The sequence below is a fragment of the Streptopelia decaocto genome (genome assembly GCF_964273445.1).
Source record: "Streptopelia decaocto genome assembly, chromosome: 4".
In the NCBI taxonomy this organism is placed as follows: domain Eukaryota; kingdom Metazoa; phylum Chordata; class Aves; order Columbiformes; family Columbidae; genus Streptopelia; species Streptopelia decaocto.
The window spans coordinates 20,798,780-20,942,958 of record NC_138658.1 but is presented as its reverse complement, the minus strand read 5'-3'; the positions used below and the strand labels follow the sequence as shown (position 1 = coordinate 20,942,958).

The following is a 144,179-nucleotide window of genomic DNA, read 5'->3' as shown; positions in this document are numbered from 1 at the left end:
TCGAGCATCCCGGGAACTTCCTATCACTCCTCAACTAAGCAGGTTCACTGACAGCCCTGGACTAGCGCTGACAGATCCTCAGCCAGCCAGGAGCACCTATTCCTGGTGCTGAGGTTGTGTAGCTCTCCACTTTGCCCTTACCTGTCTTCAGGGTAGGGTGTGCTGACAGCAGAATTAGGGATTTGATGATCAAAAATTACACTGTGGGGCAAACTGAAGACAAGATTATACAAAATTGTGAAACAATGAGAGAAACCCAGGACAGCTGGGCAAGCTTAAAAAGTCATATAGTCACTACTGAAGATACACACGTATCTTCTGGTTGTGGAGTTCTCTGATGGTGGCAAAAACACTGGAGTTCTTGGTTTAAAATGTGATTGGAACAGTGTGTTAATTATTTTTTTTTTTTTTTTTAGGCAAACGGATTGAATAGCGTCAAAGTATTATTTTTTCTATAGCAATACCTGAAAGTGCCACTTTATTTCTGCCTTACTGCATTAGCCTTTCAATGTGTAGTTAGTACCATAATTTTCTCATTTGCTTGCATTTGAAATATTGTGGAGTTCAGGCTAAATAACCTTCCTTTTCCTAGTTGGATCAATGCTGGTAAGGTGGTTATTTAATTTTACATGTTTTTAGAGTTAGCATTAAATTGGAATGCGAGGAGTTTGGTACAGCTCTGTATATGTTTCGTACCAATTAAAAGATAATTTAAGAGATTCACGTTGACTCTCACTTTTGTCACAAACGTTAATATAGCTTCTTTCAGAGAGAACAGGCAGTGGAGATCGCTTCTTTGAAGGGGTTGGAGGGAAAGACAAACTTGCCATTCTCTCTCATTTTCACGATAGCGAGTGACCTGCTTAGCCTGGAGCAGCAAGTCCCCAGGGCCCAGACATCCCCTGGAAGCAAAACTGACCACAGTGACCCACCGCAGCTCTGCTGCCGGCTTGCGGGGGTGTGGATCCGTATTGGTTTTCAATTTATACAAGATGTTGTGTGAGTCACCCTGCCCCCTGCCCTCCCACCAGTGCTATGAATAATAAACTCAGCAAGGAGCTGCAAGCCAACTGATGTGCTGCCAGGGCACGGCTCCTTCTCCCGGCGGTCCTTCCCCTCTCCGCACTTTGAGGGACCTGCAGGGCCCGTGGTGGGTGGAGGTAAAACACATCTGGAAGGGGCTTGATTCAAATGGCACTCGTAAGTGAAGAAGGAGGGTCTAAATCTGAGCCACCCTGGGGAAAAGGGGCTGAGGTCATAGGAGGGCAGAATGCAGAGTATTATTATGATGAAAAAGTGAAAAAAAATTACATCAAATGTTTGTTTAAGGATCAGGAGTCCTGGCCTAGCCCCTTCGGTTTGCCAAATATTACATGAAGCTACATAAAAACCAACTCTAACCTCTTACAGCTCTCCCATTAGGTCACATTAAGCTTTGGCAGGGAGGATGGTCCTACTTGGTGGTTTTCTGATTTGTGGTTTGAATTTGGCCAACCTTACTTATTGAAATTTATTTTATTTTGTAAACGCTCAATGATAGAGTAAAACTCTAGAGTAAACTTGTTCTGGCCAACATTTATTGTGGAAACATTCTGTATTATCAAGAGATCTTTGCAGAACAGCTAACAAATTAAAACAAAGCATTTCAAGCACATACTGAAGTTCTTTTTTTTGTAAATGAAGGAAATGTACTGATGGCTTCAAGCCATTACTTTTGGTTGTTATCCATTTCTAGCCCTCTGGGCTTTTATAAAAGTGTGTCTTTTCACTTGCCCCATGAGGACAGCAGTCCCTTTGGCTGTGGCGCAACCAGGGTATTAATCAAAATATGTTCTCCTTCTTTTAACTTGGTTAACTTTTTAACAAGTTTGTCTTTCCTTCCTTTGTGAATACCTCTGTGAGCCTGTTTGCTCACATGGAGACTCAGTTTGACTGTTGCCGTTGAACTATGAAGGGCTGATTCCAAGCAGGGATTTTTCTAATCTGAAAGAATATTAAGTACACTATATGTAAACTATATTTTGCCCACTGAAAATAGAAATTAAAATAGGTGGAGAATGACATACTATTCTTTTTATGTCTTTTGAATGACAATTTCGTTTCTCTGTCAGTAATGTTTCTTCACATAAAATACCTTAATAGGAAAATAAACCAAATCAGTTGCCTTTTCCTTCACGGCACATTTTTTATTTGTTAAAAATTATAGAAATGCTTTATTTTGCCATCAGATTGGTAAGGTAATAGTCCTATTCTTTCTAAGGACTATGTTCCCGTGACATACCTTCTCACCTTTATAGCTTTTTTCTAGTGCAATTGCCAAGCTGCATCACTGGAATGTAATCTCACCACAAACAAAAATTTGGCGTAACCTTGCTTTTGACCCTACTGCCTTCTAACTTTGTCAGTTTGGGAATGCTGAAAATTTCAATTAGATGAAAAACATGCAAAGAAACCATTGGAAATGTTTGTAATATTTTTTCAGAACTTCAGGACTCGTGAAACTTCTTGATCTGAGGGGTAAAAATTACACACTACTTTTCTCTTGGAAAATAAATTTTGCAATGGCTTTAAAAATAACCGACAGTAGCGCATAGGGACCAATAGCCTAATTATGATTTTATGTATAACTTACATGTCAGAAATATGTCTCTTAAATAGTTTTAAGAAATATGACTACAGTTTTGTCTCAGACGTTACAGTTATGTCCTGATAAAATGCATTATTTTGTTCTGTGCATGTACGCTGAGTAGACCAGCTTTTCAATTGTTTTGCATATGAATTTAGGCTCTGCCCGTAGCAGACTGACAACCCTGTAATCTGGTGATTATATAGAACAGGTTCAATACATGTAGCAGTGTTTGTACTCTGTTCCCCGTATTTGGCACATAGCTAGGTTAATCGCCCTGCTTTTTGGCAGGATAATTAAGCAAATACTATGCTTGCCGATACCTCAGCAGAATTGTTTCCCATCCTGGAGTTAGCTTGTTGAAACAAGTTTAAATGTTCTCATATTTAAACTGTAGTGACATCAGCAGTGTAGATTTAAATATATTATAAAAGCCATTTGAAGCAATATAGTGTCTGGGGATTTCTTTATGCCCATGCAGTCTTCAAACTCTTCATGGGCTTTTTCACAAGTGATGACAACTATAGCAATAATTGTATTGATATTGTGAATTACCTGCTATTTACCATTAAAACACCAATCTGTTCTATGGGATTCACTGTCACACCAACTAGCAAAAGCCTGGCTGGAGGTGAAGAGTGACGTAAAGATGAAAAATTCCTGTCTTTTCTGAAACTTTTGAAACATTCTGTTCTGCTTAACACTTTTTCCCTTCACAATGAAAAGACCATTGAATACCAAAGACATATTGTCATAGCTGCCACTGACTCTGCAATATAGAGTTGAAGACACCTTTTTACAAGGAGACATGTCAATAGCCTTTGTATTGATGTTCATAAGGATGCTGAATTATTAAAAAATTGTGCAGCTGAAGATTCTTGCAGGGAGAGTTTTCCAAGTCTATTTGTATTCTGTACAAATTGGCTGCCATATGACGACATAATTTCCATTTGTTTTTAAAGTGTCTAGATAAATTTGGCTATGAAAAGAGCTGTACAAGATCTCAATAATTTGTTGGATGGAAAGTATCTGTCCTGTTCACTAACAGATATCTTCTATTATAGTTTATGATTTTGCACTTCTGAGTCTGTAAAGTTTCAAAAGTGACAAAAGAGGTAGTATATGATGCTTCTTATTGCAGGGTCAACCTTTGAATACATCAGTTCCTCCAAGTTGTGATTAGATGTGCTTACTACCTTGCCAGCTACTTAATTGCTTAACCACCATTATGCTAGAGCTGAGAAGAGGTGATTATTTTCAGTTGTATGAATGAGTAAAGCCAATAAATCGAAGTAGAGGTTGTTTGGACCAGTACTGGTGACTGCTCCAAAAAACTGCTACAAAATGAGTATCTTGTCAATCTGCTTCTATTTGGCGTGGTTTTGGCATGGAAGACCAAACACTCTCTCGAAAATTTAAACAGAAATCAACTAGGGTATTGTGCAGTTTTTCCTCACAAATCAGATGGCCCCATTTGCATTATTATGCTGTATTTTGATTTTTCAAGCAGCTTCTCTGACAACAGCATTTATGCTTATCTTGGCTTTTATTGAGCACTGGCCAGATTTAGACACTCTTGCTTTATTTAGTGTTGACTGTCTGATCACACCAACAGCCAGTACAGTATAATGGCAGCATCCTGAATTTAGATTTATTGTCACCCCTCATCTGTTGATACTCCCCAGTTATGAAGAGGTGCTACGTCTTTGCCAGGTCCCTTAAAATTCCCTATAGCTAACAGTATATAAGAAATGTGTTATAGGGGTAAACCTGACCAATAGTAGGCTGTAATGCCAGTGCTCCCTTTCCTTATTTGACCCCAGATTGTTTAACAATATTCAAGTTATATTGATATAAACAAGTAGTCTGTATGTTTAAGTTCATGACACTGAATACAGTATAAATAATTCATGGAAAGAAGCTAACAGAAGAAAGAAGTCTTCCTGAGTTATAGTTAATGTAAAAAACACAAAAGAACAGCAATTGGTAGAACTGGTTGAATAATGTTGGATTGGGGAAAAAAAGGACTTGAAAAGTTCACAAAAAAATTTAAAATGCCACTTATTCAAGCAAATGCTGAATGTTGCTTTGTCATTAAGATAGGCACAGAAGTATTCAACCCATTGCATGGATACATTACTATGATGGCATACATCCATGATTTGAGAATTTGGTTTGTTACCTTGGAGCACTTTTTCATGCTTTTCAACCTCAGGTATGTGTATATTACAGTTCAGATGATGAGTATGCTTTTGAGACAAACCTTACAGTGGTCTCCACTTGCTGCATTTTCAGTTTGTATTGCAGTGAAGTCCCAAAGGACAAAAACTGAATTTCTTTCAAACCTGTGTACCAGGAGGGCACCTAAACCACTCCAAACCCTACTGGTGTTCTATCCACAGCACCAAACTAGAGCAGTTCTGAAACAGAAGCCCTCCAAAGGCAGATGTGTGCAGGCCCATCAGGTCCTCATTGCTGGCAGTATAGCAACTGCCCCTTCAATAAATGGTTCAGTGTTAGTGGCTTCAGGAGACCCAGTTCTGTCTGACCACACTGCTTGCTAATGCAGATGTAGCTATAATGTCTCTTACCTTTTCCTCAAGGTGCTTCTAGTTTGTTCAGGGTCTGCTCAGTGAGGCAGATTGAGGCAGATAAGCTGACAAAGGCACTTTCCTGTGCGATAATATTTATTCTGTGTCTGCTATAATTCTCAAACAGCCATGAGATACCTGCACAATGCTAAGAAATCGCTTCAAATTCTACTGAGAAACATTCTGCTCTTTTATGAGTTATGTATGGTAGTATTTGCTTTTTCTTTGAATGTCAGAGCTACCACTTTTCTCTTTTAAGACTCCCCTGTGGTGACAGTAAGCATTGCCAGTCACATGGCTACGATTCAGAGCTGGGAGAACTGCCATAGTAAACTGAATTTGAACTCTGGTCTTCCCATGCCTCCACTGGGATCTATAACTGTCTAAAAGGCAGGTCTGGCCAGAAAATTTTTGTGTTGCAAAATTACTTTTGATGTGCAGCTGGCTATGTAAAACACTTCTTATTTGTTTGTCCAGATTCCAGAGCTGATTTAAACCACATAGTCCAATTGATAATGCATGTTCTTTTAAAAAATAAAAATATTTATTTTTTATATTAGTTGATCTGATGATAATTGAACCCAAGTGTTTTTGAAGTGCAACTGAAGCTCTCTAATTTGTTATAGATTGGCTAGCAGGGTGGTGAACCACTGTAAAGCCATGTTGGGGCAATGACACGCCTCAGATAAGTTGCACTTGTCAGGGTTTTGTGTGCAATCCTAAAAAATACATACCATTTCTATACTATTACAAATTAATTTATTTGTGACAACATTACTTTTTAAAGTACAATATTTTGTGCACAGCATCTCTTAGATCCGCTGCAGCAAAACGATGGAGCTTCATTGCATTTAAGCATTTGTCAGTTTAAACTGAAGACCCTGTCCAACCTCCTTGTTCTCAGGAACTTTGTCTTAGAAAGTCGGTAACACAGCAAGTGAAAGAAAAAAATGTGTAGGAAAATTTAAATCGATGACATATGTACTCATTTTCACAGAATCACAGAATGTCAGGGATTGGAAGGGACCTCAAAAGATCATCCAGTCCAATCCCCCTGCTGGAGCAGGAACACCCAGATGAGGTTACACAGGAAGGCATCCAGGCGGGTTTTGAATGTTTCCAGAGTAGGAGACTCCACAACTTCCCTGGGCAGCCTGTTCCAGTGCTCTGTCACCCTCACTGAGAAGAAGTTTCTTCTCAAATTTAAGTGGAACCTCTTGTGTTCCAGTTTGCACCCATTACCCCTTGTCCTGTTATTGGTTGTCACCAAGAAGAGCCTGGCTCCATTCTCGTGACACTCACTCTTTACATATTCATAAACATTAATGAGGTGACCCCTCAGTCTCCTCCAAGCTAAAGAGACCCAGCTCCCTCATCTTTTCCTCACACAGGAGATGCTCCACTCCCTTAATCATATTTGTTGCCCTGCGCTGGACTCTCTCCAACAGTTCCCTGTCCTTCTTGAGCTGAGGGGTCCAGAACTGGACACAATATTCCAGATGTGGTCTCACCAGGGCAGAGTAGAGGGGCAGGAGAACCTCTCGACCCACTAACCACCACCCTTCTAATACACCCCATTGATAGTGCTTTGGTTGGCCTTACTTTATAATCCAAGAAATGTGAATAAAATTTATTATTAAAACAGATAAAACCAATGGAGATTAACTTATTTTTCTTTTGTATGCATTTTAGTATTTGACTATAAATTGATTGGTATACTCTCATCTAAACGGTGTGAAAAGGTTGCCAATAGAGTCTCAGAGCTCAAAGAGCTGTAAGAGTTGGAGTAACTGGCATCATACTTCTACCGGATATGAAAAGAAAGCTACTTGTCAGCCTGTATACCTTCAAATGCATACTAAAACCAACCGAATGTGAAACACAGCCAAATAGCATTTGTGCATACTATGTTTTTCACTATTTCCACAATTCAATAAATGTGATTTTTAAAAGAAAATAATTTGAAATATATTTGGCAGAAGGATAGGGATTTGAAGGTTATTGTGTTCCTACAATCTTTGTGAAAATTGGTAACCAGATGAAGACCACCACTAGTGTTCTCATTGAAGAAAAAGCATTTACTAGAGCTTGACAGTCATTTGTATTAGTTGTTCCAGCAGCTGATCAGTCAGGAAACATGTACTGACCGGCCAGGCAACACATCTGTACCTCCAGGCCAGCCATAGCACGTGCTGCTGTTCAAACAGCTTCTAATGAAATTTGGCATGACTGTGTGACACATCTCTGGTTCTGTGTGTGAGAGGGATAGGGGAGAAAATTTTGAAGATGCTGTGAAAAAAGTTCTGACAGGTTTAGGAGAGTAAGACTTTCAGGAAAGAGATCAGAAAAGGGCAAGTGATGAATGAAAGGGGAGAAAGGGTATAGGAGAAACCCAGGGTGCTACAGAGTGGGGGGAAAGGGGGCACAGGTATTGCAATGAGCAAGGCTTCATTTCACTAAGTACAGTCGGCTACATGGGGGCTGGGGCTGCAGATACATCTGTCACTGGGTTTATTCTCTGCTTCTCTCTATATGACCCTTGGCTTCTCCATCTCTTTTACTTCTTTGTGCTCAGCTGTTTCAGCTTTGGGGCTACAGGCAGGAGAAGGCTGCAACTGTTTTTAGTCAGAGGAGATATTAATGGAAAATATGTGGGGCACAAAGAAGGGCAAGTGGAGGCAATTCTAGTTTGACCACATAGGTGTCTCTCGGACCTGCAATCTAGATTTTAGATTGGTCAACTTCAATGGGCAAAATGAATTAGAGGTGAGAGTAAACCGCCTTCTGCAGTCAACCTTACTAGTTACAGACCTTCTGTCACAGTGGTTTTGAGCTTTCTGGTTCAGGTGTACGTATAAATGAAATCCTTTTGATGGCACTTTTTATCATTTTCCAACAAAGCTAGGGTTTTTTTTTCCTAGTTTTAAATGGAAAAATTCACTATGATATGTTAACAATCTAAGCTGAAAATTATCCTCTAATTTCCAATTCCCAGTTACTTTCTTACTGATTTTGTAGGCCAAATTTAAAGAAAGAATCATCTTGAATGATTTTGCTAGAACTCAAAGATCTTTGACAGATTCAAGATTTTATTTTGGCCTGCTACAATGCTGTAGTCTGATTTTTAGGATTTAATAATATTTTCTTTGAATATTTTCAGGATCTTGTTTTTAATTTATGGGGCCATATTAAAAAAGGAACTGTGGAAATTAATATGGTAATTTTAAGGTAACCTAAATTATTTTCTAAATAATTATTTTTTTAAATTATGTAGGTTGAGTTGGTTCTAAATAAAAAGAGAAATGGCAGGGCTAGTAAAACTTTTTGCCCATTCTCATGCAGCCTCACTTTTCTTCCAGACACCCTCATGACTCACATTGTTTAAAGGTCTTTATTAGTTAATGTAATTTTGCATTTAGCAAGTAGGAAGTAACTGGTGAGCTCCCCATGATAGCATGAAGTATTCAGGTGTGTTATGCATAAACCAATTTTCCTTATAAGTTTCTAATAAGTTTCTGTGTCACTGGAATACTGTACAAAGTAATTATAAACCTAACCCTGCTAGGAACCCTGGAAGGTACCAGCATGACTCTTCAGCTGGTGTTGGAACCAGATGCAATTTGGTTCAGTATAAAATTTGTCCAAAGAAGGTAAAAAAGACACACCCCCTCAAGCCCTGCAAGTATGTGGTCTTAAGAAATGCACACAGCTGCAGGAAAGAACTGCCAATTAATGTAATTTACAACAGGTTTCAAAATCCTGACTTACATTGTGAGTTGAATAGCGGGGGGAAGCACAGAAGGGAACGGTGTAGAAGTTCAGGCGAAGGATGCAGTGTGGCAGGGAAAAAATGGGTAAGCAACAACATCTGGAAACTAACCTGAAAGAGGAAATAACCAAAAGTGCAACTAGTAAGAGAGAATCCAGACCACGACAGATTGGAAAAGATCAGAAGAGGAGAACTTTGTGGTAATGTGGCATGCAGCAGGACACAAATACAGTTGCTCCTTTTGACTTGCAAAGTCCTATCCCTTATCTTAAAGTAAGATATCTGCATAATTACTTCAGCGTGTTGCACTGGTTGCAAGGTCTGAGATTATAGAGACTTGTTTTCAAAGGTGGGAAGTGAGTAAACTCCACAACTTTCTTTGCAGTTCTGCTGTCTGTGATTGTCTCGTGGCTGTTAAAGTTCTTTCCTTGTGTGAGCATTGAGGTGATTTTATAATCACCTTACTAAACTATGTGTTTAACTACCGTGTGATGTGCCTCTAGAGGAGCATCTTTGGTTGTGTACACATAATATATTGCTAGATAAATACTTTTTTTGGCAGGTTGCTCATAAGTCATGTTATCATCACCTTTGCCAGTCATATGGAGCCAATCACAGCTTTCCCTGTTCATTGCAAAAGAATGTGGAGCAACCCATTCAAAATGGTCTGCGAATGCTTGCTTTAACTGTTACCAGTTGCTTTGCTCGTCCCTCATTAATTACTAATGGATGCTCTGGTCCATGTTTACTGCAATGTACATGCATGTGACATTCACAGCACATGCTCACTGTGGGGACTGACAGTACTGGGCAACGTGGGGCAAGTGTGCATGGGGAAACCATTAGAGATGTGATGATTCATTTCGTGATTCTCATTAAAGTTGCCTCTTCATTTTAGATTAGAAGTTTTTTTCCAGCTCACACAAACTTGAGGAATGTATCACTCCTTGTGGGAGAATATTGAGATGCATGACGTTCTAAAATACTGTGCATCGGCTTATAGTTATTGAAACACTGATATTCTTGTAAGAAGAGGAAATCCTGATTTTACAAACTAGAAGTGAAGGAAATTAGTCTTCATGAGATTAGTTGGGTGATTTTGCAGCTGCCGTGATGTTGTAGAGTATCTTATTCATGTTTGCATCTGCCTAAGGTGAAAGCATTTACCTTTCCGATTTAGGAGTTAGGGTGCTGGCAACAAATGTGCATAGGCTTTTGAAGACAGGGAAAAAAAATAACCATCCGCATTTATTTTTTACAAGGAATGACAAAAATAGCCTATTTTTGTTCACCAGAACAGCTGTGTCTTGGGGGGACACACCAAAAACCCCAAGCTCCTCTTGCAGAGGTTTTCTTTTTACTTCAGAGTGTGAAAGCATTCCTCAGCTTTTCAGTCAGTGGAGCCTGTTATACTATCCAGCTGCATGGCAAGAATTTTTTTTTTACTGTTTGTTTGGAATAATGTGGCTGCAAATCAAATGGAGTGTTTGAGCACTGCCATAGTATAGATGGCACGATGATAAAAATCTAATTTATGTTAATTTTCCTCAGCAGATGATTAATATCCATCCCTATGAGCCCAACACAATGGTGTTTTCTCAGATGCCTGGTTTTCCCCATTCTCATCAAACCCGGCCTGTTTCCTCTGGACAAACTGTTCCTTCTTGAAGGATAAACAGAGTTTAACAGGTCACTGATGGGGCCTGGCTTGGATCTGCGTTAAAAACCTGTGCACTGCCATGAATCTTGGACTGGTAAAGGAAATGCTTAGAATTATGTGAATGTACACATGCACGTGAGAGTGCACATCCACACGCTCGCATATATACATCCTCACGCATCTTCTGAAAAGACACAGTTGTAACAGTGGTGTTGGACTAGAGTCCCAAGTGATTTCATGCAGTGCTTTGTGAAGGGTTCCTTTGCTTCTTTGCTGTTACTTTTACTTACAACTAATTTTGAAGAGGAGAGGGAAAATGGTCTATAAGTGATGTTTTCAAGGTCTATATGGGTCTTGTTACAAATGCACAGTGGTACAGGTGTCAGAGAATGTCAACATGTAGCTATTTCTCTGGAATTTTTTTCTCCTTCTGTTGAAATTTCTTAGGTTTAATGTGTACTGTACCTTCCACTACACAAAATCAAGATACTTAAACTCAGAAAATTTTATGGGAAAGTGTAGGGTGAAATTACACCTTACCATCAGGAGTTTTAGCACCCTCAAGTTCTGTTGCAGTTTGAAAACAGGTAAGGGTACATAGCAACTTTGAGAGTCCTTTAGGATCTATGAACATGCCTTATATACTATGCTTCTAAGAGACATTCACCAAGGAAAACTTCATATTTTTACCTGAATATTGTATGCAACTCGTAACTTGCATTTTTTTGGAATAACTTTACTTTTGTTTGTTTCTGTAGTGCCCTCTATGCTGAACTTATTCGTATAACCTAATACAATTACACTTTATACATATAAGCCAGTCTGAAATTATAATGTAAGATTGAAAGAATCCATATATTTTGGTATTGAAATTAGAGAAAAAAAGACTCAAATAGTTTTTGATGGAAAGTGAAGGCTATTGTGATGATAGGAGCAGTTACCTAATACTGCTATCTGAAGTGCTGGTTTTTGGAAAAATAAAGTCATCCTTTGAGAAAACTGCATGTTAAAGTAGCCTTTAGACTCAGAAGTTACTCTTTTCTAGATAGCTGAAGTTGGATGTTATTTGATCTCATCTCTCTTCAATCTCCAGATCATTTTTCACAGCTGTTTCCTAAGGTGTATGAGTTATGCATGTGTCTGTCTTGCGTAGCAGTGCACGGCTCTTTTCTCATCTTCTCAACTGTATACTTCTGCAGACAAGGGGAAAAAAATCAGAGATACCTGTATCAGAATAATATCTCGTGCAGATTCCATAGTTTGCTAGCCAGCAAAGAAAGCGCTGCATTTCATTTGACCTGTTCACACATTTTCTCTGCTCAACTAATTTTGCTCTTGGTTTAGGGTGCATATTTTTCGTGATGAGTACTAGGTATTTTAGGAGTGTTGCAGTTGAATTCTGCTTCCAAGCAGAGCAAAGTTTGCAGGGTGAGCTGAGGAGGATGGACAATGTGCAGTGTGAGCAGTGGTAGATGCAAAGCTGTTCTTCCAGACGAGGGCTGGAAAGGCAGGAGAGGCTTTACTGGACGGCCAAACCTGCGCTGGCACAGAGCTGGCTGCTTTGGTGGTGTAGAGAAAATTCGTGTCTTCCACTAGGTGGCACGTTTTAAGAGACTTGGTGATGTGGTGATGTCAATACATCAATAAAATTTGTATGGAGATTGTTTTCTTCAATCAATGTATACAGCATGTGTTGCATGCTTTCACAAGTCTAAATTTTGCTCTGGGAGTTAACATTATTAAACCCATATTTCCTTCTTTTCAATGTAGGCTACGTTTTCAGACCAGTAATACATTCAGAATGTGCTCATCTGCTGTAGACTGTAGCATGCTGTCCAAAGTAAACTGTCAGCTTTTTAATATCTGATCTTAAATGTGCATCCCCTTTTCCTTACAATCTTCTGAGGCTCCATAGAACTTCACGAATGCTCCATTTTTGCTTTCTTTCCTTTGGAATTTGTTTGAAACAAATAGCACTTGCAGCATAAGATAAAGAGATACAACACTTGTGTTGTCTTTGTTTATTCCCCACGATAGTTTTAAAAACAGTCCTCTTGCATCCCTTTAGCTTTAGATAATTCAGTAAGTCTTGTATATTACATAGGAATTAGTTTTTTAGTCACATAAGTTAAGTTTTAAAATTTAAGGATGATTAAAAAAAAAAAAATAGTTCTAAAGGTAAAAAATTTGAGGATTACTGATTGCCAATTAGATACCTTGTTGAACCAAGTCTCAGTGCTGAAGTGCCACATCATCTTAAACATGAACTTATATCCACACCATTGTTTTGAGTATTTGCATTTAAAAGTCAAATATCATGATCCATGATATAAAAATTTAATTAAATAATTACCTAAAAATGTATGCGTCTTTTTAGGAAGTTATACCTCATTCCAATTGTTGATCAGATAACTGGGGAGTAAGTTTTGTTAAACAGGTTACCTGATGGGTGGTCTCAAGAATATTAATATTAAAAGATAAAATCAAAGAATAGAAGCAGATACAATGAAACTGGTTAACCTCCCACTCTGTTTAGAGAAGGATCCTGTTTCAGTAGAAGTTAGCTTTTTTTAAGACCATGACAGCTTTTGGATATCTCAACAGGCAAATAGTTTGTGGGCACAGGCCTGACAAACTTCCACAGAGGTTTAGAAAAGCCTTCTGGTTCATCTGAGGTTTCAGATTAAACTTACTGTGAAGAGTAGTGAGCTGTGCAAGCTCAAATGAATAAACATCTCAAGCCTTTATCCATAAATCCTGCAGCCGTGCTCTGGAGAACCTGTGGAGGGGACTGGGGCAGGTGTCTGCAGGGAAAATGGGTTATTTTCAGATAGAGACGTTGTTCCACAAAATCTCTGTGAATGGTGGAAGCTTATACAGAACTGAGTATAGAGTAACGATTCAGATAACACAGAGAAAGGAAAAGTTACTGGATGATGCCAATCCTGTTTTTTCTTGATCTATCAAGCACCATTTTAGTGTATATTTTTCAAACACAGAGGTTGTTATTCAGTACCTGTATTCATATTCTCTCAGTAAAAGATGTGGTATGTTTTCAGAAGTTAGAAGAGTCAACATGGAAAATCAAGTCCGTATTTGTTATGCCAGCTTTCTTTTTGTTCCTTTTCTATAAGATGTGATCAAAATTTATTATATATTTAGGGAATTAATTAGCCCTTTCAAAGCTACCTGAAACTTTGGGTGGAAGGTGATACAGAGATACAAATTATGAGTGTGAATATTTAATATATTTAATTTTAGAATATAAAAAGTGGCTCAGGACTTTTTTGGTAGCCAAGTGTGAAGGAGAAAGAGAAGAGAGACAGACTAGTCTTAATGGCCATTGTCCTGAGGAATATAGTTTATTTCTGGTATTAACAGTAGGTTTTACGTGCAGGAGGCAGTATTGACTTGCTATTGATTTATCTCGGTAAAGCATGTGCACAATAACTGTAGTAGCTAGTGAGAGGTAATTATTTAAATCTTCATTTCTGTCTGTTGCTGAGATTTGGAGTTGTTGGCCAATGATGCTGTAGCCTTGAAAGGATTTTGACAGAGCTCTGTCACTCATGGTTGCAAGACACTTGGAATTCATAGAGGTTTTGGTTTTTCCATCTGGGATCTGGGGCAGCAGTCACATTTTTAAGAGACAGAGGCTATTTCTGACAGTCTCTGAGACCATAAGGAGTCAATCCCTTTCCTGACTACAGGCCTAAATTATTACAGTAATCTGTTGTATTTTGAGTTATTGTCTAATGCTTCATTGGTAGATAGTTGATGTTAAATACGCAATCATCAGAACGCCATTTTGCTGCAGGGAAAGCTTAAAGACTGTGGAAATAGATAAATAATACAAGAATACAAGAGGTAGATTTCATTTACCGCAAATCAGCGAACTTTTCAATGTAAAGCCTGGCTCAGAATAACGCTTGCATTGTTTCTTTTGTGTGTAATTTGATATTCAATTAGTGTATTAAGAAAAAACCCAAATAAATCTTAACATTTAAAAAATATTAAAAAGCCTTTAAATAGTAATATCTAAGCTTTGAAATTCCTGCAGTATAATTTAATAATGGCAATTTAAAGTAAAAGGAATTGTACTAAATTCCTTCTAATAGATATGAACATCTATGAACAATCAAAAAATCCCTTGTATGCAATTAACACGAACTTAATAGACCCCTTTTTACAATTTGGTTGGAAATCAGGTTAATATTTGAAGGATAATAGACTCATTTTATCTAAAAAAAAATCTACAGACTATCAAATAAAACATAATGAAATTGAATAAATGGTTCCTGATTATTGCAACTGAAGTTACAGCCAGTTTCTGTAATTTTCGTTCTCATGGACAAAATTTTCAGTTTAATATTTTCCTGGTGGAGGGTATGAGTATGTGTCTCTCAATCTAAAGATTTGTTCTAGCAGTTATTTTCATACTGTATTCAAGTTTCTACAGAACTTGGGATTAATTAACTAATCCACTCATGGATTGGGGTCCACCTTTACCTGAAATTATTGACCACGTGTTTATCATTATGCTTTGATCTAATGAATTTTTTAATGAAAGTAGCAATAGTATAGACAAAGGCCTACAAGGTTCAGTAGTTTGATGAAGATTGTTGGCAAGGCATCAAGAGACTTTAAATTTCATGCTTAGTCTTGAAGTGTGATAGATCTGGCTAATGCTGCAAAAAGTAAGGTGTCAAAATATGGCCGGTACTGTGTCAGTTTTGGACTACTTTTGTTACACAACTACCCCTTTCTCAAATTTTTAACTAACATGAAATATTTCTTTCTTTGCCAAATGCCTTTTCTGTAGTAGAACACACTTTGGTAAAAGACTGGGATGGCTCTGGGTGGAGGATTGTGAGCTAAGGGCTCGCAATTGGTACACCTCTAGCAAAAACAACAATTCTGTGCCAAATTATCTTACACGGCAGAAATTGCTCCAGAATGGGTGTAATGTTAACTCAGGAAGCTGCAATGATACCTTGATCATTGCTGAGGGAATCTTATTAGGGGATATTTAATTTGCTATACATCACCTTTTTGTCTATATCTGAACTGAGTTTAAAATAGTTCTCAAGATTATAGGTATTCTCAAGCTTAGTGGTTGATGTAAGTAATTTCAGATTACTTAACTACAGTAATGGAATTAAATACATAAAAAGAGATAGTTAAGTTAATCAACCAACAAATTAGTGTAGTAGTTATTTGATATCATATTTGTCGAGGGTTTAGATTGCGGGGTGACTATAAAATCCTGGCAGATGTATTGTTAACCTCCTCTCCACCCCACTTCCCCCTTTTGCCCCTCCTTCTCCCCCCTTCCCACTCAGCACAGGCGATCGGGAAGGAAAGAAGGACAGAGAGAAGAGAGTTGGAAAAAATTAAACATGCTACTAATAAGAATAGAGAAAATAATACAAAATATACAAAACCAATCTTGAAAGTCTCAGCAACTGCAGAGTTGGCAACCAAAGTCCTGGATTGGACTCTGCAGCCAACCGGAGCTGGATTCAGTCTCTCACTAGGCCTCAGTTCGCAGGGACAACCAGCAAGGTCCTCTCCTAATGTCGGCCATAAGCAGAAGGGAAAAGGGAAAGGGAAAAGGGACGAGATCCTCGTGATCTTCCACTTTTATATGAAGTATTCACGTGAATGGAATGTTATACACAGTTGGTCAATATCTTGGTCACTTGTTTCTCGTTGCCCCTCTCGCGAGATGTCCATCCGTGCTTATCAATAAGTTTGCATTCCATTGCTAGGTTTACCAAAACATGTGTCTGGTTCTCCAGGAAAATGCAGTTAATATGAAGGCTTTAGCTGACAGGCAAAAATCACTAAAAGAGAAACTTGTTTTCAACAAAACCAGGACAATAGTCAAACTTAGTTCTGATAGATAACAGCCAATAAGAGAAATTTCTAATCTAATAGATGAATACAATTTGGAGAATCTTGTTTCTTATTAAATACACAATTCACTTTCTGGGAATGTTCATCAGTATCTGCTTGGTTTTTTTTTTTCTTTAAATCACTTATGCAAGTAAAATGCCAGAATATTTACAAAAAATAGTTCACATTCCTAAGCGAAGATACAGTAAATCCATTAGACATTTAAGATTCTAACATATATTATTATTCTGCAGACTAGTTCCAGTGTATTAATATTTATTTACTTATGCAATTTCTTTTTTAAAGATAGTGTTCAGTGATAAGGACATGCGTGGTAGGGTAGAAACAGCTGAGAGAGGAAGGCGTGCCTGCTAATAATTGACTTTAGTAAGATTTGGATTCTGATAAAAGGGAATAGGTCTACTTGTCTAAGGGCCTGGAGAGCTCTGTGCAAACCAGAGAAGGGACTCACAATCACTATGACACGGTAGTGTACAAAATGGCTTCAATAAGTACATGTCATGTCCCATAGTGACATCAGCAAAAAAGTCTTTAAGATGCCTGGATAGAGATAGGTATTAAAAAGTATTTACATTTATCATATTCACAAATATTTCAGACCAATGAAATATACAGAAGAATGTTATTGTTCATATGCCTAACTTTCTCTTCAGGGCTCACTATCCTGTCAGTCCTCCTTTCTTTATAGTCCTTCCTTCCTTTTCACTTTATTTTTTCAGACCCCTTATCTTTTCCCATCAGTCTGTCTGCTTCCAGTTCCACGGTCTTTTTGTTATTCTGTCCTGTCTTTTTCACTTTGCCCATGGATGAGGAGCTCATGATACTCTACTCTGGAATCAACAGGAGAGATTTTAGTTTAATAATAATAATAACAAGAACAAGGAGTAGAAAGAGAAGTTAACAAGAGGAGCCTTCTCTTTGTAACTTCTCCATGGTCAGAAGAAAATGGAAAGGCTGGTCTTGTTCTGCATTCTTTCCTAGAAATTTTGAAAGGTAGTACAAAGTTTATGCAAACCTTATTTTTCTGAGAAGAGCTGTGTTCTGTTCCCAGGTGTAGGAACTAGGTTAATTGTACTCAAAAGCTATCATTTGTAGCTGGATAAAATTGATCAAATCAAGTAAACTCTGAAAATCAACCAGTTTTGCACCGTTGCAATAGCTGGCTTGGTTATGATTTGCAGAGAGCAAATCATGGCCATAACTTGTTTTGGTGTGTAGACCTCAACGCTGCATGGACACAAAATGCTAAATTATGGAGTGTATAAAAACTTATTTTCACATTTTATTTCTAGATTTGGAAAACCGTCTGTTTCTTTTTCAACTCGGGAATGAGTTTTGTTCACAAAGTCTCTTCTGTTATTGTGGCAGGGATGAGTTTCAAAGTCTTATTTTTATTGAATACATATTCCACATACACTGTTAATGAAGTAGAATTAGACAATAACATTTATCAATTTCATTTGAGATTTGAATTAATCATGTGGAAATGTTGAGCTTTTCCCTATATTTGGTCTCTTCTGATTTTGCCCTTTTTTGTGTTGAAACAGTAAAATTATTCATTAAAAAAAAAAAAAAAAAGACTTAAACTGTCACAACCAAATTAAAGGCTTGTTTTGATCGAGATATAATGCAAGTGTAAACTGCAGCGCTTGCTGTTCTGTGTTCCAAGCCTGCCGTTGGTCCTCGCTAGTCGAGACTCCAGTACTTAAAACGCTCCTCTTTTTCATACATAAAAATGTACCTCCAGCCCATCAAGCTATTTCCTTGGGAAGCTGCGGTTCGCTACAGCACAACCAAGTGAGCATTCTAACCTGGAAATGAGAGGAGAGCAGAAGCTGAGCTCTTTGAGAAACATTGGCACGGCAAGGGATTACCCTGTCTCATTTTCCCCAAACCACATTTTTCTGAAATGACGCTTGCAGAGAAGAGTCCCCACCCAGACAGTCCTTCTCCAGGATGAGGTAAGGAAGCCACCATCGAGCTGAGCTGGGTTCATCTTCTCCAACTTGGAACCTCTCTTCATGACATCACACCTGGCCACATTTCAGAGATTAATGAACGGCATCTTGTCAGTTTTAATATATCATCGTGCTTTAGTTTACATTGACGGTGGAATCATAAATTCCCTGAGCTGGGAACTGCACCTTCAGGACTCGCACAGAGTTCTCAGAAGGCAAGAGAAAGGAATCACTATGAACTACAAAGTGTGCCAGTTTTGAGAAAAACCTGCAGATTTTCTAGGACATTAGGTTTCAAAAGAAGGATTACACACAGACTAAACAGAGTAGAAGTCATAAAAATTTAAAGACATCACAAAAATAAGATCCTTTTTAGGTATGACAGAATACTAAAGGAAATTTATACTGAATTATGCCACCCAAGCAGACCATTAATTAATGTAATGAGAAAATATGTTCCATTTCCATGGACCTAAGCGTGTCAGGAAGCATTTGACACTTCAGCACTCCTGAAATTCTCAGGTTTGAGCTTATCTCTTTACATTCATATTTGGGCTCCTTAGGCATTTGGATACATACGCATCAAGAGAAAGGAAGAAAAAAATACTGTAAGTGATGAATATGTCTAAAAAAAATGTAAACACATTTTGCACTGTCTAACTTTTAAAGTTACATCTTATGTCTTGAACACTGGAGAGATTATCAGGTATCGCTAGGAAATCACAAGTTAAAATAAACACTTTATTGTCAAGATACGATTCTGAAAATGATATGTATGTGAAACTTTTAAATCCATAAGCAGATTCTATGTGTTCATTCCAACTGCTTATACTTCTAAAGCTGGCAAGCAGGTCAATTTGAAGGATCAGGAAATAAAAGCCAGACTTTCAAGGTTGTTCAGACACCAATTTTCCATGCAAATGATTTTAAAAATCATGTTCTAATTGCTTTTCTCATAGTTTTATTCCATTCCTGTTATTACAATATTCCCCTGCACGTTGCTTGGAAATTCTTATGATCATTCCTTGATAGAAGCAAACTGAAAAAAATTAGTTTGATCCTTAATTTTCTTATGATGCAATAAAACCCATGAGACATGTTCTTTCATTTCATCTGTGATGTTACGGCCACTTGATCTTAAGAATGGGGTATTGTAGGCAGCATCTTCTGTAGTGTGTTGTGTAATTTTTCATTTTGGATAGCACCTTCTAGATGTTTCGATCTCTGTTTATTTAAAGAATTTTTGATAGATGTGACTACCCTTTGCAGATACATTCTTAGCCTTAATACATTGGTCCGGCTGCATTCAAGTGAGGCATCACTTTATTTTAATAAATGTATGTTTTATACATATGTAGCTAATGCTGAAGGATTTTTGAGATTACAAATAAGCGCAATTTTTATGCATGCAAAATGTTAAGAGTTAATTACACTTGTCTACATAGTTGTGCACATCTGCTACAATTCGGTTAATTCTTTGGTTTTTCAGATTCAACTTTGTTTCTTTTCACTTGTTAATGGCAAGAAATGGACCTGCAAATCCCTTTTCTCCTTTGTGCTAAGCAGTTTAGATGCTGTGTGAGCAAAACTGCACTGTAGCCAGAATAATATTTGAAATATTTGGTCACCATGAATCAACAGAGAGAAGGCCAAACCTCATGCTTTTATGACCACATTAAAAAGCAGGAGGTAATTAATAATAGCTAACCTATCTGTGTGGTTGAAGTGCAATGTAGCAGTTGTTTTATAGTAGTAGAAAATATAGAATAGTTGTTAAGACAGAAAATGCAGGAGAATTTTATGTTTGAAATCAGTGAAAATATTTACATAGACAAAATCCAGTTTATTTACTTTAAGCATTATTATATATTGCACTGTGATTTTGTAGGAGTGCTAATTGCTACTCTGATTATGTTAATCTGAATATTTGCAATCCAGTGACTCTTCAGTTGTTTAACATTTTTTCTCTCTTGTAGTTCTTGTGCAAAGTTTATCAGCATTACCTGTTTCTGAGGAGAAGCTTACTGGGGAAAATGTGCCCTTCCCATGACAGATAATTGACAGAAATCTCTCTCGAGCAGGTAGCTTTCAAAAGAGGCAAAGGAATCTGCTTTACCTGGGTTTACTCTTTATAACAGGGTTGACATTAATCGTTTATTAATCCCTGTTAATTTGAGTGGTCATTTTTTGATCTGAGGGAGGCTTTACTTAAGTCAGTAATGATACCAAAGGTGAGACTCTGGTCTTGCCTGTACTGTAGTTAATAGTGACCACAGCACATAGCATAAAGGTCTGCGTGAGGTGTCAGTAGTGCTTCAGGAGGATGCTTACAGTTAAAAATAGTTGTGTAGAGCTTCACAGGCTCAGCTGAGATGTTTTGCTTCTTCTCTAGATGTCCTGATGCCACTACTAGACTGCTGCTCCTGTCTAAGCTGACTGAAAGCAATCTCCCACATCTCTGTACAACTCAGTAGTCACTGAAACCTTCAGCAAAGGCTTGTCTTCACATTTTATAAGACAGAAGACACTTCAGCAGTTAGTTACATGTCCATAAGATGCATGGAAGGATTCATTTAATCATTTTTTTTTAATGTCTCAGTGCCATAGTCTGACAAAACTTTCATTTTGAACTTTTTGTAGGGGTATTCATTTGTCAGGGAGCTGAAGCCTGAAACTCAAAGTGATAGCCATGTGCTCCACTGAAGCCCATTGCTGTCTCAACTTGCCTTCCTAAAGGCTCTGTTAAACTTCATCAGATTTTAATCTCTCTGTGGGTTGGTACACTGGCACCATTGAAATCATAGGCAGAGCTCCTATGGACATCAAGACATCTGGATTCACACCGTGATCTTTTTTGGCAGGTGGATTTTGAAAAACAAATAACTTCCAGCTCTCAGGTGGTAATTTTTATGTCAGGGCTGTTTTCATAGCAGTTCTTGTGATGACTTTTTGCTTTTCCTGTGTAGACTTCTCTTCCTTGTAAATCTATGCTTGTGATGTGAACTGGGCCTTCTATCATCTGTAGAATAGTAATAATTAAAAAGCACTGATTATTCCTGATGAACAAACGCTTTGCGTCTTGTCCCCTAAATTCTTTTACAAAGCTTCTTGAAGATTTCAGAGATGTTCTGCCACAGGGAGGAGTAAGGAAGAACTGCGAAGAACAGGCATTCTCAGGGCTGCCTGCTGAAAATGAACCAGTCAGAAAAGCAGAGTGTAGAGGCAGAAAAGGGAATTTACTCTCACCTGGAAGGGGAAGAACTATGGCACTGGGTCCTGCTTTCTGGGGTGACAGTACTGACTTTTTAAGTAGAACTAGTTTAGTTCTTCTTAGTGGGCCTTTCCACTTTCAAATAAACTTTCTAAGCCAGAAGATTCTGACTCTCTTCTTCTCTCCCTTCTTTTGACGCACTGCTTTTTATCATTTCTGGTGGCATCATAGCTTGGATTCAAGCAGGACTGCAGTCAAAGCAATTTCTTGGGAAGTAACCAGAGGAGTTAGATCCACCTCTTTCTGAGTTGTATTAGTGTTATTATCATTAAACTGGCACCACCACCCATGAAGTTAATTGAGGTGCTGTCTATGACTAACTTTTCAGGATTCTCCAAGGTCTCAAGCAAGCTTTTGCAACTGTATGTCTTATCCTGGATTGCTTTTAGAAGGAGATAAATATCTGTCTTCACATTGTTAGGTTACTTCTGATGATACATGCCAGCAAGAAAAATTTCTAGCCAGATTAAAAGGTACATAGTGAGTTCATGTGCCAGGAAGTTTAACTAGTACTGGAAATTGGGTAGACTGGTTTGTTGTTTGAGATTCAGAAGGGTTTATGTGCCTGGGACACACTTTTAGTAGATATTAACAGTGCATAGTCTAAAACCTGCCATCTTCTCTGAAGAAAAAGTGTTCCAAACCAAAACAAGTCAGAGTATGACTTATAAGTTTAATTGAAAAGACATGAAAAGTAAGATATTAAGAGTGTTCCATCTGGCATAATTTTGGGTAAGTTCCATACCAGGTCAATCTGCAGTCTCAGCACTCACTGCTACCTGAGTATTATGTGGTGTATTTTATTTCCAGGCTAATAAGAGAAGTGAAGAATTTGCAAGACAATAAGTTTAGAAAATATTAAAATGACAGTTTACCTGCATACTGGAGATCTGATAATCCCATAAAAATTCCATCATAAACAAAAAGCTGTAATTATACAGGCAACGTAAATATGTTTCTAGTAATTCACAGGGGACCTCTTAGACACAAATTCATCTTACTACTAAGGTATTTAAATAAGAAAACCCAAAAAATGTGAGACAGCTGTATTCTTTGGAATAATTTTAATAAGCTAACATGGTAATGGGTTTACTGGTTGCATCCTGTTGGCTATATGCAAGTCTCTGCAACTCAGTCACTTCACTCTGATGTTTTTTTTCTTGTGTAACCATCTTAAAAGCTATCTAATCTGTTGTGTACCTTTTCATTCCTTGTTTGCATTGATCTAGAACCAAATAGCTTTGGATAAGTGCACAAATGATGCATGAGGTATTACACATGTGTGTGTAGCTGCAGGTTTCTGTTACAGATATAATAAGCAATAGGTATATGCGGAGTGTACAGTTATATGGCTTGGAAAGCTCAGGGTTAAGCTGACATAAGTGCTTTCTGATGGCTTGCGAGGTAAGATCTAGCACAAGGCTCTCTAGGGATGAATTTCTTAAAAAAATAAAAGTGAGTTTGACCACATTTATTTGATATTACATTCATAGGTGTAAAATAGCAGTTTATAGTTTCACTTGTCCATTTCCCTTGCTCTGGAACTGCCTCCCTGATCAAGAAATTCAATAGCTATTAAAAGCTGCAGCTGTACTAACAGACTTATGCTTCATAGGAGGCATTTTGCAGCTATTACTTTAGAACAGGCGTTCCGTGCCAGTACAGATGTTGTGTCCACCTTTTTCATAAGCACTTTATCTGCACCGTGGGCATTGCATTTCTAAGGCTCACTTGAAATTGCTAAACACACTCCATAGCTGTAATTTATTTGGGCTGGTGTAGTTTAAAGACCTGAAGGCTCAATGTGCACCTGTTCTATTCATCTGAACAGGAAAGCACTAATTCCACTGCATGAGAGTTTGTAGAGTTTGGATCTCTTCTTTATAAATCTCCTGAAGCAAATGCGCTCCTTCTTTGATTCACGTGTATGTTCCCCTTCCCTGAAATGGAACCAGCTTGCTTGTATGTCACCAAATTTCATTTTTCTAATATTGAAGGGAGAACATTCCTCTTGATCTAATGGAGGACTACTACAACTACTACACTCCCTCAGTCAATCCATCTCTTTGTAATCAAACACACATAGTGAAAGATGCAACATGTAGAACTGTGTGTGTAACTGGAGCAAACAAGAAAGTCACTGTTCAGTGAGGTTTTTCAAAACCAAAGCTATGTCCCACTTTGCCCAGTTCTGCTGGAGATGTATGTCATCTGTAGGCATGTCATCAAATGTGACTCAAACCAAACCTTCCCCCAAAATAAATAGATGCAACCACATAGACTGAAATGATTCTTAGGCATTTTGAAGATTCTACCCTACTTGTGGTGTGTTTTTAATTTAGAATTAAACCAGGGACTGATCCCTTACTTAGTGTTTTTGTTAAAACAAAACAGTAAAAAAGCACTTGTGTCATAATTGATCTTGTTAAAAACTTGTAAATTTCATGTAATAGAATGGAGAAGCAGCACAAATGAACAAAATGAGACTTAAAGAAAAGTGGAAGTAAAGAAAAGGCAATAAGAGGACAGAAGTTTATTCTAAGTATATATTTTGGGAATAGTGATTAAATACTGAAGCAAAGATATTAGTAACTACATTACAAAAATGAAATGCTCCAGAATTGTGCATTTAGGAGTTGAATTCCATTTCGAAGTTCTGATGACATTGACAAGCCACACAAGCCTCAATCAAGAGACCAAGGACACCCCCTTTGATTCATCTCAAGGCGCAGCAGAATTTGGCCCCTCAGGTTTAGGATGCCATCAGAAGGTCTAGAGAGAATTACAGTCTTGCTGTACACAGCTGCGTGTATATAATTCTTGAAGTAAAATTTGTGTCTTAGGTGTTGTAAAAGAAATGAAAGGTAGCTGTTAATTCCAAGGCTTATAAATATGTCAGTGGGTTTTCATAATGTCTTAATAAATTACAAGAACAAACTCAATGACTCATGATGTCACCAGAACTACAGCCTGCACTGTATTTATTGTAATTATGTGCTATGCCTCACAGAATTATTTTACTTTCTACATAAATATATAGGTCCAACTTAAAAATCAAAACAATCCTCATTGATTTCTCCATTCATTTTTATTTGCTATCTTTCCACTGGTTTCTTGTTCTGAACTCTTCTTCAAATGAAGAAATTTTTAAAGAAAATATATTTAAAAGCAGATTGCTGCAACTGCATTTATTCATTGAAAAGCTGAAATAAAATACAGTTTTCAAATATCCTTAAATTTGGGTGAAGTTCAAATTTTCCTTGGATCCCAGTTCTCTGGCTGGCCACCAGCCCATATCACTAATGGTATAACTAGCTGAAAAATGGAAAAACAATTTCATGAAAATTTCAAGATTATTTTGGCTTAGATCTGAAGTGTAGAGATAGCAGCAATATCATAGTGTCAGTAATGCTTCATTCTTTAGTCTGAAAAATAAACGCAGGATGGGCTAAATACTTGAGGTGAGTTAAATGTGTAAGACTAATTCAACAGCATTTCAAAACCACTAAGGTAAACTTGGGGTGTGAAGAAACCCTTGAGTCTTTAGTGCTCCCTGTCCAAACTGGTTTTTAACTCTCACAGATGGAAGCTGCAAGCGTAGCTTACCTTTCAGTGTCATTATTAAATGTTCTTTTGTATCAAAAAGATATAGTGAGTTGATATATTGAGTTGGCCCTGCTCTCACCTACATGCTTAGGTGTTGGTTTCAATGGTACAGAACCTTTTACTTAAGATTGCATCCAATTTTATGGCCCTTATTTAAGTCACTGGAAATGGTGCGTCTGAATTTAACATAGGTTGATTTGATGATGTGCTTCTCTGAAGAGATTAGATAAAACATAGAAATTACCCCCAACGATTCTCCCATCATTGCTGAACTAATTCTCCAAGATATCTATATGTGAAAAGCCTGTATATAAAATCTCCTTCTTCAAGCTACATTCACATATTGCTTGCAATGAAATCTTTTCAATATGGGGGTCTTAATTTTTGCTCTCATTTATCAAGAAGCAAGCAGGAAACCCCATTCCAAAGCACCCATTCCAAAAATAATAGCAGTGTGCAGTCAAATTTTATGAAAGCATCTTAGAATTTATATAAATAAAACTAGTATACATTTCAAAGAGTATATAAAATGCTGGCGTTTGCTTTTACTGCAAAGGTCAAAGAGCTGATTAAAATTATCATTTCATTAATTTTAAATTATGTATTTAGTCATAACATATACTAAAAAAAAAAAAGCAGCACATGTACCTCATATAGTAAGATAAAGCTTAATATATTTTATTAGCTTAAGGGACACAGAATAACTATCTATCCAGAACTTCAGGCATGCATTTACATAAATATATTAAATTAAGAAAAGCAATTATACACTTAAACATCCTTTTGTCTAGAAAATCATTAAATCCACAGATTAACAATAAATCCAACTCTATGCATTTATCACTTCCAGATACAACTGTTCCATTTCTCAGATATTACACAAATACATTTGTTAGAATTTATATGCATTATACATATATTATATATTACATAATAATGTGTATACATACATGGTGTTCAATAATATAATAATAATTTGTACTTTTTATAGCACTTTTCATTTGAAGAGCTCCAAGCGCTTTACAAGAGTTGATTTCACTAATTTTCAGATGGAAAGTGGAGGCACAAAGATGCAATTGTTTCAGGTTATACAGAATTTGTGACAGACAGTAACTGAATTCTCTTGTGAACTTCAGCCATGCTGTCTCCCTAAAAAGAAATACACATATAGCATGTGTAGTCTCTGTAGGTAGACTTTCAAGGACTTGTAAGGTCTCAAACCAAGAAAGCACTTAATTATATTAATAACATTAAGTGCATGACTTCAGTGAGATTCATGTGCTTAAAATTACTTGTCTGCTCCAGTGCTCTGCTAGATTGGTGCCTGTGTATGCTTAGTGGTATAATACAGTATATAGAAGATACTTAAACATAGTTTGAATGATATTTTCTAAGCTATATTCCCACATTTCAAATGTACATACAGTACCTGATGGCTACTATAAAATAAAACTAATTAAACAGAGGAATATCACAACAGTAATGGTCTCAAGTGACAGAATATTATTTGCTTTTCTGCTTGGCTCCCATTAGAATCTAATTGTTCTTGAAAAGGAACTGAAGTTTTAATTCTGCAGTGTGTTGTGTGGGGGACAGCTAATAGCATTTCTGGGTAATTCACAGAATAAGGTTGCTGCTTCTGGTATTAATGGAGATCATACATCTGGTGACATAATACCACATGGTTCTGATCTCAGTATATCTTGGTATGAATTAAGTTAATTCTGCACACCAGTTTTGACTCTGCCCAGAACATTTTCCTTTTCGTGGTTCCTCCTAGGAACATTCAGAAAATGGGATTTGTTTGTTACTGCCTTGTGATGCAAACCACCTTTCAGTCCTACAGCAAAATGCATCCTACGTAAAAATAACAAAAGCCTCAAACAGCCACATCTCTCTGCCTTCTTCCCACCCAAGAATATTGTGAACACAGCCCCTGCGTATATTCACATGCTTTAGCTGGTGCCTTCTTTCTGAAATTTTGTGGGAATTTATGCAATTTTTCATTGAAATTTTTTTTTCACTTTCATTTTCATTGCAAGATGAAAATAAATGGGAAAATCTCATAGACTGTAAAAGGAACGATGTGATACACGGGACCCTATTGACCACTTACAACAGATGGAAAGTTGTTTTTTATCAGTAGAAATAAAACTCTTCAAACTGCAACTTGCTGTTTGTGCACATTCTTGGTAACAGTTTCTGAAATTTTTGATTATGGAAGCCAGTATGTCTACAGTAGACAATAAGTAAAGACACATTAAATATATATATAACAGAGAATATTGTTTTTTCTGAATTCCTCTAGCATGAAATGATCACTAGAATGACATATTTTCAGTAATGAGAGCTCTGGTAAGCAGGTGCGTCACTTGGCTTTCAAAGCAAACTGTACAGTGTAATGTGAAGAAGCCTATGGGAATTTTCTTTGGGTTATGGTACAACATTATAATCCTTTGCCAATACACAGACAAAATTAGTATTTATTAATAACTCGTGAGTGAACTGAAGGAAAAAGGTTGATGCATCAGTTGAACCACTTCTACAGTGCTACAAAATAATAATGTTTTTCTTTTCCCGGAGAAGGCATTAGTAATACTGTCTGATTAGTCCGTCTGATGAATGTGAATCTATGCAGAATTAATTGCTGGGCTAAGATTGTTTGGACATTGTGCATTTTATAGCACGATACATTCTGTGTGCAGAATTGTAATTGAAATGGGTGAGTACAAAGGCTCACGGCCGTCTCTTTGCCTCGCACGTGTCTGTAGAATACCTGTCATGTCCCACCCCGTCATCGCTTATGCTTGTTAGCTCAGCATGGAGCAGTCTCATCACTTTCAGTCGTATTAGGAAGGGTGACAGCAACAGTTTTGGATTTAGGGTATAGTCTTGATTGAACTACTACACCATTCCTATTAAATATAGGTTTGAAAATTTGCCTGGTGCTGCTGAATTCAGCCTTGTAATGCTGCACTCCAGACACTGCGGGAACTCCTCTGTTGATGTTCAGGAGCATCTGTGGGTGCAACTTTGGGCCCTGTCTTACTGTGGCTGTTTCACAAAATGCAGCCACTGACTTGGTATTTTTTACTTCCCTATGCTTAAATATTTGAAATAAGCATATATACTTCTGAAAGAGAAACAAATGTGAGCTAATTGCTCCAGGTTTTTAAAGAAGTATCGAGCAGTCTGGCCAATTTAACAGACCCCTTGTGTAACTGTTGGCAATACCTATCAGGAAAGCCAGGAGGGCTGGCCATGCTCCATACGTCTTTACGCGGGGCTGAATCTGCAGTCTGGTTTCAGAAAAACCTCAGTGAGCCTAATGACTGCAGATGCAGACACGGAGAGATCATGCGTGCACTGATGTCTGAAGTTCAGATCTTCTGCCAGCTAAGTGGATATCTTTTAAGGACTTAATCCTATAACTAGTGAAGTCAAGAGAAGATTTTCCGTGGACATCAATGAGTCAGGCCCTCAAAGATTAAAGTAATCCTGGACAAGTAATCCTGGACTAAGCTTTCAGGTGGCTTATGCTGTTTCACACCTATATCCTAAAAAGTACACACATCTTATTTCACTGAATTACTCTGCTGTTGAAAACAATTAGCATTTTAGCAAATCGCTCTTAAAATTTTTCATTTTTTCTACAACATTTTGCCCTGAAACTCCTTATGGAAATATTTATCAGGTTTTTGTAGCTGGAATTCAGATTATTTAGTACATTTTTTCTGCAAATTTGGATTAGAAAAAAAGTAAAGGGTTGGTTGCCTTTTTGGCAGGATTCTTAGTTATATTCTTTAAGTGACGAAAATATTGGTCCATTTTTAATATTGTAAAATGGGAAAAAATCGTTTTTATTTACTTCATGACTCCCGTCCCTTTTTTTCTGAGACAAAGATCACATTTTCAGTTGGACAGAAGATCAAAATGGTATCATTCCTAATTAAATTGATACACAGTTAAACTAATGGATAATAAATTAAAATGCATTAATGTATTTTAAAGAATTTACATTTTTAAGGAAAAATAAGCGGAGCAGTCAGAGTTGCTTTTTTCATGTAGGCCTGGTCTTACAAGTGCCTATTTACTTTGTGTATTTGTACATGAAAAGGTCTTCGTTTCTAAACCCAAATTAGTGGAAGTGTATACTGAAAAGCAACATTTCATCATCCCGGGAATGTCATAATATCATTCAGCTTTTTACTTGAGGCATCTGATTATTGGATTGAATTGGGAAACTTTTGGATTACCACAGTTACTGTACACCAGGGGTGTCAAACCATTTTCACTGGGTGCCACATCAGCCTCGCGGTTGCCTTCAAAGGGCTGAATGTAATTTTAGGACTGTATAAATGTAGGAGTAGTTACACTATACATTTTACCTAACTTACACTTTGTGTAAAATAGAATAACCTGTAAGGATTTAAAGGTACAAAGGTTTTGCATCTGTGTCTCTGACTGTTAAAAAATAAGTTTATTTCCTTGACAGTGAGGGTTTGAGCTAATATTTGTTATTGGACACATTGAAAAATGAGTTTACTGTTTTTCTGAAATGGAGTAAAACAATTTGGAGCTGATTTTACATAACATCTTATTGTCTCCCTACTTATCTATGGAGTAAAAACGTTTCTTCTTGTATTCCAATAATAAGCCTTCTTTCTGATGAGTGGCATTTAAACAGAAAAATATGAAGGTTTTCTGTCCTAAAATAATAAAATGGAGGTTGAAAACTAGCAGACATCAGTTGCATCTTGCAACAGGTATGTTTGTTCTCTTTTGACAGCAAAAAGACTCCAAGAATGCCTGAAATGTACCATGTGTTGGGAACAGAGAGGCAGTATCTCTGAATAAAGGAAGAAATGAATGGAATAAAAGATTAGGAGAGAGAGAGACAGAGACAACTTGAACACATACATAAAATCCCTTCTGGAGGCCCTTATCTAATTGCCTCATTTATCTAGTTTCATTTATAAGCTCAGTTTTATTCTGGGACATTCTCGGAGGTTGTGTGAGAATGGCTGCAGAATGACCTAACTGGCAATGGGCTTTCTACAGACCCTTTATTTTTTGTTGTTGTATGCCAATTCTCAGGGCAATTACTGCAGTTGCCCTTTTTATATGAGCATCTTGGGTGGCTAGACCTGGGCTTTACTCACTCTTTTTAACAGTATAATTTCTTTTGATAAATAAGCAGCTAGGATTTTTTGTGTCTTTTTTTTTTTTTTTTGAGAATACTTCTTTTCCACTGGCACTTCCTATGTACCTATGTGGACTTAATGCAGAGGCTTGCTTTCCCATGATATAAAAGATGATTTTGAAATGAAGCAAAACACTTTCCACAAACTACCTCCCCTCCCTTTCTAATCTTTACTTACATTACTTATTACTTTTGAAGTTTTGATTGGAACCACTCAAACAGATTTTTTTTTTTTTTTTTTTAGTAAAATAAACTGAAGTATTTTGCTTAAATTTTAAAAGCCATTTTCTGGGTGCAGCACAGCTGATGAGAGTTTTTTGCCATTGATTTGCATGAGGCCTGCATTTAATTCTTAGCCTTGACTGGAGTTTTATTTTCTGATTTCGCTAGTAAGTTAAATTGTCCTTATTACTGAGATCAAAACTCTAAGATCATTTTTATCCCCTCTCTACATGACTATGGCATATACATTTCTTTAAATAAAGTGTTAAAGATGTTATCTCTGTCAGATATTTAAATGTTGCTAAAATACATCAGTGACTTTATTGCTTTGCTGATTATGGAGAGTGTAATAAAACTGTGCTATCTGACAGATTTAGACAGCTGGTTCATTCATGAGAAGTTCACAGTTTTGTCACCCACGTTGAATAAGGAGAGATTAGATGCTAAGGTCAATTTACAAAAATGGTTGTCAGGACATTTTTTAATTGTAAAACTTTTTGTGATGGAATTTGGGGAAAAGACTAAAGGCAGAAAGCAGCAGAGACAAAGAGCTGCTATTAACCTACAGATGCTACCGCAGGGTTCATTTTAAGATTGGTCACACTGCTGAGCCAATGGAGTATTCGTGTGACTAGAAGGGACCACCCTTTTCTGGGGTGAGAGGGCAATTTGGTCTTCATGCTCATTTAATCCCGAGACATCTTTCAATGGACTGTCAGTGAATCTACATTGTGCAAAATTATGCATGCACTTTTTAATGCAGACCATTGTTCACTGAGCACTTTAACCAAGATTTCTCAACCGATTTCCATTTGGCATGAGGTCACTCGAAACCCCGGCAAACGTATATGGAAGGCAAATGTAATTTTCTATTTCTCCAAGCTGAAATGCTTAAAACAGCGAAATGCAAGTAGCAGTCATGCTGTACTTTCAGATTTAATACTTACTGAATGAAGACTGACAACTTTCTATAAAGGAAAATTCGTTGCATGTCACCACCCTAGTGAGGTAATTTTGCTACTGGAGAGTAATATTGCTGAAGTCTTTTAGATCTGTTACCTCAAGTTTTGTATAATTGTTGATGCATGAGCAGCTGCTTATAAGAACCATAGGATGTGCACACTGTGGCTACTCTGCTTTCTTCTCTGAGGCAAGATTTTATAAAAGCCAGGTAGTGCAAAGGAAATCTGATAGTCAGTACATAATGAGCAAAGAAACCCCCTAGAGCTGGAGATAAGAGGGCACCAGTTCTGAAGATACATCTAATTAGACTACGAATACTTTAGAAAACCTGACCATAGCATGTACACCATATTTATTGATACATTTACAAACACTCAATTTTACGTTAGCTCTTCAAGGAACATTTACATTTAGAACCGCATTTGGCGAGAACTGTGACACGTTTTGTACAAGTGACATCTTACACAGCCAACACGTGCTCATGTGAGCTCTCCTCCAGTGACGTTCCGTTCAGTGTGAAATCGTGTTCAGTCTGGCCTGTCCTGTTACAGTGAAAATCGCTTTATGAACACTTACAACATATACTGGAATTTTATTATGATTGTTTGGCGGTTGTTTTTTTCATCCGTTGTAAATGAATACAAGTTGACATAAGGATACATTTCTAGATTAGATCCACAACAGATTAAAGAGTGTATTTGTTCTCTCTTTCCCCGTCTTTCCAATTAAGTTGGTGAAAAATGTAACTTTAGGATTTTACAGGACATGGTAAAGCTGTCTCATCTAGGTGATGTCTATATTATAAAAATAAAATAAAATAATATAAATATGTAACATGAACCCAGTGCCCATCGTTAAATAAAATATATGATAAAAAGCAGACCTTCTAGGATGACTGTTTTTGAAGTATGCAATATAATTTAATAATTAAACACTCAAAACAATCTTGATATTAAGCTGCGATAACCAGATCCTTGCATCTATGCTAGATAAAGAAATGCGTAATATTCTGTAATAGACTTACATTGACGAAGGTGAAGGTTACAGTCTTACAATGAATTGCCTAGATAGGAATGCATTAAGGAGTTCTGAAATATTGTCTCATGATGTAGTTCAGTTCACCTTAGAAACCGTTACAACTGGATTTTATGAAGTCTAGCAGTTTATACAGTGATATTTGAAAACTGCTCTCTTATTGCTATGATCAGATAGGTACAGCCACGAGATTTCTGGGATGTTAAAGAATCCATTAAGACATCACGAAAGTACTTTGACGAAAATGTGGTTTACAGTGGAATTTGTAAACGATTTCTCATGAAGAAATAAATATTAAAAAAAAATCCACTAGCTGTAAAACCATATTTGTGATAGTGCGTGCATGTGTATGTGTGCAAGTATCGGATATGGGCATGTCTGTGGAGACATACAGAATTATTTACACACATACAAAGAATTGATCTGCACATTTGTGGATATTATACTTAAATTAATAAAGTAAATCAAATCACCGGTATTTGTTGCAGGATAACAGTCTTTTAAAAACGACAGGACTCAAAACAAATGCCCGTTGAAAGTGTAGTTTCCAAATAGTCCCAGAAACTATACAATATAGCTGGTTAGATCCAGCAGATAGGATGTCATGTCTAGGATCTGATCGAGAATACCTGCCCTTGTCACTCTTCGGATGTTTCTATCCACTTGTTCACACTGGGGGCCGAGATAGCCTTTTTTACATAAGCATTTATTAGGCCTTTCACAGACACCTCCATGGCGACAGGCTGGGTCACATTTTGCTGTGGGGAAAAAAACAGTGAGTTTCTAATTTATTTAGAACATCACAAAGCGAAAAGATACAGTACACATTCATTAACAACTTTTTGAAACTTATAAAGCGCATAAATTAAAAACAAAATAGAAAGGGTGAAATATTAGAAGTTTTGAAACTATTTTTTTAGGTTTTAAAACATTAGGGGGAGGAAGTAATTTTGTATGTCTGAGAGGATGTCACCCAGGGACAGACTGTGAAACTCCAATAGCACATTTTTGAAAGTGTTCGATTCCCATATTCATGCTTGATTCTGGAGTGCACAGAAAACCTATCTCAAAAGAGTTTAGGCTCTAAATGTCATATCATTTGAAAGCAAGATACAGAGCACATCTAGATCTTTAAACAGTGGTGCTCTGCCTCGTCCCATTCCTTATGCTGGCAAGCCAAAAAAGTCTTGAAGTTGGTGAGATGTTTTAGGACCTGGCCATCTTCAAGCCAGCAAGTACTGAATAAAGAACCATAGTATTTTTGACAGCTTTTATGAGTTATTGTAAATTTCAGAGTTTTTCCCTCTCTTTTTAGCAGATGCCTGACAATTCCCTAGAGAGTTCTTGGTTAATCAACTTGCTAAATTTTTTCAAATGTAAATGCTATTTTAAATTGTAGCTGGTGTTAGCAAAACTAATAATCAATAACTTTAGTTGTGGAAGTATTTTCTTCTGGGGTAGAGTCACAGCACTGTGATAAATATAATGTATCTTTCTTTTTGCAGATGTTTTCCTGTTTAATGTTATCTACGACAAAACTAAAATATTGATTTACAGAGATTTACGATACACTGTATAAAAACAGCTTTCTTGGTTTTATTCATTAATTTCTTAATTACCCTAGGAGGAAACTGATGCCTCAAAAAGTAATTTTTCTTGTTTAATTTATAATGGGAGTTTGAGGTCCAATCTGGAACGTCTGTGGAATACAGGGAGGAAAGATCCTTAGTCTACATATTTTCTGTAGCTTTCTTGTACATTGCACCTACCAAATTATATATCACAGATTATTCAAGACCCATTTATATTCACACTGGAGATGTTTTGTACTTGTCCAAGTGGAACTTGGATAAGGGCTATAGAATTGGCCTTGTTCTCTAAATGTAGGAAATCCCTGACTGACAGGTGAGGACGATTGCAGTTGGGCTATTTGGCCAGATTACCTCATCCATTTCTCTACCTTGCTTTTGTTGCATGGCTGGATGATGGTCAGCTCATGGATCTTGTCAGTAAGAGATGTCTTTAGCAATGTCATTCGTGTCATTTCATTCTGAACAAAGTCACTCCTACTCATGCCTACGAACCCTGAGGTTACTGGAATTTTACACTCCAGGCTATGAGGACCCTGTAGCTGCCTCTGCTTCAGCATGGTCCTCCCGAATGCCCTTCAACCCGAGTTATCCCTGGTGCATCACGTGGTCCTTGCTGTGTCTTACTCGGTGATTCTATTCCTCTTTAGAGTTCTACTGCCATAATGGAACCTTCTCTCTTTGTACAGCCACCTGGTCAAACTTGCTGAGCAAATAAGCTCAGTCAGCAGTGATGCTCTAGTAACAGCGTCTGGTACCCAGGCTTGCTCTGGGAGATCTGCATAGACCAGAGTTACAGAGCTCAGACATAACCACAGTCTCTGTACGACAGTGACAGCACAGCTGTGGCATCCCATGTTCATTCATGTCACCCCTTCGGTGGCATACGCAGCATCTAGTTTGCTCACAGTCAGTTTTTCAAGTGACTTTTAAAAGATACGTTACGGCAACAAGATAGGACTTAATAAAAGCACCGTGATTAATAATGGATTACAGTAACCTTCTGGTTATTAGCTGCTTTGTGATAAGTTGTACATGGAATTCTCTTTAAAAAACTGGAGCCATTTTATTTGGGAGGATCGAAAGTAACAATGTACCGAAACTAAAGTATTTGGATTAAATTAGTGAAGTGCAAAATACACAATTGTGACCTGCAGGTCTGACTTATCATCTTTCCTGACAATGATACTCCTATTTGACACTGACAATGACAATACTGCAGGTGGAAGCTGAATGTCCAAACATGGAACATGTGTTGATTATATTTGCTTTCATGAATAAGAAGACTGTTGTTGTCTTATTTATGCTATTAGTTGCATTCTGTAATGGTTCACATTGCATTAGATGTTTTAACCATTGCACTCATCTAAAGACTTACTGTGCTCCTACAACTCATGAGATGAGTATTTCTTCAATGTTGTCTTAGAACTAATGGTCAAGGACATATACTGACATTTTCTCTCAGCAAATAATTAAAAGCAAATTATGACATATCACTGCTTTTTTTCACTTGTTGCTATGAATCTATATACAAACCAGTTCTGCAGAACTCTCCTTCCCAGCCTTGATTACAGCAGCATTTTCCTGTAGGAGTGCAGTGCCCGTTCCGACAGTGCCTTGAGCATTCAGATGTCAGTACCTGTGCAGGCTGAGCTGTTCTTTTGCATTCTTCAGGGACTAAAGGCCTGTAAAAAATATACAAGCCAAGCAGATAGTTAAGAGCTGGAGTCAGGGATAAAAACTTTGTTTTTTTAAGTCCTGATTCTCTTTTATGGTATTCTCAGTGGGAGAGATATGTGTTCTAAGGGGATTGGTTTTTTTTTTCTCAAAAACACCAGTAAAAATAGAATTGATATGTTTCATTACAGAAAAATACAGTGTGATTTGCTCTTCTTTCATACAACTGCCTTCAGGAGTCTTTTACAAGCTTAAATAATAGTCCTTGAGAATTCTTGAAGCTTGAACCTGGCAAAACCAGCTTGCTGAGGAGCTTATTGCAGGCAGCATGTATCTCTAGATACAATAATTTCTCTATTAGATGTGGTAAACTGTACTGATAGTCTGGCTTTTCTTCAGAGAGCACAAATAGTCACATAATTCAGCTCAAAATCTGATGGTGTCTCTTTGCTTTTCTAGACATTGCATATTTTTAATTTCCCTATTTTTGTGAAATGATATTTGGATTAGGTATTCCACATACTTTTTCACTGTGAAGGTGACCAAGCATGGGCACAGGCTGCCCAGAGAGGTTGTGGAGTTTCCAGTCTTGGAGATGTTCATAACCTGTCTGGACACAGTCCTGGGCAACTGGCTCTAGGTGGCCCTGCTTGTTACACAGTGCAATTTTTCTGTCAGTCTGCAAAATATTTTGGATGTCCAGCAGCCTTTTTTATTTACAAAAGCACAGCATTATTTTCCTTAACAAAGAAGGCACTGTAGTGTTCCTTCTGTAGTGTTAAGTATGTAAAACACCTAAGTGTTTTAACCTAAGCTTGCCCTAACTGTTGCTACAACTTCCAAAGCTTTTTTAGATTTTAACATTTTTTTAAATTTAGCTTTATGTCACCATGCTGACCACTTATTTTATTTGCTGAGTTCAGCATCTAGAGACTGATAGGATCATCCCAAGGCTACAGGTTCCCAGTACAGGTACCATGTTTTGTCTCTGCTGTGGGTTTGATTGCATAGGGATAAGTTGAGCAAAGAACGTCAGGATCTCCCAAGAGATCTAATCGAGCAATTGAATGCTGGGAGCAGAATGAGGAATTAAGTTAATTAACGATAAATACAAAATAATTCATTCGAACTACTGCCATACATTCCTAAGCTTGACATGTGCATTCCAAAGATTTTAATAGTTTTGTGGAGACCTCAGTGAAACCTTGGCTTAGTGTCCAGCTAGAATCCAAACAAAACAAAATTGTATGAGATATAGAATAGAATAGAATAGAATAGAATAGAATAGAATAGAATAGAATAGAATAGAATAGAATAGAATAGAATAGAATAGAATAGAACATTATTGATTATACTGACATGCATATTAAATCTCCAATTATATGCAAATAGCTGTAATAGCAACTTGTGCACTGACTACCCTATCAAATATTAAAATCCTACATTGATACTCCTGTGTGGAGAAAAGGATGGTCTTTGGATTCTGAGAAAGCGGGGGTATGATAAAGGTGCAGAAAAAAAAGATGAGGAAAACTGAGCATTCGTGTTTATATCCCATTTCAAGATCATAAGAAATATTGAGGGAAAAAATAAGCTAAAGAAAATAAAATTAACTGGTTGAACTCATGGCTTCTAAGATATCAATGAAGCCCATGTTCTAATAGGATTTTTAAAAGATATTCCTATGCATAATAGGGCCATTCAAAGTAATAGGGTAAAAATAATTTATAATAAAAATAAGCACTCATACCTAATGTTGTAGAAGTCTCTCACTAGTTGACTGGGCTTACATTTTTCCCCTCATTTTGGCGTGCAGCTTGTTAATGGTACATTACCGATTTTCTTGCATTTTTCTTTGAAAGAGTAATAGAGCACAGGCTGGCTGCTTTGTTTCACTGAAGCATTTCCTCTGCTCAGTCTTAATTGCTACCATGATTATTTCAACATCTATGCAGAAGAACTGTTTCCCCAAACATGTTCAGGACAGACAGAATGTGTAGATGCATCATTCAGTGTAGTACCAAGTTCAGATTTCAAAAATACTTCCAAGAATCAGACTCTGGGTCCTGTATTATGATTATTATTATTTTGAAACACGTTTTGACACCTTTTGTGCAGCATATTTGAAACTCTTTCAGTTTTTGTGTTTACATATTTCCACAGCTGCCTTTGAAATATAATGCATTTTTTTGACCTCTAAGGAATTCTAGTTCTGCAGTAATGAGTGCATTACATGTATGATCTGATTAAGAAAGTTCCTACACTTGACATTACATGTGAGATTCCCAGGCAATGCTGTTTTGAAAACAGTTGTACAAAATCATACTATTTTCGGTGGAGACTTGTTCAGATTTAAAGTAAAAGGATCTGTGTTCCAATTCCTACCTTGGGGAAAAAAAAAAAAAATTGAGTTGATTTCTTTGTAGTCAACTGCATAGGAGACAACGTTCTTTCTTCATCTGTCTCTGTTAAGGTCATTTATTTCAAGTTACTTTAAATAGGTGTCTCCTATTTCCTTGCTAACACACAAGTACAATACTGTGTTTAGCAAGACACGTAACCTCAGGCTCCTAGAGCATCTCTTGAAAAAGAGCTCCAGAGGCGTACCTTTAGCAAAGAATGACCTCAGAAGTCACAGAGATATTTCATTTGTGAATATAATGATTTATCTTATTAATAGCTGTAAAGTCTGATAGTGCTGGAATATATGGCTCTTCTAAAATTTGTATTTAATGTGGGAGGCAGAAATCATACTTTTTTGTATCCAGCCAAGCATGGCTGGTCACTTTTATGATTTAAAGTTTTCTAGCGCTCTTGGTACTTGTAAATATAACCTTGCCTTTTATTCTACCATCAATCAATAACTTGCACTCATCAGCCTCGAATAATATTTATTAATGGTGGGGTGGAGTAGAAACAAAGATGGAAAAAATTCTGGTTGGCGGAGTGCCCTGGGAGAAGAGGAATACAAATGCAGCTGCAGCAGAATCCTTCTTGTGTGTGAGAAGAATTACAGGTTTTCCTTAGCTGTGCTATGAGAGAAGCGACACATCTTCCTCAATATTCAAATGCTGCTATGGTACCAACCCGCATCAAGAGAAAGTCTCTGCCCCACAATACTTACACGTTGCATTCTTAAGGCTTTAAAGGGGTGGAAATTTTCAGGCTGAGTGCAAGTTGAACTGAATCTCACAAAGGTAACATAAGTCTTGGAACTCACTGTTGGGTCTCGATCTTTCCAGCACTTAGACAAACCTAGGATTTTGTTTATATAGCTAGTGCTTCGCTGTGTCTCTTGACATGGAAAATGGAGGGGAATAGACGGATCCACACCATGGGCTGGAGAGAATTTTTTTTACTTGTCTCCCTCAATCTATAAAACTCTAAAGGGTACAGCTTGATTACTCTTACAGTAAGCACTATTTGGTCCACAGAAAGTCAGCCAAAAATGTGGCTGATAATGACTATTTATATGGACTGTACAATTCTAGTTATCTTAAAGAGCTGTTCATATATACAGTACAGTACAGTATATCTTGCTTGTTAAAACATGCTTTCATGGAACTGTGTAACAACTCTAAATGTATGGAACATGGACGAAAAGTTGTACTGGGAGTGGGGGCCCTTGCTATGCCCCTTCACTGTATGGTAAGATAATTTTTGCTGCATTATTGTAGCTGGTATAAGAAAGTAGCCTTTACTAATAGTTTATCGGCATACAAAATGGTTAAAACACATCCTGGAACTGCTTAGGATTTCATGCTTTCTTTAGGGCTTCTCTTCACAGTTCCACTAAACATACAGAGTGACTGAGTTGCTATATGCGCTAGCCTGTAACTCAGACACACATAAATCAATGCAAATGGAGGGTCAAATTCAGCCATAATACAATGGTACTGAACAGAAAACAATTCCCCTGTCGTGCCTTTGACAATATCAAAAATATCTACTTTGCCACTAAAGTGAGAAAAAAAAAAAAAATACAGACAAAATTCCTGGATGTTCAAATTTGAACAAGAGACATGGCTGTAGAAATCCTGACCTTGGTACAAAATACATGGAAAGAATGTTATGCTTCAGTTAACTGCACTCAAGATATTAGGTATTCGAATGATGCTTAAATGCATCACCAAAATTTGTGCACTAGTTTATTTTTTTCCCTTTACAAGGGAAAATGTCAAGAAAAAATAATTTTGTTTCACTGCTTGTCATAGACTAAATTTACTACTTGTCATAGAATAAATAGAGAATCCCTTCAGGTACAGCTTCTAAAATTAAAAAAGTATACCTTTAGTCCTGGGAGAGATGCCAAAAGCTCGTTACTTGTCTCCAGATTTACTACATGGGAATAATGTGGAAAAAACTCATGGCTTTTAAGATTTAAACTCAGCAGCATATCAAATTTATTCTTATATGGTATACTTGTTCATGACCTCTAGTCTGAAGAAATTCTGTCATGTTTGAAAACTAGTCCCTAGTGAAGCCTGTATCAATGTTAATAGCTAAGAGGTCAATGCAACTGCTAAACAGTTTGTATTACTGTCAGGGTGGTCATGAAAACAACACCTGCTGCATGAGCACTTGGCAGCTGGGTCAACAGGCACTGTGGGAATTTATCAATTTAGGGGGCCACTTGCATAACACTTTGACTGATGAATTGGGAAAGACTGGCTTACTGGGCTAAAGCTGCTCTATTATGTATGACTTTCTTTAGGACGGCAGAGGCTTCCTGCAGGCTCCAGAAAATAAGCAAAAGATAAACTGAGCTGTTTTTTCCTTATAAAGTGATAAAAAGAGAGAACTCCTTAATAGCCAAGGTTAGAAAGACTAAAAAAGAAAAGGAAAAAAAAAATCCCAAACCAAAAACTTTTACAGTTAGTGAGCTGTGATGTGATTGAAAAAAATCCTTAGGTTTTTCCATCGTGGTTACAAAGGAGTTTTTGTGAAGTACTTCTGTAAAGTGAAACTCTCTAGACTGGTATTTGCAAAAATCTCTAATTTCTCTTTAGTGTCTCTTATGGGAATAGTAACGGCATGTGGGTAGGTAAATGAGATAAGAATTTTGCATGCTACAGCTAAACTAAACATAATTAGACATTAATTCTGGCTTTCCATTCCCTCAAATTACTTAAAGGATAGTAACTTTTGAACAGAAAGAAATCATATGGCCCACCTGAGTTGGTGAGAGCATTCACCAACCAAATTGGCTCATTCTACAGACAGTTTCCAGCAGTAGCTTCAGAGTGTATCTATAAACCATCAGAACTGAGTATCTTGATGCAGATTAGTCTAATAATCCATGTTTCTGAGTTTCCATTTCCATACCAATTCAAGTCTTCAAGAGGGCTACACTTTCATAAATGCTATTTTTCTATCATACCATCAAACACTCTTGACTCATACTAAAAAATAAAATCACCAATGTTTTTGTAAAGAGCCTGAACAATGTCAGAATGAGGTATGACCTAGATATTGTCCCTTAGTGTCTGAAACCGGTCTGTTTGGAAATGTTCCCTGATCACAGAAATCCCAGAAGGTGATGATGGAAAGGATGATAAGCGGAATTACAAATTCTGGAGGGGCATGAAAGAGGAGTGAGATGGTTTGAATCAAGTTCAAGTTTCAATCCAACAGAAAGCAGCAATTCCGGCTGTTGATAAGAAACATATTGAAATCCAGCCCTAGAAGGTGGTAGAGGGAGCGGAAGAGGGAGTCTTCTGACTGGTGCAGGGACACATGCTTAAGCCCTGCCCTCTTTTGTAAAAATCACCTGCTGGCTCCAGAGAGCCATCCTGGTCAAAAGAATTATTCATCCCCTTTGGAATCGCCGTACCAACAACGGCAACCACTTAAACTTCACAGGGGATACAGTGCTGTGTGAATGCCCCATAAACTTCTATGGTCTTCTCATCTTTTAAATTGAAATGTTTTGCATTGTCCGTCAGTTTGAGTACTCTCGTCTGAATCTCCTACATTTTATCTATAACTTGCTCAGAGATAAAAGCGATCATAATGTAAGTACTCTAAAGAAGACTTACAAAGCCACAATATGGCTGTTCTGTCACCTTCCAAAGTTTATTTTTGTACTTCTTCATCTGTCCCTGTCTATGGTTTTCAAAGAACAGCTGGTAATAATGTTTAAATTACAGCCGATATAAACCTATTGTCAGATATTTCTTATTTAAATATGCATTTTTAATACTGCTTACAGCTGGTTTTCTCCTCTCATCATGCTAGAAAATGATTGCTTTTTCTTTCCTAAAGGGCTTGTCTCCTATTTTCTCTGTTATTGAATAACAGGAATATTTGGGCCTATACACATTTTCTATTTCATTGTTTACCTAGTTTTCCTATGCATTCATCAATGTTTTTGTCATTGGTCTTAGTACGTAATTGTATAAACAGAAAGAGAGATGGAAAAATTACAAAACAGAAAGTAGAAAAACAGAACTAAAAAGTTTTTCTTTTTTGGTCACAGACCGTTTATAAAATGCTGGTATTTGCACTGCTCTTCAGGACAGCTGACTAACCCTACTCTTTAGTTGAGAAGTATCCAAGTCTTTTTCCTTATATTTTCTCGTTAGTTCCTAACCCTCAAAAGTAGTTTGCTTACGATAACATTCTTTCGATAACCATCAAAGAATGCCTGTATTTTTTAGGGTCACAGCTTTAACTTAAGAACGTCTTCCTTTGTCTGCTATTTTAACTAATTTACCCAGTGCTGGTTTTCTGTGTTTGTAATTTTTACGGTTTCTCACTTCTCCTCCAATCTCAAAGCTAAACATGCCATTACCTGTACTCTTCACTTTAGTCAAAGTTGGTAACGGGTAGTATTAATATATGTGTATTTTGCAGCACCTCACATACTTGGTTTTTACATTCATTTTTAACCTTTCTTTATCACTATAACAACCTTGTTATAAAGACAAGGATTATTTCATTCTGTGCTTTTGATGGAAGCTATTTAGTTGTTGACATGAAGTATCTGGAGAAACTGAACAAGAGTTTGCTGTGGTACCTTGAATTCTATGTTTCAAACAGCCTTGATGGTGGAGGGATTCAGAACCTCTGTGTTGATCATATCAATTTGTCACATATCACCTCAGTTTAACACTTCATTTTTGTTATATGTGAAGGATTGTTTTAGGAAAGGACCTTCCCTTTGCTGATGCAAAGACTAATGCAAAGGGTTCTGTGGATTACCCTGATCCTCTGATCTTCTAATGGTTTAACCTGCCCACTTCTTTTGAATTCTACTGCTAGCAATATCCAGGTAGTAGGTTTCTTTCTTAAGCTACATTTGAGACAAGGAAAACAGAATCATGATTATGTTTGAGAACAACTTTGATTATGCCGTAGTTTCCTACAAAGACCAAAAAAACCAAAATCACGCATCTTCATATAACATTTATTATTTAGAAGAAGAATTTCCTAAGCTTGCAACAGCTTATGAATAACCACTAGCAGAGGCAGACTGTTTTCTGCATGAGGTTACTAATTTCCAGCAAGGGGCTACCGTAAGGAATGATAATTTTGTTCTTTCATGCATGGAAGGCTCGCCCTGCAAATTGATTAGTCTGCCAGGGGCCACCCATCACAGGGTTTTGTTAGGAAGTCATAAATTTCCAAGACGTGACAAATCAATACTTTGATGACATTTTTATACCTGATGCTCATAGCCTACCTGTTGCACCTTTATTTGTGGTCTAGAAAGCTTACTGCGTTAGAGTTTGCAGCTATATTTGATGTATTTGTATGCTGCATACCATGGGGAAGACATTAAAAGGAGCAACAAAATATTCACATGGAAAAAAAAGCCCAGCATATTTTGTTAATAAAGCTGTACATGAACATTTGCCGAAGCCATGGAGTTTTTAAATTGTTTACATGTGTAATATGAAATTAGCATTAAATGGTAAATAGAGCTGCAATAGTCTTTTGTGGAAGTAACTCATTATCTTTCACTTAAAAGCCTGCAGTGGTGTGAGACTGAATAACAACAAAACTCAAAACTTTGCCTGAATGCAAATTATCCCATGTTTCTAAAAAGTGTTACCAAAAACTACAACCCTTCGCTACAGTCTGTTTAATTTCAACTGTGTGCCAATTTGCAGAAGTATTTTATAGTTTTCTGGTTACTTTCACCAGTAACCAAGCACAGTCTTGACCCTTGTCCATACATGAAAACCGCCAACCGTGAGCGCAGCAATGGGAGGTCTGGCCTTTCAGGTATGTCAGCTGAAGACCACCCTACTGGAAGAGGTAACAAGAACAAAAAGCCGAGGTCAAACAAGGCAGCCCCATGTAATTAGATACTAATAGTGGATTTAGGGTGTAAAATTCACTTAAAACCATACACCAACAGACTAAACAATCCCAGTGAGAATGGCAAGTTTTGTTCTAAAAAATGTTTTTAAAACCAGAAAGCATAAATAAAACATACATAATAACCCTGATTGACAGACTGTGCTAACCTGCAGTAACATCTGCTTCCAAATTATTTGCTATAGGTTTGGGATAGTGTGATTATAAAACACTGAAACTCTACTGTAACTTATAGTACAGTGTGTGTCCCATTTCATGAATTTATTATCGAATTCACTTGTCCCAATAACAATTTTAGAAGTTAAATTCTGATATGTAAATAAATTCCTCTCTTAAACAGTCAATGGCAAAGCCAAAAACGCAAGCCTAGCTGCACGTGATGCTGCTAACAGGGAGACATGCAGAAGCAGAAGCTCAACAAATAGGCAGTTCCTTTTGCAGGGTATGATGTGGTCAAAGTAATTAAAATGACAAACTTAATTTCTCTTGGCTCTTTCATTTGGTGCTCATTTCTGATTCATTTTCAGGATGGAGGTGGTACCTTTCCTTGCCACAGACGTGGTCGGATAGAGCAGCAAGATCCATCATGAAGAAAATGCTATTTCTCCAGTTAAAGTGAGTATCTGCTAGTCATCTTATTGCTGCTGGGGCCCCTGGGTCACATTAGGGACTGGCTTTTTGCAGTCTCTTCAGACTTCTTAATATTTTCATAGCTCTAGCTGCTCTGCGAAGAACCTGAAGGTGATCACATCTCAAGAGACTCTGGTTTAATAATTTTCATTTGTCCTGATTTTACAACTGATAAATCAGTCCAAATAATTAAACCAGTCATACGAATTTTGTATTTTATAGATAATTTCAGTGGGATTTATAAGCCTTTTGGAAACAATACCTTAAGGATTGTTAAATAATTTAGTGTATTTTTGGCACACAGTCCAAGGACAGAAGGTTTCCACCCTTGGATTCTCTCTTCGTGTTCCAAACCTTCCCATGGAGAGACAGGTAAATGCAGGGGTATGGAAGGATGTTGAAAACTAGTAAGCAGTGACAACCACTGAGGTTTCAGTACTTTGTTTTCTTCTCTGCTGGTGGTATGTCCTATACAACAGAAGAGATGTTTGGGAAAGACTGAATTTGTCTCTCAGAGCTTGTGGCAAAACTGAAATTGAGGAAGTGAGACGGGAACTGCCCAGGGAAGGCCTGTCCGCTAGCTAGTACTTTCAAATTATTTTTTGTAGTAGCTTTTCAGTGTACCAAGTAGGTATTGTCAGCCAGTACGAACCTTGGTGCCAGGTCCCGCTGGGCACTGTCCCACGGCAGTGGCAGGTGAGGCAGCAGTAGCGCTGGGGGCAGTTCTAGTGTCTGCCTTCCATTGATGCTGCGTAACCTCTGTGGTACCTACAATCCATTTGACTTCAGAACTACCAGGGGCATCTTTTACCTGTACTGGTCCACATGGTCCCATATTAAATATGTCTAAAATTCTATGAAAACATGCAAATAATGTGAATCTAGGTGGGAAAGTGGGCAGCATTTAGCATATTGTCAACGAACAAAAATTTCCTGAAGTTTCCCACTGCTGTTCTGACAGTTTCTATGAGACAGTGATTACTTTAACTAAATCTGTTCCTCTTGCTGCTGATGGTGCTTTTAGGAAACCCCTTGCACTAAGAATTTCCCTTCTTATTGGATGTCAGTATTGCACAATACAGCTACATGGAACAAACTGTGTTTACCTTTTGGTTTTTAACCTGTTGAAGGGAAGGATGATCTTAGTGAGAAATGTGGTGCTCACCTTTTTGGGTCAATGATTTTGTAGAGTTTTCCACTGTGAGGCTGTGTCATACTTTTACTGCTTGATAATATGTAAACCTCACCTGTTAGAGAAACCAGTGCAAGAAATTAGTTCTTTCCTACGATGCCAAATGCGTGATTTTTCGATCTAGCTGTATTTGTAGGATGAGATTAAAAAAAAACTTCAGAAGAAACACTCATCTCGAAATATAAAACAGAATCATTCCTATTTGAAAATTTAAATAAGCACTTTGCCCAAACTGATGCTAAAATGTGAAAGATACTTTATCATGAATGTTTTTTGTTTCATTTTGTGTAGAATTGGTTAAAAAAATAAACTTGGGAAGGAAGCAAGAATAGGGGAATTGATCTGCTTATACAATATCTTTGCCCCTTAAGTCTGTAATGTTGGGAATAAAAGCCGGTATATGACACATCGTGTCACAGTGAGTGACACAGTTCACAGAATGCGAGAGACAATAAGGACCTTTGCCCCTTCCAACAACCCATTCTCAGTTCTTCTTACACAGCTGCTACAGTGTAGCTGAGAGCAGTGTAGACAGCTTTGGCAGAGCAAAGTTAGCCTTTAGATTCCTTCTTTTTAAACATTTGCTATAACTCTGAATAGTTCAGCAGATATTACCGATAAGGGTTATGATTTAATAACGTTTTTTTTTGTCTATTTACCTAATTCGTCTTCACCAAATCCCAAGACAGGGCCTGAAAAGAAACCTCTACATGAACCAGTGTTGCCAAGACAGAGGGGTTTCTCTTGCCACTGTTTGGTTGCAGGACTCTGTTGCAGTGTTAAAAAATTTCTATATTCAAAAACACATAAAGCAAATTGTTATATTACATTTTTAATAGAGATTTTTCACTGTAAACACTTGCTGCAAGTAACTCCATAGATACATCCGTGTAGTTCATGATCTTATGATTTCCTGCGTGTCATTTTTCAGATGCTTAAAAAGCACAGCATTTCCCTGCCTGTCATTGAAACATTGCAAAATTGAGTCCAAGCTAAAATATATAGCCATTTGTGAATACTGAGCTATTAGGCATGGGAAAACTAAGCCCATTCATTAAAAAAGCATTCATTTTACTCCATCAGTGATGTTTCCATAAAACACCAAAAGTTTTCAATATCTTACCAGTTAGACTCTTTAGGAAACAGTTCCATGATTAACATCTATTTCCATTATGATGTAAATGTTGGTAAAATTAAAATCTTAATAGCACTGTGACTTGTCTTTGTACTTTTTCCCAAGGATCAGATATGTACCACTTGCCATTCATTAGAACGCTGTGCTATTTCATTTGTAAATCTAGACTTTAATGTGCATTGTCACACTGCTAAATTGGCAAAGTGACACAATATACAAGATTGTTGGTGTTCCTTTATAGAGGAAGCTCAATAACTAAACATGCATTTTTGTTAAATACTGAGTTATAAGAAACCTACCCATTGCGGTCTCCAAATACGTAACTTCCATAGAGTCTTTCAGACTGGCAGCCTCGATAGACAAATCCACCAACCAAGGATCCACTGCTGAATGGTTTGAATTCTAAAAGTGAAGGCTCACTTTCTAAAAAGGAACTACCATAGCATTAGATCATATGCAGTTTCATATTGTGATTCACATTTATGAGAATGTTATTACTTCAAGAAAAGAGGTTAATTCCGTTTAAACAGTCCTCAAAATTCAAGATGTGTTGCTGGAAATGAAACATTAAAAAAAAAATTAGAAAATTCCAACCAGGGCTGTTTGTGAAAACAATCGGTTAGGGATTTAGATAGGAGAGGCTATAATTGCTTCCTTCCATGTGCGCAGGCTGAGAGAATAAAACTATGCAAGGATTAGGCTGGACTTTCATTGAAGGTGATGTGGTTGCTGCTACTAACTTTTACAGTCTTAGTGAGTGTCAGAGGTAAAGATTAAACTAATATTGTGACTGGTAATCATACTGATTCAGAAAGCACATGAAACACTTTAAAACTTTGAGTCCCTAACTGAGAATGTTTATCTCATTGCAATCTAATCTAAACAAGTCTTTTATAAGGAAGTAGCAGCATAGTGCATTTTTCTAAGTTTTTCATTTTCAGTAACACTTAAACAGAGCTCAGTCTTTACCCTGTTTGGTTTTGGTCTGTTTTCTATCTCATTTTTTCTATTATAGGAGGCACATTTCATGAGGTTTCCATTCTGTATCTTAGAAGGTTATTTGTGAATGGCTAAGAATACATTTTCATCACTTCCTGATATTCCAAAATCTTTTCTTTATGAGCCATCATATGCAGCAACAGTGAGACCTTTGACAGACTATCAACTGGCATATTTCTTAAATGCTATTTACATGATATTCTACACCAAGAACAAAGTTCAGTCACTTACATTTTCTTTTGTCTTGCATCTTTTGTCTGCTTGTACCACTTTTCGTAAGTTCTGTCTTTTGTAGGTAACCTGGCCTCTCTATGCAAGAAGTTACACATCATGGCTATACAGTACTTCATCTACTTTTTTCTGCTTTCTATTTATTATTCTATGAGTGCAGAAACATTGTTCCCAGTAGCTTTACCCTGGATGAAACTTACCATAGTCTTTGCCCTTGATTATTTGTAAGATTCTTGCTGAAGATCTGTTCTTTCCATTTGAATCTGAGCAAAGTATAGTTAAATTGATGTTTACATCTGTTGGGTGGCGATCCACAGCACATCTGTGAAAGAAAAAATACGAGGAAATCCATGAGACAGATGAGCTTACAATGTAAAATTGTCTATCAATAGTATGAAGCATCACATTTTGAAGGATTATTGTTTCTTTGTGCTGCCTACTCATTTGAGGGACCTGTTTCATACTGAGCCGAAATATCTGAGAAGTGTGTCAGATTTGTATACAAAAGATAATATACCTTTCCTGTCCCTGCATCATTTCTTATACAATGTGAAGTAAACCCATTTTTTCCTAGTGATAAAATGTCTGCTGAATAGCACCTGAAATTAATAGTGCTTTAAACACGCTCAATGAATTGACTCACGTGGTGTGGAATTTTGGACTGTTAAAAAGTCCGAGAATCAACCCCTTATCGGAACAACTTGACTTTCTAAATTTTTTCAAACCATGACTTTAAATGTCACCTCAGTACTACCACCCACTTACTTTGCTGAATTATGCGTTGTTTAGTTAAAGCGTTGTTCTCCTCCGTGTTATTGTTTAGATATCACCAGATGTTCTCTTTTGTTTTCCATGTGCCTTTTTTTCTCAATCAAGATTCTACTGCTCTAATTTTTCAGATTCCCATCTCAGCTGTACTTTACCAGCTTTCTGCTTTAAGTTTTTTTCTTTCACAAAGGTAATAATTTTATTATTCATTAAAACAAAAATCCTGTACTTTGTTTCTGTCATTTCAGTCTTGACTTGTAATAGTTGTGTATTCTCTTTTCCATCCCCTTTGCCAGTGTACATTTATTTCTATCTGTGACATAAGTGTGGAGATGGAGCCATAGAAGTTTTAAAAAGTTCATTAGTGTCTTTATTATTAAAATTTTGCTACCTGACTGTATAAAAATTTTGGGTTGAAAACAGTATCTGCTCCAGAATACTTCAATTTAATTTTAACTTACTTACCGGCCTGGATTGTGGAGTCCATGTGCAAAAATCTCAGGAGGTTGGTTTGTGCTATTAAAATGTGGGTTGCTTCGTGGTATGGAATAAGGGACATTGCACAGGTCAGTATTTACATCGAGGCGCAATACAGAACCTGTAAAATCACTGAGAAAATTGGAGGATAAAATATTGGGGTTTTAGGTGTATTTTACTGGTAGATTGAATCCATATAATACTACAGTGAACCTGCAAAATAAAGCATGCACTTTACTGAATAATCACTTCTAGATTGGTTTTATGGTACATACAAGTCCAAAGAACAGTAGCAGAACCTATCAAAGATTCAGTTTAGCCAATACGCTCACTTGGTAGGAGTGTACTAGAATGCCTCTGACCATTCTGTTGGGAAGCAACTTGATAATAAGAGCAACTTTCCATACAACATTTTGTTATGGCTTCAAACATAAGGCTGTCAACTCTTTTATGCTGGCTCTTGTCTAGAGTAACTATGTTTATAATCACTATGTAGTTACATGCTTTTTTGCTAACACTTCGAATGCTGCTCTTGAATTCCATGAGTTTTAGCCACAGTATCATCCAAAGATTAATTATACATTAACACAAAAAAAAAAGTAATTGTATTGGTTGAATTGAGATGTTGATATCATAGAATCATAGAATAATTTGGGTTAGAAGCCACCTTTAAAGCTCATTTAGTCTAACCCCCCATTCTTGGTAAAGAATCAGAACTTCCTTTTACATGAAAGAGGACAGAGTAAAATGTGTTGCCATTCATGACTTTGATGGAGAAAGGGAGAAGGACAAGAATGTGGAAGGGACAGAAGAGCATCAAAACTCTTTTTACAAACATGAATAGATGTCATTTAAATTGATTCCTTTCTGTCTTTCTTCATCATGAATCTCTTTCAGTCTCTCCTTGGTTTATATAAATTTAAAATCAAGTATTAGATCTGCTCCCTGGCCTTGGCTTTAGGTATATCCTCACTGCAAAGGGCAGGAACACCTGCGGTTCTGCTGAGCCAAAGATACCTTTGCACACAGCAACTCTTTTTAGGTCTCTAAAAGCTCAGTACCCCACTTTGTCTAAATTAAGGCAAATGTTGCAACTCTAACAGCATAATGAAACAGTGGGAAAACGCAGGCTGAGAAAACTGTATAGGTAGACCAAAGTATGCTTTTTATATGTTCTCTAGGCATTTTCCTCAGTGATAAAGTGTTGGTTTTGACTCTAATATGTGTTTGTAGACACTCTTCTAGAGTGTTTGCTCGATAAAGCTATCTCATTCGTAGAATAATAGATTGGAAAAAAGAAGTCTAACCTGTGCTTAAATACAATTGCATCTACTGGTGAAGGCTCCAATATTTACACGGTTTGAAGCACACAGCTACAAGACCATGTATGTAAGCAGTAAGACTGTTCTGAAAATTGGCAGTTTTCTAAACCCAGGCACTGAAAATAGTGGGATTATGTAGTACAAGAAGGGGGAGTAAGATTTGTCCTGACAACTGCAGATCATTTTTGATTCTGAGTCCACCGTGCAAAACCAGAAGACAATACTAGAAGTCTATCCATTGGTAGTTTTTTTACCTTAAACCATCCATTTCCTCCATATCATCCAGAGTGATCATGCCATCTCCAAGAAAAATGTATAGGAAACCATCTGGGCCAAAGAGAAGTTGTCCTCCTAGGTGTTTTCGATGTAGTTCTGCTACTTCTAAAAACACTCTTGCTGTTCTCATATCAACTTGGTGTGGATTTTTCCTGCAATATAAAGATAAGAACACAGTTTTCACAGCTCATTATCGTTGTTTTTTATTCTAAAAGTAAACTCGAGTCATTCAAGTTATACTTGAAGGTGTAACTTGGTAGAAAAATGTCAAACAATTATTTCTGAGGAATTTCGATTTTCCATCATTCACAAAAATGATTTTGCTGCCTATACACAATAAGTATAGCTATAATATAAAAATGACAGAATAATTTTTAAAAATACAGAACAATTTTTTAAAGTCTTAAAAAGAATAAACTAGTGTACTTACTGGCATTCCAAAACTACCCTTTGAAATAAAAGCAGCAATAACTTTTCTGTAAGTGTCCAAACATGCACACTGTAAATCTGATAGTTCATTTCAGACGTGGGAAATACTAAAAGGAAAAGGTTGCTGAGAAATACAGAATTTGTGAATTTTAGACTTTTACTGATACCTGGATACTGTGTATTCTACAACCCGCAGGATGTGGTCATGAGGTCCAATAGCCCACCGTTCTTGGTTGGTGGTATAAGACACATACAGCTTTCCATTTTTCTTGTAATTGGGATGGAATGCAAGGCTTAACAGTCCTCTTTCATCTCCTCCCTGCAGTCAAATGAAAAACACAAAGAATTGTGAAGTTAATTATGTTCTTTATTGTGTTTCAGCTGGAATCCAAAAAAAAAAAAAAAAGTTTCTTTCTTGTGGATAATCTTTGCCCAAACTCTTTTCTTTCTTTCCTGACTACTGCACAAAAAAGGATTATAAAACGTTTCACTTTGGGGAACTCTTTAAGAGTCGGAACAAGACAATTGTCTTACGTAGTTATCTATGCACAAGTCTCTTACGCCACTTTTGTGGAGTGATTTGTGTATGCAATCTTTGGGAAGCCATGAAGACAAGTTTAAGTGCTGTGAAGGATTCTTTGCCGGGTTACTAGGTTGCTTGTAATTCGTCGAGGACAAATAAAAAGGTCTATAATCAGCAGTCACTTCTAATCCAAGTATCCAAAACCTAAAACACAGTGCTGGCTGCCAACTCCCACTGTCTTGGCAATATGTTTAGAAAACAGTTAAATTGCTTGTGTAATATGTAAACCTTTGTTTTACCCTGGAGGCAGCAACATCAGTTGTCACAACTATGGTGGTCTGTTCATCATAGCTAGTGTACTGTAGGTAATAAGCAGCCTTGGTCTCAGTGCAGAGAAACCATAGTTTTACATGTGGTCCTTCAATGGAGAGGGTTTTGTTATTTTTTAAAATAAAAATAGAAAAATCTCCGAACAACTTTCTTTTGTTATTATGTTTGCCACGAAGGTTAGTACAGTTATATGTTAAGCATCATAACTATGTAATGTACTGCGACACTGCAACTACCCTGTATACTTAAAGAGAAGGCAATTTTCTCTTTGGCTTCTAAAAATGTGTGTAATATTGCTATGCCTAAAGTTGTATTTGTATAAATGAAGAATAAAACTCGGATTCAGTAGTTGCTCTTGAGGTAATGCAGGGGAGAGAAGCTGAGGCAAAGAAAGAATCAGAATACATAGTTAACAATTCAAATTCTATTAATATATGTGATTATTCACAGGCTGATAGTTGTTTGGGAATTTAACTCAGGGTTTGCCAGCCTTTCAAAACTAGTGACTCTGTTGTAGCTTCAAGTGCTCCAGCTGCACACATAAGGAGACACCATTTTGCAACTCTAACCACACCCATGATAACTAATTATGAAATTTTAAATTGTTAGAGAGAATGAAGCTTTTAAAATGTATTTGCAATTCAAAGTGATGGATGGGCCTGTCTTCCTGTTGAAAGGCATCCCACAAAAGCCCTAACTGGGAAAGTGCACAGCTTTAATTTATTTTAATTCAACGTGATTGCCATACTTCCTTTTTAATCACAACCACCAAAGAGAAACCTGAGTCAGAATGTAAATTGGTCAAGAGATTTCCACAGAAAGAGATTTGTACAATGAAATCTGGATCCTGCTAATCTAGAGGCAGCCTAAATTTGCCAGTTTGTTTGCTAGAAAAATTGGGTTTCAGCGGGTTATCAGAGGGGTTAGTTTTGAAGGTCTAGTTAGAGCTGCCAAATCAGTTGCAGTCATCGTGGATGAAGGGACTGGTAATCAAGCTCCTGCTCCTTTATGAGCCAAGAATAATTCTGCAGCTGAGTCTGAACTGATTGTAGATATTATTGTATGAGTTTCTAAGAGTCTTGACCAAGTTGCTCTGATAAAGTCTGAAGCAAAGGGAGGCGAATCAGTTGCTTTGGGAAGAGTAAGGCATATTTCAAAGATTCCTGATGAATGATTCTATCTGTTGTGCCAGACAAAGCCAGTCCCACTTCTTCTCCTGAGAGATGAGTTCAACTCATTTAAGAGCCCAGGAATGTCAATGAGTCACACTAGGCCTGCCATTCAAGGTGAGTTATTGAAAGTATTAGTAAGAAAAGATCTTTCTGTTACTAAGCTGAAGCTTTTATTTAGCACTTGATGCCATGGAAGCAATCTCAGTGTGAAAGTGAAGCTGTTGAAAGCGTAAACAGGTGAAAATTAAATTAAGAGCTTTTAATGAAGCACACATGAAGCAAGAATTTGACGAATGAAACACGGGACCTGCAAGGTAATAAGTATGGCAAGTTGCATTCATAGGATCAGGCCAGTATTTCTACTAATTGCTGTCTTGTGTGATTCCCTTAGACTGCAATATATTACTTACTTTGTTTGTAGGATGTGTCTATTGCTTCCTGAAGAGTCATGCTGCTTTCTGTTTTTCAAAGTGAGCTGGACACACTATGTTCTAAAAAGTCTATTTACTGTTGCATTCAATAAAAACTTTGCAATAATTCCTCTAAGATACTGAAATCAGTGCAGCATCAAGATGTTAATTGTCTTACAGCCAATTAGAAATCCATCTGATTTTGTCCATACTTATTTCTTCTGATTTTGGAAAGCAATAGTTCCTGCGTACTTTTAGCTTTACCACTAATTGGCAAACCTGTTGTTTCCAATTAAATCACTGCCACAACTTGCATAGCTTCTGAAAGCATCTCTGTGGTGCCAGAAAGTATATAGTTTTCTGTAGTGTTATGTCTCTTATGTTGCAGTGTAAATTGAGATACCCAGCAAAATCCCTTACAAGCATTCATTTTGGTACTGTCAAACTGAATAATTACATACAAAATTTCAAAACATCAGATTTTTCCCTATAGAATAATCCACACTTATTTTTCATCACCAGACTTCTGGTGTCTACTGTGAAACTAGCATCCCAGGTTTTAGAGTCTTGTCTTGTAGACACCATCTGTCAAATATCCATATCCTTCTCTCAGCAGCTTAATAATTTCTTGACATCCTTTTCTTTTTAAGTTTCCCCTTAGGTGACACCAGCACCAACAAACTGTAGATGGGAGAGTAGCTGGTATAAGATCCTGCACTACACTATTTGATGGAATAACCACTAACATTAGTCAGTTGTATAAGGAAGGGCAAGGAGAATGAGACAAATCTTTGTATTCCATTGGGATGTCTGTTGAAGACAAAAGAATGATGGTTGTCTGAAATGAGTGTTAATTACCTAAACATGCTGTGGACTGGGGCCAGTGTGAAATCTCTATTGTAACTAAACCTGGAAGCTCCCACTTCCAATGTCTGTCTATGCAGCTCTTGAGCTTGAACACTCCTGTCTTCCACTCACAGTAACTGTGTTTTGCGGCAATTCTATGTTTGTTTCAGAACTGATTTTCCTTGGGCTGGGTTATAAGCTTCAGCTAAAGAGTTCTGTGAAAGGAAGAACATTCCTTCAAAAACAGATTGATCGAGTTTAGGACTACAAGCATGAAACTAATTTAATTAGAATTATATTAAGTCAGTTCTAAGGCAAGTAAAGATTAATTGTATGCATTAAAGTGTTTCTTTAATTTTAATTTAAAAATGGTTGATTAGGTACATTATGTCAGTCCTAAAACTGTATTACTACAGTAAGTGTTCTCCACTGAAGTATATTTTTAATATTTATTTTTGCATTGTAGTTTCTGTTGTAATATTTACACTTGTAAAAATCTGAAGTGTCTGCACAACGCTATCCACTTTGCATTTTGAATAAGACTAAGGGGATTTAATTGTTGCACGTGAATATTGGATTTTTATGGAAAGGTGCTATTTTCGCGGAAGCACTCCTTAGAACAGGGCTCTACTTTCCATCTATGTGTTTCCAAATGTACTCTGGTATATCTCTGATATTATATACGGAAGTATTATTATATTATTAAGGTATTATACTTTTTCTATAATACAGAAACATATGCCACAGTTATTTTTTACACATGCTGCCATTTCATTATATCAATGTATGTTTTATTTCCTGTAGTATATATATATAGAAATACATGGGAGTGCCTTAACTGGTATTGTTAACTGTTTCATTTATTGTAAGCATGACCCTTAATTATGTAACCTTAATAGTAATTAATTTTAGTAAGCAAAACCAGGTATGACCATTTATTTTCATTACTCTGTGTGGCTTAATAATAAACAATATAGGTAGCAGAATCTGAGTTTTCCTTTAAAATTGATTTTCATTCATTCATATAAAATAGTGGCATTTATACTTAACAGCTTTTTCATCTCAACAATCCCACCCTCATGTTGGAAATGAGTAGCAAATTTTTTAAAAGGGGTTGTGCCTAAGATATTTATATTCAACGGTTGTTTGTGACTTAAATATTAGCTCTAATGTAATGTCTTTATATAGTTTCTTTTCATTTATTATAGAGCAAATGCTACATAACTTGTTCACGTAGTATGATCACCCTTAACTTAGTTTATTTCCTATGTAATATATACCATAACTAATATTCACTACCATATGTTGGATCTTAAGGAGTTTTATTTGTAAAACACATTTGTGAGGGAGTCATGGAACATGTAAAATTTCTTATCAGGCAGTACCACATGAACTCATCAGAAAGGGATTTCTAATTAGGAGATCCCAAAAGAATCTCTGCTTGTCTGAACCTTCCTTTACCAGATCTTACTGTAGAGCTGAATATCCGTGTCAGGTATTTTTCTCAGAGGGATGTGTTTGCCGAATTAACGTTTTTGAAATCTGGCCCCAGCACAGGACAGAAACCTGACTACAGCAGAAGCAGAAAGCAGCAAAAGCTCTGCTGCAAGGGTCCGCCTCGCCTTTCCAAGCTGCCTCGACTGCTTTGAGAAACACAAGGAGAGGTTCCCCTGACAGGTGAAAGAGGACAACGCATAGCGAATGAGAAAACCAGACACTAATTGGGCTGTAGGTATGGCATAGGAATAGAGCTCCTATAGACCTCTTGGGTGTTGAAAATTCAAGTGCTTTGCTATCTGAACATCTGTGGGGCCTGAGGCCTCTGGCAAGGGAAGAACTGGTAACACAAGACATTTACCTCAGGGAAAAATAATTACACTGATGTCATGGCTCAGTATAGTATACATAGTAGACCCTATCTCCAAAGCATTTCCTTTTTCCTGTTGTGCTGCAAAGCTGCTTTTTTTTTCCCTTTTTCTTTCTCTCTCCTTTATAAAGGACTTTGCAGTTATCTAAGGATTTTTTAAAACATTTTCAATATTTTCTACTTATTTAAACAAATGCACTATTTTTATTCTTCACTTAAAAATACCTTTAGATAGAGGAATGCTTTACAATTTATACAGGAAAAATACTTAGAGGGCCATACTCTTACTTGGAATGTGAGCACAAATCCTACTGAAGTTAGAGTTGGTTTTTGTTCAGTTAGGTGCAGGGCAGGATTTGGCTGCAAATCATTGATGGCCAAAGTGCCTCCATCACAAAGTTGTCTGCTCTGATGTTTGCAGGGATATTTAAATGCTTATTTTTTACAAGACAACTGAACTCACTATAAAGTAATGACATCCTGCTCCTTTAGAGCTCAGTGGGTCCACACGTTAGACCTGTCAAAAGGTAGTAACTTGATTCATAAGAACAGTTCTGCATGGATTTGAATCGGGCTTCTCTGCGCTTGGGAAAAAGTCAGAGTACTGATCCACAGGAATTAATTACACACACACTTTTATTATGCAGCAGAGTTTTCCAGCAAAAGAAGGACACTAGAGTAACCATAACTTGAACAGAAAGAAATAAAAATGGTTTGAGACCTAAAGGTAGCACTGGAACTGAAAACCTAATTCTATTCTAATTCTTCTGTTGCAGCAAAACCAAAATTTTGACATGGCCTTGATCATGTTTTCTTTTCCTTTTCTTCACAGTTCTTTGAAGATATCAGTTACTAAATGCAGGCCCTTTCATTTCTAGTCCTAGTCCTAGTCCTAGTCCTAGTCCTAGTCCTAGTCCTAGTCCTAGTCCTAGTCCTCCATACTTATATTTTTAATTCCACAACTCCAGATTTTGCTCTTCTGCTGGGCAATCTTTAGTTTAATTCAACTGACAATCCTTGTTCCCTGATAATACAATTCCTCCCGTCCTCCTAAAGAAAGTATGTGAAACTTATAAATGCAGATACCAACCCAACATAAACCCACAGCTTGCCTCCTTCACACTCTTCTAGTAAGACAGGAATCCTGCTTTGACAACTCTCCCAATTATTGGTTAGAAGCCGCTAAAAGCTCCGAGACTGCCAAAAGCCAGCCAATAATTGGGAGGTTTTGGGCAAAGTGACACAGGACTGTGAGCGTGCTTGCAAGGAGGTGGCCGTGAGCCCATGTGAGGTCTGCATCTGGACTGCAAAACTTTATGTACTGCACTGCTTTAGGAGAATTGGAATAACAGAAGACAGTGGAAATCAGTCCCGGAAGAGGGAGATTCAAATAAAGACCAGATGATTATTGCATTCAGTAAAGCTGGCTCAAGAAGGTGTGAATTACACACTTTCCTGCACCATAGAGGCCTCTTGAGCTGTAAGCAACATTCATCCTCTGGGAACACAGGTGGTGATTCCACCTCTGTCCCCAGCTGGATTTATTTTCAAGGAAGCTTTACATTCCACCAGCAATTCAGTGAGTGGTTCACCAGCGGAGGCCACTGAGGGAAGGTAAAAAATAGGTGTGCTCCTTCTTATTTCCCTGGCACACTTCCACTTTCTGGTCTTTCTTTCTTTTTTCTTTCTTTGGCATATCTGCTCTCCTATACTCTTCTTCTTCAGCATTCTTCCACTCTTGACTGTCTTCATCTGACAGCTTTTCAGCTGCATTGGTTTGAGGTCTATTGTGTTGTAGAATTAGCCTTCTAGGAAAGCAAGAAAGTTTCCTTCCAAGTGAACGAGAATGCAGTAAGTGTTAAGAAATTTACTGATCATGAAAATCCTTCATTAATAGGGAGAACAGACTTGATGACTGTAGTATTTTTTCCTCCTTCTTTCTGTTGCTTTAAAGCTTTACCCACCTTTCCATGCCACTTCTGTGATAAAGGTAATTTTTACAACTCTCTTTCAGTGGGCAGTCCGATAAAATCATCTCAGATGAGACTCCAAAGACAGCAGGCTACGTTACATCAACATTCACAAATACATGACAACAAGAGATTAATAATTCCTTTTTCATTCATCAAAACTGTGACTTTACCTCTTCAAATCAGAACGATTTTTATAGACCATATTTTAATGCTAACATTATTTTTCTGTAAACAGATAAACAAGACAAATTAATCTTATTAGTGATTTACTGTTCTACCAACACTGTAATTTGACGGTGGTCCGCCCAGGCATCTACTCTGGTTTTCTCATGCTCTGATTCCTTGACCATGTATATAAACCTTATCTTCATTTTTCAGTAACGTATTTCATAAAGTCTTTCTTTGTGGTTAAAATACAGGTCTAATGGCAGAGAGGTGTCAAAGGAGTTCAAGAATTATGATTCCATAGATAAGTTGGTTTTATGTGGCATGGCATTTCAGCCAATCACTGCTGCTTTTGTCATTGCTAAAGATAAAAATATGCTATGGAAAAAGAAAAGCCTTACTATGGTGCAAAGATTTCTCTGGGCTGCTAAATTAAGACTTTTCGTAAGTGTCCACAAAAAAGTCTACAGTACTTTCAAATGAGCTGTAAGACTATTTTTTTTTATGCTGAGAGAGGCAAAAAAAGAGGATGTATAGTGACACATAGCAAATTTGACAGTGCTTATGTAAAATGAACCAACCTACAACAAATTCTATACTCCGATAATTGAAAACAAATTCATGCTGTTTTACCATGACCACTTTATATGGAAATTTAGGGATATAATTCAGAACAGAATAACAGTAATTATCATACTCTCTGCATTAAATTAAAACCAGAAATGTTGATCTGTCTAATTGTAGGCATTAAAAAATAACTAGTTTCAAAAAAGAGAGATGGAAATGGAAAGATGCCCCGATGACATTACTCTCTCTTACAAACAATCTGGCCTTTCTCCTATGCCTCTCGGCACTGAAGTGTTCTCTATTAAAGCAGGTACTGGCTTTTTCTGCTTGCAAGGGGAATGTTACATTCACATGAACTAGGTATTTTAATATTGTGTCCCCATTTCTTTGTTGTTGTCTGTATGTTAATGGATACTAAAACTTACTCAGCAAGTGATAAACGTTAAGTTGCTAGCAGTCTCCCTCTTGCAAAAAATAAACAAAAAAAACCCCCAAAAAACACTGTAAACAGGATACCTTTGCCAGATGGTATCGACGGACTAGAGGTGCTTCATTCAGTCTACGCTGTGTTTTTCCCAGTCATTACTATGGTAATAATTCATATTTGCAACATAAGCTAGATTAAACTGTGGGCCTGGCTCTGTCACTGCTCTAAGAGAAGAGTGAGTTCAGTGGCTTATCACACTGATATTGATCTTCACTGTAAAATATACAGATTTTCTTCTTCACTGAAGTTGATTTCCTTAACAGATTTCTAGCTTTAGTCATTAAGGCTGCAAAGGTACTAAGCAAAGGTTGTAAAGTGTTTTCTGCAAGATATTTTATGTTGCCTTTTTTTCTTCTTTTTAGAAACTGGAGAATCACATTATCTGAATGGTTTTTGATAGGGGAGTAGGAGACAATTAGCAGCATAGAAGTTTGGGTGACAGTAAAACACAGGACAGAGTCAGGAAGCATGTGAAAGTTCACTGCAATTGATGCTCCTATTCCACCCATTATCTTGTCTGGGATTCTCTCCTGAAGGCAGAGCCACTATGTAGAGTGTGGGGCTTGCCTGCAGGCACCGAAACATGGGAACACCTCACTGGTTTTCAGTTGCCAAAGAACGGGTATGCAAACTCTAAAGATAAAGCAAATGCTATTCTGTTCCCTGATATCCAAGGAACTTTCGGCCTCTGAAATCTGGATGCATGGAGGGGCATATTTCAGCCTATATTTAGCATCAGCATTCAGCATAGTTTTGATAATGATGTGTCATATCTTCAAAGCAAATGCTGGTTGCATATGTTGCTGGTTTGCTCAGTAGATGACTATGCTAAACGTGATAGGCAAAATCAGAATTTGCATTCTTAGAAGCTCTGCAAGTATTCTTCAATGTTTTACCAGTAAACATTCAACAGATCTACTGGATGAAGGCTAGACAACTATGTTATGTCTATTTACTCCAATTTTAAAATTGTTTATACCTATGTTCTCTGTCCATTCAATTGTTTCAAACAGTAAACAGTCTTCCATTATTGACACAAATGCAAACAGAAAATCAATTTAGAGCTCCAGCATGTGCTACTGAGTTTTAAGCTCCCACATGCAAGCATGAGCATTGGAAGTGTATTTGTTATCCAAAATCAAACTGTTTCAAATATAAAGACTGCACTTGTTGGAATCCTGATAGAAAGGCAGCTAGAAAAAAAGAGAAAATGCTATTATTGCTTTTTTTTTTTTTCAACAAAAACCGTGCATGTGCATCATGTTTTGTACCTGGGTCAGAAACACTTTCAAGCACCAGCACCCTCCCATTTCTGAAAAAGCACTGAATGGGAGCTCGGAAGAAAAAAGCATTTGAATTGTCTGATAGTGCCTCAGTGTTTTCCTCCCGGGTGCTTTGCCATTGCTGTCAGCCTCACGGTGCCACAGGGGCTGGGTGAGAAAGGCTGGCGTGCAACCTATTGACTGCTTAGTTATGCAACAGCTTGGATTTCAAATACTGACTCCAGTAATCGTAGAATTTGAGTTCTTTCGGTAAGTCTTAAAAAATATACGTAATGTGCCAGCTACCTGAAAACAAGGAGTAAATAAATCCAGAGAAATCCAGATTTTTCCACAGACATTTTGTCAATACCAGAGGAAGCTAAAATAATCAAGCATTTTTATGGATCGCTTATATAGATCTCCTCTTTACCGCTCAACTAAAGTAACGAAAAAATATTAATAATTTGAAGAGAGACATGAATATTTTTGTGAAATGTGCCAAGTGGAAAAACCAGGGTGGTGGAGGATATATGGTTTGCTCTTCATGACTAGAATCTGTATATAGGAGGAGAATGATGGCAATCCACAGCCGTGTTGACAATTCAGACATGCAGGAAATACCCTTGTAGGAAACTAATACCATCTGGGTTTGGCCCAAGATGTGTGAATGAGAAATATGTTTCTTGTTGAGAATGCAAAGATAGTTTTGGACATTGCAAAGAAGGAATGTGTTAAGCATGCACACTTACAAAAATGAAATAGGGTGAGGCATTGCATGCATATGGAATAATTAGAGGAATATGTTTGTGTGCATCAATAGCTCATGCAGACTTAAAACTTCAGAATTCATTTGTCCTAAGACAACCAGTAAATTACTATGAAAACTGTCTTCAGTATAAATGGCCAGGAGCTTTCTGAATAAAGACAGTATTTGAAAATGCAGATTTGTCTAAGCCACAGCGATCCCTGATAGAAAGGGAGGTTTGCTTGCGATACATGTTGTGTTTTGGGAAAAAACATAGTTTTGAAATTGATGAAACATCCAGTTCTAATATTTGTAAAACTGGGAATTTGGATTATTTCAGTGAGTTGTTTTCAGCTTGGAAATTAGTTTTAGTTAAAAGAATGTCAACACTGAAATGGAATATTTCATTTGGCCCTTCCTGAGAACCTTTCAGTCCACACTTGGTGAGAGTATGTTTTCAAAATCTCAGAATATTCTCCTCTCTATCCCGTTCTTGCATTAACTGTCTGAGATTTTAGTGTCTGTTCTTGGCATGGGAAGGCTCTCTGGTTTCTAATGAAGCCATTGCCAGCATTCTGAGGTTCCTGAGACTCGCTGCCTGCGGGGTGGATTTTTGCCTCTCCCTTGACACCCTCATCTACTTGTGAAAGCCCCAGCAGTGCTGATTTTTCTGTTTTTTGTGAGGCTAATGAATGCCTTGCATGTACAGGAAAAAGTTCCATGCTCTCTTTCTGGTGCACATTTGACTTCTTCTCCAGACTAGCCTTTAGTACAATCGTCCTTTCTCTAAGTTCAGGCTCTAAATGCTCTATTAAAATAAAATTATTGAGAAGAGAAAAGGTTTGTTAGTCTTTCATGTCTGTCAAGATCCTGGATTAACCCTGTTCCAGGTTCAAAGACACTCACACAAATTACCTGTTCCTCAGCTAAGCAATGCTCATATGATGCCAGTAAACTGTCTGTTATTGTATCTTGCTCTTCATTTGTTTTTCAGCAGATTTCTGACATACCTGAACAGGATTATTCTTATCACCACTAAACACTGCTGGAGACATTTATTTAACATGTATTCATTGGGTTAGTGCTTACCAAGAAGGCACAATGTAAAAGAAGTTGGAAAATTAAGTGTCCACTTTGATTCTTTTATTTTCCATTCTTTCTTAGTATGCACCTGTGATCTTTGGACAGGATGCTCGAAGTCTATTGAATAAAATGTTATTAATACACTAACGGCACACCATCGCCTATCTTTAATTGACGGATTATGTTCAGGTTGACACAGGCTATCCGAAGAAGCGGGCAGGCAAGAGGGATTCCTTGTTCTTTGAAAATGAATTATTAGTACCTCTTTCAGTGCCATTATAGAATCGTGTTGTATTAGTTCATGTTTTGCAAGGCTGTACACAGAGTATTGCTTTCATTTGCATCTACTGTGGAACGTGCACATCTGCCTTTCGGGTGAGAATATGTGACTCTGCAAGGCTTGAACTGTCCAATCTGTTTACACTTATGTGTTATGTATATACTCACTACATACACATATAAACATAGACATGCATCCAGCATTTAGGTGAACACAGATTTCCTTGTCCCTGTAGTTTAAATTCTCATCAAATTTAATTCTTTTTTGTAGTTCCAAAAGCAGAACATGAGTGGAAATAAACAGTGCACTCATGCTTGATTTGCATATCTTAAGGCTTAAATAAATGGTGTTCGAACTACCTGAAATAATTTATTTTGTAGTATTTAATAAGTTAATATTGTTGTGCCCACAATGTTGGGGGAAAAGAGTCTTGAAAAATATGCATTTCATGTATATGCCTGTGTTTTTTAAAGAACTCATTAAATTATGGTCATAGTACGTATTTTAAATATTGACATTTCTGAGTGGGTTTAATTTTTATTTTGCCAAGTGTTGTAAATTCCTGTTTTGGATCCTGAGGATTTTGGTGGAGGTGGAAAACCACTAATAATTTCTTCTTGTTCACGCAACTTGTATTCACTTGCATGTTTTAACTTGAAGCAGACCTTTTCTGTTGATGCTGATAACACTGTTCTGAGTATAAACCAAACTCCTTTGGAGTAGGAAAGAGTGAAATTTTCTCCAGCTAATGGAAATGATAATTACCTTAATATAAATTTTTGTTTCATAAGGCCCTAATTCAGCAGGTATTTAAGCATGTGCACAAACTCCACCGATTTTCTTTCTAGTGCAAACCAGAATATCCTGAGGCAGCTGATTCTCTCCAGAGTTACCTGACTTTTGGTGTCAGTAAATGAGATCTGATACAGTGGTAGTGGGGGGATTTATCAATCAAAAATACTTCTGATTGAGGAAGAAAAAATTGTTGGAAAAAATGGAGACTTTTAATGAATCTGACCCTGAGATTTCATAAGATTTCTTTATGGTCTGTAGCTAATGTGGTGGTTATGCGGCTAAAGGCATTATCTTCACATCATTATAATGAAACATAACACTGGTATCCTTGACTTTATTAGCCAGGCTTCATTGGTATCTGACGTTATATATTTCCTATTATAAATCTAGATAAGAACTTACATTGACCTGCATTAGACCAAACATTAAACAATTTACTAAGATTACGACTTTGAAAGGGAACTTAAAAAAAAAAAGTCTTTTAGACCACCATGAAACAACCATAAATTTAAGGAAATATGAGGTTTCCACCACGTGACTTCCCCTGCAGAGTTATGCAACAGACTGCTGTTACTTAAAGGTCATACATAAAAAATTTATGGTACATTTTTTAAGAGATTTATAGTGTTTCTATTTATACAACTTATATGTCAACAATTTAAAGGTATAGTATACTAAAATAACAAATTAAAGCCTAATCCCTTTGAATCCTTGATAAAATAGAATGCTTTAATATAAGTAATATATAAAAGAAGTTGAATAAATGTATCTGTATTAATTGATGTGGTATGTATGATGTAATGATTAGCTGTTTATTATCTATTACAGATCATTTGTTCATTTTTATCCTGAAAATCCTTTGCAAATGGGGTTGATTAGGGGAGCATTCTTTGTCGCATAGGCCCATTACCTGGTGGTGTAACTCTTTACAAGAGCTCTGAAAACTAGTCGCAGAACTAACTCTCTTTCAGTGTTGAGATGAACGATGCCATTGATGCTACCTAGACCTCTCATTTTGAGGTATCTTTGAACACAAATACGTATCATTCACCCAAGATGTTGTGTGATTCCCTGGAGGTAAAAATTCTAGCACTATGTGAAGGTACCACCCCTTAGTCATTTGCTGAACTTCACTTGCTTTGCACTGAAATGAAGTGGGAGCAGTTATCCAGTTACTCAGCCTTGTCTGAGGCGAGGGAATAACAAAGCAGACTGGAAGGGGGAAATTTCTCAAATCACTGGAGCTGCTCTACCAGTAGGGTTTGAACTCAGCCATACGAGTGACATTTGCAGCCCTGCCTTTGCACACTTAACCCATATTCTTATTTACGTGAGAGCTGAGACTGCAAATGCATCACTTTATGTCAGAAGTCAGAGTCATATATGCAGGGCTGGCAGTTATTATTGACGCTAAATTAATCCCTGAATTTTGCATATTAAAATAATGCATTAATATGAAGGCTGCATTAGGGCACAATATTTAAGTTCCGTAATGTGTGTAAGCACTTTGACTCCATGAATATTCATTTCTCATTAAAACAATTCTTCATAGATGAACAAAGCTCCTGGTACACAAAACACCTATTAGAATGTCAGCCATCCACACATGGGTAATTCCATTGCCTTTGAGGCGCTGAATTGGACATCAGCATTTGGAGAAAGATGTTAATATAGTCATGGAGATGTGTCTCTACCTGGTATTGTGGCCTAATCTTGTCCTTAGTAAAGAACCTGAGAATGCAGTCTGATGGTGGTAGTTCCTAAAAACAGGGAGGGGAATTCTCCACCAGAGGCAGCATTTGGGTTGCTATGCCACCCACCAGCTTTTAGCTATGGAGTCTCTACTGACTTGAATGGGCATATCTAGTCCCTTGATGACCCTCTCAGTATTCCTGTAGGGATGCCCTTCATCTGGGCTTGAAAAATGTTTCTTGCCTTGCTGTGGGAGATACTCTTCTCTTGGTCTCCTTGGCTACTGCTATCTCCAGCTCTGAAGATCACATCCAATGCCCTTTGGAGCTGGAGCTCATACAGAACTTCTTGGTAAGCACAAGTACCCAACAGACTTTTGCACCAAGTCCTTTTGCAACCCCAGATTACTGCAGGTTTTGCTGTAAAATAGAGTTATACCAGTTCTACGGATTTTGGATGTTTCTAGAGCTGTGGCACCCTATGATTTGCTTTTGCTGACTGAAGAAACATAGCGTTGTTCCTAAGCTGGTCATCACCCCTTCATCAGCATAATTCATTTCCATAGTATGAAACTGTTGTAAAGAAATTTGGCTACAACTGTTCCAGCAGAGTTTATAGGTTCATAGGCCGACCCAAGCAGCGATTAATTTAAAAGATGTGATCATTTCCTATCTTTTATGAGCATTAAATATTTTCTTTTCTTTTGGACAAAAAATATTTGACACGTCAAATGACTAGAATAAGAGCTGATAATATCTATTGTATTTTTAAATATTACTATCTTTTACAAATAAGAAAATCACAAAGTGTTAGAAAAGAATAACAGGTTCAGCATTTTAAAAGTTGTTTTTCTTTATAACTGTAAGTCTAGAGTTTCAGAGAGAAAACACTAATAAAAATTAGTCATCATTATGATGTCATTCTCATAATTTCCCTTCAAGTAAACTAGCAAGTACAAATAATATTTGTAATGTCTGACATCATCTATGTAGCTTTCCATTGCTCAGACTTTGGGTTAAATTTAGTGATGTTTCGCATTTGTTAGAGAGAACACCTTCTGGGTGGAATGGATTCCATTAAGAAAATCTCTCTGAAGTTAAGCCATCTTTGTAACTTGCTTAAAACAAAACAAACCTACCCCAAAACAGGCCAGGAATGAGACAAGTACAGCAGTTGCAATTTGTCAAATATGTGATCATCTGTAACCATCAGAATTTCAGTCCTGAGTCTGAGTCCTCACTTGAAAAAGGGAACCATGCTTGTCAAGTGATGCTCTCTTTAAAAAGAAATAAGCATCATCAGAATTGTTCTACTTAGGAAACAATATTCCCTGCCATGTCATATATGCCCTTTTATCATAGTTTGACCTGCAAAGGCTTCTTTGAATCTCTCAGTCTTTAAAAAATCTTTCTGAATAGACATGGATTCTTTTTTTTGTTGCTTCTGCTTTGAGATGTCGAGCATTAAAGGACATTTCTAAAAATAATTCCTTGTTTTTAAGGTTTAACTTAAAACAGCTAAAAAGTGAATACACAGAAATCACAGAAAGAGTGATCAGTATTTCCTCAAAGCTAGTCTCAGGTTTACCACAAGCACTAAACTCATATTTGTAAATCTTTGTCTTATATTTACATTAATAAGAATACTGTCTATTAAGTGATCATTTATAGATGTAGAATGGCCAGCCAATGCCTTTAATCTTCCTTTTTCTTTCAGTTCTAAAGTTGTCTACATTTTTAAATGGTTATTTCATAACATTATTGCTCTCTTATTAGCATTTGCTAATAACATATGCAGAAGATGAGAAAGTTGTATTTCACATGAAACAAGTCTTGTTCCACTTGTGGAATACAAAGTCTTGCTTTTTCTGTCTCTTGCCCACAGTGTCCTTGCAATGATGTCTGTGCCATCGCTCCACTCCTGGGAAGGAGCAAAGGAGCAGGAGAGCTGGGGGGGAGATCTAATCCCCACTGCCTTCCCCAAACCACCTGTGCTCTTCCGCTCCATCGCACAACTGGCTCCTCAGCATCTTTGTCCTTAACACACTTTTGGTTTAGACAAATATAATATATACCAAATGGGTTGATTTTTAATGAAACGATCAACTGGAAGTACATCTTTCATTTCCAGTCACCTTTCAAAGATATGCAGTACACCGAAGATTTGGACCAATTTAATCCCAAAACCTCTGATAACTTTTTCAGACAATATATCACGTTACTTAATATAGACTTGCAAGTTAAGTAAATACTACTCATTATTCCTGATTTTGTTGTTGTTGTAAGACTTGGGCATCTGTGACAAATGTTAAATTGTTTACACATGGTGACTCCTGTATTTGAATGTACGTTAGCTAAATGTGACAGTTATTCAAATTCAGGGTAGAAAAATTTACTAGATTGTCAGAATGTTGTGATACACTCATCCATTATTCCTTGATAAATGCCAAAATTTTCTGTTACACTCCTTCCCCAAAAAAGGAATAAGGAATTCACCTATTTACAATCTATACTTAAGTATTGAATGGAACATTTCCTGAAAGAAAAATAGCTAACATAAGCATAATTTATCTTTAGAAATACAAGGTATGTAATAATTAGCAAAGCCTCACTGAGCTACAAAAACAATATTCCCTTAGGAGAAAAAGAACAATAACCACTGAAAAAAGTGACAAGCTATACACAATTTGTTATGTCTGAAGAATACAAATATGACTGCTTCAGCATATTTAAAAAGTGGTAAATTCACTTTCTCTACAAATTCATTGACTCACAAATGTTTCCTTGCAATTGTTCTTGGAACTAATAGAGGAAAACCATCCAGGGACACACAAAATGTTATGTGTAATATGAAAATTGCCTTTCTCTTATGAAGATGAAAACCCAAATATTCTGCAGAAAACCAGCAGGTTCCCCTGTTCTCTGCTCATAAGGGCTCTTCCTCCAGTCTCACTGCATGAAGGAGTTACAAAATTCATTAGAGCTGACTGGAAGGAATGTGTGCTCAAACATTTAAAGGCATGCCACAAAACCTCAGCAATCCAGCCTCTTGTTAATTACAACTAATATTTCAGTATGTTGTGGAATTTTCAGCTACACAGATGCGTGTGCACATCTTAGTAGGTAGTATAGTCAATGCTTGCAATTATTTTACAAGTCTTGCAAAGTATGAGAAGTTTATTGAAAGCTGAAATGAGTAGAATAAAACATTGCAGTAGGTTTTCAGCTTTTTAATTTGAAACCTTTGGACTTCATAATTGCAGGGAAAACTCTGAGAATACAGATCAAGCTAAAAAGTAAGGAGGCAGTGAATTTCTACTCCCTCTGTTTCCAAATGGGTTTTTTTTAAGCACATGACATTTAAGCCAATTCCATGATTTTGGAGTCTGCCTCATGGGTGTCTGAATGGACAGGATTGAAGGTACTTTATATGGCTTATTTAAAAATAACATCCTAACCCAAGCTATAAATCAACCATAAGTATTTAATGCCTTATGTATATAATAAATATTCAAGTCTAAGTATCTGGTTACAGCAGTGATTAAGAGTTCTGAAAATCAACCCCTTAAAAGACGCTCTTCAGTGGAAATGCTCTCGGTGGTGAGGTTTCTTTCACACCCTTCTATGTACATGTGCAGTTCACAGCAATTAAGTCAACAGCGTGACAGCATCTGTTATTTCTGAAGTGCTGTGCACATCTGTATAGTTGCAAATCTCATTTGAATATTGGTTTTTGAGAAATTTGAAAAATTCTTGAGAGAGGAGCCAGCCTGATACGAAGCTCTCTGCCTTACAGTGCTTAAAGCAACTGGATGGGTTTTGTGGTGTGACAAGTGACAGAAGGATAAGGAAGATATCTCAGGGGGAGACTATGTCTAGTGAAGGTTTTAAAGAGAAAACTTGATCCTCACTGCACTGGGGAACAACTACCTCTGGCTGGATAGCCACAGTCAGAAGGAATGAATTGGAACTACAGACACAGATTACTGCAGACTTTTTCAAACCCTATTTCATTTGCAGCAGTACAGGCAGGGGACCAACTGGCTGGGGACAGCTCTGCTGAAAGGGACTTTGGGGTCTCGGGAGATGGCAAACTGAAGGTGAGCCAGCAGTGTCCGGGGCTGTGTGAACACGAGCACAGCCAGCAGAGCACGGGAGCACCCTCCCTTACTCTGCACTCACCAGGCTGCAGCTAAAATACTGCGTCTGGTTTATAGGCCACTCTGTATCAGAATGATATTGGTAGACCAGAGGGAGTGCAGTGAAGGGTGGTTGGGGACTGGAGCGTTTGACCTCTGTGGAGAGACCAAGACAGTAGGTCTCGTTCAGCCTGGAGAAGAGAAGGCTTCGGGAGCTTCTTCAGTGAGTGGGGCAACAGCGAATTGCGTTACTAATGCTAATCTAGGATTTTTGGCAAAACATTTCTGTGTCAGTTATTGCTGGAAAATCCTAATCAGTAAAAAGAAGTTTTTGATTCTGACAAGACTATTGTTTGCAGCTGTGTCCCCCAGTTCTAGTGGACATCTCTGCTGTCAGAGCAGAAGACACATGAATAGTTAATATGCCTGATTCCAGCTAGAGGGCTAGACTTGCAGTTTGCACGTCCCATGTAAAGGTTTAACCTATCAAGCTATTGTTTTTGTTGTTATGGACTTTCTCTTTTTCTGTTTTTTACTAGAATTTCTAGCTTTGACCTGAGAATGTTCCCAAACAACCGTTTCCTTAAAATCAGAGGAGGAATTCTGCACTTAAGTCACAGCAGGGACTACAGTCTGTAACTTGCATATCCTGAATAACTTCCCTGATCATCAATACAGAGCAATGAGTCTCTTTTATCAAACAATATTTAATTATTTACAGTAGCACAACAGGTCTCTTTATGAGCAAGTAACATTGACTTTATATGTGCCTTTGGAGTTGCCTCTCTGAACTTCGTCTATCTTATTGTATATTGTGTCCAATATTTTACAATTTTATAACTGTCCCTGGAATGTATCTTGACAACCCTTTAGTTACTGTTGATAGCCTTGGAAATGCTTATTATTGCATTCAGCTCTAATATAAAGCAGACTTTTACATGCAAGTCTGCCAGCCTGAGTTCCCAAGTCACTTAGCTTTGCAGCATATTCAGTTTCTCAAAAAAGATAATTTTGAGATGTCTTGGTTCTGCTCCACACCAAAAAGAAGGACGTTAACACTAGGATGTTTCTGGACAAGGAATCTGAAGGAAAGATTCAAGGCGATAGTTGTGTAGACTACAACACCAGCAGAGCTAGGACCTACCTGCACCCAATTTTATTGACATATGACCCAATGCCCTATCAGGAAAGCTACATGGCTGCTGTAATTTTTGTAAACAATTGCATAATAAATTATAGTAGCAGCAAAACTACAGGCAAATCCTTTATTAATTGGTGTTGAATCAAAACTATCAAAGCAGCAGCATGTAACAGACAAGTGATTATGTTGTTCAAATGTCATTCCTTTTATGTGTGACAATTCAATTTGTTAAACATTTTCATCAAAGAAGAATGAGAATGAAAAGGCAATGTTGCCTTTTCTGAAATGTATTACTTCACCTATTTCTGCTAGATCTTATCTTTTCCAAATTAAATATATTTTTAGATGCTACCAAACAAAAACCCTTTTCAACACTATTTACTTCAATTGTGTCTCGCTGAACTCCTGAGGATGCTGCTGGCAAATTCTGCCACTTAATCATGAACTCTTCAAAGTAACAGCTGATTTTCTAGAAGAACTACTAGATTAAACATTTTAAAATTATTTTAAAGATATTGGTTATTTATTTCTTCTATTTTTTTTTCCACCTCTAATTTAGCAGTATACTGGAGGTATGTCCAGAGGCACCAGTATAGGGCAGTTCTTCCCCGAGTCCAGTCTGAACCACAACCACTTTTTAGCAATTATTTTCTGACTAGGAATCTCTCATACTGCTTTCTCAAGATATACTGTAAAAACTTCTAGAAATGTAAACTATTTTTATTCATTACCTTACCCAATTCTTTGACAGAATTCTGGTTATGGCAGCAAATTAACATTACCCAAGATGCTTTTTTGACCTGCTTTTACAATTCCCTTAATTTTTCCCACCTAGGGTTTTTCTAGGCTATCACTTCTCTGTAATTTGCAGGATGACCTCCAGAGCCCTTTCATAGCCAGCCTCACAGATAACAGTTAACTTTTGTAAAAATAAATAGTACAACTTCATTATCTCAACTACTCCAATTTTCAGTTCCTTTCGAGCACTTATTTTTAGAGCAATTTATGCTGGTGCTTACTATAATTTCTCTTCTCCCGCTCTTTTTTTTTTTTCTCAGCCTACACGTGGAGAAACAGAAAAGGTTAAACACCAACTATAGATGTGTCTTTTCCAGTCTCTCTTATGCAGAGAGATCAAGCTGTGTCTTTTGCTTTTATACTCTACTAGTCTGGCTAACCAGCCTGTGCCAAAGACCATCACCTAGCTTGAGGAAATTCTTTTATCACAACCTATTAAAACTTTCTCTATTTTCCCTATTTGTTCTTTAAATTTCCTCTCAAACCTCAGAATGTTTATGGAAACTCCTACTTACTTTGCCAGGGAAACAATGGCAGGATATAACCCTTACTCTGTTCTCAATTTATATTCTGTTCTGTTAGTGTCACTTGAGTTGGATTTCCATTTTATTATAGGATTATTATTTTTTGGGGGCCTGAACATTCCCTTGTACCTTGCTATATTTCTCACCTTCTTGATTCCTAATTGTTCCAGTATATACATACATTCTCTGAGTCTAATAAGGTACTTTTAAAGAACCTCCATGCTGCTTCTATGGATTTTAATTTCCTAACTTTCCCCTTCAGGCTACTTCTAACTTCCTCAATATAAAAATCTTCCTTTTTTGAAAAGTACTGTAATATTATTACCTCATGGTAGGATCCCACGGGAGGATGTTGAACTTAATTATATTATGGTCACTTTTATTTAGTGGCCCAACCACGTTAACTTACTGAATCAACTCATATGTTTCATTCAAGACCTTCGTCAAGACTAGATTTGCCCTTTCGGTATTCTAGAATACTTGTAAACAAATGATAATCTTTGGTGTCTACACACACTATTCCAGTATAATACTGAGAAGGCTTAAAAATACATGCCTGCAATATACATGAGAAAATCACCAGGAAATACTTGTTTATTCAATGCACTTTTAAGAGTGCCTAAAGTCTAAAGGGCTTAATTGTCAATGAAACCACACAGAGTTTTGTAAATTCAAATATTTTCCTGTGTGCATGAATCAAACTGTATGTTCGGGAGGGCAGTTACACATCTAACTCTGCTTGTGCTGAAATTCACGTTTGTGCAGCATGAATTCTTGCAGGTTAAATATCCTACAGTTATTTCACATCAGCAAATGCAAGTTACTGGTTCTCTTATTGCTTGACAACACAAGTTGATTGAAATAGCAATTGCCTCTGTACATTATTAATTTAGACCTGTGTAAACCTGAAACCCAAACTGTGAATCAATGATTTTGTGACCTGTACTAAACAGAAATTGTGACACCTTACAACTGAAAGCACATTATGATGTACGGTAATGTATCTCAAGTAACCTGTTGTCGTTACGCTAAGATTCAACTGAAAACAAACTTTAGTAATGAACTATATGATAGTTTTGAAAAGCAGATTGAAACATGGTTTATCTTTGAACTAGATCCACTGCTTCTCTGAACTTATAAACACGACTTTGAAAGAATGTACACTGTTTTCCTGATTAGAAGTTCCTTTTCTTTTTTTTCCATTACTCATTTATTTCAATCCCAATTTTAAAATCTAGCTCATTAGAAAAGCATTCTCAGTAACAGAAGTGGAAACAAATATAGCCATGTATCCTCGCTCAACACAGTGCAAGGCAGCTATTACTATTACATGTTATAAGAACACTAATATTTGTCTGTACTAGACTAAATTTCTTTATTGTTTTAAATCCCAAAGGGATTACTCTTAAAACTAACTTCTTAAATTTGCCAAGTGAGAAATGTTTGCTTCATTAATGTTATAATTTGTGGTTCAGATTTTGAAAGAGAGCTAAAAATAGTTTCTGAAATTGCGTGTCTTGCTGACATAAACACGGTTAACTTATATTTTTGCAGTTTCCAGGAGTGTTTCACTTGTATAAAGCAGTAAAAGTATTCTACTCTTTCTATTTTTCTCATACTATAGGAACCAAGAAAGCAGGAATTTGTTTAGCTCGTTGGCTCCATTTATCCTGAGCCAAGATCATGATCTTGGAAACCCTTTAACTTGGCTGAATTCAGTACAAAGTTCTTTTCAAAAGGCCAGTGCAATTAGAACAACACAGTGTATGTTCAGTCTCAAAATTAAGACGATAAAGTTTCAAACAGCTAGAACTGAAACACCGGGTGTCACGGACTCGGACCTTTCATCAGTTAAACACCAATCCCAATTCCGCTAGTTTTTGATCAAATTAAGAGTTGTGTAGTTGAGGACAGCATTAAGAAAACACTTTTCTATAATGCCTTTTGGCAAATGGGCAGAACAATTAACACAGAAAACAAGGAAACACAGTGGGCAAAGTCTAAGTTTTGTGCAGTACAGCCTCAGGAGCTTCTTTAAATACTCCAGACAGAGTGATACTGTAATACAAGCAACACTCTTTGCACTTTCTATTATATCACTGGTTACTGCTAAGGGGTAATACATATTTGCTAACCAAATTGGCACACTGCAGACTCTGTTTTGAAAGCCAGTGCTTCATTTTTGAAACTGTTTTCTTTTTTTGTTTGGTTGGTTTTGGTTTTGTTTGTTTGTTTGTTTTTTCCCCAAAACCCTCTCCTTCACTGTATATCTAGTACCTCAAACACATTAATATATTCTCCTCATTTTCTGTGAAAACATCTGTAATGGGCCTTTTGATGAATTTCAGCACCTAAGAAAATCAGAGGAATCAAATTCAGTACTAAGGATGCTAGTTCATTTTGTTTCATTTCACCTTCTAAGCTGTTCACTGATTTTTGAAGGTACATTTTCATTTTATTGAACAAAGGTGGGAATTCTCAGGCCTTATTAAAAGATAATTTTAGCAGTGCTCAGATTCAGAGTAGTAGTTTCTTTCATGCCTTTTGTTTGTGATTTTTTTGACCATTCATATAAAGTGATTTCAAAAGTTACTACTTAGTAACTAATTAAGATAATTTCCCTTAGTCAAGTGCTACTGTATTTTCCTTAGAATACTTAGTCCTGGAAGTTGAAATATTTATGCAGATAGTTAAATATAATAGAATTTATATACATTCATGAAATATATACAAATTTTATACAAAATGAATTGTATTGAACTATGTTCCTTTTGTTCTTTCAGGTGTGCCAGATACATATTTAACATACTATTTCAAAAGCAAAAATACTAAAGGATATATGTAATGTGTAACGATAATGTATCTCTACAAGAAGTGCAAAATGTTGCAAGTTGCAAAACACTGACTCATTAAACTACAGCAAAAACACAGTTTTGAATGCTTCTGCTTCAAGAACTGAAATTACTTTTAAATTAAGTAATTGATTACACATTTTTTTACCAAGCATTTGTAAATAAAGGGCTTGATCCAATTTTATGTGTGGCCTTCCCAGCGCCACAGACCTTTGGGGACACATGGATACTGGCTGTGAAATAGTTTGGATTTGTCCCAGTGAGGGGCAATCTAGCACAGGGGGTAAAAACCCACAGAGGCCAGTTTCTATTAGGCGGTTCCCTATTATCTGCTCTTGGATTTGTCTGTTCCTTCAAACTTTAGACACGACATTCGGAACAGTGTGTTGCTTCGGGGATTTGTTAAGTAATTGTGGGGGCAAATCTGTGTCATCTCATAGGTGGCTTGTTAAGTTTTATGTGTTCTTACTGACTTATTTACACACACACATGCTTTTTAGTTGAAACCACTGCCATATTGCTTTTTCCCTCAGAAAGTCACTGTAGTGATAGTGTCCTGATAATATTGTCCCATCATATCCTGCAAGGGAATTACAGGGGAAGAAAATAGCAGTAATGGAAGCTGCCAACATTTTGCATTGCCTTTCTTCGAATCTGAAATTCCATTTATTTGACTAGGTCTTTAAAGTGTTCAAGGTTTAGCGCATACACTAACATACCTAAACACTGGCTGATATTTGATGAGGAGAGTCAATAGTGCTTAGTCACATCTCCAATTAGGCTCCTGTAAAGTGTACAATACTATTTTATGTTCATTAGTCACAATTAAGCATTCAATTTGTAATGCAAATGTATGTGTTATTTTTAAGGAGGAGCTTGTAATGATGTCCTGATTGGAGCCAACTTCCTTCTAATGTGGTTCCTCATGAAAACTGATCACGCTTTCAGAAAATTACATGGATACTTCAAGTCTAAGTAAGTACTTTTCTTATGTAGTTTTGCATTAGAAAATTTTCTTCTTCACGCTACAGTGTGACTCAGATCCATTCATCTACTAGCACTTCTGTTATGTTGTCTCTGAGCTGTTGCAGTGATTGAGAATCTAGCTAACAGAGATTCACAGAATGTTTAGGAATGTCAAAAACATAAAAGTTTTTGGTGATTTACTCCCCTTTCATTTATTTTTGGGGCATTCAGTTAGCATAAAAATAATGATTATTACATAAATTAAAGTTGTTGCAATTCAGCTGTAGGGATTGTGAAGCTAGATCAAGGTTTTAAAAAGTATCTGCTGTAAATTAAAAACAAATGGTTGAAAGTATTTTGCAGACCTCTCTCCCACAGATTGTATATTCCATTTTCCAAATTAAATCTAAGAGAGAATATTACTTTATTGAGATTTATGGAATAATTTCTTTAAAAATTCCAGCAATATGAGAATGCAGGCAGACCCTGACAGTGAACAAAAACAAGTGTCAGCTACTAAGTGGTTTCATCTTTTGGAGATTTTTTTTTTCAGTAATGGGAAAAATTAGTTCTGACTGTTTTTTAAAACTGGAATTATATATAAGCCATTAAATCAGGGACAGATCATTTGTCCAATTTTAACTGCAAAGGGGATAAAGTAGGTGGAAAACATGATAATATACCAGTGCTCCATCAGAGGAAGTGTTCCTCCCTCAATCCTCAGCAGGACTTAAGAGCTTGTGAGAAAATGTGTGTAAGAGGATATAGAGGAAAATTGTTCTGTGGCATCTGGGGAAAGTACATGCAGGAATAGCACTTGGGCTGTATTAACTATGAAAGTATATGTGTTATTCAATTTCGGATCTCTTTCAAGACATACATGTGACCCATTTTCTCTATGACATAGTGCAAGGGGTATAACGCCTGAGGAAATCGTATCGCTATGATGGACATATAGGAGAAGTCTCAAGGACACTGGGTGCTGTTTTCGAGAGCTCCAGCACTTCATGGGCTCCCTGAAGCATTCTAGGACCTCATTACAGATTTTGGGGTGTCCAAGAGCTTGAAGGGATGATGAATCTTGGAGCCTTAGTGGACTGTTAAACCTCCTCCCATTAAAGAAAAACATGTGGTTGAAACCGTGTTGGCTAAAACCCATGGAATTTTCTGCGTAACTGTATTCCTTCTTTGCCATTTTGTGTTGGATATCATGATCTGCCTGTTATATTTTAGCAGACTCAATAATTTCCTTTTAATTAGATAATTACCATGTTATTCATTGGTTTTAAACACTTCTAAATTCAGCTTTTGGTTTTAACAAATGCACTTTCAGAAGATGATGGATTTTTACATTTTTAAAACCGCTAAATGTTCAAAAAGGATTTGTACACATAACAAAATTAAAGTAGGGATTATCTAGCACTGTGTGTGGGATATAGCTATAATCTATACAGTGCATGGAAAAGAAACTGGCATTCTCAATTGCACTGCACACATCTCAGTAATAACAGGGTATGAGGCATACAATTTCATGGAACACCCACAATGAAAATTATTCTTTCCAAACAGAGAATTGTTTTGGAATAAGTTAGGTTAATTGGCACCATGGGATTCCTCTCAAGGAAACACAGAACATTAAAATCTACACATGTGCATGTAAAATGATAAAGTATTATCTTCATTCCCCTCTCAGCTCCTCAAATCTAAGACACGCTACCCAAAATCAACAGAAACGATTATGTTTTGTTGATTCAAATTTCCTTAGAATAAACTGGCAATTCTTCATCTGGTCAGCTTACAACCTGAGAGTCACTGCACTGTTCCACAATTGCTAGCTTGGATATGGTTATCTAGTGCAGTCTCTCACACAGAAATAGAGGTCTCTAGAGCTTTTGGCACATGCTTTTCGGAATTGTAAGAATCTGTCTTTTCTGTGCAAGCAACAGAGCTATATGGTGGTAGGATACAGCCTCTTTCAAAGGACTATTGTGTGACTTCTAGGATTAGAACCAAAATCTGCAAATGGTTAATGGGAAATCCAGGCACATTTCACTGTCATTATGTAGTCCTTGGCTAGAACACTGATTGTATTTTACAGTTTCTGAATATAGTTGAAGTATATTAAGTCCTCACAGAAGCATTATCACCCTCTCAAAAATCACATAATTATAAAGAACTTATCACTAATAAAGAAAAAATCTTCCTTTTATACAGACGACTGAACTGTCATGCAGGCTGTTGTGCTGTGTGCATTGTGTCTATTTTATGAACGTTTAAGGTCATTACAAGCAAGGACATTCTCCTTGGTTTATCTTTACTTTCCTGATTTCCTGCTTCATTTATGGCAAGGTATTTAGAACCAATTAATTGTGATTCCTAGTGGGCAGGTCACAGGTGAAGTATGGCCTCAGAAACGACATCTGTTGTGCTACAAGTCTGACTGCATCTCTTCTGACCTCTTGAATGGGTGAGAAACCTTCATGTCCTGTGACCCCACATGGCTTCACATGTAAGTCTGTGCTGAGGAACAGTCTTCCCCACGTCCATCTCTGCAGTCTCCAGTGCAAAGTTCAGGCCTACATTTACTTCCTTGTCATTTTTGCAACAATGTGAACATCGCATTTCAGCTTCTCACCAAAGACATCCTAGAGGCTTCCCTTTCACACTCTGAAAGAGGAGTTCAGGACACCAAAGAACACCCCAAAATGTATCACTGGTTTATACCAAAAATTTTATTTCCCTTGCCACTCTGCCTGAGCCTACGCATGTATCTTAGTCTTTGTTAGAAGTATGGGAGCAAGACAGTAAATAGAATTTGCACTTAGCGTCATGGAATCAATTGTACAATGAAAGGAAAATGAAATCTTACACTGTTCATAACAGGATGTATGTCATATTTATATTCTACACTCTACTGTTATTATTTTAGAGCACTATCCCTATTCTTCACAGACATATGGGAGCTTGGTCTGGTAGAACAAAGAAGGTTTGCTTTCCAGAGTTTTTGTAGACGATGTTTCTGAGTAACTCTGAAGAGCTGCAGGCCTGTTAAGCTGAAGAAGGAAGAAATTTAGATAGAATCTCCCAATACTCTTTCCAGTCCTAAAGCTTGGAACCAAGTACACCTTTCCACTGCTCCCGTTTCTCACCGTGCATCAAAAGAAACTCTTGTTTGGGAGCAATTGGTCACAAATTTAGTAGTCACCATAAATTTGGCTTTCTAGGGAGCAGAGATCACCTTTGCCGGGAGCATAACCAGGTGTTTAGAGGAGGAGAACCCAGCTTGCTCTGTGATGTTAAGGCAAAGAAGTTGTTCAAAAAAAGGTTCATTGATTTCATCCTCATCTACTTAAGATTTGAAAGGAAAATAAATTGATTGAAATTACAGGACTTGCCTGGAAGGATTAGCATGAGCCATGTGAATTGTGGGTCTTTTGTCAGTAACATAAATACCATGGGTATCAATAGAAAGTGTTTGCATTAACTTAGGTGTGTACATTAACATGATGCAAAAACAAATGGACATATCCACTGTCAAGAGGAATATGTGAGAAGTTTTATCAGTGATAAAACTGAGCATACCTTTCAGAAAATAACACTGTTCACAATCTGTTTGTAAGTTTTCAATAGATTTTATCACTGGTTTATTGTCGTTTTCTGTAGCAGCACTCTTCACTGCAAAGGCTGCATGACCTATTATAAGTGCCCTGAAACATGCTGTGCTAGTGCTGGACATTGTGGTACTTTCTGTAGTTTTTTTACTTGTATTGTATATTGAATTATCTGACTAATATGTATTCATGTGATTAAATGTTATGTTGTGATACAAACATGAAGGCATAGTAGGAGTTTCAGTACTAACCCTGCATTCCTGCAAAAACCTGCCTCTGGTGACAGTGTGCTCATTTGACCCTGAGAAGCTCTGGAATAATTGTCTTGTAGCATCATAGTTAGCATATTTAATACCTGAAAGTCTACTTTCATAGTGTTATGCTGGATATATGAATTGTTACGCGTGGAAAATGGGTCTACTGTGTATGTAAACCCATTTAGGGGTCCCACCCCTCTTCATGGCATCACTCTGAAAACCCTTCTCTGTACTCCTACTCACAGAAGAGTCCTACCTAAATCACAGGATCAATTAGACTTTGCAGGACTGAAAGTACTTGTGCTCTGATATAAAGACCAACTAACATACAGTGAGGAATATATCTAACTTTTAACTCTTTTTAAGAATATTACTTTGAAATTTGCTGAGCATAGACTTAAAATAATTGTTAGATATTTCTGTATCTTTCTTGGTTTTTAAAATACTTACAAGGAATTACATAGGAATATAGCATTATAGCAATATTATATTTTAGCAATATTATATTATAGCAATATAAACCTTTGGGAATTAAAAAACCATATAAAGTTAATCTTACTGATTAATTTGAGAGTAACGTGAAATCAAAAGGTCATTATGGCTTAGGATTTAAGGGCAGTTTCTGTTAAATTTTGTTTCTGACAAGTAAAACCACAGTCTTAGAGTAAAGAAGAAAGTGAGTGAGATCAAGGAGTCTAACTCAGATATTCTTAACAGTGACCTTCAACGTATTTTTCTGTCCTTTTTCCCTTCCCTCTCCTGCTCTGCCCCTTCCTTCCTCAGAGGCTTTGCCCTTTATCACAATATTCCCGTGAGATCTACTAAGCATATTTCATCACTAGCTCAAAAAAAACATCTTTACACAAGTACAAATGGTAATACCATAATGGCAGTGTTAAGAACACCCATTTTGCAGCATTTTCTACTCCAGGCACCTTGTGAAGCAAGTGCAAGAGAATGCAGCCGTTCTCACTGGGTGCGTGATTTATGACCCTGTAGTCAGCAGATACACACCAGAGCTTGGTCACAATCAAAAAAAGTGGCAATAATCTGAAAACAGCTTAAGGAACAGAGATGACAAGCAACTGAGCATGAAACCCATGCAATTCCAGCTACTTCAGTCAGTTGATTTATCAGTAGGAAAGTACCTTGTAACTACAGGGCTTGATTTTACCACTGGCAGTAGTAAGATGGAGACTTGGCTAGTTTGTCCAGGTCTGAAGTCCTTCATTTTAAAAGGATGTTGGAAAAGTTGAATGATTGTAGGGAAGGACGGCAAAAATGGTTTAATGACTAGGGGAAATTCTCTAGTGTGGCAGCCCTCAAGCTACTTATTTTTCAGAAAGTATTTTGAAAGGTGATTATAGCATCTAACTCCCAGGAGAAGTGGTAGGCTCTCCCTTTTTTGTTGTTGCCAAATAATTAAAAAAAAATACATTTTAGACCAATATATGTTATTTGGCTCACGACACAAGAGTGAGTGAAAATGAATGTAATAGGTTGTGCTGCACTTTATGGTGGCTGCTACTGATCTAAAGGTTTCCAAATCTTAGGAAATAATACAGTTAATAAGATGAAATAGAGCCACAGGAGTAAGGACATTTAGAGAACTGCTAGAGCATTCAGCATTTTCTGTAAGTTGGATAGAATCTTGACTACAAGGTGACTGATCTTGTAATAATTACATATGCAGCACCGCTACGTCTCAATAAATCATTAAATGCAAGTAAGCACCAGTGAAATCAAAGCATTACCATTATTAGTTCAATAGCTTCTCATTCAGACTTTCCATCTCACTTCCACTTGGCAACAGGTTAAAACAAAAAAGAAAAAAATGGTAGTGAAAAGCAGTCCCAAAGAAAAAAACAAGTAATAATATTTTCATATAAAAATAGTCTTTGCTACATAACTTTGAAGGAACAACTGTAAAATGTTGCTCTGTAACTAACAACTCTCTTCACCACAACGTAATGGAGCAGTAATTCACTAGAACAGGGAAGCAGACTCATAGGGCATGTTTTGTTTTGTTTTGTTTTTTTCTGGCAAATGCTTAATTCTTTTCTTCTACATACATGCCACATACTCTGGGTACGTTGTAATATTAATGGGCCCAGATGATGGATGGAATTGGTATTTTCTCTACTACACTGGGCCATATATTCCTAAATAGTTGAGCCCAGGTGCATGTGCTAGATTTGAGTTACAGGTGCATGTCTCACTCCTGTCCTTACTCAACTTCAGGGCAAGGCTGAGGTGCACAGCTGCCTTCTTTTCTCCACATTCTTGAGGTAGTGAAGAAAAGGCTGAGCATGCCAGGAGGGACTTGACCAAGTACCCAGTCCATCCACACCTACTACAATACTTATGTAGCCAGTGTGACATAAAGTACATTGGAAAGGGCCACAGATTTTGGATTACCAGCTTCTTCATTAAGATCCATCCATGGCTTCCAACAACTAAGTTGAAAAATAAAAGATCAAAAAAGCATTCCTGCTAACTGTGCTGCCAAAGAGGATTAGAAACTGGGAGATGTGCAGAGAAAAATTGTTTCTTAAGCTCTTCAGAGCTTTTTTTTTCTTAACTCTTCAGAAATCCTGCATCTAATTTTCTCTTGAGTCGGGCCTCCAAGAAGCACAAGCTACCGTCATCCATTCATGGCATGTCTCCGTGTTATGAAATACTTCCACATACTTGTGCTAATTCCTTCTGAGACACTGGCAGCATATAACATTATCACTTCTTCTGTTTCATTTAAACTCCTTAAAACTAAATCACGTAACTGTTAGTAGATTTTACTGAAGCAACAAGTTTTAAGCAGAGACCCCCATGACTTTAATGAACATTAAAAGCCAATGGAGCAATAAAACATATGCATCAGGTTGTACCATTCTTCTTACTTCATTTCTACTTATATCCACAGACCTTCACAGAAGTGACCAACAAGAAGCAACTCAAGATAATCCTAGTTTTGTGCTTGGGTTAGCAGGACCAGTGAAGAACCCTTACAAGCTTGCTCACAGCAACGTCAGGGGCTCCACATGAATTTCATCGACACAGGGACCATTAGTTCCATTAGAGGAACAAAACAGCGTCATTTTAGGAGGGTATCCTGGCTGATTGCTATACAATGCTGTCAGCCCTCATCCTCTGTTTTTGCATAATGTTTTCCTCCTTATGTGACTGCCAGTGCTGTGATGAGTGAAATCATGTGAGATCAGAACTAAAGTCCACAATTATTTTTATGAAGGAAATATGTGATTTCTGTTTCTTGGTTATACCAGCCTTAAGATAGTTTTAAGTGTATTCCTTGGAAAATCATCAGGCAACAGATTTGCTGCTTTGTGACAATATGACAATTTTATCGCTCCTAAATCTCCTCTTTACATTAGAAAAAGAAGAGAAAATCAACTACCACTATTTTACTCCATCTATCAACATTAAAAATGTCTTCTTGTGATAGCTGTCCAAAATGCTTTTCAGAGTATCAATTTAAATTACGTTTTATTCTACCACAGCTGCATAATTATTATTATTTACTGAGTACAACATATATCTATACAAGTTTGAAAAAATATTTTCATTATTGTCACTAGAGTTAAGCATTTGTTAGTATTTCAGATACTGACACAAAATGAACAGAAACTGCTATTTTCAGACACTTGGATATAAGGGAGAAAATTTTCACACTTAAAGTCCTAACCCACTCTTTTTAGGGGAAAATAATCATTTGCCACCTCTTGCTACCATTGCTCCAGTGTTGGAAAAAAAGGTGAAGAGTTTTTTTTACTTCAATGAAGAGTCTCCATGCTAATTCAAGAATAACATTATATGGATGATGTGCTACAGGAATTGACTAGATATTTGATTCAACATCTATGAATCTGTGTAAATGAACAGAGAGCTCAAAAAAAGGCAGCTTGTTACCGTGGCAAAACGCTTCACTGGAACATACAGGCCTAAGTTTGATCAGGTACAACTGAAAATTCATTGATTTCATTTTACTCTTTCACTTACACCACCAAACGAGAAGAACGTCAAGTAAAATGTATACATACAAATCCATCTACCTTACACTACAAGCATTTCTTGAGTAGGCACAGAGACACATTCAGTAATTCTCACACTTTGCATATGGATGCAGTGGTTTAGGTAAATTTTTGTTTAATTGCTGGCTGTAGACTATCTGCATTGCCTTCTGGAAAACTGTCTATCCACACAGTATTCTCCATTACTGATTCCTAGTTTTAAAGTGTATAACAGGTAAGTAAAATCAAATACCCTCAAGTAGTCTATTTTGATAGAATAATTACTACTGTTGTCACAGTGATCTTGCATCCTTGTAGGTAAAGGACCATGGACACTAATTAAAGAAATCAGACTGCAGGGGATAAACATGGAAATGTTTTAGAACCTTTGGTTTAAAACTACCATTTGCATGATGTGGGTTTTGTTTTATTCTGTTTATTTATTATTTTATATAATGTACTAATTCCTCAAATTCTTGTACTTTCCCCTTTGCATTTGAAAGCTGGCGTGTTGCTTCTGGGCACATTCCCTTTCTCCTTACCTGTGAAGTACACAAAGCCTCCGTTCTTGCCAGCCTGCATTAAACACTGCAATACAATTATCCTCAGTCACTGGACTGTTATCTCAGGGAATTAAATTAGACTTTCTAACTTAGAGAGCATCAAATTATTTACACAAAATGTTATACTTGAAACAGATCCAGGTTGGAGTATTAAATGATAGTTAGGGTACTAAAAAGACCAGGGCCCTGATTTAAAACAGAACTAAAAGTTGAATCTGAATCTGAGGGTAGCTGTTCAGAGTCTTATCAACCAGGCTATTGCCTATTCATAACAAGGAAAATCAGTTTTTGATTTAGCCTTGCCTCTAGCTATATAAGTTGCCTTGAGGAAAGCTTGTTTGGTACTGGTATCAGTTCTGTGGAAAGTTTCAGTGTCAGTTTTTCACAAGTACAATCAGAATTTTCAGTTAAGAAATACAGAACAGCTTTAGACTGATGTTAAAAAATACCCCCGATAAGTCCCTGCTGTTCTAATATCTTGAACATAATGGCTACCTACAGAGGCAGAAAGGGAAGTGTTCAAGAAATCACAGAATCTCACAAATCAGTTCTTTTCCTGAAAAAGGTGTCATATATTTCATTTTTCTTTCAGCACAAGCCAAAAACTATCAGAAACTACTATCCTAAATAGTCTTACTGACCTTATAGCTGAAACACAAAATGATTATGCATTTTAAATCAATACAGTATGTCAATATATCTTTCATCTGTGGAGGCTTTATGATGTACAGTCCTGCCTGTTCTAGGCAAAACTAGATTACAATTTAAAATATGCTTTATGTATCTTGATTTTATTTGCATTAACGCTCTAAAATGTGACAAGAAATCAACATGGGACAACACTTACAACATTTCCGAAGTAAAATATCCCCCAACAGACTTATAAGTTTTCCAGTAGTACTTAAGTACTTACCCCATACCTAGATGTAATTTCTTACCTCCACCCCCCAACGTATTCCCATCATCACCCGTTCACCATTCCCTCCCCCGACCATGAAAGTCTCCCCATTAAACATGATGAAAGCTGTTGCACTGACCCACCCATAGATCTGAATCTGGAGGGTCAGTCACTTCTTACATGCTGATTTAAAGCAGCCTCCCAACCAGGGCAGTTTGTGCCACATCGAAGGTTGAGCCGAGGGGGAGTGGGCACCACTGCCCCTCTCCCGGGAGTCTCCCAAACCTCCAAGGGCATCACCCAGCACCCGCAGGTCAGGGGAGGCCCTGAACCAAACTTGCTCCCATGAGAATCACAGCAAAACTCAGCTGAATTGAGTGGGATGGAAATGAGCCCAAAGGATGAAAAGATAATGCTGTGGGATGCTGATGTTAGATAGTTTCTTCTGAATTTAAAGTAAGGAATAAATGAAGGGAAAGAGAAAAATGTGATGACAGTTACAAGACACTATGGTTTCCCTTTCCAAAAAGAGGAAGTTTTCACTTCTTTGCTAGATTGACCTGTAGGGTCTGTTGCCATTACTCTTTAATTTCTGAAAAAAAGTTTCTTCCCTTTTCCCCCATATACAGGCTAAAATATAAACAGATAGAGATAAGTAAAAAACCCAACCTTTATTCCACTTTGAACAAGCTTGTGTATATCCAAAAAAGGTTCCTTGAATATGTCTCCTTCAGGACTGAAGATCTTCACATATCCTTCTTTCTCAAGAATGAAGAGGCGATGGGATCCATCCCCACAATGTACTGCTCCAACAGGCTGCCTTAGTCCACTCACAACCTCCTGAATACAGAAGCAGTTGTGCTTGTGTTTTCTAGAAAGATTTAAAAAAATAGTGAGAAATTTCTTCTTTCTTGTAACCATGACACAACAATGTCCCTAGAAGATAAAATTATCATTCTGCAGTGATATTAAAAACACAGTTATATAATGCAGAATAAATTATTTCTTTGAATGTAAGCAAGCAGATAATACTTCACAAGAGCAAAATTTGGTTTGTATACAAGAAAGAGAAAATTAATTTATCTTAGATCTGAAATATAGAGGAATATGAGGGAAAAAATTGGTAAAAACCACAAAAGAATTAATAAACACAAAATTTCTACTGTGTAATAAGCACAGTAAATTCCAGGAATTTGAAAAAATTTGGCTTCTAGAACCCATTTAAAAATAACAACTTATGATGGGACAACCTAATGTGATTATTTTTACAATGAAAAATACATGAAAAATAAATTAAAAATAATGAAATAAATATTATACTATTAAACTTATTGTCGTCATTTAGGAATATTAAATTCAGGAAGAAATGACTTCTTAGAACTATGTAAGATCCAGAGGGTGGATCAAACCAGGATTCTAACACCTTTTCAGCAAGGCAAATGTCAAATGGTACTGAAATATTGAAGCTAAAGTAACTTTCTTTTTTGACGTACACCAGCAGTGGCAAAAGAAAGTAACATCTGGAAAACACAGCTGCTGAGCATAAGCACACACTGAGCTGGTTCACTGTGAAAACCACAGGCTTTGCTAAGGTTTTTTTTTCAGATTAAACAGCATTTATCTTTATGAACCTGCTGATCTCTTCCTCTTTGTCATATTCTTCCATGTGGTCCAGGGAGTTAGAAGCTGGCCCTCGCACTTGTTTTCTTGGAAAGTCTGGAAAGCATACACCACCGTCTTTTCTTGCATAGTAAAAGCAAAACTCATCAGCTGTAGTTTGGAGAAAACCTTAAAAATGCAAAAGAGCATACAAATATTTAGTGTGTTGTCATGTCCGCAGTTTCATGCTGCCAAACCAATTTTTAAATAGATGATATATTGAGTGGAAAAAGGAGTAATTTTAAACAAAGCACTACTTGCAAAAAAGGCCTGGTCTGAATAAATACAGACCAAGTGTTACCTTTTGTAATTCAATCATCTGTATTTGTATTAAACCTTCATTTCAGTGGGCTTAAATAAGAAACCCAATGCATTCAAAATGACGCTACAGTTTGCTCATTAAAAAATTAAGAGATAAAGTTCAGAGCTGAGGCTGTGCGACACTTTTCCTTGATTTTAACCCTATTAATCAAGTGTAGTATCTGCTGTAAAACAGCTAGAGCAGCTTCCGTTTAACTTTTCTTTTTCTAAGTGGTTTGTTGTACTAAAAATTTCAGTGCAGGCTTTGGTAAAAGACGTGCAGTGAAGACTTTGTGGGCTGCTGGCAGCACAGGACATCGATGGGAGAGGTGAATAATGAGTTGTCTCAGAAGGCGAGAAGCGCTGCTGAAACCTGCCCCGTAGTGACGTGCAGTTGGCCTCTGGTTGACTCCCGATGTTCCAGTGGGTGAACACAGTGTCCCGTTGGGAGGTCTATGTCCTCGGCCCCCACCCCCTGACAACAGGGATATGTCACATGCTGCACTGGAGCCGGCTTTAAGCTGGCTTGGATGAAAGGTGGTCTTTAGGTTGTAGGTTAAAATGGGAAGGAGTTTGAAGACCCAGGGAAACAAAAAGTTGGTAAAATGAGAGCCTTTGAGGAAAAACCCCAGCACTACTGATATTACACTATATTTAATGACAGGAAAAATATCTATTTCTATCCACAAAGTCATTTCTATCCAGTTTTTAATCATTAATATTAAATATAAGAAGACAGAATTGGCTAGTTATATATGTACTATTTTACTAAAACAGATGTTAAGATAATATGTCTTCAGTTGCCTTCATTCCTCTTTGCATTATTGGCATACTGTGTTAGGATGCACTATGGTCCAGGACATACATAACTCATAGGATACACCGAATTAGCAATTAATTGGAATGAGAGGCCTAATTTATGCATGGCTTTATCACTTGTGAATAATGCAGTAATCCATAGATCTTGGCTATAAAGCCTCTGGCTTACAACTTACAATAAGAGCTGATCAGGGACAGCTGTGTTTCATTGGAAAATGCCAATTTCTTAAAACCAAAGCTTCTTCAGAAACATTATCAGTTTTGACAAAATTTTAGTTAACATGACGTTTCTGGTCCAAACTAAAACTTCTCATCTAAATGAAAATCAGCAAAACAGACAGTAAAGCTCATATCACTATACTGCAATGTCTTGTAATTAGGGTGTTTCATTAGGAAGAGGAATATTCAGGTCAATGCCCCTCATCTGTCAGGCAAGAGTTTGACCCCAAGTCTCCCATTTCCCAAGTAAATGTCCTAACAACCACTTTATTAGCTATCCTGGGGTGGTCTCTCTGTGGCTTTCTTCATGGAAAATTTCAAAAGAGTTCAATTTCTTCCTTATGTGGAATAGGAAAATTTTTTAGATCCCAGAATTTTTGTGGAGTGGAAAACCTTTCCCACCCAACTATACTTCTTTTCATATGCATCTTCCTTTAAGAATATTGGAAAAATAACATGACAAAGCCTGCCTTTGGTTTCTACAAAATAATATCTGGAAACACATGGTAGTGTGTTGTGGTGTAAAAGTTTAATTACCATGATTCGAAGCTTCAGTAAATATAATTTCTGAAGAGCTGGTTTTAATTTATAGTAGTTATTTGGAGAAAATGGGAGATATAATTTCAAGTGGAACAACTGAGGAGGAACTCTGACATAATCACAGACTGGTATTCCAAGGCTTGTAGAAATAATGCCAAAATCAAAGGTAATCTAAAATCTTACTGTTTAATTATTTGACTTAAGAATACACAGTTTTGCTATTAATAATTTATTTCTCTAGGCACAGGGGATCTTTAAAAAAAAAGAAATAGCAAATCAGAGGTGTACAATTTCTAAGAATTTCTATAGTTTTCCAAGCATACCATCTACTATTTACTAAAGACAAGCTACCCTTGGCTTGAATGTTGTCTTTACTCAGAAAAACTGAGAGCATATTATGATCATATTGTTTACTTGGTACATGTTCATTTCAAATAACAATCAGATGCCAACTCAATTGACTAATGCCTTATGCAATGCCTTTTCTTATGTGTAAGTCTAATCCCTTTTTCTTACGAAATGTTTTATCATGCACTTCAGCAGTATGTGTTATACTGGAGTTACCTTTTGCTATTGATGAAATACATCAGCAGGTTCCAACAAAGGATAAGACTTCTGTTCCATTTTCCTTAGAAATGCTCTTAAAAAGTGGAGTTTGAATTAAACTATGAAAATGCATCATTAAATTGCTAAAATGTTGCATTACTGGAAGGAATGTAACCTCTGTAAATACAGTTTCACCTGTGTATTAAGAATGGAATTTTGTCCTATAAAAACCATAGTAATTTACAAAAAAAAAATAATCTGCTTGTGTTATAAATGCTAAATTCAACATACTAACAGCTTCACCAAAGGCAATTAGAAAAACATTTTGCCTCTACTCTCCTAACTGCTCGTAGCCATGTAATGTTTTCTTTATCCTGCTTAGACTGTAAGGTCTCTGCTAGTGTAGAGTTTGCCATTTTGTTTAGTGTTTGCACAGTGTCCAGAAGAATGGCCCCTGACAAGTGCCCTAAGCACTGAAATTGTTTGGAGAAAAAAAAAAGAAAAGATCATTTTTTGCAGTCTGAATTTGTTCAAATCCAGCTCTGTCACTGTCCTTTATGAGAACTCTGCCTAATAAGGACTGCAACGTTTGCTCCTGTGTGAATTTGTGTACTTCTTTATTTTAAAAGACTTATACATATCATTACAAATTTCTTCCCAACTGTGTATGTGTTGACAGAGCAGTGCCCATGTTAACAAAGAAAACTGAAATTACAAAGGAAGATTAAACATTAAGAGTTATACATGTCCGATTTTGTACAGGCTTGCATTTCAATGCTTTTAAAACTTTATGTCTTCCTAACAAGAATCAAACTACAGACTTTTCAGTTAAGGCATTTATAGTGAAGGCTTTCTGTGTTTGCCTTTTTAAAACACTGTGGGAATAAGTTGCAGGATTTCAAGCCTTTTCAGAGGAAAACTTCTGCTCTCAGTTGATCCTCAGCTCCTTTCTCCACTCCAGTTCTTCCTCACACTCTGTCTTGCTTCCTAACCTACATTCACCATATTCCACTTCACTGGATTCCCTGCATATGCATCACCCTTCTCTGTGATATACAGCTCAAATGTTGTGGTAGCATTTGTCCTGGTCTGTACAGCATGTCAAGTTACTATTCACTCCCTTCCTTGTTTGCACCTCACACAGCATGGAATATCATCCACTCATCTGAGGAGATCTACATGGCCTTAGAGAACGTCTGGAGATCAGGCTCATCTGCTTTATTCCTGCTATTATTGACTATTATTCAGTATTGTGTGAACAGCATTTGCCTGTGTTTTTTTTGGTTGTTGTTTTTTTTTTTGTTTGTTTGTTTGTTTTTCTGGTTTGCACTTTTGCCAGCTAGATGTGAATTTGTTCACAAAAACCACATTCTCCTATCTTTTCTCAACTGTTAGTGAAAACTGAATCAAAGAGGTGATTCCAGACTTTGTCAAAACGTAGTAAGTTTGGTGGTAGCTCACATCACTTGCTACAGTTTTTGAAGTGACTAGCAGCCCTCTTCTTACATGCATTGCATGTACCTGCACACAAGCAACGCCAGGGTTAATCCCCTTGATGCTCTTGTTAGCAGGAGCAACATTGTGAGCCACTACTATTTTTCTGCAGGTTGACTATAGTGACTGCTACTATTAGTTGACGACATGAGCATTTCTGCAAGTGTTGCGTGGATTGCAGAATTTCTTAGATTTCCAGTGTTTTGGGCTGGGGTGCCTTTGTTTGGAGTTAAAAAATTCGTATCGGGCATCTGTTCTGGTAATGCCTGGATTTAGATCTGGGGCTGGATCTAATTCACCCACAATCATCTGGAACCCATTTCTTCAAATGAAAATTATGAGGAGCACATAGTTCAAAACTTGTCGGATGTCCTTGGATGGCAGAACACACCGTGGCTGAGGCAGAGGTTTGTTCCTTAGAATGTGTCACTTTCACTGGCATGGATCAAGTTTCTGCTCATGCCTAAAAGGAGAACCAACCGTGCCTTTCTTTACTAGCCCTATTCGTAATAAATATTAGACAGCCTTCTCTTATGACGTTGGAAAACTTAAAATTTTTATTGTTAGAAGATACTTCATTAAGCCACTTGACTCCAGTGTCCTCATCAGTAATCACTTCAACTGAGGCTCACAATAAAAATCAGATGAGAATTAATGAGAACAGTCACCTGAGATGAAGCAGGGAAGTTGTAACCTCATAGGCTTTGTGAAACATTACACCCTCCCGCATTAACATATTCATACTATCCTAACAGCTGTTGTTCTTATTCCGTTTGAATAAAGAATTGGGTCCACCTTTTCTTTGGATATTCCTAAAAAAGTCAAAGGAAGTTCGGCTACAGTCATAATTGGTGGGCAAACTGCTATCTTCAAAAGAGTTAAGCAAGGATCTGCTGGAGTTTTCATCTTTGCAAAATGAGACAGAACAACAAATGCATTTCTGGAGCTAACTCATCAAAAAAGCTCATGTATAATTTCTCAGTTGTCTTGGTTAATAAGTAGTGCTAAAATTTCAATTCCAGAAAAGATGCTTGCTATCTTAAAAGGCTAATAGTATATCTCATTTGTGCAGGACTTAAGGGATAACATTATTTTTGTAGTCAGCAATTTCCTTAAACTCCTTTGTATTGGTGTTCAGAAACAATTAGCACTCCTTAATAGAAAATGAGTAATTATTTGACTTTTTAACAAATGCACGGTGAATCATTGCCAGAGACCTTGGGTTCCGGGGGCTGTTAATTTCCAACTCTTTTTCTAATCCTCCAGGCTAAACTAGAAACACAGCTTCCAAATTTTATATTTTTTTCTTTCTTTTACAGGAAAAATGTTATGGATATATGGGTCTCACAAGTAAAATAGAAAACCCAAATAAGTTGTTATTTTAATTATTTATATTTTAGAGTGTGTAAGAATATTAAAGTATATTGCAGTCCTATGGCCCATCTTCTCAAAAAGAGGAACCTGAATCTTAATGGAAACCTTCAGGAAATACTAGTATAAGGTATCAAGAAACATATGTACCAGTCAAGTCACCAAATTAACCCTGTTGGTGGATGTAAGTATACAACAACTTTCTGTTAGTACAACCCACTTTCAGAACAAGTATTTAGAACAATTATTAGCATCTGATTGATGTAGGAAAAATCCTAGTTTAACTGGGGCTGAAGTATGTAAGCTCTTTTCCTGCAAAGCACAGTGCTCTGTCCAGTGCTAAGTTATGCTTTCATCTGGTTATCTTTCAAGGCAACCTGGGTGGTCACACAAAGCACTTGACATCTTGATGCACTTCAGCAGTTTTACATATACACAAACTTTGTAGAAAAATAAATTTGTCATTCGTCACCACATATGTTGATCTGAGGAGTGAGGTTCCTGTGGCTACAGCTCCTGTGCTGCTCAGCCCTTTCTCATTCTCTCTCCCTCCCTCCGCCTCCTCCTTATTTCTCCCTTCTCCTTCTTTCACTTTTCCCAATTAAACAAATTGTTTCCTCAGAAACACACAGAATTTCACAGAACAGCTATGAGGGATTTGCTCTGCAGAATAAACGAATCATTTGCACTAGCTACAAACTCATGTCAAAAAAAGCCTTTGTGCTGACTTCTTATATGGGCCAAACATTTAGAATATCTAATCTGTTATCGCTGTTCAGCAGGCAGTCTTGGCAACTGTGATGTATTCTGCTTTGCTTTGGGGAATGTGATAAAGAGCAAGAAACAGCTGGTTTAAGAAAGCCTTAGAAACATCTCTTAGTTTATAAAGACAATAATAATATTTTCATATTTGAACGGGTTGAGATACATGTTAAACCACAGTAAAGGGAAAAAGTAAGTCAATACAAAATGTTTTCTCAAGTCACTAAAAGAACGCTGCAAGAAATCCCTGTGCTCTTGGGATTTCAGAGAAAACAAGTACACACTGTACACACGCAATTAAAAAACCCTCCTCCAAATCTCATCCACTTAAACTGTCCCGTTGACTCAAATATGTTTATATTATATTACAAAGCTGTGTTCATATGTCAGAAATGACTATTCACAAATTCATTTTTCATATCTGTTATCAACTCCTTTTTCCAGTCTCTGCTGCTAGCAAAAAGAAAAAAAATCTTAACCAGTTTAATTATTTTCTCCTGTGTGGCATTATTTGTAAGTAGTGTTTGGACAGGGAAAAAAGCATAGTTTAAAAGTGACAGTCTTAAACATATAAATAATTTACTATTGAGAATACCAAAGATGTTATTTAACATAATAGTGTATTAAGACAGTATTTCTAGAAGAACCATCATCTGTGGTTATTTTGTTGATATAGTTACAAGTGATAGCACACATTTGGTGACTGCCTTAGACAACACAGGTCAAATTCTGGTTTTGGTTTTGTCCAACTAACTCTACTGACTACAGTGAGGAAGTGTTAGTTTAGTTAAGAATTTGGTTGTTAACAGCATATTGGAAGCGATTCAAAGATCACAGAAGTCTATCAAATAGCTCCCTTTGATTTCAATGGGCTTTAAACTCTGTGGAAAAAACATCAGTTTCTAGGGTAACAAAACCAGAAAAAAAACAATCTACAACAAACAGCCAGCATCCTTTTCATCTTGCATTTTAAAGCTATCTATTGTTTAGAATAGCCTTTTGGATGGCCATCTACTTGTTTATATGATTTGAAGAACACGCTAATATTTTAGCAAAGGTAATAGTTTCAGGTGCCTTTGGCAACAATCCCATCTTTCATGGAGAGTTTAATAGGAGGGTGGCAAGAAAGTGCAAATATTTGCCTCACTACATAAGATCCACTGTGAAGATGCTGAGGTATGCTGTCTTTGCATGGGCAAAATCCCCTGGATATCAATGGGGATATCTCCTGATCGCTCAGGCAATATCAACAGTTCAAACCACACATCCTTTAGACCCGTATTTTGTTATAGGTTTTACCTGGTATGTGACCTCTGCAAGTATAATAGAATTCTTTACAATAGTCTCTGCACAGGTAGGGAAGAGTTAGTTCTCGTTCAGGTGTTTCCCCTTTCTCAGCTGAGTGGAATAGATTCTGAGCGTGAGGTGAGCAGTGTGCACATTTGATTTCCTCCAGTAGCTTCGCACATTCTGTGTTGTTGGTAACAGAAAGTATCTGCAAGCCACAAACCAGAGACAAATAAACATATAACCTGTTTCCCCATCTTATAAAAAAAAAAAGATTGCATGATCTAATGTAATAAATAACGCTAACAGAACCAATACAGTTAGTATAAGTGCATCATGTTTCATATCACCATTCTGGAAGTGCAAAAATTATTGGCATGAAATGTGCAATATGTCATTCGTACAGTGAGATTTTAAGTGCTTGCTTCTCTTTCTCAGATAAGAATCGTGGTACTCAAGTTATTTTATGGACTCAAGCCTGCAATCTCTTAATCACATAGCCAACCTCTGAACTCAAGGGGTCATTTATACAAGGAAGAACTACAGCAGCGGGACTTCTGCCCACTTCTCTTACATGAAATACTTAAAACCCTAACTTGTAAGGTGACCTATTCAAGTATTTAGAGACTAAAAATTAAAATACTCCCATAAAAATGCATCAGGAAAACCATATATCTAGGTATTTGTTAAATAGATGTTATCTTGAACAATACCACAGTCCGGCTACTGAAATGACTGCTGTGGGGTTCAGCAGGTGCCTTGGATTTTTCATGCTTGAAATGCTGCTCTGCTTTTTGCTCTCTCTAATGCAAACTGCTTGGAGGTGGGAAAAGTTGTATGTTTTCAGGCACTTCTTTTTATAAGTGGAATTCACCCGTAACATCTTGTTTGTCTCAATATTGAAACTGTAACTTTGTCCTGAAAAAAAAAGCGTATATTATGCATAGTACTTGAAGAAGCACTAAACCACGATTGATGATCTGTTTAAGTAAACGCAGGAGCCTAAGGAGCACAATGTCATCAAATCGTGAAAAATAATGGAAAACAGCATAGTCGTCTTTATTAGTCTTTGAATGCAGTGCACTTTGTTAATCTATTGTTAACCACATGGATTGTTTTTTGATCATTCATCCCGATGGTGGCTAATGGGAAATGTGTTCTCAGTTGAGAGGGACTGAATCTGATCCAAAGCAAATACAAAGTTCAGGTTCTTTCTGCTATTTGTTTAATGCAGTTATAAACAAAGACCATAAGGCACTTATATTGAGAAATATTAACGTGGTAAATATTTGTATTCTGTAAAACTTGTAAATAGTTGTAAATAGCACATTTGATAATACTGACACAGGTTTGCTATAGTTCATATCTCTGAGTTGATTTGTAAGAAGACTTTCCAATGTCATTCTCTTGCAATGTAACATGGATGGGAATTATTGAAATTACTTTTGATAAAATAAGTTACTTAATGCATTAAGACTCTTGATATGTTTGGGTATGCTGTCTCATAGCTCAATTCTCTTCTAGGATGCAGTACTCTGAGAATACAGTTCTGAACTCAGCATTTTATTTACAGATCATAATTACATAAACATCAATACTTCAGAGAAGTGCACTCCCTGTTGTTTTAAACAGATATGTATTCAAAATATTACATAATATATGGCCTGCACACTTACACAAAATCCTATTTAAAGGAACCTTAATTGAAAAGGCAAACTCTTTCCAGGAAAATTTAGTCTTACGTATTGTCAAAAAGCCATCTGAAATGTGTACTGAAGTTTAGTGGTGTAAGTTGGACCACTGATTAGAACACCATTTGGCCTCTACTCATATTCTGGAAGAGCTGCCATTGCCTTCAAAAAGAGGTTCTCCAGATTTACCAGGATCACTAAATACATTAAATGTTCTGTTCTTTAAACTATCTATTCTCAGATTATCCTTGGCTTCATAGCACCTGCAGTTAAGTAATGTGTCTAACATCTGCCACATATGGTTTATTATCTCTCTTGAGAGCTTCCTTGGGAATCTGATTGTCTCACATCTTCGTCTCACATCTTTTTTTGGAAAGGGTTTGTTTGTTTGTTTGTTTTCTTTTCCTTTTAAATCTTGGAGACAGTAATCAATTAATTGCATGTTACATGTATGACAAAAGGTTTGCATTGGCCCTGAATTATTTGGGGAATTCTTTGCACAGCACCAGTCCCTTCTCTCCTGAAAACACTTAGATTCTTTTTGCTAGATTGCTCATTTGGGCCATAGGAGCAGAACTGTTAACCTTAGTCTCATTTCTTGAGCTTCAGATGTGGTTCAGATCTAGGAAAAAAATGCCTTGAAGACAAGAACTACAAATATAATGATAACTGAAATAAAATACAACCAAAATACATAATAACTAAAACTTTGAACTGACTTATTACTGCGTAGCATAGACATGAGGAAGAAATTTTTTTACAATGAGGGTGGTGAAACAGTGGCCCAGGTTGCCCAGAGAGGTGGTAGATGCCCCATCCCTGGAAACATTCCAGGCCAGGCTGGACAGGGCTCTGAGCAACCTGATCTGGTTGAAGATGTCCCTGCTCATGGCAGGGGGGTTGGACTAGATGACCTTTGAAGGTCCCTTCCATCCCAAATTATTCTATGATTGCAATCCAGGTAGTAGAGAATAGGCTTTATATGCTTGCAGTAATCCACACTGCTGAGGCAACCTTCTGCATTAGCTGGACTTTCTTAAGGGGTGATGGCATCCTGACCTTGCTACCTTGCATTGCTAAGGCTCAGATGGGAAGTGGCCTGTATAATTCAGTCAAGTCATTGTCTGCCAAAAAGAACAAAGTCTGAAGCCAGTAGAGGATAACTGAAAGCACTATCCATAAGTGCCACTTATTAAGAACATTATGTCACCGAGTAGCTGGGAGGTCTCCTAAAGTAGGGATGAAATTACCTTTTTTGGTGCTTCTACCAAAGGAAAGTGCACCATGACTACAGACTGTGCAAAGTGCTTGCCTGCATCCAGTGGTATCACCTGCTTTGCAAAAGTCTCAGATGTTGCCATCAGGAACATCTGATCTCGGGCAGTAGACTTTCTTGTGGTAGCAGTGTGATGGTGTGTTTGGAAGTACAAGTAAACACTAGGTATTACTAGGCAAATATTCAGTGTGTTTATTGAATTACCTACACAGTGATGCAGATAGAAAACTGCACTTCTACTGGAAGACTCCAGAATGCATTGCGAACAGGGGAAAAAAACAACCAAACAAAAAAACCCCACACCAAACAGGATAGAAAAGCTAATTTACTGTTTCTTGTGGAAAATGTAATTGACATTGCCTGGTGATACAGGAGAAGCAATGCTTGCCAACATTTCAGTCCTCAAAGTTAAGACAAAAGGATCCTAATCCCCCTGAGCAGCTGCTATCCAGGAATTAACCACAGGAATTCACCCCCTCATGTCATTTCTGGAATGAATCTTGGTCATATAATAGCTAATCGGAAGATTAAGGAATGAGAGTCAATCAATTATCTGAAAATCAAGTACAATGTTATTTAACTTTTAGAATGCTCAAGCAAAATAGGGTGGTAACATTTGCTCTGTGTGAGGTCTGATGTGTAACTCTGTCCTGGCTAGGAGATAGGACAACTGTTCTGTTCTAAATTTCAGTAAATTGATAATGTATTTATCCTGGAGTATATCAAACCAGTTCTAAGGAACAGCTGAAATACTTATTTGAATTAAGCTTTTTCTGTTGGATCTCTACTTTGAGAATGACCTTAAAGTTGACAATGGCTTTAGACTTTTGGACAAATGTAAACTAATTTCCTGCTTCAATTTTTAAAGTCGTATGTGAAACCATCAAACTGCAGTGGTTAAACTAACTGTGCTCTGGAAAATATGTAAAACTTTCAAACATTTATTGCAACATGCCTAATAATGATCATGCCTTCTGCTGACTAATTTACAACATCTGTAAGATGATCCTTTAATCTCTAGCCACATGTAAGTAAAATGCGTAGACTAAAGGTAAAATAAATCCTGGAATGCACAGGAAAGGATAGCATACTCAGTTGGTTCATCAATAAAAAGAATAGTGCAAAGAACAAGCAACAGCAGAAGACACAATAGACAGAAATTCTTTACATTGAATATTGTCATCTATTTTGTGTACCCTGTCATATCTACTTTGAGAAAGTCAGTATAGATTTGATGTCAACAGAAAAACAAAACAAAAAAACACCACAGTGAAATAAGTTATTTCTTTAAGCTGTATTTGACATACAAGCGTTTATGTCTAAAAATCATATGCTTATGAGATTGTTCAGCTGTTGGGTTGAACATATGCTTCTTCTGTATTATAGTGCTGGATTATGTCATTAAAGAGTTCAGTTTCAATTTTAGGGTAATATGTAAATAGATCATTGTACTAAGGCAGCTGTTAAAGGGACCCCAAGATGAGTTATTTGTTTAGTTGGATGTGTTCAACAATAGCCTTTGTTCGTGAAAGAGCCAGAGCAAACAAATGATTGTAAAAGGGCACACTTGAAAACAATTACTTTTCACCCATTCCTTGACAGCCTTGGCTGTGAAACCATCCAAGGTAGAGAGGACTTCTTTGCCTGTCAGGTTGTAATCAAACTTTTAGAAAACCTGATATTGCAATGTTTGACTGGGATGTAGTAGCCCTTCATAAACAAGGGGACAGTGCAGAAAAGTAGAAGACAAAGAGTTAAATGTCAACAACAGTATTCAAAAATCTGACTTGAGCTACTGCAATGCTGAATCTGCTCATTATAGTAGCTCCATTTCCCAAAACTGCAGGCAATGGTGGTGATTTCATTAGAAACACAGATCAATAATTTGGTCAAAAATTCTCAAAGACCCAGCATCTTAGCTGAACTGTTATACAAATGTCTACTGAGCATGCTCAACTCTTTTTTTTTTTTTTCTTTTTTGTTTTTTTTTTTTTCCCAAGAAGCTAGTGCTCAGATTTCTGTTAATGTCATAGCCACTCCATCCTGTAGATATATGATGGAGTACAACATTCTAAAAAGCTGGTTTTGGAATGGTAGTAGAACACAGTTTAAAAAAATGTCCTTTTTGAAAAATTCTGTTCAAATGTATTCCATAATAGGCTGCTTGACTTTTACGGAATGACCACCTCATTCTCTCAAGTATAAATGACATATATTTTGTCTTTTTTTTCTACACACATATTGATATGATAAAGCAGATTTGCGAGTCTCATAAATGTTAATCTTTGGTGAAAAACAGTCTGATTTTAAAACCTTGTAAATGGTATTCCTGAAAAAGTGTATTTTATCTGAATATATTTAAACAAAAAACAACAGGTTAAACAGCTCAGAAATAGCTACTGTGGCATATATGGTCAATATCTCACATTTATATCAGGTGTTTAGTACCATTAGAAAGAAAAGACAAACAAAACATACAACAACAACAAATGGAATTAAAAGATATTTTCAAGGAATAGTAAGAAGAGAATACACTCTTCAGCTGCCTGGAGATTGAAAACTAACCAAAATTCAACTTCCAATTTACTGCATTGAGCCAGTTACTACAAGGGTCTCCAAGCATTGAATAATCTCAGTACCATATATGCCACTGAGCCATTGCACACAGGGTGAATTAAGGACATATTTTCCCGTCCATATTCTTTTTTTTTTTTTTTTTTTTTTTTTTTTCCCCAGCTAGATCTTTCAGGTTATGTGTGTGTGGTTAGTTTATAGTTTAATTCAGTTATTACACAGGAGCTTAATGACACTGTCTCTAGACAACATGAAGAAATATATCTGCCTTGAATCTCAAACTGCTGCTGCATATGGTATGAATAAAGAGAGATCTGCAGCTGAAAACCTGCAGTAAGACAGTTCTCACTCATCTGGGAATAGAGGGGGAAGGACAAATGCTCCCTCAAAAGGCATGAACATTTGGACAGAGCTGGGGACTGAAGGAGAATGATGTTCTCCAGTTTCACCCATTAGTGAACCAACTAACAAACACAATGGTGTTGTTGTTATTCTTTTGCCATAAGCAACAGGACTCTGTGTGTGGGCAGCAGTTTAGTGGGGAGGAGGAGAAGTCGACCCCTTTTTGTCCTATTGATTTTTTCCTATTTGCATGACTTGAGCAAATTAAATGATGCAATATGGCTTTTTGTTACAAAACAAAGTGAGAGATACCACCCAGACACATATGTTGATTCGTAGAAGCTGTTTACATGAGAATGGAGTGAAATCTACCGTGAACTGAGCATAAAAATTCGATTCAGGCTGGGTATTTTTTTTTTTATTATGCTTGGGCCAGCAAGAGTGAAACACAAGTTTTCCAAGAGTCTCTCAGACCTTGACAGCTACAGAGTTTTAACTAAGGAATTCTTAATTAAACCTAAACCAGGATGAAAAAAAAAAACAAAAACAAAAACAAAACAACAACAAAAAAACCCCAACCAAACCAAAAAACACCTGATTGTTCATTTCACGTGCAGTGATTCTTAATGACATTATTCAGCAACTTCCCTGCCTGTGCGTACCCTGGATGCCACACTGGTCATCACAGCAGAGCTTATCGAACGCGGTCCTGCAGGGTTAGGTACCAACGCGTTTGAAAATCTAAGCAACGGGCTGATTAACAGGCTTTAACTTGCTAAAGGATGCAGAGAACTGACAGTTTTTAAGAAACCGGTGAGGAGAGGAGGTGCTTCACATGGCCGCAGTTTGAAATTGGGCAGGGGCGCTGCCAGGTAACGTTGAAAGGAGGAATAGCTCAGAGCACCTTGTGTGAGACATCGGTCATTAGCCACAACTGTTAGACCAGGGTCCTAAAACGGAAACTTCGTGGGTCTTTTGCAGGTGATAGACGTACTCGTGAGTAACACAAGGGCCCGAGGAGGGTGGAGATCATAAAGTTTTGCAACACCGGCACCATCTGCTCTCCAAAAACCTTCCTGACTAAACACGTGGAGCAAACCGGACAAGATAGCTCACCCCAGAAAAATAAACAGGAAAGCACGGCCGGGGGACGGTCCAGCTGCCCTGCTGCCCGTGCCGGGGCGGGAGCCAAAGCCCGTCCAGCGCCTCCACCTTTCCCCGAAGCCGCGCCCGGGCAGCGGTACCTGCGGGCGGCCCGGCCCCGCTGCACCGGCCCCACCGCGGCGCCCCGGGACGGGACCGCAGCCACCGCCAGGAACTCCGGCGCTGCGGACAAAAAGTAACTTCCACGCACGGCTGTCGGCTGGCAAAGCGCTCTCCCCGCCGAGCGCCCGTCCCCTCCAGGGCAGCAGATCTGCAGCCGGGCTCCCCGCGACTCCCGAGGAAATAAATCAGCACCAGTGTCATGTTTCTGTTTCGCCCTCACCTCCCAGGCAGAAACGGTCGCCCCCCCCGCCGCCGCATCCCACCGCACAGGAACGCAGCAGGTTAGCGGCTGGTGCGCGGGCTCCGCGAGGAAACAAAACAAAACAAAACAAAAAACCTCCCCCCAAACACCAAAGCAGCCTCAGAGGTGCCTACCTTCGCCTCGGCGTGCAGCAGCCCCTGCGCGTCAGTGCGGGAGCAGCAGGACAGGCGGGGGTAGAGGCCGCGGCACATCGCCTCCCCGCCGCCCGGGGCCTCCGGGGACAGCACCCGCCGGTCCCGCTTCTTCAGCCGCCTCGGCGGGGTCCCGTTGAGGCACCTTCTCCTCCGGGCGCCGCTCTCCCCAAACTTGGCATCCCCCTCGAAGAAGCACAGAACCACGGCCACCAGCAGCAGCTTAAACGGCAGCATCTTGAGCATCATGCCTGAGGGAGCGTGTGAATGCACCCAAAAAAGGGGGGGGTGGGAGGAGAAGGAGGGGAATCCCACTGACTTTTCTTTGCACTTCGGATCAGGAAACCACCTCCCTCTCCCAGAAGGGGAAAGTCTGGAGGAGAATAATAACAGTAGCAATTAAAAAGCCTAAGGAGGAAAAGCACTTCGGTCACCCCCGCTTCCAAAGAGGCGGACGCGAAAAGGCAGGAGCGGGGGAACAGCCCCCGAGCCCCCAGCTCGGCGGCTCGGCGGGAGGATGCTCGGAGCCGGCGAAGTTGTGCAAGTGGCACAGGTTTAACAGCTCCCGCTGCCGCGCCGAGGCGCCGAGGCTCGGGGCGGGCCGGGCAGCGGGCGGCGGCAGCAGCAGCAGCAGCCCTTCACTTGTCGTCCCATAGGAAGGGTGTCCCCGCGGTGGGACGGCGGCGGCCGGGCCGGGCGATGCCCCCTCCGCTGCTGCCGGCGGCGGCTGCAGCTCACCAGGGCTCTCATGTTTCGCTCCCTCTTTTCTTCTTCTTTTTAAGCCGCGCGCGGGGAGGTGCTGCCACCGCGCGCCCTGCACGTCACCCGGCGGCACCGGCCGCGCGCGCCGCCGCGGGGGCCCGGCGGGAAGCGGCCGCGCGCCCGAGCCCGCGCGCGAGCGGCCGGGCGGGAGCGGCGCGGGGCCGCGCGCCTCGCCGCGAGCTGCCACGGGCGCGGGGCACGCGGCGGCGCCCCGCCCTGTCAGGGTGTCTTTGCGGCGGCCCGAGGGTCGTCACCTCGGCCCCGCATCCGCCCCCCGGCGAAACGGCAGCCGGGGTGCCCGGCCGGGCCCCTTCCCGATCTCAGCCGGCCCTGCCTTGGCGGGAACCGGTGGAGCCACGTCCGTGCCCGGCGGGAGGCGAGCGCTGTAGGTGGGTCCTGCTCCCCTGCCGGCTGAGGTACCCGGCCCGGGGCTGCCCCAGCCACCTTTCGGGCAGCCTGGCAGAGGGGCTGCGCTGGGGCTGCTCGGCCGTGACCGTGTCTTGCAACCCTGACTCATCCCCAAGTGCCAGAGAAGGTTCCAGACGCACGGGGGAGAGGGCTGGGATCTGCCGGGGTCGCCCGGTGGCTTTTAGTCAAGCTCCATCTCCAGCATTGCTGCAGTCACCGAAGGTGCAGGTGTCTGCCAATAGAACAGCACTCCCGCATTTGTTCTCACCATCCCAACCGAGTCCGAAGTGTGGCCGGTTGGTAACTGCGGCCACTGCTAATGGTAGGAGGGAGCGGGGTGTAGAGGGGTGAGCGTCCTCCCGGTGTGCTGGGAATGGGAGACCTGCATGCAGGAAGACTGGCGTGAACCGAGCATCTGGCAACGGGTGACAAGAAAGCACCTGGAAGGCCAGGAGAAACGGTAGTGGAGGTGAAGTGACTTTGGGAGAGAGAAAGTTGCAAACCCGGGGGGGCAGAGGCCAAGGTCCCCGGGAGGGAGGTGGGACAGAGCCCCGCAGCTGAGAGGAGGGAGCCAGGGCAGAGCAAGGGGGTGTTAGCATCTTCCCCCCAGGGGAGACAGGAGTGGGAGGCTTCAGAGGCAGCTGTAGTGCGGGTGCAGCTGCTGACTTTGAGGTAAAGGGCAGCTGGACAAATAGAGCTCCGAGGTGTATTTACCAGGGACTTGCTGGCAATCCCTGAAATAGAGGAAAAAAATGCTTGCATCCAAAGAGCCCCCTTTGGAGGGAGAAAGGAGACGAATAGCACGGAGTTCCTGATGTCCGGTAGTGAGGTTTCTAAATCAACTGTGGCCTGTTACTGTTCCCCTTGTGTTTATTTTTAACTGAAGAAAATTAGTCTCTTCAGATTTACGTTTGAACTCTTAAACAGTCCGCACTGAACTAAATAGGAATTTGGCATGGACAAACAGTACATCAGATAAATCACTGAGTAGACATAAAGACTGTTTCCTCTCCCTTTAAGTGCATTTCTTGAAGGCTAGTGGTTCGTAAACTCATGACCACCACTTGTCTTACCACTGGCTCCCATTTGGCTGAAAATGTTGCCGACCAAGGGAACATGAATGAGGGAGGCCTCTTGGTGCAGCATGGGCCCCAGCAGGCATGCTGGTGAGTGAAATAAGGATGGCACCCTTAGGGCTCAGCAGCAGTGGGGATACAGTGTTCTTGCTTTTTAGTTTTAGAGGAAAGTACTGCTTTGCAATATGTGAATTTTTTCTACGAGCAACCTGCCTGGCAGAACTGTAGCAATGTAGTTATACTACAACAGCTATGCCATTTTTACTGTTCTATATTACTACTGAGATTATCCTGAAATAAAAAGGTCCTGGTATAAAGCAGCATAACGGTATGGGAATAAAGTCGCTTTTATTCCCAAGCAGACTCCTTACAGAGGGTTATGCTGGCAGAGTTGTAATGGCAAAAGGACACAGCTGGAGGTCTGTATGTCTCCCTGTGCAGGCAGGTGCTCATACTTTTCAAGCAGATTGCATACTTCTGCCCTACATCTCCCTTACTGGAGCAGGGAACTGGAACTCAGTAGAAAGCAGTGACCGTGGGGCAAATGCCCTCTTGAAAAAACAAATGTTCAGTCGAAATTTCTGTTGAGCAGTTGTGGCCCAGTCCTTACAGTTCCTCTCTTGCTGAAGTCGAGAGGAAGTGAGGAATATAAATCTGTATGATCAAAGTAATGCAGCTATTAGTAAATAACCTTTCTTCCTCCTTCAAGTGCTGCCTGCATAAACATAAATTTCTATGTGTACTAGTTCTCAGAGGAGGTGAGTCTGGGGTGTATTAATTAAATAGAGAATGATTTCCCAAAATGGGAATTAGATCAGGTTGCCAAACTAAGTTTGTGAAGGTCCATTTCTACATCAAAATTTTACAGGGTTCTGTGATGGAGATACTTCCCAGAAATTCTGTGGAATGTACTGTGGACCTGGTATAATATCACGTGCTCAAAGCCTCAAGCTCTGTAGTGATAGAGTGATATAAAGATGTATAAGCAAGATTTGAAGAAGTTTGAATTTTTTTTTTTAAAACCTCTGAATAGAAATGGCTGATTCTTGGCATTTTGTGTGAGAAGACTAGTTGATACAGGATTTTATTTATAAACCTTTTTGCAGAGTTTTTGCAAAGTTAAGGTCAGTATTAGTGTATGTCATGTCAGAGTGTCAACCTCAGGTAACTTCCAGCCTCTGATGAACAGAAATAAGGTGGCACTCATGAAGTAAAAACATATACGTAGGAAATACAGTTAATTAGCACATCAGTTTTTTAAGGCAACCTGCATTCTGTCACGTGAAGCTCATTTCTGGAAATGGTTAAACATGGTAGCAGTATTAGATGAATAAATTCTGTAATTTGTTCAGAGTGTGTAGGATGTAGATGAGAATCTTTGAGTTCCAATTGCCTGTGAAAGGGTTAGAAAGTTTTTTTAAAAAGGAAGCTATAACTGCTATAGTGTTTTAATGTAGCTAGATTGTTTGTTTGTTTGTTTTGTCTAGGAGATAAGCAGACTCTGCTTATTTATGCCATTAAATTAATTATCTATATTACTATCTATATTGTGATACATAATGGCACCTGTACTGTCTGAATTAAATGTGTCCCTTCAAGAGCATAGGGCTGATTGTGGCATGCACTTGAGCTTATTATTTTTCACGTTATTATATGTTTGTTCTCAGATAGTCATGCATATTTTGCAAGGGAATCTAGTTGTACCAAGAAACCTGCTTTAAGATTTAGAGTTAGTGAATTCTTCAGTTGTTTGAGCACAAGAGGAAATGTGTAGTTAAGAGTAGAAGCTAGTATCAGTTTTGGGAATTAATAGCTATCATATGAATTTGCAGATAGGAACAGAAGCTGGGCAAAGTGATCTCATGGCATCAGGCTTGATGGAAGGAAGCAGTAGCATCAAATTATTCTTAAACTCCCAACAGGTGTTGTATGACAGCACACCTTTACATGTTCCTGTGATTCACAGAAGAACTTCACATGTGGTCACCTCACTTTTACAGCTATGCCCATGCAATATGAGATGTCTTCTCAGCAAAGATATCAGAGCTAAATTCAGTCTTTCCACACTGGTAGCAAATATGTGCTGTGCCATGAGGAGAAACTTTGCAATGTTGGAGCAGGCCAGGAGGCAAGTCAATGTTCACCTTGGTCTGCATTTGAGGAATTATGGTACAGGGGGATCACCCCTCTGTATCAGGGACACTTCACTAGGTGCAGCAGGTGGACTTCAGATCTTGGAGGGTGGCTCTGCTTTTGTTTTAGCTGGGATTTGAGTTGAACTTCTCAAATGCACTTTTGTCTTACCATTTATTTTGTTAAGAGACAAAAAGCTTTCCCCCACCCTGAATCACTTCATTGTCAGATTAAATGAGGGTGGAATCACTCCATATCTCATCACCATTACGCTTTTCACCAAGTCCATTATGACATTATGCTTGTTATTTAGAGCACTCTACCTAAACTGTGGGATGTGTTGTGAAGCCAGTGATTGTACATTATTTCTTATTTACTCATGTTCTTGTTGGGGGCCACTTAATATCATATGCCAGCAAGAAACAGTCATAGGTTCTCCACTGTAGATGCTCAAAATTTGAGTCCCATTTCCAGATTCAATTCTGAAAAAAAAAAAAAAAAGCCTTAAATTTTGAATTTTGTATGTTTCATTTAGAAAGGAAAGTAGAAAAAAAATCTTTCTGAAGTAGTCAGTTCATTTAAATTACTTTGCAACACAACCAAGCTTGAGAGTCCAAGCTCTGAGGCTTCTGCCTCAGTCATGGCTCCTGAAACGTACAGGTCCCATCTCTCTGTTTTCCATCAGCTTGATGGACGGAGACCCAAGAATCTGGAAATTTGGAATGAGGACTTGGGCAGGAATCTCAGGGTTTGGCAGTCTGGGCCCTGGTGCTTCTGGCTTTTTTTCGGTGAAAGCCCGACTGTCCTGAGAGTCCCATTAGAAGTGAAGTTGAGAGTTTTTTCTGGCTCGCTGCTGCATCACTGGGGCTGGGGTTCCTGTGGCTTCAAGGCAGAGAGCTGCAATATCAGGAAACCCTGACTCCGGGACAGTCTTTATGGCAGGAGTTCCCCACAGCTGTGAACTCTGCAAGTCCATTTGCTGTAGGAGCTCCTCTGGTAATGAAGAAGGAAAACTGCTGGAGTGGTTTCATTAAAGCATCTTGTGGTTAGTCAGAAGTATATAAAAGCATTATATTTTTTTTCTTATATTGCTGTTTGTGATGTAACAGAATTTTTCAGCTTGGTCAGAACATTTCTGGTTGGTTCTATTCAGCATATGCTATAGCCCACATCATTTCATGGGGTTGAGAATAACATGTTGCTTGTCTTTGCATACCACAAATACGAGGTGTGAAAGCTGGTATAACATGAATGAACAGGACTTGTTAGGATATTTTTTATGGGAAAATAGGTGCCCAGACAGTCACAGACAGGTTTTTAGGGTATGTCTTTACCACAGAGTTCCCCATGGCTCTTAGAAATCCTCTAAACCAGCTGAAGCCACCTGGACTATTTGAGACTGTAAACTAATGCGTCTACTCTCTGAACATGACTTAAAAAAAACCCCTGAGTCCCGTCTGGGCACAAAAGCAGTATTGGGCTGATGTTAACTCCACTTGATTGGCCCATCAGGGAACATGAACTACAGATTAATTTAGCACATCATGTCAGCTGCTAACACAAACTTTCAATTATGTGTGTTCAATTTTGTAACATAGGCTAGGCTAACTATAAGGCAGATAAAGCAAACAATTTTGTGAGGGAATGAAGACTCAAGAGGCCCCCTTGCCAATGGTCTGCATGCTTTCACTACCTGCTGTAATTCACCTCAACAACGTGTCTCTATTTATGCATGTTACAAAGAGACAAAGGAAGCTGCTGTGGGAAAATAGTTCTTTCTTACCCAGGACTGTAGTAATCCCACTGCCTACTGCAGTTTTCCTATGACATGGATGCTGTCCCTTGCTCCAGTGTTTGAAGTATCCTTGACTTGCTGCAAGAACAATTTGTACAAGATGTCATCAAGGAAACTCTGAAATACTTCTAACGGTTATCAAAGGAATAATGGTCTTTCTGAATAAGTGATATTGTGCATGCCAGAACTAAATAATGGGCCTAAATATTTGTGCCTAGTATTCTTTATTGCCTGCTAAGTGTGGGGATGGAAATTGTAGCCTGGCAGTGTTCAAACTAAGCAGTTACAAAGCTCTGCTCTGAGCTGCCCAATGATATGGGGTGTCAGACAGGTTTTCTCTGTGTCGATGCAGTGCATCTGCATTTCACTCTGTTACACAAGTCAGTGTGAGTCCATTCATATTTGATATGGAAGCTTTGGCAAATTCCTCATAGATGCTAAGGCACCATATACTACATTAACTCTACTTTTCAAACAGTAAAAAACAGTAGAACACTAAACAGTAAAACAACTTTTCCCCTGCAGGTAGAAGATAGCAATGGAGTCAGCAACTGTTGTCATATATTTTCCTAGAACACTATGTATCTAATTGATATGTGCAATAGAAACGTGTATCTAATTCAGTAGCATAATTTATCATTCAGAGAGTAGGGAATTCATCCCAAATATGTAGCCTTCCTGACATATCATTCTCAGAACTACCAAGTCCTCTGGCTTATGGAAGAAAGTACTAGTGTACTGGTCATACTCAGACACATGCTAACAGCATGCTCAAAATCAGTCATTTTGGCCTGTGTTGACTCCAGAATGGTGCTGAAAGCTACCTCACATTTCTGGCATCCTCATGTTTCTGGCATCACACGTGCTTCTGCAGGCTTGTGTGCACTTCTAGGCTGTCTTGTCTGTGCCACTGTAATGTGGACATAGTACCATCTTTCTGAAGTGTCCCTTTAGCCTGCACTGACCTGCAGTTACAAATTTTGCCCTTGGTAACTTCTTCTGTCTTGCTTCTCTAAAGGGGCATTGGGAGCATTGTGTTAGCAGCCTAAATCCTGACTGAATGAGGTCAGTCTGGAGAGGATTAAAACTATAGTCCGAGTCCTAGTCATGCAAAGAAAAAGCTGGAAGAAGCAGGTGATTTCGTAAACAGCTAATTCTTACAGGGGCTTTTTTATGGGAACCTGTCATTGAAGTGACTGAGTTTGGCCTGCTTGCCCTCCCCCACACTCTGTAATGCACAGCAAATTTCAAGCATGTGGATCTGAGATTATTTACTGTAGTCAACCTTTAACTAAAAAGCGATGCTCAGCTTCACTGTAATTAAAATGGAATGTAGACACCCATTTGGCTGGGAGTTTAGGATGTGGTCATAAAGCTGCTTTATCCGTATGGAGCGCCGTCAAACCATCAGGTTTTGGGACTCCCTGGTTGTGCAGGCTGATACTATTTTGCCAAGAATGTGGTTTTCAAAGGTAGATTGGACTGTGTATGTTCTTCTAAACCTTGAGATGAAGAGTCCATTAACTTTGGTGAGAAATAAATCAAAGTAGGTGGTAGGTTCACAAGCAGTGGCAATGTGTGAATCATTTATTTCATTTGACTGTTAAGATGTATGAACAAAGAAGATCCTCGAATAAAGATGTACACTGATGTGGATGCCAGATGAACTTTGACTGAACTTAAGGCCAAACCATATTTTAAAAAATAAATAAATAACCCAGGATAAGGAGACACAATAGCAGATGCTGGAACCATCTGTTCCTGGACAGCTCTAATAGAAAACAACTTCTAGTCTATTGTATGTTTCCCCCTTAGGTAGTAGTATTCTCTGTATGAATGTGGTCTGCCTGTGGTGAGACACCAACAGTAATGGCCCTGATCTCCAGGTGAGTCATCCTCTTTCCCAGAACTTTTCTATGCAGCCAGGCTTCTACTGCATTTGAAATTCTTTGTATAATCAAGTGATTGAGTTAAGCAGTCCGTCCTAACCTTAAGGCATGTATTACAATCACTATCAAAAGAACTTTAAGGATGAGCCGTACCGCTCCACGTAATTTGTTACAGATGTGAGGGAATCCCTAATTTCCCAAGGAATGGTCACTGCAGACTAGATGTTGTTTGAATGAGGTAAACAGACTGCACTTAACCCTTACTTCAGAGGTTCCGTTCTTATTCTGGCAAAAACAAGATTTAAAGTAGTCATGATTCTGGCAGTTTAACCTTTCCTACTCCTGATATAATTTTTTAGAGTAGAACCTAAATGGTCAATGTGAAACAGGAATCATAGTGTTCCAGGGATGGTACAAAGTGACAGACTACTTTCTACGTCTGGGACGAGGTTAGTAGATATAGGTCAACACTTAGATATGATATAAGCAATCAATGGGTTCAGTGTTGACTTCCATAAAGGATGATAATCAGCATCATTTTTTCAGACCCATCCACTGGAATAATGATATATAATGATTTTTAATATGGAATACCTTATTTGCAGGACAATGTGCGTGTTATGGACTACTTGTTGAATTCTGCTAGCAAATCAGTCAAGTATGGGTGAGAGTCAAATGAGTTTCTGCTGCCATTCAATTTTTTATGGAAACTCAAGGGTCAGCTGGTTGTTCACAAGGGAATACTTTGTTCTAGTAGGGGTTCGGGGTGTGTGTGTTTGTTTGTTGGTTGATTTTTTGTTTGTTTGGGGTTTTTTTGTTTGTTTGCATTTGGTTTTTTTTCCTAATATAAAGTCTGAGATACTAGCACTGTACTTTCAGTGGAACTTTTTATGATAAACTTATTCGGGTATATGTAATGGAGGGAGGCCCTGAGGACGTTCAAAGCTTGTGCCTCTGGCAGCTTGAAGGAGCAGAGGGACTGTGTGGGCTGTTCTCTCTGGACCTGTGTTTTTTTGTATAACCTCACACTGAATGTTCAGTTCTTCTGGGAGGCTTGTATATCGCTCCACCAAGCATGGCTTTCCAGAGGGTTTGAACTTTAACATCAAGGGCACTTGCATGTCTCAGGAGCGGATAATCTGTACAGACAAAACTTTGCGAAACACTTCTAAGTGACAGCTGTATGTTCCCTGAGAGTGCTGTTGTACCAAGAAATCAATGAACTAGTCTGGAAGTTTGCAGAATTAATATTTTTTTTTGACAGAGCTGAGTGGACACGTAATAATTCAAAAGTTTCCAGTATTTTTGGGTATGAGACGGAGTTTTAAAAAGTTTTAATAGTAATTTTAAACATGATGTTAAAAATGTAATTTCAAGCAGATGACATAGTAACTATGAGTTAGTTACCTTTCAGTTTTCCTACAGGGAGGGAGTTATAGAGGACACAAATAGGACACTTTTAGAAAAAGGACTTGGTGGGGAAACAGTCCTGTGCTGCTTTCTTACTGATCCTTAATTTAGAGATTTCTCAAATAGGATTCCACACTGTATCTTGAGATCCACTTCCTACAGCTATTAGAATGAGACGAAATTCTGGAAATAAATAACATTTAAATGGGTTAATTATGCATGTTGATGTCATTTCTCCAATTAGGCAGCAATTCACCCATTGTTGGGCCAAGCTAAGATATGACCCCTGTATCTGAAGAAAACAAAAATTTATGAATAAAAGGAAAATGAGGCTAACACTGAAAAATAGAAAAAAGAAATGATAACAATTAATGACAAGGTAGAAAAGTAAAAGTGAATAATGAAGTCAAGGTTCTTTTATATACGCTTTATAGTCTCAGTTGTGGCTTGCTTTAAAGCCCATTGAATAGGTTCCCTCAAATTTATCAGTTCTCTTACTGTTTATGTGCTTCTAGCCTGGGCCTGAACTTCAGCATTACAACACCTTGACATTTTATTACGAGTGCAAAGATGTTAGCTAGCTATATACAATAACTGTTTATTTACATACTTACATTGATTTTGATACTTACATTATTAATATTACATTAGTATGTAGTATTTTCAGTCATGCATTGATAAATAAAATTGATTCACCTACCACTTAACTTTTGGACAATTGAGGTCTGATAGAGAAACCATTGCAACATATTCTGATTCTTATTTGAGAAAACATTTATTTTTAAATCACAGAATCACAGAATCACAGAAGGTTAGGGATTAGAAGGGACCTCAAAAGATCATCTAGTCCAGTCCCCCTGCCAGAGCAGGAACACCCAGATGAGGCTACACAGAAAGATGTCCAGGCGGGTTTTGGATGTTTCCAGAGAAGGAGATTCCACAATCCCCCTGGACAGCCTGTTCCAGTGCTCTGTTACCCTAACTGAGAAGAGGTTTTTTTCTCAAATTTAAGTGGAACCTCTTGTGTTCCAGTTTGAACCCATTACCCCTTGTCCTATCATTGTTTGCCACCAAGAAGAGCCTGGCTCCATCCTCCTGACACTCAGCTTTTACATATTTATAAACATTAATGAGGTCACCCCTCAGTCTCCTCCGAGCTCAAGAGACCCAGCTCCCTCAGCCTTTCCTCATAAGGGAGATGCTCTGCTCCCTTAATCGTCTTTGTTGCCCTGCACTGGACTCTCTCCAGCAGTTCCCTGTCCTTCTTGAACTGAGGGGCCTAGAACTGGACACAATATTCCAGATGTGGTCTCACCAGGGCAGAGTAGAAGGGAAGGACAACCTCTCTCAACCTATTAACCACCTCCCTTCTAACACACCCCAGGATGCTATTGGCCTTCTTGGCCACAAGGACAAATCTTAGAGAAAGTTGTTTATTTCAGTGACTGTACTTGTACAATGCACACAACTTTAGTTGACACATGCTTGTTTGAGGAGTATTGTGAAAATGCAAAGCACTTCATAAGTGCTAAGTACAGTTTGTAATAGGAAATTTTTCTTGCATTCCCAAACTTCCTAAGATCTTCTTGGTAAATTATTTAACCAGGCTGTGCTGGAGCTTTCTATAGTGTTTAAATGAGAATAATGTTTCATTTCTTCATGTGGCATGTAAGATATAGTCATTGTGTATGGCAATACACAAACTAGAGAACAGTAGCACTGCAGTTTGTATTATTAAATTATTAAATGTGGTAAACATGCATTTTTTCATTGGTGTCAAGTGCCCTGAATAACTGTTTTAACATAAAGCGACAAAAATTGAGGGATCTTATGCTTTGATATATAGGTTTAATGCATTATGAGTCTGCACATTCATAAACTTTTGGGGAATATTTATAATACTAGTAATGTGTCAGAAAAGAACTGAGGTTCTTTTGGTTCATTGTATGTCAGAAGCAGGTAAATACTCAAATATTCCTGTTCAAGTGAATGATAAAAATTCATTCTTTTTTGTAGTTGTAGTTTGAAATTTTCAAAACATGTAAAATAGCCTGGAATTGCAATTTCTTGAATTTACTTTGCTCATGGAAATTCAGCTTTGCAAAGAGCCTTAATGGTTGATACAATGTCTTTGTTTACATATCTTCAGAAACGAGACAATTGGAAATGATGATATCACTGTTTTACAGGTAGCCAACGCTCTTGGCTGCTTGAATTTTGGCTGAGATGGTGAGGAGTGCTGCAACCCAAGCATGATTCCCACGCCAACTCCATCGATGTTTCATACTGAGAATGGGTAATGAATTTTCACTAAAAAACTTTAGTTGACACTAAAATATATGAGTATTGCTACAGAACACTATTTACAGGACCTGTACAGAGTTTCTGGTACAATGTGCATCAAAATTAATTTTATTTTCACATGGTGGCATGGGTGAAACAGTGTCTGAATCACACAGCTTTTGGAAACTTATTGACTACAGTATGATACTGAAATGAGGCACATAATGAAACAGAAAGGTGAGTACAACTGTTTTAATAAAATTTATTATTTAAATTGTATGTATATGTTGCCCTGCGCAGTGGCAATCTACATTTTATTTTGTCATCTAATTCATATTACATTAGCCTGTACAGTAATATTAGAGTAAATTTTCTAGAAATGAAAGTATAGAGCTTATAGAAGGAACATTTATTATTATAGTGTTGTAAATGGAGAAAATGCATATTTCCTTCTACTATCAAATTGAATACCTGTAGGTAGTAATTGAGACTTGTTGAACTCTGGTGTGAACTCTGAGCTATAGATAATATTCAGAATGGTGATTTCTTGGTTTTGTCCTATGAATAATTTTAACTAAATGAGTAAAGACTGCATGTCATTGAAAAAAAAAAGAAGAAATGTTAAATTAGGTTGATTAATTAACTTATTGGTTATGTAGGTCTTAATGTACATTTTAAATTTGGGAAAGGGAAACATAACCCATTACTTCTCTGAGAGACTGAAAATTTTTAAAGTACAGAAAAGTTGAAAAATTCTGATCTTTTGAAGTGTCCAACAATCAGAGAAGTAAAAATAATTGGGTTTCATTAAAACCAGTAGCACGTTTTCTAGAACCTGTAGCAGAGGCAGATTTGTGTCCTTGTTCGTGGCATGGAAATTCTGTGATGGGACTTTCTGTGACCTTCTTCTGGCCACATTTAGGACCCACTCCTGAAAGAAAAGAGGAGGCTCATCAGCTGTTTGAAACTGTCATGTCTCCCTTGATTTCAGTTCTGATAATTTCTACTAGCTAAGAATCTGCCCCAAGGCCTTTCTCTAAAAGACCCTTCAGTGTTACTTCCTTTGAAAGGCAAAAATCCATAGCCACGAAACAACATTGTGCATTATTGTTTCAGAGTATAAAGTGTAGTGACATTTTAGTACCAAAGGTGGCCTGCCACCTAAAGCAGGATGCAGTTGGTACCTACAGTCTTGTATTCTCCTACGTTGTCGTCTTTACTAACCAACCTCTTGTATAATTAATTACTGTCTTCTCATTACTTTAAATTCCAAATGTAGAAATACTGTTACTACCAGTAAGGCAGAGAAAACCAGGAAAATACAGTATCATTTTCAGATTATACTTGTAGCTATGGGGCTTAAAAAAAAAAACCAAAAAAACCAAACAAAAACGAACCCAAAAAACCTAGTGCTGTTTTGCTTGCAAACTTAACAGCTTTAGTATACAAGCATAATCACTGAGAGATTGTTTCTATGGCACTTCAGAGACAGCCACCCAAAAAAGTGGTTACTTAAAGATGCTATGGAAATACCTGAGATTCTGATTGTATTGCTGGTCTTAGCTGTCGGGAGAGTTCACAAAAGCAAAAGAACTCTGAAGTGATACTTCTGCTGTTTGCTGTCCGGCATGGTTTGCATTCTGTATGTCCTGCAGGAAAGGAATATCTCTCAATTGAGTTGTTTTTGCCGCAGAACAAAGTGTTATTGAGTGAATTCACCTTGCAGGACAGGAAGATGTTTTTAGGCTCCTAGTAGGCTGCACAAACGTGCTGCATATGTTGTTTTGGTTAGCAGTTCAAGTATCCTAGCAAGTCCTACTTAATAATGTATCTGATAAGACTTGATTGTGCTTCACTGTGTTTAAATTGTTTGGGGAACTGTTTAGATAACAAAAATGCTCCAGTGCCCACATTTGTGTAAAACTCCAAAATTAGAAAACACAGCCTTTAGTGTCTCGAGGTCTCAGATGAGTGAAATACCGAAAGGAATAGCATATTGCAGTATTTTACTCAGTATATCAACACTAGTGTACACAATAAATAATGTGAGTTTACACTTATTTTCTATATTATATTTTGTTGGTGTGAGTGTTAAATGGAATGGTCAGAAGGCAGTTTCATAGCTCTTTGTGGTAACAGAACCTGAAGAAGGAAAACGGTCATGTGTAGATCATCTAGGTTTTATCTTGGCGATACAGAATTTGGCCCTGTATTTTTTGAGAGCTTCTGACTTTTCCAGCTCTAAATAGTACTATAAAATTGTAGGTGGTGCTATTTCTCTTTGGCCTGATGTTTCCGTTAAATAGTGTATATTGAAAACAACATGTCCTCGAAGACTAACAGCATCTTATATCCATCTGGAAAAAAAAGTCTTCATTAAATCTTGGTTGTTATTATTGTTATTATGATGCAGTAACTTTCTCCTATCTAACTGCTCATGCTTATGCTGTACAAGTGATAGAATACAAACTTCCTCTATCTACTTGGACTGAGTCTTAATATCTCAAAACTATTACTTACAGGGAAAAAAAAATCAAGCTGCAGACCATAGCTGCTGCAACAAATAAGGAATTCCAAAGGAGGTTACAAGAACCTTGTTAAAGTTAACATGTTTCAGACCTTCAAAATCCCATAGACATTACTTTATCTCAAAATTGCAGATATCCACGTGTGGTTCTAGTGATAGCTAGTTGTTGTAGCGGTGGTTGTTCAGGATTTTTTGTTTAAATATAACTCTTCCCTTCTGCTGTGGCATTATTTTCACTGTTCCCAGTGTTTTTACTTAAATTCATCATTTCGATAATTTTAACAGGACAATTCTATTTCATGTACTTACGGCACTTCATGTGAAACAGTTCTGCCTTCATTTCCTGTTTATTTTTAGTTGCTAATTTTCAGATTTTTTTCCATCCCCTTGGGTTTTTTAAAATCCTGTTTGGTACAAACCAGGGTGGTCCAACTGGCAGCCCAAGGAACAGTTCCATCTGGCCTGCTGCATTTGCCAAGGAGGAGCTAGAAAATGCCTGTAAGGGCATGCACTGTCTTCACAAGCAAATGTTACCTATCGCTCAGATACATAACCATGCTTAAATCCCAACTGTTGTGCCACCTCCACCCAGAAAAAAAGACTGGCACTAGACTTCCCTTTTCCTGGGCAGTCGGGTGTCTAGAGAGACTAGTTGCCATAGTATCATAGGACATTTCATGTTGGAAGGGACCCATAAGCATCATCAAGTCCAATTCCTGGTTTGTCCTTTCAAAACAATCTTCAAAGAGGGTGCTACAAGTGGGAACTAGCAGCTGTCCCTAAAAAAGGTGGGCCACTGTTTTTTTTCCTGGTTAGACTGATAAATTAATAGACAGAGTGACAGGAAACTGTTCTTAAGCCCCGGGACAGTTGGAGCTAACTAGAATTTTAGTATCAACTTCAACAAAGTTGATGTTATTAATCCATGGTATTGTTTCTGGTTTTGCATCTGACTTCCATAAGTGCCCTCTGACAAGTCACTCTGTCTTTTTCCCTTACGCAAGATGAGCATAATAATAACCAAGCACAATGCGTTGAAAGCACCATGAGAACCAAGTATATTTTGTCAAATTGACAATAAAATTTTAAAGGATTTCATTTGGCTACTGTGCACTTTTTTGTTGGAGAATATCTTTACCTTCAGATGCACATGGGTGCCTCACTTGAAATCAGTGCATCTGTCAACATGCAATTCTTCAAAAAAATTATCTCTTAAGCTGAATTTATCCCACGTAGTCCTTTGTATTGTACATTAGTAACTTTTCTGTAGTAAAATGAGCCCAACTAAGCGTAAGGTATAACCAGTGCCTCATGAAACAATAATATTGCATATTTCGATAAGTACACCATTTCCATTAAATATATTTACAATGTTTAGCAGGAATGGGACAGACTACAGCTTGGCAAAAGGCTCAAATAAGCAATCAGGAGCATTATACCCAAATGTACATTTACTGTTACCATATGACATTGTGTGATGACAGCAGAGCCCTGCTAGTTTTAGTATCAATATTCAATACACTGTAGCACATAGGGTTGCCAAAGAGCATATAGTAGGGAAAAAAAACAACACACCATAATACATCATCTTAGTGTTATGCTAATGCCTTTTAGCATCCTGCTTACCTTTTAGGATGTAGAGAAACACCAGATTAATGTTCATAGCTTATAACCTCTTTGCTATTTAGAGTGTACAGCAGCACAACTGCTCTATTCACTCTGTGCTCATTTATTTTAAAATATTTCTTCTGTTTATTGTCCTAGGCCCTCTACACTCTTCTGTACTGTTCCCCATTATATTCTGCATCTCCAATTTTGGTTAAGAAAACCCCTTATTTCTGATACAGATCATCTCCCCAGGGCTTTTTTTTTTTGGATCTTGATTAATCTCCTTTATTTTCTGTCTCCTCTTCATCTGTTCTTCTCATTGTCTATTTATGCTATCTATAGCTACCGTGTTTTCCCCAAGTCTTTCTTTCCTTTTCCTTCTCTTCCCCTTTCATACTCAGCTCCTCTTTTCACACTGATTTACATCTGTCTTCCTTTGGTGTTCCTTCCACTTCCCCTCACAACTTTTTTCCTCATATTCTTCAGTCTGTCTTTTCCCTTTTCTGCCATGTTCACTTTGCTACGCTACTCTACACACCTCTTTATTTTCCTTTTTCTTTCCTAACGTTGTCTTACATCTCAGAGATGACTGATGGTGACAGAAAAGAGGAAGGGAATACAACAGCTGAAGGAATTCAGACAGCCTAACTTTCAGATAAGACGTTTGTTCAGGAATAAATAATTGAATGAAAGCATCAAACAGGAAGAGCAACAAAAAGGACTGATTTTTTTATGGCTAATTGTTCATTAGTGAAACTGAATTTTACTTGAAAATTACAGGCAGCAATGTTGTAGAATGACTATGTGATAGCATATTAAAAATAGGTAAAACTTAAGAAGATGGCAAGACATAGTTATAGTTATTAAATATACTTATTAAACAGTTGTAGAGTGTGTGTTTCTGGAAATGTTCATGGAGAAAAATGGCACTGAAATAATAATAAATACAGAAATAATAAAATACAGAAATAAGATTAGTAAACTATGCAGCTGTACATGAAATATGAAAAGATGGTGAATCAGAGGCAATAAAATCCTGCATCAATTATTTGGAGGAGATTAAAAAACAGAAGTAGCACAGAGCTGAAACAAACAGTGATTCTGTTACACAAGATGGAAAAAACAGGAGCAGTGGAAATGGCAGCAGAACTACCTTACTGAGGGTACCAGGCACACACTATTCATTAAACTAATTTCAGGCAGGATGCAGAACTATCTGGGTAAGACAATGAAGTTCTAGGAAGCCAATGGGTTTGAAAGAGAATATGGTTCATACTGATTAAGTTCTTCCTTGTCTGGATGGCAGAAAGTGCTCAACTAGAGGAATTTAGGTCACAGTTACCCGTTGCACAGTGGTTTCTCAATATTTTTAAATTTTATTGGTGAGAACATCCGAAGTTTTTGTCTAGATTTTGCTACTTGTATTTATGTTTTCTAACAGAAATTTATTCTCAGAGTTGTTACCCTGATTTAGTGAAATCACAGCCCCAGGCAGAATCTAGCCAGTCACTGGCATAACTGGAGTAACAGTCCTATAAACATGTCACAAGCTTTTCAATTGCAGTATGTGAACAGACTCGATTTCCAAAATAAAATATTATTTTAGCAGCTTCACCAGCATTTCTAAAATCCTAGTCACCCCTCATTGGCTATCAAAGATTATGTATTTTAACAGTGTATTGCTTGCTGGAAACCTGATAGTAATACCAATGAATCCTCTGTAGTTTCACAGCATGGTGAATAATTGAGTAGCATAATCTTTGTGGCCAGAACATTTTTCTTCTCGAAAGTCACATTTTCTGGAAGTATTATGCTAGGAATTGGTGTCACACACACAAGTACTGTGAGTTTTGTTAAATTAAGCTGAAGGAAGCATATCTTTAACTAAAGCATCGTAAGCAACATTTTACAGAAATTAGGTAAGAGACAGCAAACATAGCTTCACCAAGGGCAAATCTTCACCCAGGGCAAAGTGTGCCTGGCTAATCTTGTGGCCTTCAACAGTGAAGTAATTGCACAAGTGGATAAAGGAAGAGCTATTGATGTCTTCTATCTGGACATCTGTAAGGCCTTTGACATGGTCCCTCACAACATTCACACCTCTAAATTGGAGAGATACAGGTTTGGTGGATGGACTGTTAGACGGATAAGGAATTGACTGGGCGCAGCCAGAGAATTACAGTCAATGGCTCAGTGTCTGAATGGAAACCAGCAACGAGTGGTGTCCGTCAAGTGGTTTGCACATAAAGAATGAAGAGTAAGATGTGTTTTAAATGCTAACTGTTTTCAACTGTTGTCTCAAGGAAGAGAAAAATAAAATAGATGAAAACGTTTTCTTTATTGAAAAACAAAGGAACATAAATTGTCTCATTTTCTGATTGAACTATGCGTGTATGTCCCTTCTTACTTCAACGTATATACCTAAACAATTTTCATGACAAGGTAATCTGTCAAAGTTAATAGCCACTTGACAGAAAAAAACCTTCCTTAGCTTCCAAGCCATAAAAGGATTTGGGCAAGTAGGACAGAGAATGGTCGTAATAGCCCTTGGATCTCCATGTTATTCTGTCCCCTTCCTTGCTGTGCATTAAATATTCTTTGAGGGTATATAGGGAGTGAAAATTACTCCAGTATGGTGTTGTAATCTGTTTACAGATATAAATGAAGATAGATGATGAGCAAAATGTAGACTCATCTTTTAGATATATATTTTTTGTTTAATATTGCTTTTATTGCGTACTAATAGTTGTAGGAAAGAAATTAAGGGGATTCTCTCCCCCAAGTGAAGCAGATGTTTTACTGAGCCAAGTTTGAGATTTTGTTCTTTGTAAGAGAAGCTGAGAAAATGCCTATTTATGGTATTTTGCAGCTATGCTGAAGGAAATATTCTCTTCAGATTATGTTGAGTGGCTCCATCGTACACAATGTTTGTGGTCCCTCAGTTGAGCCAAGAGACATGTAAGCAACTTTTAGTCAGACTGGACCTTAACAATCCGATCCTCAGACATGAATACAGTCCTTTATAAGTTTCACGTTCTGTGAATTCAGGACTCTTTGCAATAAGCAGAATTTACTCCTGTCTGAGTAACACAGGTTACTAAATCAGTTGCTGGTTGTGCTTTTCAAGTGTAACTCCTATGAGGAAATCACATGTAGTTACCACTCTTCAAAAGAGACAGAATTGTAATCCATACTGTATCTCCATGTTATCTCCAAGTTATTAATGATGTGAGTAACACATGTTGTAGTTTTATGTTCTGGTGCAGCAGATTATAGTGGAGGGCAGAGATTTAAGGGTTCATCTGCTTCCAAACTGAATGCACAGAAAAGCAATAGTATTTGAGGACACTATTATTTTGGCTACTTCTGAGCTGACAGTCCCACCAACAGATGTGGGAGCTGGGAATGTTTTAGTCCTTTTGCATTCCTGTAGCCCCACCTCCTATTTCCTAGCATGCACCTGTTGTTTATAGGAATATCAGTAAATTTGGACAATAAGTTTGTTTTAATCAGTTTAGGCATCTTTTATTTCCTTAGCCCCATAGAGCAGTAGGGTGTTTCGGCCCAGAGGGAGCAGTGTCTGTTGTGGAGAGCAAGCTTGTCTATCCGTATATGGTACTGTGCTGCTCCAGTTAAATATACCTCAATTGAGTTGACAACACAGCATAGCTTTGTGGTTGCATAATCAATGTTTTCCCCTTTTGCTTTGTTTGTGACCTCTAGCCAAACCCTACTTTGAGTAACTAATTTCCATGTGGGATTTTCTGTGCAATTAGTGCTATATTAAATGAGTTCCCTGCAAGCAAGAAGTAATTTATTTTATAAAACGAGCTGCTTTCCATGCCCCCACAGAAGTATCTGTGTCCTTGAAACACTGAGAGAGCAAATCCTTTTTATCAGAAATGTCTAATCCTCAGAATGCAGGAGACTTTGGGCCTGATTGCTCATACGGTTTGGAGCTGCTCATAGAGCTTGAAGTGGGAAAAACAGAGCTCTTCTTGACTTATGCTGCTGTTGTAGGAATTCAGATCTTCTGGCAGACTTCAGAGACAGAATGCAGTTCCTTCTATTGCATTAGTGGGAGACCTTGCTTCTCATCCCTTGCCTTTCTCTTGACAGAGTCTACTTCCTCAGTGGCTATACGGCTCATCCTTCCCTCTGGATCTCCTCCTGTTCAGCTCAACACAGACTTTTAAAATTCACATATGGAAGAGAAGACCAATCTTTGATTTTGCCTGGTCCTTCCAGGACACTGTCTGCCTTCTGGAACAAATGACGCAGATGTCAAATGACAACATCCTTATTGAAAGCCTAAATCTTTGACATTCCTTAAACACTATAGTTCCTGCATATTGAATGAAGTAGGGATCTGGGAGAAAATATATTTGTGGAAAAAAAATTACAATCATTATGCATGCAGGAAGCAATTAAAGATTAAACAAGTGAACTTAATGCTGATATGTTCTCAATTTTCAATAAGATTTCGCAGCATGTATCGTATTTTATACAGGTTTTAATGTATCATCCTGTCTTGCAAAATAGGGTACAGTAAACAAAATAAGACCTTCCTGAAAGATGGAATTGTCATTAGATGGAGCTCTACAGACTGCTACATTGATATTAAATGGAGAATTTACAGACCTGTAGCACAGACTCTTGCATGTCTCCAAATGAAGTCTTTGGCAACAACCATAAACTCTCATCTCTTTTGTGGGTTGGCCCTAGCATGGAGAAGATGCATACAGTTCAGTAGTGACTTTCCCAACCATATACCTACAGCAGAGTAATGTTGAAAATTGAGAACTGTGTGTCATATTCCAGGTTCTTGTGGGAAGTAGTTGTACTTAGTCGTACTAAGTTGTAATTAGCAGTACTAGTTAATTGTTTTGCACAGTCTTCCCACCAGTTTGCTCCTTCTGGTCTTGTCCATTAGCACATCTCACACAGCCAGCAATATTTTCTGGTAGTCCTTTTTCTCCTGTCAGACCTTACCATCCACTTTTCACTCACTTTTTTATGAGCACTGCGTCTTCCAACCCAAGTGAGTCTTTCTCTGAGCTGTGTGTATAATAAGAGGAACACTGAGAACACAGGAAGACTGTTTGCCTCTTTTCTGTTCCAGTGCCCAGTGCCATAATTGTTTCTGGCAGCCATGAGGAGCTGTTGCAAGGAAAAGCTCTGTTCAGTTCTGGAAGACAAAAATGTGAAAACAGACTCCATAAAGAATGTTGCTTGATACCCTCTAACAAGTTTCCATTGAGCACGTGCAAACTCTTGATTTTTGTCAGAAGTTCATAGCTTGTCCAAACAGGGTGTGACTGCATAGTGACAGCAGAAAGCATCCTGCCAAATTTTAAGCCCTCTCTTCAAAGAAAGGAAGTCGAAGACCCTTTCAGTGAAACAGCTGTAAGAATTTTTCAACATGAGCAGGAGTGTAATTAAGCTTCTTTATTGGTTCTTTTGCAGAAATGGGGTTAAATCCATAAAATCAAAGTGTATAATCACACACAGATTTAGAAGACTCCTAGAGACAGCATTATTTGCCTAACATTATCGAAAGTTCCAGATTCATTCATAGAACAGGAGTTTCTAGAAAACAAAAAATTTTTTTCTGGGAACAAAATATGAGTGGGAGTTTTTAACACGTATCTGACTCTCTGCGTCAAATAAAGGTCTCCATCTGGTGTAAAAGTAACATAGTTCCACTAAATACTAGCTGACACTTGGTCTCATTTTGAGAAAGAAATCAAAAAGGAGTGACTTAGCCTGCTGTTCAATAAATAAAACCGTAAATTAGTTCTTACGTAGTGATGCATTCCTTGAAAACTCTGTGGTGTTTCATAGTGTGGTAAGCTTCAGTATCTCCAGCAAATGTATTAGATCTTGGGTATGAAGCCCCTTTCCTCAAGACAGCCATGTAGCACTGAAATGATTTGTTAATCCCTTCCATGGTTGGTGACTGTTCTGAAATCTGTCTTTGATAGCAAGGTTTATTGAGGAATGGTACAAAAGAATTTCAGAGAGAAAAGAAGAGCAAGTCCCTGCCTACCTGATTAACAGCTGAGGAGAATGAATGGACAAATTAATGATCTAACATCTTCCGCTGGCCATTCTGAAACCAAACTGTCTTCCAAGAGGAGACGACAAAGCCAAGAGCCCTGCCTAGCACAGGCCGAGATGGCAAGACCCCTACCTCATCTTCTCTTTCTTCTGGGAACAGAACAGCATTACAGTAGCCCTAGACTGTGTGAAGGGTGTGAAATGAAGATCACTGAACTCTTTGCTACAGCATGACCCCATTTTTTTTCCTCACACCCATGTAAATTGCATCCATATGTTTATTATTGCCTCCTTTTGCTTGGACTGTTTCCTTTTCTGTGTAGTGTCCTATTCCTTACTCTCTAGACTCCAGGTTCAGTCAGCTCAGTGTGCAAATGGTTCAGGAAGTCATACGAAAGCTATGTGCTCATTACTACTATGTAAATTAAGTTACAGTTTGCTCTCCAGATAGTTTGGATAATCAGGCACCTCCTTTTCTCAGGTGCTAAAGGGAAGATATCATTTTAGTCTGTCTACCTTTAGTAAGATTATTTCTTCACTGTTTGATTTTGAGATGTTTTTAGTGAGGTAAGCACTCTTGATTTGAAGAGAAATTTTAACTGGATGGAATTAAAGCCAGATTCTGATGCATAGCAGCTGCAGAAATCTGTGAATTACTGATGTATATGTTTAATACCTCCCTTCAGAGTAGGAAAGTTCTTCAAATGTTGAAACTGGCTTAAATAATTTAAATTCATACAAGTGGTGAAAATTCCCTGGTTAATACTTAGACTGATTTCTTCACTCCCAATTTAATTTAGAATATTTGAAATTGTTGTTAATAGTATGTTGATTTATTTTAGTATCTTACTTAACAGAGTATTTTGCATCCTTACTCACAGCTTAGAACTGACTAGATTAATATTCTCAAGTTGCTTAAAATAAATATATTTTTGCCAAGCAAATGGTTATGTTTCTTTACATACCTGTTTTTGTGTGGTGCAGTAAGAGCAAGCAAAATGCCTGGCTATTTTTGCTCTTTGTTTCTATGAAAGCTGTAGGGAGTGATTTTTTTTTTTTTTTTGTCTGGAAATGCTAATTCATAAACACTTTTACTAGGAGTGAAGAAGGAAAAAAATTAATGAAAAATACAAAAAGTGCAGGGAGCAATGTAACTGGCTTGCAGAAGGCTAAGCTTCAAATCCCTGCTCTGACTTCTAAAATAAAGGCGCTGACAACAATGCCTTTTTTTGCTGTTCTGGAGTCTCTCTTCCTGGCTTTTATGTGGAAAAACTTTGAAACTTCTAGGGTTAATTCTAATGTGGGGAAGAAATCTTTTTGACATTTCAAAGTTTCACAGGAAAGGAAGTATATACCACCCAGCTACAATGTCCAGAAACAGGATGAAGCAAACCAATTGTCAGCAGCAGTCATTCTAAGTCGTGTCTTGTCCAGGTTTAAAATTCCAAGTTGTTACCCACAAAATACTCATGTTATTAGTATGAGAGTGCTTTTGATTGCTTTACAGAAATTGTTCTATTTAGTCTAATGATAATGGCATCTCTAGGAACAAGAAACAGAATTTAATGTGAAACTGCTAGGTAGTACAGACAGTACATTAAGCTTTCATCTCTTTTTTTCCTCAGACCTCTGTATATTCTTTCTGCATGATCTGAAGACCTACCATTTCTATACTTCAATCAGTGTCAAACGTTGGTGTCTATCTCTTTGCAGAGAGCAATAAGCAGCACTGTGTCTCAGAGCCATTCAATTCCAATGGTTTATATTCTTTTCAAGTTCTGCAACAGCTTGTTTTAGGACTTCCTTTCAACCTCTGCGCTCCTACTGTCAGTCCCCCTTGACTTTCTTCATAGTCTTCTTCAGCTAAGCAGAGATCAAGTCTCTTTGTTCTGCCATACTCTCAAGCCATAGAGCTGCAGGTTTGCTTTACTGTAAATATTGTAAGGAAGACTTCCATAGAGCTTCTTCTTCACCTGCAGTTTTCTTATGCAGCCAAACCAACTTTTCTTTTCTTTGCAAAGCAATTGTTCGGTTTTCTTATGAACACAAATATGTTTAATATTTAGCCTCATAAAATATTCTGAATTATACTGTTAAAGGGACACTACGAAATAAAATACGTGGTCCTGTGTTTTGCTGTTCAAAGGAAGATATGTGAAATCTGCTGCATTTTTAATGGTGATAACCCAGTAAACGCACCATTGTTAGGTAGAGCAAAGAAAAAATAATGCTTAGTGTGTTTATGAACTTAAAATGTGTATGTGAACCAGATATCAGGATCGCATACTAGGGATCACCAAGGGAAACTTTACAAGTTTATAGTAGCAGCAACATGGCAGCTGCTGCCAAATCAAGAAGTCTTGTTAAATTTAGGTAGGGCCAGAGATGTGTAAATGTAACCTGTACATTCACTACAATATGTAGGTATTCAAAGACCTGGATAATAAGGAAGTTTAACTACTGGAAGAAATCTTGCTGGGGAAGCATGGAAGTTTCAGAAAGAAATAAGCTGGTATGTTCCTCCATAGCCATACAGCAGAAAGGCTTCTTGTGGCTGGCTTAAAATGAGCCTGGGCATCTCTGCACTCCAGTCTTTCGTACAGACTTTTTTGTAATTTAAATTAGTGGTGGTATTTGTGTCTTTATTATTATTTTATTGCTGTGTAAAAAATAATGCATTAGAAGATTACCCCCAGAAAAGGTATACTAAATAAGTACTTCAAAAACAAAGCATAATTTATTTCATGTTTTGATCAGCAGTTGGGAACACTTAAAAAAATAGTTAATCAGATGCAGAAGCTGTTAGATAAAACAATTATCATGAGTCCCTCAAAGGCATAGCTAATAGAAAGCTTCTAGCTTGCAAAATTGTGTACCTTTTCAGTTATCAAAGAGGCAAAATCAAATTCAACTCCTGGGAAGGATGGCTTTTGACATTCAGAAGTTTTGAAGCTTCTGCCCTGTACTTCAGTATTTTTCTGCCCATTTCGTGTTGTAAAAATATTGTATGATAGGGTCACTGGTTGGCAACTACTTTGAAAACCATTCTTCATGTGTTATAATGTCATACATGATTTATGTCACAGTCTTTAGTTAGCTGCTTAAGACTGTTTAGTACCAAAACTGCTTTTAATTAATATGACAGACTATCACCTTCCGAGAGGCAGCATGCATCATTGAAATAACGGCAGTCATACAATAGCTTTAAAAGAGGAGTGACACAGCTGAACAAGCAGCCTTTATGTTCTTTTCTTTTTTTGTTAGACCCCTCCAGGAGTAAGAGGTGAGTTTAGTTTATTGCCTTAGTTTAGCTTTCGGTTTAGTGCTAAGCTGAAATTTTCTGGCAGCAAGCTTGAGTAGGATCTTAGTAGGTTAATGATCCAGAAAACACAATAGAACAAATGTAGTCAAACATGGCAATATGCAAAACTTAGTAGACATAAATTGCTTTGTTAACTCTCTTTGTTATCGTATTTGAGTATGCAGGTGTGTGTACATATACAACTGCATGGATAAAACCTGATGTACGTGCACAGGTATTTATCTGTATGAAAAGAAAGCAGTAATTTGCTGACAGATTAATATGCAACAGAAATAACTTCACATAAATCAAAGTAGTTTTGCAATGTAAAGCAGTGTGAGAAGAGAATCAAGCCTCCTGCATCTCAAGGACATAAATCAAATCTTTTTTTTGTAAAACAAATCACGTACAAACGCAGGCACATACACAATCTGTATTAAAGAACACTGTTAGTGTTGCCAAGTTCAGCAATAAAATAATAGGACTTAATATATTAACATGACCTGTACAGCTCAATTTGAGCTTTTGTGTATGCACCATGTTTAACTACGTGACCTCACGACTTCTGTTCGACAGTGCTTAGAACAGACAAACACAAAGATATGACTTCTGCTGCTGAAGGTGAGCTGATGGTATTGTATATTACTGACGTTGTTCAGTACAACCTGTGACAAAATCAAGTTTTCAGTTACGTTCTTCTTTAGATGTAATAACCTTGAACCGAACTCCTGCTTTGTATACATTCATTCGTGCCCTGTTTTAAACTGGGTTGGATCTAGGTCCAGTCACTGGAACAGATCAGGGAATCTGTTTTGCATGTGCTGTTTGTGCACATACCTCCATGGAAACATAGAGGAGGAGTTACCTTGGTGGAATGTAGAGGGGGAAGCGAAACATATATTAAAGTAAGGAATAAACTGGGAGAAGAACTAGAGAGGCATGGACAGTAGTGATAACAGAGCTACAATAATAGATAGGGAAAAGGAAGGAGAAAAATCCTGGGAGGTTTTGATGGAGTAAAGCTGGTCCCTTATATGTTTACTTAATTGTGAGATTACACAATTTTTCCACAGAATTCCTACTTCACACAGGATACACTTAATTAACAGCTATTAAATATATTGCTTTGCCCTTATAATGTGTATGGCCCTAAGCCCTACTTGTTGCAGACATTTCAAATCCTCATCTGAAGGCAGAATTATTCATTTTTTCAGAGATTTTTGTAAGGCCTCTGTCACTAACATTTTAAGTAGGCTTGCACCAACAAGACTAGCTCCAGTATTTCCTAATTTTTCTGTGCTTAATGTTGTGGTCTTAATATTATTTTTTAATTTTTCATGTATGTAATTATACATATGCATGCATGTATACACATTATAGTGTGAGCATGCAAACTGATGAGTGTAACTGAAGGACATAAAGCTGCTTAAAAATTTATAAGGACAGAAAGTTATATGAGGGCATGAAGAACTTTGGAAATGACTGGCAATAAAAGAAAGCAAAGATACTCCTTACTATTTTTAACCATTGTCTTACATCATGTAGTTCTGCAGCAGATTAGTCATCACATCAAAAGGTTGATGGAAATAATAGTGAAAAGGACTTGGCGGACTTTGAACATATATGAGGTAATTCAGTAAGAGTGACAAATGACTTCTGGCATTTTAAGGTGAAATGGAAAAACTACAGCCAGAATCCCTTACTCTTTTCAGATTTTTTTTTTCTTGGCTTTTAAAAAAATTCCTGATTGCAATATGCTGATATCAGTGCAAGTCTTATAGGTCTGTAAAGGAATTAGGTAGAGTAGAAGGATATCAGTTACAGTCAAGTAGCTTTGTGATTTTAAGTATGTTAGGTAGGGTGGTCAAGGGGGTCCACAGGAGGAATTAAACAAGACAAAGTTATTGCCAGAATAGCTGGGAATCTGATATTTGAGAAAAGGAAGCTAGTGATTTGTTAATCACATCAGTATATTGGGACAAACTTCCCCCTAGTAGTATGTAATAGGTGACAATAGTCTTCAGTGTTCCTTGAGAAAACCCACTTTGACTTTTCACCAGAGCTCTGCAGTAATATTCTGAGGTGCTCACTTAAAGTATGGCCTGGTGGAAACTGATGGTCCAGAGCTGAGCTGAGGGACATTAGCAACAGCCAGTAGTGAATCCCAGGTGTTGTATGATTGAGATGAAAGGGATAAAAAAGAGAGTTTGAACATTTTTTTTTCTTTTAGAAGCAAAATAGTTTCAACATATAGGAGTAGTACATTTCTAGAAAATTACTGCTGTCTATCCTGGTCAATTACATTACTTGATACCTCTTTCTTATTTCATATATGCAATATCCATTTATGTTTACCTGTTAGGATCTTCAATGGGGCCAAAAATTATGGAAACAAATAAAGCGAAACATATGAACAGTGAAACCTGTTCATGAATATATGGATTATTATTGGACTCATCAAAACAATATGTTTCCAAATATTTTTTAAAAGATATAGCTGTTGTATGTATAGTAACAGTAACAATTGTTTTTAAGGGAATTGACTTGGCATAAGATGAGGATAAAATTTATTTAACATTTTCATTGTGTAATGAAAGGGCAATCCTGGCATTTTTTTGTTAGGTAAGTATTAGTAAGAAGGTATAAATATTAACGTTTCTGAAGCAGAAAAAATAGATGAGGAGCAAAAATTTATCTAAAAGGTCCCTTTTTCAGTGAAATTGTAAAATAAAGAGGAATGTAAAATAGTATGCATTTTAATAAACAAGTGATACAGTGCTTCATAAAGTCACATGTTAGTATCTAGTTTGTACAGATTGGCCCCGTCACATTAACAACTATTTAATTGACTATTTAATATTCAAAGTACTCTTTCGTTTGAATCTTTCATTTTGTTAGCTCCCATTTTATTTATTACCCCCTTAATTAAAGAAGATGGTGATCAGTATGTTCAGTCCAGTTACATGGCTGCAGTTTCACAATTGGTGTAAACCAGTTTAAGTCTATTCTGCTACTGTCCCACCACTTTTCCGCTCGAGGCAATGCGTTATAATGCCTTTCTTCTGTTGGCACCAACATTCATGCAGCTGTGTAATTGGTTGGATCAGAGAGCTGATCTGCCTGAAAACTAATTAATGAATTTTGGTAGTTTTCAGCTGAATAGAGTCAATCCATCTGATCCCAGCAATCCAGTGCTGGCACAAAGGAGGGGCCAAGAGCTTAAGAGCATAGGGAGAACTTTCCCTTTTGGTGGCAGCCTGGACGTGGATTGTGAAATAAACTAGTTGTGAAGCTGTGTCTGAATTGTGATGAACAGCTTGCTCTAGAGAGGATGGAGAAATAAAAAATGAACTAACAAGTTGTAAATGGGTACTGCATAATCGGTGGAAGTGCTCATAGGAAACGGAAAAATCACTTTTGAAGATTATAAACTGTATCAGGGAGTGAAGGGGAAGTATTTCTTCTTTGTGGGCCTAATCCAGTTCTCTTCGGAGTCCATAGAAAAACTACCATGTTTTCGGTGTAAGATGGATCAATTTCTGGTTGATGCTAACACGATTCCAATTGAATAGCTAAAAGAAAAATAGTAGTGAGAAGTTTGCCAAGGAAAAAAAACCATCACTGAATATCCATAAATGAGTGAAACGATCTTAAGTATAGTTTTTTGAAACTAAAGCTATTAACAAATCATTTCATAAATATCGAGTATAATATGGCTTGTTGTTTGAAAAAAAAAATATTTTTAAAGTTTATTTTATTTGGCTAATAGTGGTCAGAAAACGCATACACTTTTACCTCTGTGTCCTGGTCAAATACATGCTGTAATTCTCTTAAATTCTAATTTCTGATGCAAATTATTATAACAGACACATTTTAATTTTGCTTTTCGCTGATACTTAAGTTTCAAATTAGTTTGTTGGTCATAATGGTCAGTACTTGCTGAAATGAATGCAATATGAATGTTAACATAAATAGTTAATTTGTACACTGCATGTATCTTCATGGATGTTGGGAGATTATAGTGTTTATCCTAGAAAACTGCAGCTTACTTCTAAGCATCATATTTCCAGAAACCTTGGAAAATGCAGTCAAGAGACTAGGCTACAGAAATGTTTTAAAAGATAAGATTATATGTTTTCAATATAACTGGGTGAGTAATATGCTTTCCTGGCAAAGATTCTTGACGTTAATATTAGGATTCTGTTTCTCATATAGCTAGTTAGGTGAAGGTCAGTAGCTAAGTCTTGCTGTCCATATCCTCTTTTGCTGAACCTCACCTCCCAAGGATGCACTACTCATCGAAGTCAGATAGCCATCCACAATGAGATTTTTAAAGTTCTCTGGCCTTCTGAGTTGCTTTTCTCACATTCATACGATTCTCCCCTGCTAACTCAGCCTTCTGTCCTCCACCCATCCCTGTTTTAATTCATTTCCCTCATGCCGCGTGCCTAAATATTGCCCAACCCATGTGGAAAGTCCTTAATTCTTGTCAAGACAGGGTCATGACTAGCCCACCCAGGAAGATCAGAACCAAGGCTCCCAAACTGGGAACAAGGCTTGCCCACCAGTATAAAAGCCATTATTCCCTCATGCTCATCCAGGCTTTTGGGTTAGCAGACTGTTTGAGCAGAGACACAGAAGGTATGTGTTAGGAGAGATGGAATAGACTGGGAAATAGCAGCAGATCTATCAGGGACACGGGGGGAAGGTGTGTACTGTGTAAGAGACAAGTGGGGTGGTAAGACTGACTATGAGACTGGATACAAGAGCATCTAAACTCAGGTTAGAGGTGTGGGACAGGGGGGGTCAGTGGGTGGAAAGAGTAGGAGAAAGCAGACTTGGTGACTTATCCAGTATGTTTTCCTTTAGTTGTGTCGGGTCATTTGGAGGAGCTGGGGAAACAAGCTTGGCAGAGGACAAGCAGGCCACCTACTCCGGCTTTCCCAGCCCCACGGGGGAGGCTTGAATTGAATAGGATTACTGAGCAAACTGAGGCTATGCAGAGCTTAGTTGTGGAACAGGCCCACCCTCAGTTCTGGGATGCCTTTGACTACCTCCATCAAAGTCTTTGATGGGTATTGCCCTGCACAGCCTATCAGTCCACATTGACTAATCCATGGCCTGTAAGATGCTTGGAGAATTTAAAAAACTAGTAAATAGTGAGAGGAACAAATCAAGTTCCTTGGGCATTTGGAAAACTGAACACTGACCATACAAGAATTTTCAGGAAAGACAATATTTGGGGATAGTATGGACGTGTAGCAGGACCTGAATAAGTATTAGAAAACTCCATTAATCCCAGCTGTGGCCTCATCAGATGATAGTGGACATATGGTATGAATATAATTACTGTCTCTGATACCAACCCCTATTTTACATACCTGTGTCAGGTTTCTGGAATCTGTGTACAAGCTGGTTCCAGCCCAGCCTTGAGATATGCTTGAGCCAAGCTGACATTTTTGTTAGTGCCCTCCAGGCAGCAGATATTTCCAACTGTTCTGCTACCCTGTTTATCTGCTCTCAGGTCGTGAAAATGTGTTATGCATAGTGGTATCATTTCTTAGGCACATTTTACTGTACAGTATCTCCTGTGGCTTATTCTGAACATAATCTGAACAGATCATGTACCAGAACTTTCACAATAAGCTGATAAACACCTGCTTTCCTGGAAATGAATGTGAGGAGACAATGGTTATGTTGGGGAAGCTGTCATTATTTGTCAACTTTGGATTACATAAGGTAGGCCACATTATTGGCTGCATATGCCCACGTTGTTTTGTAGTTATTTCTCTTGTTACCTGCGAGAGAAGGCATATCAAACAAGGAAAAAAACCCAGATGCACATCCTCCATCTTTTTCCTATGCAGTCTTCAATTCTGTGGTATGAAGAGTGCCATTTCTGGAGTCTAGTCATCACAGTGGGCTTTACACAGTGCTGCAAATTTCTGGTTCAAAGGCAGTTACTTCATTCCAGACAGACTATGCTATTTACTCCTTTCTAGTTTACTACGTCCTATGGCACCTGGCCAAGTAGCATAAGTTCCTGTGATACTTTTTGAAGTCCTTGACCTTTCTGATGATTGCCATACAATGTGTAATTCACTGGACCAGCTGACCCTAAACATTTGGCTCTCCTACATGTGACCTGAAATAATCAGCAAAGTGGCATATTCGGCTATAAAGTGACTAATCTCAGTTAGCTGTCGTTGTTATTGGACAGACTTCTATACAGACCTTCATTTTGGTCATCTTATCAGTGGTGTCTGTGGCGGATGTTCTTAGGAGTTTGTGTATTAGGAAGTTTATTTCAAGAAGTGTCTTAGGAGAAGGGCTCCGTGTACACCAGAGATCTGCTTGTTTCATCTCAGAGTTCAGTGCCTAATCTCCTAGTTCATATGGAATTGCTGCAGGGAATGAACAGCAGCAACCAGAGCAGGACGAGGATATATGTAAGAACTCTGCATTGTGCACATATAAAGAAGTGCTAGGGAGAAGAAAAGAGTGTCCATGGCTCTGTTCAGAAGTAGTGGTGGGCTATGACTCTCTGAGTTGAGCAGTGAAACAGCCTGGGAACCAGACTCTGGTGGTGATTCATCTCGGAACTGGAAGAGTGGGAAATAAATTGTGGGTGGAGAAAACAGGGATTCGGCCATTTTGAAATGGCCTACTGTCTTATCTTAAAGTCTGTCTCGGTATATAAATGGCTATTCTGTTCAAGTTATTGATTCAAGTCATCTTGAATCCTCAGATCCAAACTGTGCAGTTAGAATGCAGAATACTTTTACGGTATTTTACGCACAGTGACCTAAGATGCAGGACAGCCCACTACCTCTCCTATACAAGCAGTTGCAGCTGGATTGTTACAGTCTGGGATGCTGGTTAGGCAGCTACTTGGAGTTTGTAAGGCCAATGCTCTTCTTCTAGGCGATGCATGTAAAGTTTAATGAGAGTTGTTCCTACCCACCACCCTGATCATCAAGGCAGAGACTCCTAATGTGGCTGCATTCAGTACAATCAGCACGTCATGCAGAGAAACTATCTTAAAACATGGACAGATATTTAGAGAAAAATTTTTGTAGCACTTTCAACAATTAAACATAGAAGTTAATCATACCACACAATGCCATAATGATGAGCAGAGTCTTAAAAAGAATGAACAGAAAGTTAATGTGACAATGTCTGATAGAGCAGAATGCATGAAAGGTGAAAATATCAAGGAGAAAATAAAACGCTCCCTAGGAGCCTAAAGAATAAATTTCTGTAGGAATCAGGAGAAGTCCTGTTGCTTCAGTCTACTCAGGACAGAGTGCAAGTGAACAGGAGAAACAGATTTTGAATGGATGAGGGCTGGTTGAGGTGACCTTGTAACTCTGCCAGCCCATAATATCTCAAACACACAGAGCAGTGATGCTGGTGGGAACTGCAGGAAGAAGAAAGCTCACTGCAGCCATTCATGACTGGCTCATCCCTGTTAAATGTTGGAACAGAAACACTTGGAGAGTAAAAGCGAATATGCTTGACCAATGTTTCTGGCACACTCACTGAAAGTACCAAAATAATATTGCTCTCCTTCTTTGTGGTTATCTGTAGCATTTTTTCTGCCTCTGATGTTTTTATCCTAGAATCAAACATCCCATATGGTTTATTTGGAACTCGGGCATGAAAAATATTTTAAGGCATGTTTTGGGCATGATACTTCTCCCAGCTAAACTGATGACTAGCAAAATTGACTTCAGTCCTATTGGGCTCAGCTCTGAGATGGGAACTGAGAAGTGTAAAGGGCTTATTTTGTTCAGAATTAGTTTTGAGAGATGAATGTAACATCTTCCATTCTTTGGCATGTGCTTCTCTGTTTATACCACAGGACATACTTCTACTGTTTCAATTTTTATCTGGAAAAGTCATTCTTGTGTCTTTTGGCAGAAATCAAACTGATTTAAACTACTGTTTGTAATGTTGTGCAGTTACTCATTACTGGTGTAGGTGATGAAACAGTGTTTGGGGTCTTGATGTATAGTCATGTCAGGTAATACTTCTTGAAGTCTGTTTCTCTAATCATGACTAGAAGATTTGTTTATTTTGAGTCAGACACTTGCTAAAGCAATAGCATTACAACATATAGGAGTTTTTAATCTTTACATCTTCATGTTATGACTTCTAAGTAAATTGGAGTAACAGAAAATTACTTAAAATTTCTGTTTCATTTCACTAAAAATGCCATTTTAATGTGAATGTTAAAATCTTTAATACTTGCTTCTAGAAAGAGTATTACAGGGTAAGCCAAAATATTTAAGATAGTTGGAGAGACTATTTCAATTGACAAAAATTAAGATAAATATTTATTTGGCTACATTATAAACAAATGGGCGTATTGCTCTACAAACTGTGGCAAGACATAAACTGATAGTACCATGTCTTTGACATCAGTAAATGCTACAATTCTGTTTTAGTCCTCTCCCTGAAAACTTACCATTACTTTCTAGAACATTGGCATTTAGATCCAAAGGACATGATTTCTTTAAAATACAGCATGTACTTTTGTGGATATCAAGTTGGATGTAAGATCAGTTGTTTCTGTGGATGATGACATTCAGCAGCTTTATTATCTGATTATACTCACATGGTCTTAGTGTTTAGTCCAAATAGGAGCATTTGTACCCAGGTGTTTCCAGTATGCAAGGTGGTGCTAACTTCCACAAATTTAATCTAAAAGCATTAATAAAAGAGAAGAAAGATTTTGATCACCTTTGGTCATGTTGTCAAGCCTCCTACTGAAGCCAATACTGTTGTTCAAAGGAAGCGGAATATTAAAGCTCTGGAGTTAAACTGCTTTATCACAAAGTATGGAGGGATCTCATCACAGGAAGAGGAATGGCCACCTTGTTTTGTTATGTTCTGTGACCCACATGGGAATCACTGTACTTCTGAAAGTCATCTCTACATGTGTAGAGATGTAGTTATGCAGGAGACTGAAACTGTTTTCTTCCTCCCCCAGGATGCGTAGTAATTGCACCAGTAAGTGTAACATTGAACTGTGAATTGATGGCCAGAGACACAGCTGCCAAGAAGCAAATATTTTATGTCCAAAATAAGTATGTACATATGCAATATATGCCTGTGTATATCTTCATATTTCTGCAACTCTGCTTAGTAGTTTCTATTATCTGCTAAAGCTATGAAGCAGCTATATATGGCTATAGGAATGGCTCTTTGGGTAAATTACAATTTTGTATACTGTTGTCTTAGCCCATTTGTATCTTGCAGAATTTTGGAGCTGTCTATGAAGGAGCTAGCGATGGTTTTCTGAAAGTACTAAAGATCTTTAATTCGTGTTAGAAAACCTGGCCCAAAAGAATGGACAACCTCTGATCTGAGAGAGAAGTATGCATGCAACTTCAAACATTCAAATAAAATGTACACACAGATTTACCAAAATAGATGAAGGGTAGACTTCAGAAACACATGCTATATGTACGAAAACATGAAAGAAATCCAGGGACAAGTTAGTATGCCTCAACTGTTATCAATACACTCGCAATGCAATTGTGAATAGAGGGGCCAATCAATTGTAGTTTTTACTGCGTTGGTGTTTTCCGGTCAGATGAAAACATTCAACAAATTTGTAAATATTGTACTGGAAGCAAGGTGGGAGGGTAACTGTTGTTGTCTAACTCTATGACAAATATGAAGATGTTTAGAAACATCACAACTCATGTGAAACTCATCACGTTTGCTCAAAAACATTTTCATGAAATGTAATGTTGCATTTTAAAATAAGCTGGAAAAATGTTGTGATTTTCTTTTGCATTTAAACACTAAACCATAATTCCTGTATTCTAATATCTTAAATTTTCTAGTTTGATTCCTTATGCTTGTTCTTTTCCTGGAGATATTTGACTGAAAAAAAGTTTTAATGGTTTAGTCTCATTAATTGTTTGAATGTTTTCTAGTACTCTGTAATAGCCTTTAACAAAAAAAAGTCACATTATGTTAGCTTAGATGAAGGTTCACTGAAAGAATCCAAGTTAGAAGAAAAAGAAATTGAAGGATATGTCATCTGTGCTATTTCTTACAGCCACATTTAAAGATTTTTTTACAGATTGTTAGAAATGCAGTACTGAAATGCGTAAACAATTAATAAAATGTGGAATATACCATGAACACACATCAGTGAAACTCTGGAAAATGTTAGAATGAATTATTTTTGTGTAGCTTGGTGTGCTTTTAGCTTTGGAAATCAAGCATCAATTTTCTAGTTTTGACTGAAATAGGGACCACCATGAAGCCAAGCTTAATTGAAATAAATCCCTTAGGAGGCTCTATTTTTCACTTTGTTGTAAATTTGGCAGCTAAAAAGACATAACAAAATATGCAAATTAGAGATTAAGTGACTTTTACATTAAAACAAACACTTAATTTTGGGTATTGAATTCGTCACTGCCAACTGATTCTTTGGGGAGATAGAAAATTGCTTAAAAATAGTTCTGAAAAATTGTGAGGCTTAAGCAGGGTACATGGGACCAGGAGATGCAGGGCTTTACTACACCACATTTTAGTTATTTTTTAATAATGAAACACTTCTGGAGAAACATAAATATAATAGAAGCCTAAATCCATTAACATTTACCAACATGCATGACTCTTTTCATCTGTTTCCTTGTGTTGATAAAGGGGATACTCTCTGAATAATTATCTGTAGGAAAATAAAATTATGACCTCAGTATGTGTTGTATCCGCTACTAAGAAGAGTTTTGAAATACTGAGCCAGTCAGTGCTGGGCACTCTTTAGATTAACAATTGATATGGAGTGTGAGGTTAATCTTTGTCAAAGTGCCTTTATAGTGAATAACTGGAGTTTGGAACTGAAGGAAAATGTTGTCAAAACTATGATATCACTCTGACTAAATATCAAGATCATGTTGGTAATAAATCGTTCCAACTTTTGTATCAGTTTATCTAACAGATGACCATGGCAGAAAAAGGGTCTGGCTGTTGCTGATACATACTGTTGTTTTTAGAAGCAAGTTGTGAAGGCATTGAACATTAGTAGGAAAACAATTTTTAAAACGAAACTTCACATTTTGTTTCCTTGTGTTAGCCCAATTTGGTAGATCTGAATTTCTTTTACTGATCATATTGTATTTGGCTTTTGTCATGTCAAAGAGATAAAGCAAGGTTTCCCCTCTCTTTACTACTCACAAAGCAGTAATGTAACAAGTAATTTAAAACAAATACATGCAAATGAGGAAAATCAGTCAGCTCAGCTTCTCTGATCTTGTTCTGATCTTCAGAAAGGTCCACAAGGTGCAGACATTCTTATTCTTCATTGCTTAGTAGCAACGCAGCTTTCAGCTTGCAACATGAACTTACTGTCATTTCTTCTTCCTTTCCTCACTCACCTTTCGAAAGTGTATTGCTGTTCATGGCAGCATTCGCTCCTGGTATCTGACAGTTAATAGAATAATTTTCCTTTGATTCACCATCAATCCCTTTTCAAAAACATAGGTGAAACATTTAAAGGGGTGGTTCATGTAAAGTACTTTTGGTATCTCAGAGTACTTTCAGTGTTTCTCATCTTTGGCTAGGTGCTGCGTTTTTCTACTGTGTGCTTTGTGACTTATCGTTTTACAGGAAGCTGTTTTTAATATGTAGCTGCACATTTGCTTGCTTGGAAAGTGCAAGCTTCGCTTGCAGTTTTGATGTATTGACCACGTGGCTACCAGGTAAAAAACAGCTCCTGTACATGATTACTCCTATATACTATTAAAGGGATTTAGTAGCTCAAAAAGTAAGAAGCACCAAAATTGGAAGAAATTATGAAAAATAGTTGTATTTACATGGCTGCTACATACATAACTGATATAAGTGCGTTAAAATATTATTTGACAAAATACCTTCTGAAGTGTCAGACACAATAAGAATAGTCATAGGAACATGCTACTTCACCAGATTCAATAAGGGCCAGTATGGTAGTGGTCCCAGGTGTGAAGAATGATAACAGATAAGGTTCTAGGCTGACAAAGTGACAAATTGCTGCTTACTTGTCAGAGGCAGGTAGATAGACAAAAGTGGCCAACTTTACAGTGTCCCTAAGAGACATACATGGCATGGTTTAGTAGCTTGATTTATAAAAATCCCTGTAATTCTGGGATTAATACATTCAGTACCTGACCCTTTGGTGTGAATACTCCGATTTGTTCTAGTGGCTTCATATTTAAGTACAGGACTATGTAATTTCAATCACCACCTCAGAGAAAGAAAGAGCAATTGCACTTGATGAGACATCACCCTGGAGGAAGATGTGATATACGGAGATTGTACTGCTAGGGACAGGTTATTGGGAGTGTAATGCATCTCCCGAGACGTGTAGTAAATAGTATAGTGAGATGATGGGCGTATTGCAGCCTACTCTTGCAACACCTTGCAGTTTTAACATCTGTGATATTTCATGGCCTTAAAAAAATGGCAGGATTAAGCTCTTCTGTGCTTTTAATTTCTTTCTGTATTTTAAAAGCAAAGTGCTACACATATTACTATATTCAAATTACTCACCCAAACAACACCAGCCCTGTCAGTTAAGATTCTGTGCAATGAAATAATAACCATAACCCTTGTCTATTTTTAATGTGTAAAGAACACAAGAACTGGTAATTATTTATTCTTATGTATAAATTTATGCTTGGAGAAAAAAATAAATTGTACTAGAGTGATTTAAAAATTGTTCCAAGGTTTACATCTACTGAAATTACAGGAGCAATTTCAAGGAAGTCATTAGTTTTTAGAATTTACAGTCAGCTCATCCCTGGAGTACCCTGCATGTATCACTTTTTAGTCTAGTGACAAAGCATTATTTGGTAGTTTATATCAGCAATAAGTTAAGTTCTTAAATAGTTGCACTGCGTTGACTGACAGCCATTGTCCCGATAAACCAAGCAAAAGGGTGGACTGTATTCCTTAGCCAAGTTAAATCGGAAGTCAATTTATATTTGTAAACTTTAATTATTGTTTTCCATTCCCACAGTTCCTCTATAATTTTAATTTATTGAAGTGCAGACTGAGAAATAAAACTTAAAACAATTTAATGAATCTATTTGTTAACAGCTTCTTAAGGATGATCCTGGTTCATTGCCAACAGCAAGTCAAGGAGATTAGTCAGATCAAACAAATCCTAAAATATCATCTTGCTACAGTTCAGCTGAGTGAAAACTGCCACTGAGGCAGACAGAGATTCTCAAGAGGAGAATGCTGCTCAAAAAATAGTGAAGGAGCCTGATGTGTATCTCTATATTACACCATATAGCATATAATATCCTTTAACTCCAGATTTCTGACTGAGCTGAGCTCACCAAGTTTAAACTTGTATGATCAGACCAGGAGGAGCACATCTGTATTTTACAGAGGTAGAACATAGAAGTAAGTGGTATATATTAATATATAATGAGAATTAGTTGAAAAATGTTCTATACCTCTATGTTCAGCCACCTGCACTTGTTACTGGTGCAGCACAAATTTCCACAGTATCCTGTTCATTTCATACTATTTTAGAACTTCACCTTGATAGACTATTTTCATACTCTACTGTTTTTTGATAAGCGGATGGAATCACAGACTAAGAAATACTGATTTAGAAAAGGTGTAAAATGTTGGATCCATGTCAGTTGAATCTGCATTGTATTTGTTTGGAAGTTAGTACATGAACAATCCCATTATTTATTATTTCTGCATCTTTAAAATGCTGACTAGCCTGCAAGCTGCATTCCTGGAAATCCTAATTATACAGTAATTCAGTCTGTTTATAACATGTTTTCAATTTTCACTACATATTCAGAAAATCTTCTGACATTTGGTTTTATGGAAATATTTGAATTGTAACAGCAAGCTACTACACTGGAACTCTGGCTTTTGGAGACATGGATGAGCTGGTGAAATTGTTCTCTTATAAGTGGGACATTGAAAAGAATCCCCCATTGATTTCTGTAACAGATGAGTTAAGTCAATGTGGAGAGCATCTGAAATTCCATTGTATTTTAGCAGCATTTGTAAAATGGAAGCAACATATAAAAATTCTGATAAGCAATATTCATAAATACTGATCTAAATTGATCTTTTGATTTATTTACTCGTAACTTAAATATACCTTTAGGACCCAGACTTTATTAAGCTATTGCAGCTGCTTTAACATAGCTGCTTTTCAAATATCTGTTATCAAATCAATCTTTGGTTGTACTTGTTATATTTCTATTTAGAAGGCTAATTTTTGTTCACACTAGGTTTCGATGGAAACACCTAGAGAAATCCTTTTGCTTTATATTGCAAATTGATTTGTGTTTTATACTCCCGTATGGTTTCTTTCAAGCTTCTTGTTAGTTCATAAATAAGCATGTGAAGCAAAAGCATGCAATATTGAGAATGTCATTAAAACAAGGCCTTAAAAAAAGGTACTCACAGACAAGGGCCAGGCTTGAGTAGTCTACCGAAATGGCATCTGCTACTGCCACTGTTGAAAATAGAGCAGCAGGCTCAGTAGACCATTCTCTGACCCAGAAACACGTTAATTTTGTTATGGTTGTATGGTGTTGGCAGCTCACTTTTGTTAACTTAAAGTTTCTATAAGTTCTGAAGTTTCTATAAGCAAACCCCTTAGCTTTTGATACTGCTGAGAGTGTGTAATGGCGATAGCTGGTTGAATTTTCACTTCTACAATCTTCTGAGTGTGTGCTCTATTCAAGTCTACGATTGCCTTAGCGTTGACTGGCCTGGATAAATAGCTACATTGCTCGTGCTAACATCCCATCAGGATTTGTGAAACGAGCATTGTGCTCTCTGTCCTGCCTGCAGGGCCAGAGAACTGACACAGTTATTGGCATGGTAGAACTGGAATTGTTTCCTTGTTGAGTTGCCTTGTTGATTCTCAAGGACTGTAGAAGCATTTTTTCTCACTTTAATAAATATATAAATGTTAACACAAGGTGGAACAGCTCCAGTGCAGGAGACCCAACAAACATTCAGACCTTAAAGGTTGGTAATTAAAAAATCTCCTGGAATGTAGACCAATGGAGGGAAGGAGAGAGAGAGAAAGAAAGGACTGAAACTGTGGAATGCTTTTGCTGTCTTTATTACGTGTGTCGAAGTGTTTCTTTTGTTCCAGAGAACCTCTGAATGAGAACATTTATTCCTACATTTGTATGTGTAGTCTAGGGCTACAGTCCCCAGTCTTTTCTGTTACTACTTGGAAAGAGTAGAACATTGCAACCTGGTGTTACGTGAGCAGTATATTGGACATTTCTCAAAAACTGATAGGGTGTATTCTTCAGAAAGTCCCTGGAGAGTCTCACCAGTCTCATGAATAATCAGACTTTGACTGCCAGTATCAGAATAATTCATGTAAATAGCTTTCGCCTCATCTCTTTTTGGTAACTTCCAAGGAACAAGTACAAGTTAGCCCTTGCATTTCCTGAGTGTCCCTTGGTCCCTATTCCATTGTATGACTAGAAATATATCCAAAATAACAATTTGACTTGGGAACCTTCCCAGCCCATTGCCAAAAAGGGATGCCAGGAGTTAACTTTGTCCAACTGAACACTATAAGACATGCAGGTGAAAGGTTGAGTATTCTGATCTATGGATAATAATATGAACTTAGCACATGGTATTGTGCTTTGCAATCTATGTTACTTCATACATAGGTAAATACAGTTTTAATCCAAGGTGCTGCTTGAGTGGACTTGCAATATCAGAGGGGTTTGCATATGAAATTGCAGGGATTAATTAGCTTTACATGACAAATAAGATATTTTCTTGACTCGAGGTCTTTCTGTACATTTTTCTGCTTCATTAAATTTACACACACACTTCACACACTCTTACTGTGCATAGTAAGATTCCAGTGGAATACTACAGAAGCTAGACGACAAAACTCCTTTTTGAACTTATGCCATACTTTCTATCCTATGTTTATTGTTCAGCAATGCAAAATGTTAAATTGCTGTGATGTAAAGTATAACCATTCATTTTGCTGTTACATAGCCAGGAAAATATGTGGTAGATCACTGTCATACAACATGGTGAGACTCTAGCCAAAATTCTGAGAACCCATACTTTATGGGTCTGACAATAATGATTTTCAGTTAGAACATTCAGTCATTTCCTTATTGGTCTATGTAAAGAGCTCATAATCTCAACCAAGAGCTATATAGGTGATGTAGCGCTGTCTCAGAGGCACAGCAGGCAGTATTTGTTTTTTCCTTTTTACCCCTGAGATTTCCAGCATTGGGGATTTTATGGTGATAGGGACAATGTAAATTCACCGACAGACAAGCAGACATCTCTATCTAAAATCCTATTTTCATTCTCGGAATTCCTTTGCATTCTTAATCCACTCAGATTTTTTCTCTGACCTTTTACTCCTTTCAGTTAATCTCCCACTGCTGAAGTCACTGCCACCAAAACTGCCTTCTGCCAGGTTTTACTTCCTGACACTGTTCAGATAAATGTATTTAAATGACTTACACCTATGTAAACCCAAAAATGTTCAAGTTGTGTATG

General features: G+C 37.8%; 1 protein-coding gene across 1 annotated transcript; it reads right to left on the bottom strand.

Annotated features, from left to right (window-relative positions):
* Nucleotides 1-33,387: 33,387 nt before the first annotated feature.
* HHIP (hedgehog interacting protein) lies at nt 33,388-102,631 on the bottom strand (the record flags this gene model as incomplete). The annotated part of the gene is made up of 13 exons (XM_082050773.1): nt 33,388-33,581; nt 35,949-36,097; nt 46,210-46,291; nt 46,896-47,026; nt 47,671-47,794; nt 48,802-48,923; nt 49,835-49,978; nt 51,423-51,596; nt 52,041-52,192; nt 86,513-86,714; nt 87,475-87,631; nt 94,853-95,048; nt 102,365-102,631. The coding sequence occupies 13 exons, from the start codon at nt 102,629-102,631 to the stop codon at nt 33,388-33,390; spliced, it is 2,094 nt and encodes a 697-aa protein (XP_081906899.1).
* Nucleotides 102,632-144,179: the final 41,548 nt, after the last annotated feature.